Below are 144,179 nucleotides of genomic sequence, written 5' to 3'. Positions count from 1 at the left end.
GGGCGGAAGTTACCGCCCGGCAGTGTGTTATTGAAAACAAAAAAGCCTGTTTCCTGCGCGATTTAGCGCAGGACACGGGAGCGCACCGGAGCATGAGATGCTCCGATGCTAGCCTCAGGGGGGCTGCCGGGGTGAAAATAAGGGTATGTCCCGGTTCAGCTCTGAACCCGGACAACCCCTTTAAAGGAGTATTCCCATCTCAGACATTGATAGCATTTCACTATGATACGCTATCAATGTCAGATAGGTGCAGGTCCCACCTCTGGGACCCACTCCTATCTCCAAAATGCGGCCATGAAGTGAAGACGAGCTCATGGATGACTCCTCTATTCACTGTTATGTGAGAGTTTGAAATAGCCGAGCAAGCATGCTCGACTGTTTTCGGAAGTCTCATAAGAGCGAATGAAGAGCACACTGTACAAGCGCTGCCACCATTCCATTCTCTGCTATGCTGGTGCTCAGCTATTTTCAGAACCCCCATAGTGGGGATCAGAGGGTGGACGCACATACACAGTATACTGTGTGTCCAGGGGCGGGACCTGTCCCTATCTGACAATGATGGCATACTGGCCTTGTATAGCAACGTACCATCAATGGATAGGGGTTGGCCCATCTCACACTTTAGTGGCTTATTGAACCTGCCTCTAGATCGGGACCCCCAAAGCGAAGGAGAGCACACCCGGCATGCACGGCATGATCACCATTCACTTCTATGGGAGTTCCAAAAAGAGCCAAGCGAATGCGTTTGACTATTCCTGTAACTCACATAGAAGTGAATGGAGAGAGAACTGCGCAACCGTGGCCATATCTCCATTCACCTCTAAAGGAATTCCGTAAATAGCCGAGCGCCAGTGCTACTCCCAACGAAGAGAATAGAGGGCGGCCGCTCTTGAGCTCGTTCAAGAGTTCGTCCCAGAAGTGGAATACACACCTATCTGACATTGGTGGCATATCCTAGCGATATGCCACCTAAGTGTGAGATGGGCCAACCCCTTTAAGATATTTTACTTCAATTCGTTTTTTCTTATGATGAGTGGTGTGCGAGCGCCCAGGAGTCCTCTCTATTATGTAAGGAGAGCGCAGCAGTCCAAACTGTGTATTTCACTACAACTTTGAGTGTGATCTGGACTCCTTATCTGCAGGACTATTCATGCAGTGCTGCAGATAATCCAAGATTGTGACAGATTCCCATGGCCCCTTAGAGAACCCAATAACCATGATACACCTAATTTTGGATAGTACAATGCATTTGAGGAGCAAGCCCTGCACATTAAACTTTAAAAGACAACCTCCGTCCATATACTCTATCATTGCATATGAAGGTCATGGGAGGGGGTCCCCCTTTTGGATCCTCCTCTATGAAGCATCTCTAGTGGACACAACAAGCCATCTATGTATTACATGGACAGCCATTCACTTGAATGGCCTCCATGTAATACTACAACCCCCCTGTAGTGGCCACTACAGGAGAAATATTTGTCTGGCTGTGGCTTCCCCAGCTGTTTGCAAAATTGGTTGATAGCTGGGTGTACAGTGTGGAAGCTTCTATTTGAAAGGGATTGTCTTCAGTGCTGTCATGACAAATAGGTTGCGGCAGTAGCTTCCCGGTGATAACACATGCATGCTTGGTCAAAACTGAGGAGGAGTATGAAGGAGTAAGGCCTCATGCACACGACCGTTGTTTTGGTCCGCATCCGAGCCGCCGTTTTTGCGGCTCGGATGCGGACCCATTCACTTCAATGGGGCCGCAAAAGATGCGGACAGCGCTCAGTGTGCTGTTCGCATCCTCCGTTGCTCCGTTCCGTAGCCCCGCAAAAAAAAAAATAACCTGTCCTATTCTTGTCCGTTTTGCGGACAATAATAGGCATTTCTACAATAGGCCACCCGTTGCGTTCCGCAAATTGCGGAAGGGACACGGGCGGCTTCCGTGTTTTGCGGATACGCGGTTTGCGGACCTCAAAAAACTGAACGGTCGTGTGCATGAGGCCTAAGAATGACTACCCGTTGGCCAAACAAGCATTCAGCTGAGCGCTTCAGTGATGTGATTCGCTTGGACAGCATGCAAAACTATTCCGTACCAAATCCAAGAAAACAAAATTAACATGCAAGCCGAAAAAGGCATCTAAAATGTTCATGAATCTCATTATATATCTAGACAATTATGAGCATTTTCTCAGTTGACTAGTATTTGCATCAGGGTTTTATTATTTCAGATAACCCAAGAAATACATAAACCATGATTATAATGAAGGTAATTAGAAAAAAAATTATAATAAAAACAAAATCCACCACCTTTTTTCCTTTTGACAGTTTGCTAATAAAGGGACCTAAAAGCAGAAATGTGTGTCATGCGCCTATGATTTATAATGTGTCTACAGGCATAAAAGGCACATAATTTACTTTTGAGCAATAATTGTATAATTAAAATGTATTTGTGTCTGCGATGCATGTTTTGTAAACTGTTCACCTCCCGTATTTTTTAATTGAATAGCAATTCTCACTCGTTGGTGGGTGGATTCCTCTCTGTCTTCGCAACGTTTCCACCGATCAGCTTTAATACAGGCTGATCTTGTTAGTAATTAGTGCTCTTGTGTAGAAATGTGGTTTTTCTTTCCAACCCGGGGGAGTATATTGTTTATGTACAAAGGATACTTTGTTATAGGTAAGAAAATTGCATTTCTATAAATTAAATCTATCCCTTTCAACCAAGAAAGAAAATGCTCTCTAGAATATTATGATTAAGTATCAATGATGCATTGTAATGTAAGATTATTTTTACGTAACTTATATTAGTCACACCTGATGAAGGCATAATATGTAGTGTTTATTAATAATAATTTAAAGGGCATCTGTCAGCAGTTTTGTACCTATGACACTGGCTGACCTGTTACATGTGCGCTTGGCAGCTGAAGGCATCTGTGTTGGTCCCATGTTCATATGTGCCCGTATTTCTGAGAAAAATTAAGTTTTAATATATGCAAATGAGCCTCTAGGAGCAACAGGGGCGTTGCCATTACACCTAGAGGCTCTGCTCTCTCTGCAACTGCCGTGCCACTTTGATTGACAGAGCCATGCAGTGAAAACATCATCACACCTGGCCCTGTCAATCTAAGTGGAGAGGGAGCAGCAGCTGCAGAGAGAGCAGAGCCTCTAGGTGTGATGGCAAAGCCCCTGTTGCTCCTAGAGGCTCATTTGCAAATATTAAAACTTCAACTGCCGTGTTCTCTGCATTTTGATTGACAGGGCCTGGCAATGTAAATGTGATCCCTGCCTGGTCCTGTCAATCAAAGTGGAAAGGGGTGTGGCAGTTGTAGAGAGAGCAGAGCCTCTAGGTGTAATGACAATTCCTCCTGTGCTCGTAGAGCCTCATTTGCATATAATAAAACCTCATTTTTCTCAGCAATGCGGGCACATATGAACATGGGAGCAACACAGATGCCTTCAGCTGCCAAGCGCACATGTAACAGGTCAGCCAGTTTCATAGGTGGAAATCTGCTGACAGATGCTCTTTAAAGGGCATCGGTAAGCAGTTTTGGCTATAATAAACAAGACAGCACTGAGCAGGACTGGGGAGAGCAATAGAAACATAGCTTTTGTGGAAGTTTTATCATCAAGAGTAGTGTGAATATGAACTTTTATTCTGCCACATTCGATCCATGGGAGGTACAGGGCTGGTTCTAGCTTTGTTAGGCCTATTGCACACGACCGTATGGCTTTTTCAGTGTTTTGCGGTCCGTTTTTCACGGATCCGTTGTTCCGTTTTTTGCTTCCGTTGTGTTTCCGTTTCTGTTCCATTTTTCCGTATGGTATATACAGTATACAGTAATTACATAGAAAAAATTGGGCTGGGCATAACATTTTCAATAGATGGTTCAGCAAAAAACGGAATGGAAACGGAAGACATACGGATGCATTTTTTGCGGACCCATTGACTTGAATAGAGCCACGGAACGTGATTTGCGGGCAATAATAGGACATATTCTATGTTAAAACGGAACGGAATAATGGAAATACGGAAATGAAATGCATGCGAAGTACATTCCGTTTTTTTTGCGGAACCATTGAAATTAATGGTTCCGTATACGGACCGTATACGGAACGCAAAAAACGGCCAGTAAACGGGGAAAAAAAACGGCCGTGTGCAAGAGGCCTTAGGAAGAGGTTGTCGTGTGCTATATGATGTCTGAATTTTATTTTTTCATTAATCATGGGATAAACCCTTTCACATAGTTTAAGCCTGATGGTCACTGTGAAAATAGCAGGATTTTCTTTTCTTTTTAAATATATATAAGGATATGGATTTTTTTTAAATCACCAAAAATTCTTGTGTTGAACATAAAAACGTGATTTAAACAATAGGTAATTTTCTGATGACGCATTCCTTTTAATAAATTTTCTAAAGAACTAAATTGAAATTTAACAAAGAAATGGCATATTTTACACATCGATTCTTTCCTTTTCTTCCGCAGTTTATTGCAGATATCAAATTTTCCCCCTTTTGTGGCAATTTTCAAGCCTTGTAGAAGGGCACATGCAGAACTTTGAAAATGATTAAAAGTTTTGATACCCAAGACTCACAAACAGAATAGTGACTGATATATAAGGTCAAGAAAAGTGACCAAAAGCTCCAGGAATCTTCATGGTTGCCTTATTTTCTGAAAGCTTACATTCCTATAGGCTTCAAGACATTCCAGGTTAAACCGGTATCTCCTATAGAATGGAATGGAATGAAATGTATCTAGAAGGTCATGAAATTGTGCTGCGGATAGTAAATAGTTTGATTGAAGAGGGATTTATCTCACTGACCTAGAAAGGCCGATCCTATTCACTGACATATACTGTAAGTGTTATATCCAAGGAAGCTACTTCACCTGCTGATATCTTATAACTCGCCCTGTTACATTGCCAAGAATCATTGCAGCTCAAAGGAATGCAATAATTTAGGGAGAGATTTATCGGTCTTTGAAATCTTCTGCGGTGCTAGAGGATGCGACTGATTTATGACGAAGCGCAGACCTCCTCATAAATTAGGCTTATCCTCCTGGAGTCAATGTGCCAGAGTGAAATCTAGATTTCCGTCTTTATTTGCACCTGAAAACAATCGTAAATAAAGATAAATTTGGCGTACTCGCTGGCTGAAACAGGGTCAGATCGTCCCGCCAGAGTACCAGAGGGTCCTCTGATGGGCCCAAGCTATGACGCAATAAGGGTCCCCTTATAAAACAGGGTTCCTAAGGCCTAACAGAAGACAATTTGGAGCTGACCTTGGAACCAAAAACGACCAGTTACCTGCACATGACCGTATGTGTTTTGCGGTCCGCAAATTGTGGATACGCACAAAAAAAACGGATGACGTCCATATGGCACCCGTTTTTTTTGCGGATCCGTTTTTTGTGAATCCATTGCAATAATGCCTATACTTGTCTGCAAACTTTAAAAAAATAGGACATGCACAATTCTTTTTGCAGAGCTATGGAACGGACATACTGATGCAGACAGCACACGGTGTGCTGTCCGCATTTTTTGCGGACCCATTGAAATGAATGTGTCCGCAAACATATCCGCAAAAAAAAAAACGGAACGGACACGGAAACAAACAACGTTCGTATGCATGTAGCCTAAGTCCTGAATGTGTAATAATTGCAAAAATTACTAAAAGTGCACATGTCCTGGATACAAGCATAATGCCTGGTAGGTCTTGCATAGTATAATACAATTGCGCCTTTCTCATTTCTGTCCTTTACGGAATTATTTTTATCCAATATGTAAATGAGCTGTTAAGTGCACCAAGGGGCTCCCTAGCTGCACCTCTGTTTTCATCAAGCCCCTCCTTCTGATGGTAGATTGACAGGGCAAGGCGTCTGAATTCTTCTCTGTCCCAGCGCCTGCGCTGTGTGGCATAATTAGTAGTGTTGGGCGCGAATATTCGAATTGCGAATTTTTATCGCGAATATCGACACTTCGAGACTTCACGAAGATTTAGAATATTGTACTATATATTCGTATTCTCGAATATTCTAGATTTTTTCTTCATCAGTAACCTCCCTTCTTGCTTGTGGGCCAATGAGAAGGCTGCAATGTCTTTGTTAGAGCTTAGCAACATCCCTAGCAACCAATAGGAAAGTTGCCTACCCCTTACTATATAAGAACCTCCCCAGCAGCCATTTTCTGTAGTTTTATGGAGTTCTGAGAGAGACGGCAGTGTCATTGCTGTGCTCTCTGCTTTAGGCCTCATGCACACGACCGTTGTGTGCATCCGCATCCGTTCCGTCATTTTTCACAGTTTAGCGGAGGTCCCATTCATTTCTATGAAGCTGTGGAAGAAAACTGATAGTCCTCCGTTTTTTCTCCGCGTCCGTGATTCGTGACTCCAGTCCGTCAAAAAAATATAACCTGTTCTATTTTTGTCAGTGGAAAACAAGGGACAGACCCATTCAAGTCAATGGGTCCGTCAAAAAAAACGGATGCACAACTGGTATGTCATCCGTGTCCGCGTCCGTGTCCGTTTTTTTCTACAAGACCTTGGTGCAATAAAATTACACTTTTCATTAACCTTCCTTTTTTTTCCCCTGTCAGACAAAAAAAAAGGAAGACACAAGGAAACACAACTGAAGCAAAATCGGACACGGACCACTGAAGCCAAATCACTGACAGTGAAAAAATACTGTCGTGTTCATGAGGCCTTACTGTTTATTTACATTAGACAGTTAGTTAGCTCATATATATCATACAGATAGTTAGTGGGAGATAGTCAGTGTAGGTTAGATAGTGATATAGTGGAGCTGATAGGTTCTGCTGTCCATACATACATGCTACAGACATAGTGCTGTGATGTCACAACAATACTTAGTGCACCAATCACTAATATGTAGTCAGACCTGCTAAAATGTGAAGTTGCACGAATTGCACAAAAATATGTGCATCGTAAATAGCCGATTGCGCAATCGCGAATATATTGGAGCACTCTATCTGCATATAGCAGGAAACTTCTAGCAGCTTTAAAAATGTAGCAACAGTGACCCATGCCTGTATTGCGCACGCATTACGCGAATATTACATTGCCGATTTTCCCAATCAAGAAAATAATAATTTGCGAATATAGGATGAATATTCGCGCAAATATTTGCGAAATATTGCGAATTCGACTATTGCTGCTGCCTCTCATCACTAATAATTAGATGTATGCCCAGTACAGTTCTTTTCTGCACAGCAGGCAGTATGTGCTGTACTGAGCACGTGTCGAGGTTGTACCGCACTGCACAGGCGTGAGATTACAGGACTGAGTGAGAGGACAATTCAGATGCCTGGCCCTGTCTGTCAACAAAGAGAGGGAGGAGCTAGAAGAAAACGGTGGAGGAACTAAGGTGCAACAAAGCTTTTGGGGCCCCCTTTGGTGCACTTACAAACTCATTTACATATTTTTTGGGGAAGCAATAGAGAGAAAATAAGAAAGGTACCATTTTTAAAGAGAAATTCCTTCTGACAGGCTCCCTTTAAAACATTACTGTGCTGCATGAAATAAAGAGACAGCATACAAAGAAAGTGCATAGGATCAAATTTAAAGTGATTGTCCAACGAAAAATATTCTACAGCTTTCAAACCAGAACATGGATCTTAATACTTTTGTAATTGCATGTAATTAAAAATGTTGCATAGCCACTGAGTTATTCAGTGAAATGTATCTGTATAGCGCCACCTGCTGTTTTTTTTTCTTATTTCTTTGTCCTGCTCACTGGGATGGCCGCACATGCTCAGTTTCATCCTTTAACTGCCTTCTGAGCTGTGATAGGTAGAGCTGAGACACGCCCCTTTAGCTGCAGCAAAAAAGACACTCCCCTTGGACTTACAGCTTAATATAAATCTAGCAGAGCAATGAACGGGGAGATCTCTGGATCCATGTGAGGTACAGGGCTGGTTCTAGCTTCGTTAAAAAAAAGGCTGTCATGTTCTACAAGATGTCTGCTTTTAATTTTTTACATTAGTCATGGGATAACCCCTTTAATGGTGAACCATTGATGGTTTAGGACCAGGAGCTCTTGTGAAAAGAAAAAATATAGTAAATTCCACTTAGAACTAGAGGTTTTAGCCCAGAAGGTTGAACTTTTGGATATGACCACAAGGTCGGGTTTCGGCATGCAGTTTTGGAAGATAAAATCAGGAGTGAATCATAAAAGGAGAGAAGGACAGATATGACTTATTCTCTTTTTTGAATTCACTTCTGGTTTTGGCTTCCAAAACTTCATGCAGAAACCTGACCATGTGCCCGTAAGTTACCCTTAAGTTAGAACATGACCCTAAACAATGAAAATCCATTGTCTGTATTAAAGATCCTCCAAAAGTGACATCCAGGAAATAAATTTTTTTGGGATGGAGGAATGGTCCAAGATCCCTCGGAAAGTGATCCCCAACTTTCATACCATCAAAAGACATTGCTCAGTGCTGTTGTTCTTCCCAGAGAAGACTTCACCAAATTGTAATAAAGGGCTTCCACCGTACCAGTATTTTTGTAATCTATGTTTTCAAGAAATATTGCATGAAAATAAGTGCAGTGCACCTTGTTATTTTGTTTGCATTGAAAATATCATTCATTTCCAACTATTTTGAAGTTGAGTATAAGATATAAAGGCCCAAAACTCAAGAATCACATCATTTCATAAATTACAGGGACGTAGCTATACGGGATACAGATGTGGCAGTTGTGCTTGGGCCTGGGTGCCTTATGTGGCATCACGGCCTAGCAGCTTCCCTAGAACTGTGCACGTTTATGATGGGGGGTGAGTTCATTTTTGATGGCTTTTTCATTCAATTTCCTAAACAGCTTTTAAAATGATACAGATCTGTGTGTGCAAATTGTGCTGTGGTCTCTACCTAGGCCTGCGTGATGACTAAAAAATGACTCTTACTTCCAGTAATGGAGCATAAACAGTGACAAATTCCTGCAATACCATGCTTGCCTTACAGCGTATGTGCAGCCCTAATCATATCACCGAGCTGTGTGCTAATGTAATGCTATAATAGACGATTAGAGCACACTAATTATGAGCCTACATGCAAGAAGATAAAATCCATGAAGATGCTTGAAATTGGCAGACTGCATATGTTAAGATACAAGCTGCTCTAATCCTGACTGACAAAATGCCCAAAAAAAATGTATATTGAATGTATTAGGACTCTATATACAGTATATAAAGAAGGAAGTATATATGTATGTTCCGCGATCACTCAAAAACGCATCCATCAATTTCAACGAAACGTGGTATACACATCCCTTGCTACCAGGAAAGAAATCTTGTGGGGGTCTCAGCTCTCTAGGACGTACCGTTCCTGAGATATTCCCAAAAAATGACCTGCATTAGCCAATACAAGCCTGCAAGTCTTTTTCTTCATATTCCAACTGCCATACACACGGTCACATGACCCTTATCAGCCAATAGAAGCTCGCAGGCCCTTTGTCTCCACATACACACAGTTTTACTCCAGCTTTCCATAACAACCCAGCCATTTTTTTTTTCACTGCTGCAGGTCAGCTTTAAGCTAGGGCTACATGACGGCATATGTTGCCTGACAGTAAGTCGCACTACACATAGGGCAAAACTACACTGCTGCATGTGTCGCGCGACATTGATGTTGCACCAATGTTGCGCGACAATGCTGCGACACAACAGTTGCAAAAAATCTATCCGAGATGGATTTTTCTGTGACTGTCGTGTCGCAGTCGCAGCATGTCGCATGTCGCAGTGCGACACCATAGCCTATCATTATAAAAATTTTTGAGACAAAATGTGGCGCGACACATGTCGTTGTGTAGCCTTAGCATTAAAGGGGCAGGGCGCTGTGGAGGTCACTGTTAAAGAGGCGTTCACTGTGGATGTTACTGTTAAGGGGGCAGGGGCCACTATTAAAGTGGCAACTGCTCTGGAGGTCACTGTTAAGGCAGCAAGGTACTGTGGAGGTCACTGTTAAGGGGGTGGTCCCCTGAGGAGGTCACTGTCATGGGAGTTTGGTGCTGTGAAACTGACTGTTAAAGGGACGGGCTGCAGTGAAGGTCAAAGTTAAGGGGATGGGTTGCTGTGGAGGTCCCATTTTAAAGTGGCTGTGCACTGTGGGGGGGTCAGTGTTAAGGGGTGGGGGACTGTGGAATTCACTGTTAAAAGGGCGGGGTGCTGTAGAGGTCACTGTTATGGGTGATACCTTCGATATCTTTTAACGACACACACAAACATTAAATAAAATAGATGAAATATTCCTGTGCGAAGCCGGGTCTTTCTGCTAGTCATGTTATATAAGAGGGAAAACTAAAGGGGAGATTTATCATTCCCCCGTTGCTTCTTTTTGGCGTTAAATATTTTTTGCAAAACTCGACTCTTTAAAGCCATTGTTACTTTTTAAGTCGCAACTGCCATTTTTAGGCCCACCCTTGCCAGTTTCTGAAAAAAGGGGTGTGGTGGAGTGTAGATGTGACCATGACCCTCAACACGTTCAAGAAACTTGCGTAAATAATGACTGAAATCTACGGCAGCTCTCAGGCTGGCACGCGGACTGCCAGAGGAGGCCTGCGCTTCATCATACATTTCATGTCTACTCCAGCGGTGCCAGCTCTATCAAGGGCCTAAGACTTTCTGCAGAAATGCTTCTTGTAGTAGACACAACATCAGTAGATGTTCTTCACTGCTAGACCTGGTTACTTTGGGCCTACTAAAGAAAATAATTCTTCAGGCCCACTCTCTGGTTATATAGAACTTGTGCATGTAGCAATATAAACAGTTCTAACACTGAGTGTATTCAATACATCATCAAAAAGGACCAAGAATTGCATAAACCTTTCCTAACAAGGGATCCATTCTACTGTCATATGGGTTGGTTATGGGTGGTCCAACACTATCTTTCATGTCTAAAAGTTAGGCTCAAAAGTTAGGATCAAAAGGTTAGGGACCACTAATGTATACTATCGTATAGGGGATTACCCATTCTAAATATTCATTTTATAGTTGGATGTATACAACAGAAAAGGACTGAGAAAAGGACACTCATAGCTTTTGCAGAGCTTTTATCAGAAGGTGTGTGAATATGACATTTTATTCTGCCAGATTCTGCTACTAAAAGTGCACTTGAGGTAGCGCTCCACTATGAACTGCTCTCTGCATTAAGCTACTTGACAGCTGTAGTAGTTTCCTGGTTGGCACAGGGGAGAGGCTGTGAAGCAACTCATTGCAGTGAGCACTTCACCTCCTGAGTGCTTGCAGGAGTAATATCTGGCAGCATAAAAGTTTATATTCACACTACCCCTGATAATAAAAACGACACAAAATCTTTGTACAACTCTCCCAGCACCTACCTAGTGCTGTCAGTAGTTTAGCATGGAAAAGCTACTGACAAATATTATAAATATACAGATATTATTTATTTCATACACTTACACAGCACTACCATATTCTGCAGCGCTCTACAGACATTAGCATCACACTGTCCCCAATGGGCTTACAATCTAAGTTCCCTATCAGTATGTCTTTGGAGTGTGGGAGGAAAACGGGAGAACCCAGAGGAAACCCATGCAAACACGGGGAAAACATACAGACTCCATGCAGATGTTGTCCTTGGTTGGATTCGAAGGGCTGCTATGCACCAGAGCTAACCACTGAGCCACCGTGCTGCAAATTTGCTTACCACTGATTCCCCAGTGGCAGGAAGTGGTGTCGTCTCAGTGGCACATTGTATAATTTAGGTCACTAAAGCACAAAATGTCAGGAGAGCTGTAGGGTACATAAAGTAGTTAAGAGCAGCTTCATCAAAGGCGTTTAAGTAGAACACATCTAAAGTTGACAATACGTATTCGATGAATGTCACTTGGACTGGGACTATCCGACCAATGTGTTTGGGGGTGCCCCGTCTCCCCCTAACAGTATATGTTGAGGAAAAGAAGGGTCAGTCATGTTGTATATCAACATACCTGGAAAAAGAGATAAGCTGCCGTCTGAGGTGTCTGACAGTAGTTGCTACTGGGAACACACGTCCAAATCTGCACGTGTCTGATGAGGGGTTGGGAGGAATAGCTGTCAGCTGACCGAGTGTTCAGCAACAGCTGTCTAAGGTGCATGGATAACGTCACTCTTTAAAGGGAATTTGTCACCATGATCTTGGACTATTATCTGCATACTAATATGAGTAGTCCAGATAAGGAAAAGACAGACTAGCACCTCAAACAATAAGAAAAAATGGGGTCCAGGTGCACGCTGCCATGGCTGCAATGATAAAGCGAACAAGTACTACCAGTAACAGCACACTGCCATGAGAAAATACTCATGCAAACACTAGAAACATGAATAAATGAAAACTGCTTACAGCTGTACTTCGTATATGAAAATTAGAAGCTCTTTGTGCACATTTTAATGACAGAATTGTGTCGGGCCCATCTACCAGCGTCAAGGTGGCTTCTATCAGACTTGCCTCACCTGGGCCTAAGCCTATAAAATTGTAGGACAATGTAGAGTGCACCATTATTATCCTGGGCACATGAGTCCAGATAAAGAGTCCAGATCACCACTTTATATTTTTCTACTTTTCCCTGTTTCTCCACTGTCACCACGCAAAGCTGTGCTGAAATGTACTGGACTACTGTGCTAGGCTAACATTACAGAGAGGACTCCTGCTCGCATGCGCAGCAGTCCTGACATTGTTTTTTAGCGCAGCTTTGAAAGCTCACAGCGAAGGAACAGGGACAGCAGAAACATATAAAATGGCGATCTGGACTCCCTATGTGCATCACTACTCATGTACAGGTATTACAGCAGATAATAGTCCAGGATCACAGGGATGGATTGCTTTCAAACTGTGCTCATACTGAAATGAACAAACCAGTTAAAACTAAGGGCTCATGCTTCTGTCCATGGACCCTACACAGACACAGTCCATGTAGGCGCTCCATCTGCCTATGTGTGGGGCATCTATTGTTTCTAGGGGAAAGGTCCTGTATGAAATGTCCCAATTCTTTTCTCAAAGATTCATATATCTTCATATGAAATCAGAAGCACACAGAGGTACAGTATGGGGCCTCGGCACGACACGGATGTGTCATATGGCCATGTGCATGAGCCCTAAAGTTTGAAGAAAAGGCCATTATTCCAGATTTGTCTCTTATGTAACTGAAGTCTATTGTCTACATAAAATGCCACGTGTCCTGCCCATACCCCCGTCATAATACCAATTTTCAGACTTCCTTCCTTAGACAATCACAGGCCTTAGACAGTGAAAATTAGAAATGACACATTACTTTCTTTGTTTCCTCATATAGCTGAAATTCATTCCATCCCCTGCACCACATCCAATGAGACAGGAAGCGTGCTGCTATTTATCCTAATTTGTATGAGAAAGACCATTGACTCGATGGTTGCAACAATTCAGCGGCCATTAGTATGAGCGTGCGCCAGGGTTCCTATCATGTATTCTTCGCCACAGCAGCAATGCAGAAGCTAGTCTCCGAGCCAAGATGGGAGCAGCAGAAGAGTAACCGGAGCAAAGGGTAAAAGGTTAATAATTCATAATGTGAAGCGTTTCATGTTGTGTTACAGTATTCCTCCTGTCTTCTCACCAGTGATGTGTCCCTGTCATTTACCGTAGGTATGACCTGTTTCAGGGCAGAGCTTTGAAGTGACGCGTAAACTCCGAAGGGAGATGTATAATGCAAATGTGCATTTGCTCTCTTAAGACCAGGAATGGAAATGAATGCTTTATGAGTTGGGAAATCAAAGATAAATGTCAAACCTTTGCATTGGGTGGAACATTATTGTGTAGGAAACTATTCTACAAAGTAGATCCCATAAAATACAAGCATTCGATCCTCTTGCAGAATAGCGGTGGCCAGACACGTCAGTTCGACCACTTGTGTTTCCAGTACTATGCATCGTGGGTATCTGGCTAGAGTTATTGTAAGGCCACCCGCATACGTAATGGTATACACAAAATATTTCTGCTCGGATTTCAATGCTGAAAAAAAACGCAGCTTAGTAAGGTACCACCACCAAACATAACAATCCATAAGAACTGTAATATGTGTGAAAGTGCACAACAAATCACCAAATTAGAAACACACATATAATATTACACCATAGTTTATTAGTAAGACAAATCATACAGCATATAACATATCGCATAATAATTAAATAGCAGCAATGCATAATGGTACTATGACAGTAATAGTTCCCCCCGGCCATTCGGGACCGCATAGTCAATTCTGCAAGGGGTATATGGTATCAATAAATAGTGGACCATCATGTCACTAATATCTTTATAAAGTGCGCATATACAGTATATACCCATATAGCTTCAAACAATATTGCACAGATCCCCTAAATAACCATGCCAAAAGCTGTAATAATGCTTCACAATGTGTCCCAACAGGGAATAACCCTGATATAGTTAGAGTGGCTACACCATATAACAAATTATAGGGTAAGAAAAAGCATATATAAACAGTTTGTGCAAAAATAGCATGCAGAGACCAATACAGACCTGAAGCCAGGAGGGAGCGCCAACCCCGACGCACGTTTCACCTCGCTTCCTCTTGGGGTTATTCCCTGTTGGGACACATTGTGAAGCATTATTGCAGTTATTGGCATGGTTATTTAGGGGATCTGCAGCTATATGGGTATATACTGTATATGCGCACTTTATAAGATATTAGTGACATGATGGTCCACTATTTATTGATACCATATACTCCTTGCAGAATTGACTATGCGGTCCTGAATGGCCGGAGGGAACTATTACTGTCATAGTACCATTAGGCATTGCTGCTATTTAATTATTATGTGATATGTTATATGTTGATTTTTGTCTTACCAATAAACTATGGTGTTATATTACATGTGTGTTTCTAATTTGGTTATTTCTTAGAACGGTACCAGTAAAGCATGAGATTGCATAGATCTCATGTACACTTTGCAGATTTTTTCCATGGGGAAATTGACCTGCCGTGCGGATTTTGAAGGCCGCAGCATGTCAATTCTGCCAGAGGTTTTAGCTGCAGATTTCACCCTTTTCTAATGAACGGCGAAATCTGCTGCAAAACCGCATCAAATGCACATGGAAATTCTTGTGGATCTTCATTACGATGCCCTGCACCCATGTGCAGATAACGAAAGGGCGCCTTCACACGCAGCAGATATTGTTGCAGAATGGGTCTTACACAAACCCACGTTTGCCATCTAAACAACGCTATTCAGATGAGTGGAACTAATTTGCAGTTGCAGAAATATCTGCAACAAAATCATCCATGTATAAAGGCGCCCTAAGGGTACCTGCATACAATGCGGATGATAACGTAGATTAAAGCCTCATGCAGACGTACCGGACTGGCATTGCAGGAGCTCACGGCGTCATTGGTTGCTATGACTCCGTGCGCTCCTGCAATGCCAGTCCGGTATCTCACGGACCGTGTTCCACGGACGTCTGCATGAGGCTTAACCACAGAGTATGGCTACGTGCACACGACCGTTGTGTGTTTTGCGGTCCGCAAATCGCAGATCCGCAAAACACGAGTGGCGTCCGTGTGCGTTCCGCAATTTTCAGAACGGCACGGACAGCCTTTAATATAACTGCCTATTCTTGTCCGCAAAGCACGGACAAGAATAAGACAGGTTATATTTCTTTTGCCGACCACGGAAAGGAGCAACGGATGCGGACAGCACACGGAGTGCTGTCCGCATCTTTTGCGGCCCCATTAAAGCGAATGGGTCCACATCCGAGCCGCCAAAACTGCGGCTCGGATGCGGAACCAAAACAACGGGCGCGTGCATGAGGCCTATTACAGTACCAGCAAAGTGTATGAGAATAGACAAGTCTCATGTACACTCTGCGGATTGGTTCTGCACAGAAATTGATGTGCCGTGCGGATTTCCAAATCTTCAGCATGTCAAGTTTCTGCAGTTTTAGCTGTAGATTTCACCCTTTTCAATGGAATTGTGAGATCTGCGGCAAAACGTCATTAAGTCTGCACCAAAAACCGCAATTAGAAATTGCTTCTTTTTTTTTTAAGTTTGGGTGCAGAAACGCACAGAAATCCACTTGGAAATTTGCCCTGATCTTCTGTGTGTTCACCTGCACCTGTGTGCAGATACTTTAAGGCCCCTTTAACACGAGCGAGGTTTCCGCGCAGGTGCAATGAGTGACGTGAACGCATTGTACCCGCACTGTATACTGACCCATCCATTTCAATGGGTCTGTGTACATGAGCGGTTTTTTTCACGCATCAGTTCTGCGTTGCGTGAAAAACGCAGCATGTTCTATATTCCGGGTTTTTCACACAGCCCTGGCCCCATAGAAGTGAATGGGGCTTCAGTGAAAAACGCATTGTATCCGCAAGCAAGTGCGGGTGCGATGCGTTTTTCCCTGATGGTTGCTAAGAGATGTTGTTTGTAAACCTTCAGTTTTTTATCACGAGCGTGTAAAACGCATCAAAACGCATTGCACCCGCACGGAAAAAACTAAACAACTGAATGCAATCGCAGACAAAACTGACTGAACTTGCTTGCAAAATGGTGCGAGTTTCACTGAACGCATCCGGCCTCTTTCACACGAGCGTGACGGATTGACTTCGGATGCGTTCAGGGTACGTTCAGTAAAACTCGCACAATTTTGCAAGCAAGTTCAGTCAGTTTTGTCTGCGATTGCATTCAGTTTTTTCCACGCAAGTGCAATGCGTTTTGATGCGTTTTTCACGCGCGTGATAAAAAACTGAAAGTTTACAAACAACATCTCTTAGCAATCATCAGTGAAAAACGCATTGCATCCGCACTTGCTTCCGGATGCAATGCGTTTTTCACTGAAGCCCCATTCACTTCTATAGGGTCAGGGCTGCGTGAAAAACGCAGAATATAGAACATGCTGCGTTTTTTATGCAACGCAGAACTGATGCATGAAAAAAAATTCTCGTGTACACAGTACATTGAAATGAATAGTTCAGGATTCAGTGCGGGTGCTATGTGTTCACGTCACGCATTGCACCCGCGCGGAAAACTCGTGAAAGGGGCCTTATACCTTATGTCTGTGGAGGCTCCAATCCTGGTTTTGGCTCAAAATCACTGATGGAAATCACTGACCAAAACACTGACGTGTGAATGAGGCTTTAGGCTGCCTCATATTTAACTAATGAAGACCTCAATGTATGGCCAATCTGCATTGTTAATGACCTTCAATACCGCGCAGACGTTAACAATGCAGACAGGCTATACAGTGCGGTCTTCATTAGTTAAATATGAGCCAGCTGCTTCTAAATTGGCCACGTGGTTCTCAGCCATAGCTAGCCGCACCCCGAATAGCTCACGACCGGGCCATGAGGGTGTACCCTAAGAAGGTAACCAACAGTGATGGCCAGTTCGCATTGTTTGCCCGCGAACGTATGCGGGCTGCCATCTTTTTTCACAAGTCCGGCGAGGCACAGGTATGTCCTTACCTGTGCCTGTGCACGAGCCAGTCTGAAAACAAGTGCGGTCAGCGGGAGCAGGCAGTTCCGAGAACAGCCACCGGGGGCCTTCATCGGGCTGTTCTCGGAACTGCCTGCTCCCGCTGACCGCATTTGTTTTCAGAACGGCTCGCGCACAGGCACAGGTAAGGGCTTACCTGTGCCTCGCCGGACTTGTGAAAAAAGATGGCAGCCCACATACGTTCGCGGGCGAACAATGCGAACTGGCCATCACTGGTAACCAATTGTCCCTTTTCAAACCCGAAAGGTATATGCACACAGCAAAGTACAGTAGTTTATGCAGCTTTTCCGCACAGAATTTCATGCAGATTTCACTGCGCGGTATTACGGCTCACTCCCATATACTTCAGTAGTGCTGAGCTGCAATGCCAGACACAACCTGTGGAAAAGTGAGGCACTGTTTTGGGAAGGAAGCAACATCTCACAAGCATCTGGTGCAGATTGTGCAGGGTGAAGAACAATTTTGGCTGGAATGTTTTCTTCAAGGCTTGTCCAATCTAGTCTTTATTAGGAAGCGCCGACACTGCTTTCCTAGAGGAATCATGACTAATCTACAAAGAGCATGCTGCAAATTAAGGGTCACAGGTGGCCATGAAAATGACAAAAAGCCTAATTTACAGTTTTATAGCCAGAGAGCCCCATTGTGCCTCTTTACAGTGGAAATGCATCCAGTTAACTAGGCAGAGAAAGGGAAATTAAATCCAAAAAGATGGCATGTTAATGGGGTTTCCAGGATTTTTTAACTGATTGGTGGGGGTCTAACTCCTGGGATGCCCACCGATCAGCTGCTTGAGAAGGTACCAGTGCTGGCAGTAGCACCATGGTCTTCTCTCAGCTCACCTACCACAGCGCAGTACATTGTAGAGCGGCTGTGCTTGGTATCACAGCTCGGCACCATTCACTTCAATGCACTTAGGCCACGTGGCTGATGAACGTGGCATCACATGGCCTAGTGAAAGCTGAGAGAAGAATGCAGCACTACTGTGAGTGAGGGTGCCTTCTCAAACAGCTGATTGTGAGGGACCCCCACCAATCAGATACTGAAGACCTATCCAGGAAAAATCCTGGAAAACCCCTTGAAAGGGGTTTTCCAGGGTTCTGATATTGATTGTCTATCTTCTGCCCGTCTGTATGCTGCCTCATTACAGTAGCACACTATAGTATGGGGATATTGAGTTATACAGACGTAGGGTCCCGTAGATTTGCTGTATGATGGCTATGTTTCATGGAGTGGTAGTGGATATACCAAACTTGAATGTCCAAGAACTTCTATGAACACAAATTCTAGGGAGTATAGAAGCAATCCTACGCTAATCACTTTTCTCCCTTCCATGTGCAAGCTCCAAGTTTTGGATCTGGACCACTGGACCATCAGATTATTGTCTTCTTGACAAAGAAGATTCAAAGTATGGAGAAATATGAGGTCCATAAATAAAACCACACCAATATATATATTAGGATAAAGTCATGTTTGCCACACAGGAACAATCTGAGCCCGTTGTAAACCTCAATGCCTTCTCCCATCACATTATTAGACCAGATGCAACCATCTCATGAACCGGCAGTCTGCTCACAGCCCATTACTAGCCAAGTGAATATTCCATTAAACTTGAAAGACAATCACAAAGAATAGGATGCCACAATTTTTAATAGCGCTATAAGTCCATGACCCTGATGTCACAGGATACATCCTTTCAGTCTGTTGCATCTTCTGTACAATTTGCTAAGTGGGGCTCTGACTTTAAGAGGCTGAGATAAGTCTTCTTCTAACAGTTGACTTGCACTTAGCACTAGAGCAAGGCAGATGGTGTAATGTCAACGGGGAATGGTTATTATTGATCAGATAAACTATCCTGGGGGTGGACGGGTGCAGAACAGGGGAAGACATTTATTTTTTTGTGGCATTTTTTTTTTTTATGCATGTGCCTTTTATCAGGCTGATGAATTAACCCCTTTCTTCCCGGGAGAGACAATGACACTGTCAACATGAATAATTATGTGGGAACTTTAAGATAGAAATGCAGCATCAATACTGTGGAAGTATTATAAGTAACCTCTCATACAGCAATGAGATGTGTCTCATTGTTAGGAAATGTCTTCTCTCAACACATAGGACCATGTTTTATATTCAGCGTTTTTCACGCAGTATTGGCCCCATAGAAGTGAATGGGGCTTCAGTAAAAAACGTATTGCATCCGCAAGCAAGTGCGGATGCAATGCGTTTTTCACTGATGATTGCTAGGAGATGTTGTTTGTAAACTTTCCGTTTTTTATCACGCGCGTGAAAAACGCATTGCACCCACGCGGAAAAAAAATGGGCAACTGAACGCAATCGCAGACAAAACTGACTGAACTTTGTTTGCAAAATGGTGCGAGTTTCCCTGAACGCACCCTGAACGCATCTGGACTTAATCCGTCACGCTCGTGTGAAGGTGGCGTAAGACCTGAGTGGCAGTATCCTGACAAAGCCATTTCACAGTGGATGGAGCTTTCTGCTTCTGGCTCAGTCCACTGTATAGGTTCTGGCACTGGCAGATGATCGGTGGAGGTGTCAGGTGTCAGGTTCCCATGGACCTGATACTGATGACCTAGGCCATTAACATCTAAGTACCTGAAAAGATCTTTAATTCAATATTTTTTCATTTGAAAATAAATGTTTATTTGTAGAAATTTGTGACCTTCTTAAAATTCGATTTGGGTCCGATTCTGAAAACATTCTACCCGAATCTAAAGTTCTCTCTCCTCTTCTCCCGAATTGAATCTTGCAAAATTCTGACTATAACCAATCCAAATTTTGGGAAAATTCAAATTTCTAAAATTGTGAATTGATTCGTTCATCTCTATTTTACATCTGTCTTTTATGTAACTGGCGTTTTTTACAATCTTCAGGCTCTCCCATAGTATGGGTACCATTTTTAGTGTATAGGTTGAATTTACGGTAAAGTACATCTTCGGCGTCTGCCTGTTTGTTCATATTTGAGCAACATTACAAAAACTGTCAAAAAATGTTTTGTATTTAGCAAAAAAAAGGAGCAACTCCAAAAGAATATGGACAAGCTGCAAAAAAGGATGAACGGAATAGATCGTAAAAAAAAAAAAGTATAATGCATGTTGCTCATACATATTCTCATTTGGAGTCCTTACTTTTAGAGCTTTTGTTTAAAATAATAAAAAGAATATTAATGGAGAAAATTTTCTTGAATCTTCTGCACCATCCAATCGGGAATACAGTCCTTCTCCCATTACTATATTGTTCAAAGGTAAATATACTGTCCATTCACTGAAGTTTAGGAACCTTGTAGGCACTAACATGAAAAACTATGGTGAAATAGACATTGAGAGTGCCACCCCTTTACTTATACAGTTGTATACATATGCCATTGACGACTATGGGAAAGAAAGCATACAGTACCATGTGGAATGCTCTACTGTCCATTCACTTGTATTGTATCATTACATTCAGCTGAGCTAGCCATGCAAGGCATTGTTTCTGGTTTAATAGTGAATTTCCTGGCAACGTATTCCCTTCAAAGGCTATGGACACCTTCAGGGCCATTTTTTTAATGGCTGCATTTTACTCAATTTGGGCTAAAAATATTTTTTCAGTTGGCCTCTATTAAAAATGTTCAGCTGTTTTTGAGATCCAAGGGTTTAAAAATCAGTCTGTTTTCAGTATAATTTCTCAGTCCCGTCAGCTGATGGCTCATGTGAGATCTCCTGATCTCATAAACACTAAACTGATAAGTATGTGGCTTAAATGAGTGTTTGTGAGGTCAGGGCTTCATATGAGCTGTCAGTTGATAGGACTGTGAAGTAATACTCTGCAAACACAATGATTTTTTAACCCTTGAATCTCAAAAACGGCTGAAGATTTTTAATAAAGACCAACTGAAAAAATTATTTTTAGCCCAAAATGAGAAAAACTGCAATCATAAAACAGAATTGCCCCAAAGGTATCTATAGCCTTTAAGGAACACTCTACATTTGGCAGATGAATTGCTAGGATTAGGCTAGATTCACTCAAGTCTCACTCAAGATTCAAGTCAATATACCTTTTTTCTTCTGTACAGAATACTGCATGGCATACTGTATATGCAAGCATGGGGCAAATGTATTGTGTTCTGGCTATACAGTGACATCCATCAGAGGTATACATTGGGAAATCCTCCCGATGTCTACTTTCAATCTACAATACAAACACAGCGTGAATTGTCCTAAAGTAAAGCTTTAACTAGAACAGACATAACACATAGCTCTTGAGATGCACTTAGCAGTGTGATAAGCCCTTTGTCGGCCATTGTCACATCTTCAAGATGATGTACTTATTGTACGGGTGGAAAGAGTTCTTTGTATTGTGCTAAAGAACATACAAATTGGCAATTCCTATGTGATAAAACGTGTCCATTTAGTGGCACATTTCTTACGTAACCCTGTTAAAGGCTCAGTAGTTATTTCCTTACTTTACCTTCTGAAAATTAGTAACAACCCCATGGTTTCTGTATTCCTTGGAAAAAGAAATCCTTGGATTTCTATAAGTACTTGTATATACGAAACATTGGGAGCCCATAGCAAAGACCAAATTGCCTCTAGCCCCCATTGCGGTGGCGGATTTGTCAACCAAGGTCCTAGCACTTGATTCTTCTGTCTCCTTTCTATGACCCTTGGGCCACTTCTTCACCTCCATATTTGCTCAAAATATATGGGGTAATTTATTAAGAACGGCGTTTTAGACGCCGGTCTTAATAACCCTGTGCTGGTGCTTGATGCGCCTAAGTTATGTAGAGCTGCTGGCCTCTACATAACTTAAGCACATCCACTGCTGGCCTAAATCTACGCCCGCTCCCTTGGCGTAGATTTAGATCATTTTCTACGTCTAGAAGAGGCGTAGAAAATCATAAATAAGATGGAGCGGCTGGTCCACCCTCTTCTGGTCCATCCACTGCTAGCCTAAATCTACTCTCACTCTCTTGCTGGCATAGATTTAGATAATTTTCTACGTCTAGAAGAGGCATAGAAAATGATAAATGAGATGGAGCGGCTAGTCCCCTTTTTTTAGAACTGGCGTATGTGGCGTGGATGGGAAAGAAGTTGCAGATTTGGCCCCTTTTGTGACCGAATCTGGGACAGATATACGCCAAAAATTGTCATGTATCTATTCATAAATGACCCCTATAGTTCCTCTGGAGTAAAGAACCTGCAAAGGTTCCTCCACCCTCTAATAGCCAAAAGTGGTGTGTCAGACCAGGCCCAGGCCCCCATTTTCTAGATGCCCCATTGCAGATTCATGGTCTACATTTATGATACGGTATATGCACCTTTGGACTAGAGATTAGCAGGAGCTCTTCACCTGTGAGGAGCTTCCCATCAGGTGAAGAAGCATCCACCTTCCTGTTGATTGAACATCTCGCCTTGCCCTGACAATCTGCTCCATTGCTCAAAGCTCAAATTTGGTCTTGGGAGCAGCGACTGCTCTTGTGCCACTTCCCAGAAGTGTAGTGACGCGTGCACAGTTGCTGCTCCCAAAGCCGAATTTAAGCTTCAGCACCTGTGCCACTATTCGGAGAAGCAGCACAGAACATGAGATGTCCGGCCCTGTCAATCAACAGCCATGTGGGTACTTCTTCATCTGTGGGGACAGCCACTCACAAGGAAACAGCTCCTACTAATGAGACACACATCCCTACTTTGAACATATGGCTTTACATGAGCTTTTATAGTAGAATAAAAAGCTTTCATTCTATCTTTTCCATCCTCCCAGATTTTCCATGGAAGGTTCAATAACCTCAGCAGTTCCAACTCTCTAATTACTACTCGTCATGCAGAATTGTTGTTGATAACCCTTTTAGTAGCCATGAGAAGTGAGCAGTAGTTGACCTGATAGATGAGAAGAAACTCTAAACTCAAGAAGACACAAAAATATCAATAAGGGAGGCACAGTAAGAAAGACATTTAAAAGACACACCATGGTTCGTCTGATTGGTCTCATTGGCAGGAGCTCTTCACCTTTGAGGGGCTGCATCAGGTGAAGAAGCTCCCACCTTCCTGTTGATGGACAGGGCCAAACATCTCGGGCCAAAGACACACCATGGTTTAGGTCAGGCATGCTCAACCTGTGGCCCTCCAGCTGTTGCAAAACTACAACTCCCATCAATCCCGGACAGCCTACAGCTATCAGCCTATAGAAGGGCATGGTGGGATTTGTAGTTTTACAAACGCTGGAGGCCCGCAGGTTGATCATCCCTGCTTTAGATGAAAAAGCTATACAGGTTATGACATTGTATCTGTAAATCTAGTCCAAGTACTGGATATGACCAAAATGGGACTCATGACCCCCTGAACCCATCACCTTTGCTGACACATCTGTTCCCCATGAATGCTGGAGAATCTTTTCATAACTGTGTTCTGCCTTTCCTCTGTTACTCCTATTAGTAATTTATGAATAAATTGACAACCGGGTGTTACCATACTCCTACTTTTTATGGTATAAAGAATACAAGCCTGTAAAACACAGTTACTCTGTTAGGAGAGGTGACATATATTATTTAATCCAATTGGGTTTGGATGAGTCAGGAATAAAGTTATAATGTAAGGATGATGGTGGAGTTTAATTTAATTTGGTACCTGAAGGGCCAGGATCCTCTAGGAGCAATTAGCACTTTGTACAACTGGTAGAGTCAGACCCTGCTGCCGAAAAAGACCACACCGGTCGAAACGTCGCTGTGATGTGGTGATTAAACGTTGGAATGATGAAGACACGAGAGTGCCATGGTATATCTTTTTTGTATTTCCTGACCTAATACATACGCCCTTGACTTAATTTTAACTATAGTCATGGTTGTAGACATCACATTGGTTTATTTTCAAAGTGGATGCAACATGGACACTAAAGGGTTTCTCCACGCAGCCACATATTTCCCATCTTTGCCTTTTGCAGAATGATTCAATATATTACTCCGTCAAATAACTATAATAAATAAATATAACATAACATCCCATTAAAAATGGAGAATATCATCTTTGCTCTCTTATGTCCTTTCCCACACCGTCTCAGTGTCTGACCGGGCTGGTAGAGAGCGTCTTCAGCTGGCGGCGGCGCCTTCATCCCAGACACAGACGCATTTTTCTACTACACAAGCACTCATCGGTACCTGCATGGATGGAGTATAAGCCTGCACCATACACACAGAGGCAGGTTCTGTTTTGGTTGTTTGTTTTTTTTTACAGAGTCACAGTAATGTATTCAGAATGCTACATTACGAATCAGGACGATATCCCATTTGTATCGCTATCCTTCATGTCCTGTTTTGTCCCATCCGTTTCATTGTGAAGCTCGGCGGATTGCAGTTCCAATGCAACAATCTCCGAGGCATGCATATGTTCACTCAATGGAATTAACCTCCAGGATCGAGCGAGACTGCAAGCACTTTCTTCGTTCAGAAAGGGAAGGGGGATTTCAGTGGGCAGTGACAAGTCATTTAGTATACGAGGGGTGATTGGAGGGACAGCAAGATGGGTGCATGCTGTTAATATACCTGTTTTAGCACGTCCAACCAAGAAGCTCCAGGTCCCTCTCTCTACTCAAGGTTATTTGCATGTTCGCTCCCGAACCACCTAGTGGATATGCTTTGAATTGATACTTTGAAAGAATACTTTTAACACCAGCCATGTTTGTAGCAGTGTAACCTTGCAAGAGAGCAGTCCATGCTGCTTTATCCATCTGTACTCTGTGTGCTTGATCAGGGGGAAAATCCAGCAAGCTGAATAGAAGCTCTGATGTGCGAACTCTAGGGAATCTTCCTATTGACTCTCTTGGACAAAAAAAAAAAAAGAACAATTCGGACAGACCCTTTGCAGACGGAGCATAGCAAAGGCTCCTTTTTCTTACTCTCTGGCAAGATGTTTGAAATCACCAGGACCCTTAATGCTGCTTTATTAAATAATGAGGTAACAATTTGACACTTTCTAACATTTTCCCGTGCTGACTTAAACTGCTGTAATGAAGAATGAGTCCCAATTTTTTTTTCCTAAATGAAGACCAATTAACCTGATTTTGACATTTAAAAAATAAATAAATAAGAGGGTTTGTTGTTTTGTGGTTTTTGCGGGAAAAAAAAATCAAGATTTTTTTTTTCTCCTCTTCCCTCCCGGGATCTTGAAACCTCTTTGCAGCCAAGGGGGCTTCCAGTGTATTGCGTTCCTAGTCCTTTTGACAGCATAGAGGTTAATGAGTGCGTCAGTCGCCTGCTGTTGCCTATGGTAGTACGAAGTATGACTTGCAAGCTGCCCAGAGTAGGTGTTTATTAATGCTGAATTGGCTTGTGGTGTAGCCCATCTGGACTATAAGAGACGCTGCAGATTTCTTGTGATGTTAAGATGTCCATACCGTTTGGAAAGGATGTTTGCTGGAGACAGGCTGAGAGATACGCTATGAATCCGTCCCTTTTACATGCATCTGCTGCCGCTAATGACTTACAAGGCTGCTCATTTAGGGTAAGGCAATCTAATCACCTTTTGATTTGATTTCGGAGGAATCGTCTGTGCACGAGTTCCTTGTCTCTATTTAATTTTTTTTTGTCTTCCTTCTGTTTGTGCCTTGCAGTGTTGTCCTCAGCATAGCTGATCTTAGCAAGTGCAGAATCCTAACAGCTTCTTATTTATTTATTTATTTATTTTGTATTCGTTACCCAAGTTTATACCAAGAGGGGCATCCTCCGCGTAGAAGCCGAATTTTGTTTTTAGAGGCTTGCAAGTTTTTGGATAGAGAAATGTCCATTACAGAACCTTAATGGTTTACCAGAACGATACCTCAAGCCAAACCAACCAGGTACACAGCAAGGGGGAGCAGAGGGTTTTAAATGTTTTGCTCTAATAGACACCACTTACTGTGTATGATCCTCTAGATCTGAGTTACCCTGCATGGTATGTCAAATATCATTCATTATGTGTCATGGGGGGGGGGGGGGGGAGTTGTAACTTTGGCTTGAGACTCAATGGCCGGTCGGAATAATTAATATTTTAATGGGCTGTTAGTATCACCAGGACAAATGTTGTCCTTGAATTCAGTAAGCGAAGTTGGATCAAGTGTATTTCATTTTGTCACCTTGTCCTAATCTATACTTGCAAGCTGAATATATACAAGTATTCATGTGATGACGTTCTTGTGATAATGCATCTCATGTGCTCATTCCATTGTGTGTCTATTTGTGTGCACTTTTTATTGCTCTGTGTTTTGTACCTTTAAACCGTGATATAATGGGTCTTATTGGTGACTTCTTACTGTGACCAAGGCCGCCTGTCTTTTTTTCCTCCCTCTCTATCTGCCTACTGAACAATTGGGGTTAAATGATAACTTTCAGACTGGACAGATAGCGCCCCCTTACACAGTACAACGGGACTTTAATTCTTGCAGTTGTGTCACTGCAGGGTGCCATAACGGAAAGCAATAATGTGACCCAGGTATTATGTGTTTATATGGTCATAAGCATATAGCTGATGTGTTCAAATGGAGTATTATTGTATAGGGTCACACAATATATGGCATACTCTATGCCTGTATACTGTATGTCCTTTGTAATCCATTTACACTGTATGCGACTGTCTGTTCAATCATCAGCACTACTATATCCTAGTAATGTAAAGACATGCTGAGAAGTGATATAGTTCTAGGAAATGACTGCAAACACCTATGAATTTCCTATGCCCATCTGTCAGTGCATGTTCTGCCTTTAGTATCCTAAAGGAATGCTTATGCTTCAATGGCTCTGCTTTATTTTCCCGTCATATACATTTGTGGACTGCGCCACTTTGAACGTGGCGTCATTTGCTAATATGGTGGCTTCACTCTCACTGTAACCAATCAGAATTTAGCTTTTATTATTACACTGCAGTGTGGACTATAAAAGCAAATATCCCATTGGTTGCTGGATTTTACTGTTCCAGATTCTACTGATTGGTTCTAGACTGTGAAAAGAGAGTAAATATAAAGATAGATAGATAGATAGATAGATAGATAGATAGATAGATAGAGATGGATATAGATATATAGATTATAGATAGATAGATAGATAGATAGATAGATAGATAGATTAGATTCAGGTTGTGTAGCCATTGCTGATAGAAAGGCCTAGGATAGTGTTTGTGGTTTCTAGGTCTTCCGTATACTATATATAACAGATGTTGTGTGTACCTTGTGATGTTATACTGCCATAAAACGTTGCGTTAGCAATGTTACGCGGTTTATTGTTATCTTGGCCTGTGGATTTCGTTTTTGAGCATTTAATCCAATGCAACGTTCAAGGAAAAGTAAAAGTTGTGCTTGTTATGGAGCCCGAGCCTTCATGTCTCATAAACCTGCCTTGAAGGCAATGCCGGAGTTTCTTCTATTTTCCACATTGGGATAAAATATCATCTATTGCCCTGAGAGAGTCCGTGGCCACTGAGTAATACACATGCATCCCTAGTGGTATCATCCAGTGCTGGGATATAAGTCAGGACTGTATCCTCTTGCCATCACATTGTACTAGATGTATCCTTCAATCACTTCTGACTCACTAATTTAGTGGAAACATTTTGTGCTTTCAGCATTTCTGCACAGTAATGACTTTTCTCTGTGTTTACTTTAATCAATAGGGACAAAAATCCCTTAAAATGTTTCCTGCACATTATGGAGAGTCTTATATCTCAGCGCCTCGAGGGAAAAATACAAATGTATCAGGAAACTAAAAAGTAGAAGCCACTGTCTAATGTTATAATAACACTCATCCTTCTAAGCAATTTGTTATCGATCTTCAGATCAGTAATATGCAAGAATTGTCCCAAGACGCTTCCTGTAAATATGATGCAACTAATGGACTCAAAAGTGGAGTTTTCTGATACAGAGTAATTCCCCGCTCTGGGTCATGGTTGATTTAAGCGCTCTGCATAATGTATGACTTAATATTGGGATGATGATGTAATCTAATTGGATACAGTATATAGCTGCTTTATACATCCCTGTAAAACAATGGGGGGGGGGGGGGTCAGTAACAACTCAAAGGTAGATTATCTAACTCAAAATCTGTTTATAGGACTGGTCCATACTGCCTGAAAATCCATGTTTTTGCAATAGGCCACACCTTTTATTGACATCAGTGGTTGTAAAAGGCTTGCGTTGACCATGAAGGCAAACTAGGCACTTGCCTAGGGCGTCTCAGTTTCATTGGTTTGAAAAATTATTAATTCCATTTATCACAATATTTACTATAGATAATGAGGTGTAAGTAGAGTAATGGGACATTGGGTGTTGTAGAAATAGTATTTTAGGATATGACTGATTTTCTACCTAGTCTTATCCTTAATGGCTCATGCACACAGCAATTGCCTGGCCGTGCCCGTATTGTGCACCGCAAACACCGGCCGTGTGCAACTGGTGCGGAATGGAGGCACAGAACCCCGCGGAGTGTTTCCGTGGGGTTTCTGTCCATACCTCCGCACCGCAAATTCCGGTCCCCAAAGCACGGAACGGCCGATTAATGGCCGTGTGCATGAGCCCTAATAAATACTCTTACCATGGTGCCATCATCACAATCGTGGATGAACTACACAGTTGTACACCCCGTGTATCTGTGCACCCCTAAGGGTTTGTTCACACACAGTATTTTCTGGGTTGAAAAAAACCTGATGTAGAATACTCATCAGGTTTTGTAGGATGTGTTTTTGGTTACTCGACACCATTTTCAATGGAAATTCTGGAAGTCGATTCCACGTGGAATCCGTGTCAAGAATGGACAGTTTACTTCTTTTTTCCGAGGAACTTTTTTTTTTAAACCAAAAGCTAAAAAGAAGCACAATTTGATTTAACATGCTAATTCCCTGCATGCATTTTTTGCAAGTTTTTTTTGTTTTCACAGAATGTATGTCAAAATATGCGCCAAAAATAAAATCATTGTGAACATACACTGATGGTTTTTGGGCAATTCAGAACAGTCACCTTAGTATATGGCTCCTCTGCGTAAAGCCTAATGTGCCTATGCTCAATACTGTAATGTATCTACTGTAGATTTTCTATAGGTGCAAGCATTTTGGAAGGGGCCCAAATGACTTGCGTCATTTCCAGAGATAACTTACATTATGTTTTTTTTTTTATGTGGTTTGCCCCACATTCATTGTATTAGCCTCCATGGTTGACTTGCACCATGTATGGTCAGCTCATCTGGTCCACCTTCCAATATCCTAGCTGCAGACTGAGGACTCAGCTCCCCCTCCTGCTCAGCGCAGATGTGGCTGCTGTCTAACGCTGGTGGATTTCTCATTGCTCTTTGCCCAAAAAATGAACTTTCAGAAGCTTCTATTTTAACAAGCCCTACTATACACATAGAAAGGAGATCATGAGGACAACGGACACCCTCTTGGCCTTCAGAGATTTCGCCACTTAAAAGAAAAATTTAGGGAAAATCTTTAGTGGATGTGGATGTGAAAGTCAGAGGAAGAACTTTCGTTTACGTTTGTAAAGCAAGATATTGCCGCCGCATTCTAAGGAGGCTGATGCAGAACATCTTGGAATGCAACCCTATCAATCATTCGCAGGGTCCATTCACACTTCTGTAAGTGTTTACGGATCCGCAGATTGCGGATCCGCAAAACCACGGACACCTGCAATGTGCGATCCGCAATTTACGGACCGCACATCACAAACACTATAATAGAAAATGCCTTTTCTGGACAAGAATAGGAGAATAGGACATGTTCTATTTTTTTCAGGAACAGAATTGCGGATCCCCCAAAAGACGGATGCGGATCACGGAAATGTGGATTCGCATCCGTTCCAGCCCCATTGAAAGTGAATGGGTCCGCAAATTGCGGTAACGAATGCGGACCCAAATTACGGACGTGTGAATGGACCCTTAAGAAGAGTCAGCAGGAACACCCCTGTTTGCCCCTTATACCGAAAAATAGGTATTTTTTATACCTTTTACCAAATTTATATAGCACCGACATACTTAGCGGTGCTGTACATCCTGTAAATTGTCATCGCTACCTTTTTCAGCAGGGTTGGCAGCTTCCACTAAAATAATGAATTTAAAGAAATAAATAAATATTATTCTCACTTTTGGTCATGTGATATCCTCTAGATCGGATCACATGGGCTTTTTTTGGCAAGTTTCTGAGCAGATTCTAAGAAAAATGCCTCTTCTCTCCCTTTCCACCATCATTGTTCTGATTATGTTTTCCTCTTTCATTCAACTCGAGAGTGTAATGTTAAAATCAATAATTTGGATTAGTCCAGTTTGCATGCTAGAAATGACCTGTGAACTGAGAGTGCCGAGCCAGAAGTGCCCATCTGGTCACGAATGGCTAAATACAAAGCACATTTCAATGACTGTCACCCAGCTATTAACCCCCAGGCGCCAGCAGCAGCAGCAGCAGCGTATTCAAAAAAAATCACAGCAAAGCCTCCTGCAGCAGACAAAGAGTTAAGCTCCCTTAGCTGTTAGAAGGCGATTTCAATAGCACCTTGCATAGCCCCGCCTTCCCCAGCTCGCCCAGCCAATCAGGCGCAGCCTTTATCTGACAGATAGTCCCATAAATGCATGCAAGCAGCCAGCCAATTTTCTAGCTTGGCTCTATCCAATTTTCATATCTACACCCTACTTTCGAGAGGCATCAACACAGTCTCTCTCTCTCCTTCTCTGTGTTTTTTTCTTTTTCTTTTTTTTTTTCTTTCCTTATTTTTTTTTTGGGTTCCTATTTTAATTTTATTTCCTTTATTTTACTTCTCGCAAAAGACAAGAGACAGTTTAGTATTCCTTTATTTATTTATTTATTTCATTTATTTATTTATTTTTTTATTGGACGTTTCTTTTTCCTTTTTTTTTTTTTTTAACTGGGCAGTTCGTGGATTTGGAAAACGCAAAAAAGACATTCCTTCTCCTCCTCCTCCTCCTCCCCCCCAAAAAAAAAACAAAAAAAAAACACAAAAACTATTTTTTATTTTTTATTTAAATTTTTTGGCCAAAAACATATAATATAGCGTTCTTGAAAATAACTGTTGCAAGGAGAAAAGTCGGAAGCACGCGGCGAGAAAATATTAACCATTAAGAATGGTGATGGTAGGTATGGCATTTCTTTATTTTTATGTGCATTTTTGTGTGTGTGTGTCGATACAGTATGTTGTGTCTGCATCTCTTGTTCTGTGGGCATTCGTGTTGCTGCTGCTATTGCTGCTTTTGGTGATAGTATTGGCGGTGGGCTGATTTATTTCTCCCTGAAGTGCTTTGTCACGTGCTAGTAAGGCTGTGTTAGAATGCATATTATTATTGTCAAGGTCATTCTGGTATTGCACGCTTGTGTAAGACAAATTAAAAGCACCCCATGTGTTGTGTATAGCCTTGTGATCATCCGTCTCCATTGAACCCACGATATCGCGTGTGTGTTTGAGGCTTCTATTCTGCCATTGTGTTTTCCGCACAAAGACTCTTGAAACCCACGACCAAAAAAAAAAAAAATCCTTAAAAAGAAAAATCTCGCCCATGCTGCTAATTTCGGTTGGTCCGCTCCATCAGTATGGTAATCCTTCGCGGGAGTAATATATAGGGGCTTGGTAAATGCTGCATATTGTATTTCAGAGTTCCCTGCCGTGACCTCATAAAGGAGGAGGAGGCTGGCGTGTGGTTGAGAGCGCACTCTGTGTATGTATGTGTGTGAGTGTGTGTGCGTGTGTGTGTGTCCTTCGTAGCATCTCTTGCCAGCAGTACTGTAAGAAGGAATGTCAGTTTTTACATAACGCTCTTTTTGGTTTTGACACTGTGACAAGCTTGAAGGCTCCATCTCAATAGTCACAGATGGAGTGGAATGGCTTAAAGATGGTAAGTGCTTTACATACAATGCTATTATTTTTCCTTTTTTTTTTTTTGCAATTCCGATTCTAAGCAATTATGTCCAATTACGTCTGCGTTTTCATCTGGCTTTTTTATTTTTTTTTAACACGGGGCAATTCATGTCGAAACCCGTGACTGCCGCGTTGCCTCCGATCTAGGATAGGACCTTGACAACTATAATGTCAGTGCACGTCTATCACAGAATTACTTGGTGCTGTGTAATCTTCATTTGGCCGTGGTCAGGATTTTCTTCCTCCTTTCGCTCCTGGTGAAAGCTTTCTGCCTTAAAGCAAAAAAAAAAAGCCCCCCCCCCCAAAAAAAAAAAAAAAACAACAAAAAAAAACATTTGCCGCAGAATGCCCATATGTTAAATAAGTGCAGCTGTCTTTTCTTTCATTTCCCCCCCCCCCCCCCAAACACTGAGCATGTAGCTACTTGACGCTCCTTTTGTGTGCTATTCTCACAATGGGTGTAAAGTGCCACACTTGAATCTTTGCAGTCGTGACCTGCATGGCATTTCATTAAACGCTGCAGGGACGCAGGGCACATTGTACCTACAGTTTCCCTTTAATCCCCTCAAACCTGTTGTAGACTCGGACCTTTAAGAAGGAGAAAAAAAAAGACGACTTTCCCTTTTTTTTTTTCCCCCCTGCAATTTGAGGATTCTTGATCTCCTCCAAGAGCCTTTGCTTCATTCTTAAGGAATTGTCTTTGTCTGCCGTGTTTTGATGGGTGTAAAACAAACAAGATTAGATGGAGCATTCTAAGCGAAAGCTATCGCTCCGAGGGGAAGCCAGAGAAAGGTTGCCGAGGAAACGACTAGGGAAAGAGCGGAGATAGGGGAGCAGGTGGCAATCATTTGGGAATATAGCAAGCGGCGTGAAAAAAAAAAAAAAAAAAAAGGACTGAGGTTACCGCTATTATCTGCACTGCTTTATAGCAGTCACAACTTTAATTATTCTGTACATATAGGTGCTAATTACATCTCTGCGCAGATGCACAGAGAATTACTGAACACTATTTTTAAGCATCTGTTCCTCTGTATCTTTTTATGTTTTGTGCCTACTGAGCAAGAAGAGCGAGATCTGGTCCAATGTAGTTATTTGCATTTTTTTTCTCTATATGATATACATGCCATACGACTAGGCAGCTACATAGGTGCATCGAGGTATAGCTATATGTATACCGTCCTCGATCTCTACTTTCTCCATCCGCTACCTACGAACAAGGCGGATATCCTATAGCAAAACAGTTAAATAGTTTATTTTACATGTTTCAAAAATGGGCTTTCCGGGCAGCAGCAGGGGGTTGAGTTGGAACAGTCCCCCAGCTGGTTTTAAGCAGACAGCAGAATGTTCCATGAGCCTTGGAGCTTTCATCTTCTGAAAGGAGCCCACGTTTTACCTTCTTGACTTTCGCACCTTTAATGTTAGCTAGCGGTAGGAGGTAAATAAATGTCTAGAAAAGGCAGGGGAAAAAGAAATTGTAAAAGTAAAAAAAAGTGCCGGTGGTGGTGGTGGTGGGTGTCTACGAATTGGGCATGGCAGCCTATAGTCCAAAAAGTATTGTATTAATTAGTCTATTCCATAGGTTCTCCGATCTAGACATAGCCAATCAGTACTAACATGCCTTTAGATCACCATAGGGTGATGCTTTGATGGGATTTTATTGTTATTATTTTGTTGTTGTTGTTGCGTTTTATGAAATTTCCACAAAAAGTTAGGAAAATCTTGGAATTTGGACTGTTGGGTGTCTAAGCCTTTGTTGAGTAAGAAAATAGAAATTCATACATCAGTAAGAGGGGGACATATAAACCCTGTAATCAAAAGATGTGTTTCACTCCAGTGCACACGACGCCTCAATTTCCATCGTGTTGACTAAATGAATAATGTTATAGAAGGACAGACTCTATAATGGAGAGACTGCCTGTAACAGAAGGCAATTGTTACATTGTGTTCCTCTCCGGCATGCCTCTCATCTTGTTGTCCTCCCATGTATCTTAGCCATTATTTGCATGTGGTTTCTGCACAGGAGTTTTTGTGTGTATGGGGCGTTGATGCATTATGGCAAGTGCTTTTGGCCTTGGTAGAGCCTAGAGTAGAGAATCATTTTGTTAGACCAAGCTAACAGTCCTTTGGTATATCACATTCCCATTATAAGGTGTATTTAGTAATATGGAGGGCTATCTCTGTGTATCACCTCCTTCCCTTGCTGGTCTAAGATGAAAAAAACATAGAGACACTGATTAACTTACCATCCAAGCTACTGTACGCCTGGACTAATACTTCCTGTTTGTCTGTTACGAATTGCATTGCCCAGAGCTTCCTGAGAGGAAAAAAAAGAAGAGGAAAAAAATGTCCTTCTTTTACTGCATTCCCATTGGAATATGGAGGTCCATGACAGGAGGCTGGAAAAAAAAAAGAGTGATGGAAACTTCAATAAAAAAAAAAATCTGCTATGATGTTTTTTTTTAAATTGAGATTGGAAATGGTGTGGAAGTGGCTTAGTTTTCAACATGGCTGGTGTGCCCATAAATATGTTGTGCAAGGACGCTCAATCACATGCTCAATAGGAGGTCTGATCATTGGATTTGCTATCTGGAGAGTAGAGGGAAAACAAAGTCTCCAGTTATTAGCGCGTTGCATGCATGTGGTATTGTGTCAGGGCATCCTTTAGGGTACGGACACACACGGTCTGGTTTTCTTATGCAGTTTCGGAAGTCCTATCTGACCTTTATGATCCACTTCCTGATTTTTTGGGGTTCTAAACCTGACCATGTGGTCGTACCCTTACTGTGGGTAGCCAAAAAGGAATAACCCTATGCTCTGTAGGGAGAGCGGGAAACACAGGCGTGTGGATTTTACTTCATGGTTTGTGCAGATGAAAAGAATAATTTGCACTGTAGATTTAGAATCGTAGCACATGGAATGGTTAAAAAAAAACTTTTGAATTCCCTGGCTTAATGCAAACCTTCATATATTCCTATGAGCTCACAGCTTCCACGGACACCTCGTCGAATGATCTCAACCCAATAATGTGGTCTATCGATGCCCTTCATGTGGTGAGAAGGCTGTTCCCACATTCTTCTTCCATAGACTATCCTGGCTTCTCTCGATATGCTAACAGTTCAGCACCACGGCCAGCAGCTTAAAGGCCTTGGTCAATCCTTTTTCGAGTCTCAGACTCTGACATCGTGTTCGCTGTCTTAGGATCTGTCTTCTTTTGTGAATTTAAAACCCAATTCCCTCTCATTTCCTTTGTTCTGAAATGATCACTGTCTCTCGGCAGCTACTGATTTCCATGAAACACCCCCTCCTCCCTTTTATTCTTTACCTCTTTGTTTGCCAAATGCACTGAGCATCGGCACTGTAATCTTTGCTTGTCCTGCACTGAACACCTCCATCGGTTGTCCTCCATTTGCCTTTTGGACTGTGGGGTGGAGTGGTGTCCTGTCCCCGCTCTGCGTTTAGGCTCTTCGCTTATAGTCATAGGAATGTGTCTGAGGAATAACAGAAATATAGATGAGAAATATTCCTTCGCCCAGTGGACGTATATTGATACCAAGCCTGGCGGACTTGCTGAGCGGCATACATGCCACTCAGTTATTTGTCTATGGGACAGCAGAGTGTGTGGACGTATAGAATAAAGTGCTGCAATGCAGTATTTTTTTCAATGTCATTAGGGTGTTTAGGGTTCGACAAATATTGTATTTAGTGGGACGTCATAAAAGGCATGTCTAATTTCCAAGCTGCCTGTCAGATGGGAGGGGGGGGGGGGGGGGGACGACACATCCTCAAATTTCTCCTCCCTCTGTTTTTGTGTTGGCAAATATTTTCAAGGTTCACCAATTATCCACAAAGGGGACAGCTTGTGAAGGTTACTCCATGAGTCCAATCAACAGTCGCTCTTCTTTCGCTCTGGGACGTTCACCTACTTCAGTTTAACATTTCTTCTGGACCAGCCCCCCAAAAAGTGAGGGTACTATGTAAACGCCCCGCCAAAATAAAACGGATGACTTTACCATTGGTCTGGTGTTACGTAATGCACATTATCCTTCCTAACGTGAAGTAATAAAAGAGAAGAATTCCCTATCTAGGAGAGTTTGAGTTTGTCACGTAGCATAGAGCAGGATGATATAGTGTGTTATTTACACTTTTCCATGGGATCGCAGATAGACATTGAGAGCTATTTTATCAGCAATCATGATGTTAAAGGATACAGCAGTATAAAAATTCAGCTCTGCTACATCAGTGAATGCACAGCTGTAAAGGGGGGGGGTGGCTTAATTAACATTATAGGTAACTTTACCATATTTATTTATAAACATATTACAATACGTATTTATACATATGTTATAATAGATATTTATACATAAAAAAACCTTAGACGGTTGTATTAGTATTCTCAATGCACAAGCGTAAAGTTAATTGACAAACTAAACTTTGCGACATCTTTATCGGTGAAAGATTTGAAACTTGTAGAATCCATTAATTCTGTAAAATGCACTAAATTAATGGATTTAAAGGGAACCTGTCCTCAGCTTTATGCTGACCGTACTGAGGGCAGTATAAAATAGTGACAGAAATGCTGATGTCAGCGGTGTGTGACTCATCAGCTAAAAGTAAGTGGTTGCCGAGAACCAGCATCATAATCATTACAGCCCAGGCCTTGAAAAGAGTCCAGTCTACCAGAGAAGAGTCCTGGTTATTCCTAATCTCCTGCTCTCTCTCGCCCATCTGCTGATGATTGGCAGTTCTCTCCTAGAGAGAAAGGGAGAAAACTCGGTATTAGACGGTCAGTCATCAGCAGGAGAGCAGGAAGTCATGAATAACCAGGACTCTTCTCAGGTGGCCATGACTCTTTTTTTCCAGGCCTAGTCTGCAATGATTGTGATGTTGGTTCTCGGCAACCACTTACTTTTAACTTATAAATGACAGTCCGCTGAAATCAGCTCACCTGTCTCTACTTTATTCTGCCGTTAGTCTGGGCAGCATAAAGGTGATGACAGGTTCCCTTTAAGTATGTGGTTTGTCTATGTCCGTCAGAAACCTGATCTTGCTGAAAATCTACAGCTGCCCTCTGATATAAAACCAGTAAGAGACTGAAGGAGCATTGCAGACGCCTGACACGTGTGCCCCAAAATCCACCATAAGAATAAGCAGGTTAAAATAAACACTTTATTGAATAAATTAGACATCCCCCTCGTTCTTATAGCTCCAGGCTCCGTCTTGCGGTGTGGACAGAGTTTATGTCTTGTGTAGTCAATTGTTTCTCATTACATTGATTCCTAGGGACGCTTAAATGTGCACTCTTGTAACGACCCCTGACCCCGGGCACTGTCACATTTACGGCACCATAAAGGATAGTCTTATAAAGCTATAAACATAACCGTTCAGACGCAGCCATCCGGAAAACAAGAAAGAGCTGATGCATAAAGGAAGGATTAAGATGCAAATATTTGCAGCTCCGTGACAGCTCATAAAAGAGAGGAAAGACTTTTGTTGAGTCCAATAGACATTTGGCGGTATTATTGTATGCGCAAGGAGGTAGATTGATGTGAGCGGGCAGGGTATCAAGAAAAGCAAAAATGGCTTCCATCTACACTTACACATAGGCCTCTGATAACCCTTATTCTATTTTATTATGTGTAAAACTTTCAGGTAATCCACTTGATTAAAGTTTTTTTTAGATTGAACACCCACTTGAAATATACGGTAGTATTAGGGCTTTATGATTTAAAAGAGTGAAGGTTCCTCAATCAGAACCTCTATCAATTACCCAAAGCAGAGATTGGCTATGAAGAGCCTCTCTGGTGGACCCGACAAGTCCTGAATGCCACACTTCCACAGACACCTTATTAATATAAGTTTGCGCCATGTAATACCTCATTTCTCCTGTAGGAATGCTGCAGGATAACAGAGCAGTTTGCTGCCAAGTTCCCACATAGATTACAGAGGAGTTGCTCAGCCGCACAACCACTGTTGCCAGCTTATTTATGGGGGTCCAAAGCAGAGAACCCCTTTAGGTTTTTATTAGAATTAGATTACGCACTGACTATGTGTGATGCAACCCTTCTAATAGAAGCCCAGACTGTCCCTAGCACCATATTGAAAAGACAGATTGGAGAAGAAGGGGGGGGGGGGTTTGGTCAAAGTAGAAAAATTTAATGTATTGGACCAGTGATCTTGGTCCAGTTTTCCCATTATCTAATATATCTATACATGACTATTGAATTTTCCTCACGTTATTCTAGGTGGTCTACGTAACAGGTTGTGTGCAATTACAGTTATGGTCTTGAGTATTTTAGTGGGTATCACACAAGGTGTCCAGTGTCTAAAAACGCACATAAGAGACGCCAGTGTTACCGAAAATACCATAAATTAGTGTTTTCTTTGACCTTGTATGATCAGATTCTGAAAAGACATATCATATAAAATCACTGACATTACAGGTGGTGAATGGAATAATATCTCACCAATCAACCAAAAAATCCTATAGTCCAGTACAAAGACTTCTCCTCTGTGAATAGAAGTAGTACAAGAAGTACACCATTAAAGTCATCCACATCTGTAGTATTAATAGAGGCACTATCAATATTCACGTTGCGAGTACGTTTGGGCCATATGAAGAACATTGTGACCTTCTCATGAATTTCTGGGACAAATGTATGTCAAAAGAATAGGGGGTTTAGCACGCATTTGATGGGTCTACCTTTGGATACCGTTTTTTTAAGGTTCTGCGTAGCATAAACTTGTATTCCATTTAACACCATACGTACATTTTTTTTACACTATGTTTTTTTCTTCATTAAAAGTCAATGGAAAAAAAAAGATTCCAGCGCATGTGGTACTTCTTGCATTTGGATCCCAGCATACTTACGTAAGGATCTCCCAACTGGGACGTACAGTAATGAGACTCTCACAGTACAGGCTGTATGGAGTTGTCCGCTGCTATGTTCATTCTGTCTGATATATAGGAATTCATTATCTATTGGCTGGATATACGGTATATCCCTGTCCTATATTATATACAGTTTGCAACATATGAATAGAATCTGCGGGGACACTCGGAAAATGAATCTATTCACATGTAATAAAATATTAAAATCTATATCATACTAGTTAGTAATGCAAGATAAGGGGGAGAGGAGTCTGTGCAGGCGGTCAATGCTGTTAGGTAGTAAGATGCCAATTATGTAATAATAAGAATATATTAATCATCATAGTAACCTAATGATAATATCTTCATTGTTGTATAAAAGTAATGTGCTAATAACCATATCATGACAATAGTAATCATATGACAATAGTAATAATATAGCAATTGTAGAATAATATATTAAAAGTCATGTCATCAAATAAGTTATCATATAATAATATAGCATTTGTATTATAATAATAATAATAATAATAATAATATTATAATAATAATAATTATTATTATTATGCAACGCTTTGCCCCCACAAATACGGAAGCAACTGTATGACATAGCGCTATGCTATTTGTGTAGTGCAGCATCCTATATATTACGCGTATTGCAAGTGCACACTACGCAAATTGTGCCCGGGTGAATAGAACTGAGCGCTATTTGTTAAGTTGGTATATATATATATATATAGTATATAGCACAACAGTTGAGGTGAATGTATACTACTGGCATATACCAACCATACATCTGCCAATAGGTACTACGACTGGCTAATATGAATGCCTATGTGCACAGCAGATATATACAGTATATTGGGAGAATTTGCAGCTGATCAACCAGGGGTGCACCACCAATGAGGCCAGGTGAAGCTATCGCCTCAGTCAGCAACAGGTAGGGGCAAGAGGGGAGCAGCAGAAAAAGCATGGGCAATGAGCGCTTTTATTGTGGCAAAGGGGTTAGGTTAAAAAATTGGCATCGAGGGAGGGCGCCGTTTCAGTTTTCGCCTAAGGCAGCAGAAAGGCTAGGTGCACCCCTGTGTCCAACCATCGTGGGAGGAACGTAACCTATGAGGCCTTGAAGATTAGCACTAATACTATCCCCTTGTATAAGAGAATGGCCACACGGTCAGGTTTCTTGCTGCAGTTTTGGAAGCAAAACCAGGATTGAATTAAAAAACACAAAAGCTGTATATCTCCTTCAGGCCTCCCTGCACACGACCGTATCCTTATTTTGGTCCATAAACCACGGATCCAGAATCCACGGATACCTTCCATGTGCATTCTGAGTTTTTCTCAACCTTATCAATAGAATTGCCTATTCTCGTCTGCAAAACGGACCAGAACAGGACATGCTCTATAATTTATGGAGCGGATCCGCAAAAAGATGCAGATGTGGGCATGGCCTTATAGGAATGAATAGGTGAGCGTGCTATCCTGCGAAGATAGCACATGGGTGATACATACGGCCATGTGCATGAGCCCTTATACTTTCTGATGTTGGCCTCTAAAACTGCATCAGGAAGCCTGAGCGCGTGGCCGAATCCTTACTGATCCATTATCATTCTGATCAGCTTTAATTAGTAATCTCCTAATTTCCATGTTGGGGACAAATAGCAATACACAACACAAAATCATTGCGCGAACCCATTTTGTCACATTTCGTATTCGTCGAGGACAGAGGAGGATCCGAGTGTCTATACCGTCCACTAATACATTCTGAAAACCATCCCTAAAAATTCCCCTCCCCCGACATGAAAGGGCAATGAGGTGGTTTAAATGGCCTTTAATTGACTTGGCCTTGCATCATTTTTCACCCAGACTTGTTCCAAAGACCAGAAGAACTGGAAACTCGGAGTTCCTCCTGCTTTGCTCCACCATCCCTCATTATTCTGTATCCCCAGAGGATCAGGTGATCTTGAAAGGCTAAGGAAGTGTTTAGAAGCACAGAGAATCTTTAATTAAATTGGATGGAGACATGGCACGGGTGTGTGTGCGCGCGGGAAGGGGAGGGGGTAAGAAGGTCGGATAAATGGATGTGCACGCACATTTGCAAAGATGTGACTGCAGCACAGTACAAAATGCAGAGCCAGCTCACAAAATGCAGCTCCGCGCTCCCTCTCCTGCAGGAAATGTTAACCCTTTCATTCACCGGCGATGCTGATCCTTCAGCCTTTTTTTCCTGGAAGCAACAATGCTTTTACTCCATCTTTGTATTTATTTGGGATGCTTCTGCCTGTGCAGTAATATTGCCATGTGAATGGAGATGGGTGGATGTTTATCTGCAGTTCCACCGATAAGATATTGAGATATCGCTATGCGATGTAGCAATTTCTGCCCTGCTACATCTGTGATGTGCAATGCAAACTCCTTTTTCTGAAAAAATATTAATATTTTTAGTTCACCAACTGCCTACAATTCCTGAAAATATATTAAACAAATGTTACATGCAATATCATAGAGTCACAGCAAGGCTCCGTCTCTAGGGGGCCAGAAAAAGAGCTGCCACCTGGCCAGTGTATGGCGGTGTGCTGGGAGCATGATGAGGGGCCCGGTTCTGCTGTCTGTTAATAAAGAATCAAATACACCATATAATGATAGATAGATAGATAGATAGATAGATAGATAGATAGATAGATGATAGATAGATAGATAGATAGATAGATATTAGATAGATAGATATTAGATAGATAGATAGATAGATAGATAGATATTAGATAGATATGAGATAGATAGATAGATAGATAGATATTAGATAGATATGAGATAGATAGATAGATAGATAGATAGATAGATGGATAGATAGATATATAGATATTAGATAGATAGATAATAGATATGAGATAGATAGATAGATAATAGATAGATGATAGATAGATAGATAGATAGATAGATAGATAGATAGATAGATAGAATACTGGATAGATAGATAATAGATAGGTAGCAGCGTTGACAACACTGCTGGTTTCAGCGGCTTTATAGATGGATACTTGTGCCTATTAGGATATTGGAATCCTCGTAGAGAGCCACAATTTTTAAAAAAATTATGGGGGAAATCTATTAATCCCTGCACTCCAGAACTTTGGCTTTAAAAAGTTTTTGGGCTTATTTGGATAGGAGAGGTCATCGACATTCAAAACCTGGAAAACCCCTTTAATTAATAGAAGGAATTAAGAAAATTAAAATACTTAAATAGGAGAGCATCGGAGCATGAACTGCTCCGATGCTCAAGTCAGGGGGGCTGCCTGGGTGAAAATGGAGGTATGTCCTGGGTCAGCTCTGAACCCGGACATCCCCTTTCAAGCTAAAACCAGTTGTGGGTCCAAAACACTGAAGACGAGCAAAGCCTTCTACTATATCTTTACTCTGTGCAGGCTCCTCTCCGGGTTTTCTCTCAAAATTACTGATGCCAAGAGGCTCCATTTTGGTGGGACAATCTCGTAAAGGGGCAGGCCGTAAACTCCTTAAGGCCCCGAGTAGGTGCTTTGTGGAAGTAAATGTTTCTTGCCCATTCCCGGGTGGTCCGGGCTTACATGTCCCAAACTTTATTCTTTACATGCTGATGTAAAATACTAATGCCTAATACTGCCATGTGAACCACGCCTGTCCATCAATGCCGTCCTGATTGTCTAAACATATCAGATTTAAGAAAATGAAAGAAAGGCTCATTGTTGCCCATAGCAACCAATCACAGTCCAGCTTTCATTTTGTATTCTGCTCTTGTTACCTGAAAGCTGCCCTGTGATTGGTTGCCATGGGCAACAAAGGCAGATTTTCTTTTAGTCAGTTTTGTAAATCTGTGTAATCCATGTACTAATTAATCTGAAACTATGACGATTTTAATATAAAGCCTGGTGCACAAGGCCGTATTAGAAATCCAGTAATAAGGACCTCATAACCAGTCCCGTTCTCTTCCTTCATGTCCTCTTGTTTATTTCCACAGGGAACAAACCTGGCACATAGCATTACCCTGAATGGAGTCATTCTCTGGTAGAGGCCCCATATGTGAAGTGTCTATAGCTCCATAACACGGACCTACAGAGGCTCCATTAGTCAATTGCCACATGTCCAAAGACTAGATTATCAGGTAAAAAGGGTTCTCTGGGCTACAGATATTGGCGACCCACCCTCGGGATAGGTCATTCATATCTGATCAGTGGTGGCCCGATACCCAGCACCCCCATCAATCAGCTGTTTTGGGGCGCCATGGTGCCAGCGGCTATATAGTGTACAGAGAAGATAGCTCTGTACACTGTGCAGTGGCCGTGCCGGGATACTGCAGCTCAGCTACCGCTCAAGTGAAAGGGAGCTGAGCTCAGTAGGCCGGCACTGAAACTACATGGCGTACATCACATTATACACTGCTTATATCCAGGGGTCACGACCACAGCTGCAGCCCAGTTACAAGGTGGCTGGAGGGGGAGCTGCTGCGCATGCGTAGCTATGTGTGCTCTCACGATCCAGGCCATCAGAGAGGCCGCCACTTTTTCCTATAGTATGCAAGCACGACCACTGCTACTGGATTGCAGGGTGGTCGTAACCTCTGGGTGCGAGCAGTGTATAATGCAATGGAAAAATGAATCCAGCCAGCAAAGAAGGCAATATGGAAAATTACAAAACATTAGTAAGAGCCTGGTAATAACTTTCCCTACATGATAAATGTCACTTGCTGAAGTGAAGCAAACCCTTTAAGGTTCCAACTTCCATGTAACTCAGGACAACCATGTGCATGAGGCCATTGAAGAATGCCATTATTCGGATGTTACCACATTGTACTTGAAAGTGAATGGCAAAAAATCTGCGCAGATTTTGCCACGAATCTGCCGCAAAATCCATATACGTTAAGATACCTGCAGATTCGTTGTTGATTTTGTTGCGTTTGTATTGCAAAGGATGAAATAAAAAAATAAAAATAAAAATTGCCATGATGCGGTTTTAATATCGCCAATTTCCTTGCGGATTCTGCACAAATTTTCCATTTGCAAAGTCTAGACGGAAAATCCGCAATGTATCAGCCCCGTGCAGTTGTGCTGTTCTAAATACATCGAATTTCAATAATCTGCCTTTCCAAACAACATTCAATGCTCTTCATCTAGATCCTTTGTCTCATCTATTGGGTCGACATGCTTTTGTTCTTCCAAATTGGAATTCTCCATTTTCTATCTGCGACCCGGGCTCCATATTGTATAACTTCCAGAGCTCGCACATAGCTTTCAATGCCTGCCCATAGGATTGTGCTTTCCTCCTCACAGTATGTGATGCTTAGTTAGCTACTAATTATTATCTCTGCATTCACAACAAAGACGGAGAAGAAGTGAGAGAGAACCAGGAGTCCTCGCGTTTCGAGTTTATTCTGGAAATAAGTGTGTTTCTGGCTTCACCAGCGACCAGCTTGTCCTTAATGTAGTCATTAAAAACAGCGGAGACGTATTGAATTGATGGAAATATAATCAAACGCTATAGGGGAGACACTGGCTGATGGAATCGTTTCATGGGGTCTGGCGATATAGTATTTCTGTCCTGTTGCCTCGACTGTATTGATAGCTAAACGGAGTAAGTGATTTGTTTTCCGGCAAAATGCAAACCATTGGAACACAATTTGTAGCAATATCGATGTAGCAGAGGTCAATTTGTCATTCAGCCGTTGTGCATCACGATAAGTGGCTGATCGAGGCCTCGTCTATGTGCAGACTATGCGGATCTTTACAGATAGCGATGGCTCATACAACAGAACCATAAGCACTCCATGTGCTGCCATATGGTGCCTCTGTTGGGCACCGTATTGTGGAATCCAAACATGCAATTATTAGAGATGAGCGAATAAATTCTAAACAAATCAAATTTGACCTGAATTTTTACCAAAATTTGGCTCAAATCCAGATCAGAATTCTTTTTGGGCAATTCAGTTTGGTTGAATTTCCCAATATGGCGTTAGCCATTTTTCAGATCAGTAGAGAGGAAAGAGGAAGAAAGAGGATCACATGACCCCAGGCAGAAAAAATAAAATATCAACAGCATCCCGCAAAAAAACAGATCCTGTTGCATCAGTTATGCATAGCATCCGTTTTTTTTACAGGATTCTATAAAAAATAAAAAAAATAAACTATCCTGTTGCATCAGTTGTTACCCGTTTGAGCCATTTCCATCTGAGATCCATTTTTTTAGATGGAAAAAGCACTGCCTGCAGGGGATTTTTTCCCGTCTAAAAAAACCCAAAACGATTTCAGACGGATATGGCTGAAAAGGATGACAACTTATGCAACAGGATCCTCTTTTTCACAGGATCCTCTTTTTTTTCTTCTCTCTCTTCTTTTGACGGATCATAAGAACAGAAAGCTAAACAGTGATGTGAACTCACCCTTAGGCCTCATACACACGGCCGGGCCGTATTGCGGCCTGCATACGGCGGGTCCGCAATACACGGGCACCGGCCATGTGCACTCCACATTACGGATACGGACCCATTCACTTGAATGGGTCCGCAATCCAGGAGATGCGGTGCAGTGCGAAACGGAAGCACGGATCGGAGGCCCACGGAAGCGCTACAGAGTACTTCCGTAGTGTTTCTGTCCGTGCCTCTGCACCGCAAAAAAATAGAACATGTTCTATTTTTTTACGGTGCAGACAGATCACGGACCCATTCAAGTTGAATGGGTCTTGATCCGTCCCGACCGCCGCACAGATGCTGCCTGTGCATTGGGGACCGCAAATTGCACGGAACGGACGCACAATGGCCGTGTGCATGAGGCCTTATTCAGACCCAAATTGTATCACCTGACCGATTTGGCCAAATTGAACCCGAATTACATTTCTAGAAATGTGGTTATCACTAGCGATTGTTTTCCTCTTTCTGTAGGTTACCGTTTGTAATTGTACAGGTACAGTATAGCCCAGGGATCAGCAACCTCTGGCACTCCAGGTATTGTGAAACTACAACTCCCAGCATGCTCTATTCACTTCTATTGGAGTTCCAAGAACAGCTTGGCAAGTTTGCATGCTAGGCGTTGTAGTTTCACAACTCCTGGAGTGCCGGGGGTTGCTGATCCCTTATAAAGGCCCATACACCTCTGTGGCTGCCGTATTGCTGCTCTTTACAACAGTTGGAACCTTAAGTTGAAAAAAGGCACAAGCCTTTAAAGGGGCTGTCCAGGATTTTTTTTTTTTATTGACTGAAAAGCAGGGAATGTGATAAAATAAAAAAATAACCAGTTCTTACCTGGTAAATCCCCCATTGCTCCATCATCACTGCTCCGATGGTCCAATCTATTCCACGGCACCTCGCTGAGGTCAGTGATTGGCTGCAGCGGTCACGTGAATGTGTTTGACATCATTACTGCAGAACACATAAGCAAAGCCCAACGGTGACCCCCAAGAGCAGTGGCCCTCAGGAGCGGTGACCTCCAGGAGTGGTGGCACTGGAGAGGCCGGAAATGAAGTGGTTATTCTTTAGTATTTTATCACATGCCCTGCTTTAATCAATTTTTTTGAAATCCTAGACAAGCTCTTTATAGTAATGAAGTGGGACTATGCCAAAATGAGAATCATCACCTGCTGCAAGAACAAATCCAGGTCTGCTACATTTGTACAGTAAAAGGGTCAACTAGCAGGTCAGATACGGATATTCTCGGGTCCGTCATTCGCTATATGATTAGTTGCTATTTTTTTTTTTTTCTAACATGAAGCTATTTGTCAACTTGATATCCTCCAGGTATACAATTATAAGGCATTTGCACTTAGCTAAATCATCACCCCCTGAGAGTTTAATTAACACTGTGTTCTTAATATTTCTATGTTTTATTTAATTTTCAAAGACTCCTTTCCTGCTAGTTTATTCATTTCAAATTAGCATTTTTTTTTTTCCTTGCATGAAATATCTTTGGGTATTATTAAAAAGACGATTGTGTATTGGGCTATTTTTAATATCGGATTGAATTTGTGCGTGCGTGATCCGACTGGCCAAGTATTATTTGTTCCTCATAAATTCATTTTAATAACATAATACCGAGGAAGTTAATTATGGTCAGAGGAGGCAATTGCCTTATGTATTTTCACTGCCTTTTTACAGATTCAGCCGGCACTAGGTGATGGTCAGGTCCTGGGTCTTTAACGGGGGTATTATTTCGTTAGAACAAGATTTTGTCCATTCACAGATCCGTGGGGGTTTGACTGCAAAGATCGCCTAGATCACGATGAACGGGGTACCCTTCACCCGCGCTGGTTGAACACGTGCACTTCTGTTCCATGCACTTCTGAGGGACCATCGGAAATAGTTGAGCGCTGTACTCTGACAGTCCTATAAAGATTATTGGAGCGTTGGGGCTCATACTTGACCAGAGCTCCATTCAAATTGGGGACATGTGGTTGACAAGATTGGCATGTACATTGGTAAAAATATACATTTTAGTATCAGCTTTTCATTATCACATTACTGGTTTTATGTTCTGCCTTGAGAAAACTGTTCAATGCAGATATGTTACATCCGGTTACATTGCTGGAATACAGATAGCGGAACGTCAAAGATTTTATGGATTTGTAATGTATGTCTCTCTGCAAAGTATCATCAAGAAAATCATGACATTCAAAATTGTAATTGCCATTCTTCTCCTGGCTACAGTGATACCATCTGTAGATTGTACAGTCCATATAGATGGGAAGGTAGGAAAATAACACATGTCAGAAGATGGAGGGTATGGTTGTGTGAACCTCACCAGGATCGGGAAATATTGTGCATTCTAGTAAGGCATCCATCTTCTTTTCCGTCCAACCATGTCCAGTGGTCACTCAAGTAACAATATTAATTTGTTCCAGGAAGACCATTATAAGGCCTCTTGCACAAAAACCTTTTAGTGTTTTGCGGTCCGCAAAAAATACGGGTGACGTCCGCGTGCATTCCGTTTTTTGCAGAACGGAACAGCTGGCCCCTGAAAGAACAGTACTATCCTTGTCCGTTATGCGGACAATAATAGGATATGTTCTATCTTTGAATGGAACGGAAAAACGGAAATATGGAAACAGAAGGCATACGGAGTACCTTCCGTTTTTTTTTGCGGATCCATTGAAATGAATGCTTCCATATACGGTCCGTATACGGAACACAAAAAACGGAACGTAAACGAAAAAAAAACGTTTGTGTGCAAGAGGACTAAGATGGAAATATAACTTGTGAAAAATTAGTACAGTGAGAAGTCTTTGAGGTGACCCAAAAATACATAGAAAAGAGGGATAGTCTTCTTGAAGGAGATGGCCAGTATGTATAATATATGGTGGAACTGAAAATCTGTCAAATGAAATCAGGTCTGGATAAAGGTGTGGTTTTCTCAGTGAGGTCGTCTTTTGGAAAGGTTTCAAAAAGGTAGAGATAAACTAACTAGACTAATATACAAGATGGAAATCTATGGCCTATGAAACTCCATTACATGGTGAAATATTGTAACCCAAGGCCATTGTAACTTGAAGTACTGCTGTATGTAGACATTTACAAGCAACCGAAAAACAGCACTCAGGTTGACCAGTTTTGGGCTAGGATTCCTTTGGCCCACCAAAGGAAGTTATTCACACGCATAACATATTAAAGGGGTTGGCCCAGGTGGCCAGGAAACAACAGGAAGGCCTGTTGCACTGCAGTGGTAGCTACTGAAACAGAGGAGGGCTGGCCCACTTGGTGGTTGGTTCTTAGTCCCATCTCGACTTAGTGATGGACAAATTTATTATTTGTGAATTAATCCATAAGAAATAACTCCTAGCAGGAAGTAATTGGTTCCAAATTCACCTTCAAATTGGGTTGTCTTTTTAGCCTCCTTTTTATATTAACAGTCCATTATTGTGCCTGGCCTGGCGTTATCTTCTGGTACTCTTCTTGTCCTCTACCCTGAGGCTAAGCCCTAACACTATAAGATATTGCATTTAATACATATAGAAAAAGATCACAGGAGAAATAAAAGGTATGATAACACAGATTTTTTGACTTGATATTCTACATATGTATGGTAAGGATGATACTTACAGTTCGATGGTTCTTTGCATTTGTTTGGCGCAAACGGGTGACGGCCCTCATTCTCATCTTCTCTGGTGGACCAACCTTGGGTGTAAACCATAATCTACACAAAATACATTATAGCTGCATCTACCACATCCAGTTTACCAAATTTCAACATGTAGAAGTTCTGTTAAATACTGAGCATTTTTTGTTTTAGCTTTAACAGACCTCTTTCAACAAACTTGATCATCTTCTCAATTAGTTTTAGGCTGAAGCCAGATGTGCAGGATCTTGGAATAGAGAAGTAATTATCACATCCACGTGGAAGTTGTCAGCTTTGCAGAGCCCTATTTCTGAGCTTTCTTGAAGCTCCTGGTGTGCTATAGAAGAGCCCGGAGCAAGCAAAACACAGTTTTGGGTAGAAGAGAGAAATTATTAGAAATTTATTTTCCAATGAGAACATCCAGTTTTCTGGTTTTCTGCTGTAAAACATGAAACGTTGAACAAGGATACAGATCAACAATGACATACCTCAGGGCTTTATTCCATAGAATGTAATGCTTTTGTGCAAGTCCTGCATTTACTTTATAGGCCAAGGGTCCCCAACCTTTTTTTTTTTAGGTCGTAAGCCACTTTTTTGACTATTCAAAGTGAAAGGTATGGTCAATATGATTGAGTTTTATGGCTCTTATGTATAGAGTTAATTGTGCATGTTCCAACAACTACGAAGCCAGGTGCATGGGGCCCAGGGGCCACATGTATCTGCTAAGCTGCTGGTTGGGAAACACTGTTGTAAGCTGTCTCAGTTCATGTCCTAAGATAAGATAGATGTGGTTTAAAAAGGTTTTATGGTTTTAAATAAATAGGGCTATTGATATGGAGGCAATGTGGTGTTCATATTAAGTGTATTCAAATTCAGACCACAAGAACTGATCTCTGTCACTACAGGAGGTTGCGGTATAGCAGAAATGAGCAATGCATGTAAACCACATGTAAGGGCTCTTTTCACGTGGGACAATTTTTTAAGCCCCGAAAAAGCACCTTTCAATGTTATACAAGTCGGTCGGCTCTTGTTTTCATGAGACTGAATAGTGGATGAACAATCATTCGTCTCCTGTTCAGTTTGCATAGGGCCGGTAGCACGTCCCTGTTTACATGTGACAAATGTGCCACCAACAAATGATGATTTTTGGTGCTGCCTGAAGGATATGATCTCCTGTTTGTGCCCTATTCATTAAAAAACATATAAAAAGGAGGCAACCCATCTTAATGGGGCCTTTTTCAAAATCGAGGAAGGCCCTGATGAGCCAGGCTGAAACACTGCAATGGGTGAAAAAAGGATGCCTTATTTCATTGTACTTTGGAATATTTTGTATTGAGTTTCACATGAAAAGGCTCATATTCAGAAGCCCCTTAAGGATTTGAACCTCTTACTTATTATTTTGTGGTGGTACTATATTACTTTTCTATTATAATACTATAGGTATCCTTTATCCAGGGCAAATATAAGCCAGTCAATAAGGTATTTTGGGTATTGTTCACTTTGAGGTTGATCTTTTTTCCATTTATATAAGTGAACCACAAAAAGAACCCCTCACAGTTGTCCATCACATAGACATCTCATTGATGATAAAGCTAGTCATTTGATACTTCATTTATTGCAGTGGAATTGGGGTCTTATCCACACGACACCTTATGATCAGCCTAAGGCCTCTTTCACATGAACATGTGCACTCCGTGGCCGTATTGCGGACCGCATTTGCGAATCTGCAATACACGGGCACCGTTCCGTGTGCATTCCATTCAATGAAGTGAGCGGTTCCGCAAAAAAAACCAAACGGAATGTACATGGAAAAAAAATACGTTTGTGCACATGAGCCCTTAAGGTGATGTCTTGGCCCCTCTGTGTATTTCTAACTTGATTCCTGCAAAATCCCAAACTTTATAGCAACTTTTTCTTATGAGATACCATATTGTTGGAATGACCAAAGGCGGATTTCTAGGGCCAATTATCAGGAACAAACGTTACTACGATTGCTCATTCCCGATAATGGGTCTGTGTAAATCTGCTGAACGATCACCCAATGAACCATGTGAATTCATCGTTGATGCGGCCCATTAAATCATCGTTTCTGGGCAGCAGATCACCCTGTGTAAGCAGTAACAATTAATCTGTATGAGGATGAGTGATGGCAGTAGCCGACCCTTGTCCCCATACAATGGAGGAGATTGCTGCATATAAATGCAGCTCTTACCTCCTCTGACGAGTAGACAGTTATTGGGATCAGTCCCTTCCTGATAATTGCCTGCTAAGTCAAGCAGTCTAGATGTAGCATACCCAATTAAGTATTGTATTGTAATTGGCACCAGTGCATAAAAGTTATTAAAAGTTTGGGTGCAATCTTCAATCCCCATTGATCTCCAATACTCATCTACTACCCCCATCAATCTTTGATGGGTTAGGTGAGCAGGTACCATATAAAACATAAAAAATACTATTTTATTTTATAATGTCTTTCTTTGGTGACAATGTGCCTCTACTGAATTCAAATACGAATGTAGTACAAAGCAGAGTCTGATATTTATTTGGATTAGGCCTATTACACACGACCGTATAGCTTTTTCAGTGTTTTGCGGTCCATTTTTCACGGAGATCCTTTGTTCCGTTTTTTGTTTCCATTGTGTTTCCGTTTCTGTTCCATTTTTCTGCTCCGTTTTTCCATATGGCATATACAGTATACAGTAATTACATAGAAAAAATTGGGCTGGGCCTAACATTTTCAATAGATGGTTCCGCAAAAACGGAACGGATACGGAAGACATACGGATGCATTTCCGTATGTGTTCAGTTTTTTTTGTGGACCCATTAAAATTAATGGTTCCGTATACGGAACGCAAAAAACAGCCTGTAAACGGAGAAAATAAATCGTCGTGTGCATGAAGCCATATAATGGAATAAGAGTGAGCAGAAAATGTAGAACTTACCAATTTAGGGCTCATGCACACGAGCATGTGTGCCCCGTGCCCTTGTTGCGGACCATGGGCATCGTCTGTGTGCACGCCGTTTGAGGATGCCCACCCATTGACTTTAATGGGCCCGCGATCCACAAGAGACGGTCCTCTTGTTCTATTTTTTTATAGTGCGGAGGCACGGACTGAAATCCCACAGAAGCGATTCATAGTGCTTCCGTGTGCCTCCACACCTCTCCGTATCTTGAGGATTGCAGAGCCATTCAAGTCAATGGACTGTTTGTGGTCCGCAACGGGGCACAAACGCTCGTGTGTATGAGTCCTAAGGCTAAATTCACAATTCCGTATTCATTTTGCAGTCCACAAACCACGGAATCAATCCGCAAAATGCAGATACCGGTCGTGTGCATCCAGCACTGTCTGTGGGCCCCATTGTCAAAACAAGAATAGGGCATGTTCTATCATTTGTGGCCTGATTGCACAGATGCGGACCCGCACATGGATTGGTATATATTTTATGATCTAACAAAGTAAAAAATTAAATAAAATTAATTATGGGAATTATTCAAGTGAATGAGGCTGCACTGAAATACCAGACATAGCCCATGGTCAATTGCAGTGCTGTTTCGGGGGGAAGGGGGGGGGATATTTTTCCTCTTATCCTGGGTAACCCCTTTAAATGTATACCCTCATTCAAAACCCTGTGTAAAGAAACACCCCCAATTTAGAAAGAGTTGAAACATTGTATGTGTTTTCCTTTTGCAAAGTCAATGTTAGAGGCCTTACCCACACAAATGTGGTCTGACTTTTATTTTACCGCTACAAGAATGCCGTAGAAACTGCTTATGTTTTTTTTTTTTCATACTGCATTCAGTTTTTTTTTTATGTTTTTTTTTTCACTTTTTGTTTCAAAACAAATCTGTAGATGGCATTTTTTTCAGGTGTTTTTTATTTTTTTTTGCCCATAGAGGGGAAATAATAATAGTAATTATTATTAAATCTGGACCATTGTATCTTACCACTAGCATTTTCTTCATGGTATTTTTCCCCCTTAGAGAAGGTGATGGGAAAACGCCTGCATTTTTGAAAAGAAACCAGAAAGAAAGAAAAACAAGGGGGCATAATGAACAAAAACACCAGTAGAAAAAATAAATGCTTGTCTATCATATATTTCATAATTCCCAAAGACCTTCAGCTAACCGCTGGAGCTGATGTATTTTACTGCAAAAACACACCAAAGGACACCATTAAAATGCAAAAGTTCAGAAAAAACATAAAAACCCTATATGTGTACTCACCCTCGAATCGATACAGCTGGAGTCATCTTTATGTGAATCAATGGCTTTTTTAGATGGTTATATAAACTTGCGCTCATGCTTTGCCAGCTTCTAGTATTTTATCCTTTCTCCGTAGTACATACCTGCTCCATTTCCAAGGTCAGGTGCAGTGTATTAGTAAATGAGCATGTTGGTATTTTATATTCAAGCATTAAAAATCATTATTTTGCAATTCACTTCACTCCACAGTCTTTTGTTCTCTGTGAAGTGAGTTGGGCTCGTCTTTGCTGCTGCCCATATGTACATAAGGCTACATTCACACTGGCATTTTGGCTTTCCGTTTGGCGTTTTGGTGTCCATCTGACGAAACTGAGCCAAACAGATCCGTTTTGACACACAATGCAAGTCAATGGGAAGGATCCGTTTTCTCTGTCACAATCTGGCACAATAGAAAACGGATCCGTCCTCCATTGACTTTCAAACAGATCCGTTCTGAAAGGATGCAGACGGTTGTATTATCTGAACGGATCCGTCTGTGCAGATCCACGACGGATCCGCACCAAACGCGAGTGTGAAAGTAGCCTTAATAGGCACAATAGACTCCCTGTAAAAGGACTCATTTTGACAATTGTTAACGAACGGAGGCTTCAAGTGAAAAAATCATATCGAATGCATACATTGCCATTTTCTATATCATAACCATTGTCTATCGTTGGTTTTTGAGAAGCCTCCTATGACAAAGCCTACGACGGCGTGATATAGATCCTAAGTGAAAGAATATCATTTTGACGAACCCGTGTCCTAATAGCGGATATACCTGCAGGATGAAAGGCGCTGAGCGCAAACAAAGGAAATGTTTCCCTTTGTAACACATTATGCATTGCATTGTATCTAGAGATGAGTAAAAGGTGAATTGCGTTATGGATTCCATTACCACGGACCATAACGCAATTCTATGACGGAATACCTGTAGAGGCATTCCGTTATTCATTCCGTCATAATAGAAGTCTATGGGCTGCAAAACTGATCTGTCCCATTTCCGTTATGCAGACGTCGCTGGTCTGGATCCAGCTGAGGACTCATGCACACAAATGTATCAATCACCTGTTATCCCACAGCGATAGCTCGCACCCCCGTGTCCGAATTGTACATAGGACCCTATATAACCATACGAGGCGATATGCCGGCTGTCGATGGAGCAAAGAATAGGAATATAGGCCTGGCTTTAGCTTTGCCCTGACTCATACAACATTTTATATTTAAATGCCTTTCCTTATGGCCGGATGTAAGACATGTTTTCATTAATGAAGAGCAGAAATAATATGAAATCAGAGCTCATGAATAGTTCATGAGTGCAATTTACCACTATCTCTGTTCCTGGCACAAAGGTGCAGGGAAGAGTTTCTTGTGCGGAGATAATATTTTGGACTTCTCCAGGCTGCTAAGAATAGCAATCTGTTCTCCGGATCGGATGGTAACAGCATGTTTTCTGTCTCTTCCCTAATATTTCACTTCTTTGGAATCCCGTCGAGTGACGTGTTCCAAACAAACCGCAGTTGGACACATACAAATAGACGTGTCCTCGTCATGATTCTCATGATAATGCCGCCCAAGGTGTGGGTAGTCCCTGCATATTCTGCATATTCAATGCTACCGTACAGCGAACATACAAATTACAGTAAGAGTACCCCCTGTCAAGGTTGCTCTCCCGATCCTCTTACACACTAATTTGGCCACTAGGGGCACTTTTCCAAGGCATCTGTGAATTAGTTTTTTATATTTTCGAATAAACCTTTTTAAGGGCTATTTTTTTATGATTTTTTTTTTTTAAATGGCACTTCAGCGTTTTCTGAGTTTTTTTTAAGCCAAAACAGACGTGGATACAGGCAGAAGAAGTATAAGTATACATTCACACCATGGATTATTAAAAAACGCTTTTAAGATCAACGCAGAATCCACACTGATTTTAGTTTTGTGCGATTTTGACCTGCTTATTTAAGGGGGTGTATACTTCAATGCAAATCCACATTTCTGCTTGCAGTTTTTTGGCATGATCTATGCAAAAATAAATATGCAAAAAAACGCACCACAGTTTTTTCAGTCTTTTTTTTTCATGGATCCGCTTTTTTGCCACTTGCCACTGATTCAGCGAGGATTCAGGGCATGCTGCTTATTATGCCTTGGTTTTATTTCGATGGCAAATAAATCATGGCTGTGTGAAGGGCAGCATGGTCTTCCATTGCAAACGATCACCCAGCAATTTTTTTTCATGGAATCCACACCAAAAATCTACTTGTGGACCAGGCTTTAGTCCTTCCTTTATATTTTCCCATTCATTTTGGATCCACTAATGTCTTTGGCTCATGTCTGCAGATGTAAGATACAAAAATTTGTACATATGTTTCCGAGAAAGGCAGAGCAGCTTTGGCTGGACTATGATACTTCTCATGCATATTTGGTGGTCTCCTTAATGAGAAAGAGCATCCCAAGAGTACCCTCAAGGCCATTTTCTATTGAGCCAATCAGTACTCTTGTCCTTTAGGAATGAGAACTTGCTTACATGTCTTATTTTAATTGGAGTATTACACATAGGTCTATTTCTCTCACATGATTCGCCTAAAACCAATCACAAGAAAGTTGGGTTTGTTACAATCCATTGTTTTTGTGAAATTTGGGATAAATTCAGAATTGAATCACTCATATCTAATCTGGTCTTTGAATTTTCTCAGTACACCCATGTCTGCTGTACTTATGTAGTGGATCTGTTATATTTGTCTATACTGAGCAGAAGGTTAAGTGGTGACATTTTGGGTAATCCTTATCCAACCATACATACAGTATACCCTATACATTGGACCTCAGAATAATGGCTGCTTTTAGGGTCCAAAACATTAATTCACATCAATTCATCAGTTGTCAGAAAAACAAGAAATTCTCTCCCTATATAATATATTTAAAGTACATTTTACAACCACTTAAAAGCGTTGACTGATATTATAAAAAGCTTGCTATTATTTTTCTTATTCAAAAAACATCCCCCGATTGTCTAAGGGTTATGTCTGGTATTCCTGTTCAGCTTCATTCAAGTGAATGGGGTAGGGATTCAATGTCAGACACAGCCCATGGACCAGAGGGGCGCTATTTCTGTGGAAAATAGATCAACCCTGTTTTCTAATCGTAGCCAACTCATTGACATTTTCATCATTCCGATTTGGTTAACAAAATGAAGGTAATAGAAGGTGTGGATGTAAGGAACAGGGGGATCAAATGTAGAAATTTAGCACAAATAATATATATTATAATCAATAAGGACAACTACTTCATATTGTGATTTTGCATTGCCGCCAGGTCAACAATATTATGAATAGTAAATCGTAAAGGAGTTTTCCTACTGATAATATTCATGAACTATCCTCAGGACAGGTCATTCATATCCAATCAGTAGAGGCCTGACACCCTGATCCCCCACAGATCAACTGTTCCCTGCAGCACCCGTCGCTGGAACTAGCACTTTGAATGGAACAGGAGGCAGACAGCTCTATTCAAAGTGTAGTGGCCATACTGGGTCACCTCAATCGGAGCTGAGCTGCAGTAACCCAGCATGGCCACTACACTTTGAATAGAGCTGTCTGCTTCCTGTTCCATTCAAGAACTAGTTCTGATGCCGGAGGTTGCAGGGAGCAGCTGATCAATGAGGGGGTAGGGTGTCAGCCCCCCACTGACCAGATATGAATGACCTGTCCTCAGGAGAGGACATCTATAGCAGCGATATAAGCCTTTTTCTTGTCTCTTTGTAAACTTAGTGGTTTGAAAGCCCTAGTCAGGTTTGTTTTTGGTGGTCTTTTGGTTGTCAGATATATAGCAGTGGTTTACAGTCATTTGTAGAATTCACCCAATACAGAACTCTAGCCCTGCATCCTGACCTACTATAAGCAGAGTGGCTTTTTTGGTGACCCTCCCTTCCGCCCCCATCCGATCCTGCCAGCCCTTCTACCCTCAACTATGTCCCGTCCATTGGACCTAAATAAACTTAGAGATTAAGGAATGTGGAGGAATTTTTTCTTTGATTTCATTGTATTTTCTCTATTTGTTTTCAAGCTTGCATTGTGTATAAAACTCGCACTTATCATCATGAGCAACAAGGTGGCTCAGCACTGGTGCCCTGGGTTCAAATCTGACCAAGGACAGCATCTGCAATAGTATTGATCGAGCACCACAGTGCTCGGGTGTTCTGGTCGAGCACATCTGGATGTTTGGGTGCTCTACCGAGCACCTGAGTATAATGGAAGTCAATGGGAGAACCAGACCATTAAACCAGGCACCCCCTGCTCTGAGGGGAGGGTGCCTGGTTCATAGGTAAAGTTCAGAAATTCATAGAAACACCACCGAAATGATTCGGGAACAGCATGGGGAGGATGTCTTGATGCATCTTGAACTCCCAGGTCGCTGCTGGGAACTATATTGTGTGAGTAGTATACCACTGACAATAATACGTACAAAACCAAAGATAAATTTGATTTTAGAGGAAAAATTGTTAGGAAACATTCTTTCCTGTATATTTACTTGTATATAAAGGGCAAGTTCTGCCAAAAATTTTGTTGGTTTTCGGAACTGGGGCGATGATTAAGAGGGACGGCCGGTGGCATCCGTATTGCGCTGGTAGAGGTGAAATTCTTGGACCAGTGCAAGACGAACCACAGCGAAAGCATTTGCCAAGAATCTTTTCAGTTGGAGGTTCGAAGACCATCCAACAGGCAATCCGGCGGTGTTATTCCCATTACCCGCAGAGCAGCTTCCGGGAAATCAAAGTCTTTGGGTTCCGGGGGGAGTATGGTTGCAAAGCTGAAACTTATACTAATTGATGGAAGGGCACCACCAGGAGTGGAGCCTGCGGATTAATTTGACTCCACACAGGGAACCTCACCCGGCCCCAACACGGAAAGGATTGACAGATTGATAGCTCTTTCTCGATTCTGTGGGTGGTGGTGCATGGCCGTTTTGAGTGGGTGGAGCGATTTGTCTGGTTAATTCCAAAAACGAACGAGACTCCTCCATGCTAATTAGTTACGTGACCCCCGGCGGTGAGGAATGTGTTGACCAGACTCTTGGATAGTGAGACTGGACTTGTAGGGGAGGGCCTGCTGGTGAGCTGACCCTGTAAAAGATTGTAGATGAGGGCTTGCTGGTGAGCTGACCCTCTAAAACATGAGGGGTGAGGGTCTGCTGCTGAACTGACCATTTAAAAAATTATGTGAGAGTGCCTGCTGCTTAGCTGACCATCGAAAAAAATTATGGTTGAGGGCCTGCTGCTGAGCTGACCCTCTAAAACGTTATGGTTGAGGGCCTGCTGCTGAGCTGACCATTTAAAAAAATTATGGGAGAGTGCCTGCTGCTGAGCTGACCATTGAAAAATTATGGGAGAGTGCCTGCTGCTCAGCTGACCCTGTAAAACATTATATGCGAGGGCCTGTAGGTGAGCTGGCCATTAAAAATATTATGGGCGATGGCCTGCTGCCGCTTTGTTGACTGTAGATAACTTCTGAGCGATCGCACGTCCCTGTGACGGCGACAATCCATTTTAATGTCTGCCCTATCAACTTTCGATGTTCCTTTCTGTGCCTACCATGTTGACCACGGGTCCTGTTTGATTCCGGAGAGGGAGCCTGAGAAACGGCTACCACATTCAAGGAAGACAGCAGGCGCGCCAATTACCCCTGACTCGGGGAGGTAATGACGATAAATAACAATACAGGACTCTTAAAAGGCGCTGTTATTGGAATGAGTACCCGATTAAATCCTTCAACGAGGATCTATTGGAGGGCAAGTCTGGTGCCAGCAGCCAACTTGCTCCCGGCCTCCACAACTTTCACCCAGTGTGCCGTCAGGGAAATTTCATTTCAGTTGGATCAGGTTATGAAAATTCCAGTAAAGCATCTGACATTCAAAACAGGAAAGTGCGTGACGAGTTCTCTGAAGCGAAAGATTCTTCATTAGGTGATAATGCAAGTATCTTAAGCATGTGCTCCATGGACATTAATACATCAGAGGAGCAGGAAAACATCAAGGAACAAAATCCAGGAACTAAAGAACAAGAAGAAATAAAGAAAGACTTAGAATTTCACAGATATATTTTGGATGCGCTAACGTTATACAGCAGATTTAGCACAGGCAATGGCGCAGTCAGCATCGGCTACGAAAAAACTAACTTGAATTTCACAGATATATTTTGGATGCGCTAACATTATACAGCAGATTTAGCCCAGGGACTGTCACTGTCCGCTGCGGACACCGTCTACAAAAAAAATACACTGGATGTCACAGATATTTTTGGGATGCGCACACTTTACACAGAGGATGAGGCGCAGCTAATTTAACTGTCCGCAGCTGACACCGTCTGCAGAAAGAGTGCACTCGATGTCACTGATATTTTTTTTAGGCACCCAACTTTACACAGGATATGTGGTGCAGCTAATGTAACTGTCCGCAGTGGGCACCGTCTTTTGAAAAAGTACACTCTATGTCACTGATAAAAAAATGTATACTGCAGATATGGCACAGCTAATGTCACTGTCCGCAGCAGACACCTTCGACGGAAAAAGTACACTGGATGTCACTAATATTTTTTTAGGCGCACACTTTACACAGGAGATGTGGCACAGCTAATTTAACTGTCTGCAGCGGGCACTGTCTACGGAAAAAGTACACTGGATGTCACTGATATTTTAGGGATGTGCCGTCGCATACTTTACACAGGAGATGTGGCGCGGATTATTTAACTGTCCGCATCGGCCAATTAGACGCTATTATAGCAGGATGCGCTAAAAATATATATTGCTGCTGTCACACATAATAGTCCTTAAAGGGAACCTGTCACCGAGATTTTGTGTATAGAGCTGAGGACATGGGTTGCTAGATGGCCGCTAGCACATCCGCAATACCCAGTCCCCATAGCTCTGTGTGCTTTTTATTGTGTAAAAAAACCGATTTGATACATATGCAAATTAACCTGAGATGAGTCTCAGGGACAGGACTTATCTCAGGGACAGGACTCATCTCAGATTAATTTGCATATGTATCAAATCGTTTTTTTTTTTACACAATAAAAGCACACAGAGCTATAGGGACTGGGTATTGCAGATGTGTTAGCGGCCATCTAGCAACCATGTCCTCAGCTCTATACACAAAATCCCGGTGACAGGTTCCCAACATGGCTACTGCATTACAGTGCGAGCCAGTACCTACCTGCACGTTTATTGGCTGCTTAGCAGCCGCGAAACGTGCAGGGAGGAGACTCGAGCATTGCGCTCGAGCAAATGCGGTATTCGGCCAAGTACCACCATGTGCCGAGCATAGCGATGCTCGAGCCGAACTGCTATTCGGCCTAGCATGGTCGCTCAACACTAATCTGCAACGGAGTTTGTATGTTCTCCCCGTGTTTGCATGGGTTTCCTCCGTGTACTCCAGTTTCCTCCCATCCTCCAAAGACATACTGATAGAGAGCTTAGATTGTGAGCCCCATTGGAGACAGCAAGTAATGATCATGTCTGTAAAGCGCTGCAGAGGAAACTGGAGTACACGGAGGAAACCCATGCAAACATGGCGAGAACATACAAACTCTGTTGCAGATTAGTGTTGAGCGACCATGCTCGGCCGATACAAAGTGAGCAAAATAAACGCAGCATTCTGGGCACATTTTCATGAGTCTGAAGTTACGTGCATGCTCAATGCTTACTTGGGTGGAGATGAGCTCGCTATCTAAGACCTGTCACAGATCAAGCTGATATGCACGCTGGCAGAACAGAAGTTGCACATTCGCTTCCTGGCAAAATTCTTGATGACTTCCGTATTAATATACAACAGTGTTGCCAAATGTGTGATAGTAGAATTCCATTCATCATTACAGGTGTCTGCATTACCAAAAAAATAAATGTGGGCAACTATATGATGCATTTTATATGCAATCTCATTTTTACCTACATTTTTTATAGCTGCTTTTTGAGACAAATCTGACAGTATAAGGCCTCATGCACACGGCCGTGTTCCGTGGCCGAGAGCGGTCCGTGGTAACCCGGTCGGGATTCCTGCTGATCGCAGGAGCGCACAGCGTTATTGGTTGCTATGACGCCGTTCGCTTCATGCAGCCGCTGCTGTACAGTGATACACTGGTATAGATCATACGAGTGTATTACTGTACAGCAGCGGCTGCATGAAGCGAACGGCGTCATAGCAACCAATAACGCTGTGCGCTCCTGCGATCAGCAGGAATCCCGACCGGGTTACGACGGACCGCTCTCGGCCGTGGAACGAACAAATTAATTCAATACAGTGACCGCAACATTAAGACCTGTAGGTACTCTCTATGGCACGATATGAGGGAATGTCTGCATAATACAGCAGGTGTTGAAAGATGCCATGATTCTGCCTCAAGAATCTATCAATCTGTGAGAAACAAAAACAACCTGCGTGGGCCTACACATGAAATCTTAAAGGGCATCTGTCAGCAGTTCTGTACCTATGACACTGGCTGACCTGTTACATGTGCGCTTGGCAGCTGAAGGCATCTGTGTTGGTCCCATGTTCATATGTGCCCGCATTACTGAGAAAAAATAGGTTTTAATATATGCAAATTTAAATATAATAAAACCTCATTATTCTCAGCAATGCGGGCACACATGTAACAGGTCAGCCAGTGTCATAGGTACAAAGCTGCTGACAGATGCCCTTTAAGCACACAGAAGCACAGTATAGGGTGATAGACGGCCATGGGCAGAGTATTACGGATCTGGACAACACAGATCCATAATATGACCATGTATACAAGGCCCTAGCCATACTGCACTTGAGAACCTACCAAGCCTTACTAATCATATGGATATAGAGGTAAACTTTTGCATTAGGTTATTTTTGTAAGAAAACTCCAAACTAAGAATTTTATCTTTTATATATACGTTGTAGCTTTTAAAATTTGCCCAGGATTTGAAAAGGGGTCTGCTTCTGTTTCCAGTAACAGTGATTTTTCTGTCCATGGGCTTACTGTGGCATTGCCCTATTTACGGTACTTAAAGGGGTTATCCCATGAATTTAAAACTTTTTTGCTTATTTATCTGCTTATCTTGAGGACTTTCTTCCCTTTCTGTGGGTATGCAGAAGCTCACACGAGACAGTCAAGCACCTGCATCTCCCAGGATGCATTGCATTGAAGATTTATTTTCTTGTTAACCTCTTCTTCCCCATCATACAATTTGTTCCTTACATACAGCCCCAGAGATACATATGGTATGTAGTGCCCCTGTTCCATGAAAATCTTCTACCTATAAAAATCTGCTACCCTCGTCACTTCCGGTAGTGACGTAGCAGCATCGGAAGGCTGAGAAGGAGGTGTGTCTCCGAGCTCGCCACCTCAGTGGCTGAAAAGAAGGTGTGTTGGCGCCTGCGCAGAACCAACTAGGGTAACGAAATTTCACAGGGAGTGCATGTGAACACGCCGAGGGAGGGTAGGTTAGATTTACGGCCCACCGCGCATGCGCGCTGCCTGCAACCCTATTGGCTGGGGAGGTAGGGACATGTGGTCCATAAATCTAACCTACCCCCCCCCCATGGCGCGTTCAGATGCTACTGTTCGAGTTACCTGTTACATGTCCCAACCCCCCAGCCAATAGGGTTGCGGTCAGCGCGCAGGCGCAGTGGCCCATAAATCGAACCTACTGCCCCCCCTCGGCGCGTTCAGATGCTGCTGTTCGAGTTACCTGTTACATGTCCCTACCTCCCCAGCCAATAGGGTTGCCTGCTGCGCGCATACGCGGTGGGCCGTAAATCTAACCTACCCTACCTCGGCGCGTTCACATGCACTCCCCGTGAAATTTCGCTACCCTAGTTGGTTCTGCGCAGGCGCCAACACACCTTCTTTTCAGCCACTGAGGTGGCGAGCTCGGAGACACACCTCCTTCTCAGCCTTCCGATGCTGCTACGTCACTACCGGAAGTGACGAGGGTAGCAGATTTTCATGGGTAGCAGATTTTCATGGAACACCCCCACAATTTCCTTTCCCAATGTCTAGAGAGAGATATAACTTATATGTTCCCATGAATTTCAAAGTAGGGATGAATGAACGAATGGTGTCTGGGCTGCATTACCCCATTCTCTATGAGATCACTTCACCAGCCACTGAGAGGAGGGAGCAGGGAACCTACTGAGCATGTCAGTCCACTTCTGAATGCAGAAGAAGGTGGCTCTGAAGGATAAACAGCAGGGGGCGCTACCAGAGAGGAAAACAGAATTGCATCTATAGGACAATAATACTTGTACTATAATGCTCTGTTCATTGCATAGTCATACTTTTTGCGGTTTAACCCCTTTCAACTGAACGAAGTGCAATACCTGATACAGCCCATAGGCAAGAATGGTGCTATTTCTGGGGGTAAAGGTGACCTTTTCCAACCCTTTCAATTATGTTTTTGTTTTATGGTACAACTTTTAATGCTACGACAATGATGCCTTTCCTAATAGAAATCTGCATCTGGGCAAATGTAGGACAAGACTGGCATCGCAGAACATTGCGTTGACATATTGGTAGCTTTCTATGACAACTGGGATTAATGGTTAAATGGTTTCTATGGGAGAGATATGAAATGTAGAATGGCGCATTATTTCAGTGTATTTTTTGTGTGTTTTTAGATTACATAGCGACTTATGTGCTCTTATATTGAGATCCATGCAGTGAAAGGTGAGGGAATCTAGAGATGAGGTGCGAATGGATATTACTCATAGCTGCAGGGGCTCCTCGGTAGCGTTGAGTTGGTTGAGTCTTTTGATCACCGTTTGAAGAATCACGTGATCTTGTATATTTGGGTCACTAGTTGCTCGGCCCCGGAACAATTTTAGCACATTTGGAAAAAGGAAATGCGGAAATATTAATTGACTTCTGTGACTATAGTGCTTTCAGAGAATAAGACAGCTAATAGTGGACCTTGGCCTGCCGGGTGCATTAGCCACAGGGTTTAAAATATATTATTACAAGTAAATTGCAGCAATTGTATTTTCCATTTCACCATACATTTCATGTGTAGACTGTCATGATCTGTAATTGTGTTTACTTCAGCTGCAAATGAACTCCAGACTCTACAACCATCTTTCCGGTGGTCACTTTAATATTTTATTTTTCTTTTCTTTTTGTATTTGGAGCAACACGAATTTAATGAAACCCTGAGCTCTGTTTTATAGTGCGCCCACAAGAAGCAATGAAGGTTAGTGTGGATTAGCTGCAATAACGTGGCTTCGTTTATAGCAGGACCAGGTCGATGGGTAGCCATGCCACGGTGGACGTTGGGGACACCCATGAGAGAGGTGGCAATTTATGGAGTCCAATAACGTAAAACAATGCTCTGCCTTTAAAATATTCTACACTTTTCTAACCAGCACCAGGATCTGAATGCTTTTGTAATTCCGCCACCTGCTGTGAACCTTCAAAACAGTGAAAGGAGCAGTGGTTTCATAACGTAAAAAAGCTATATTTCAAAAAATAAAAAACACACATAGCCACCATGACCCAATAACAAAAATCCCACTACAGTACAAGGGATGAAGCTTGCTGAGCACCTGGCGAGCTTCATCCGTGTGCCAACCAAACGCCGTGGACATTTCGCTGCCACGAGACTTCAGGGCCAGGCGTGCAGAAGTCTACATGCCTAGCCCTTTCAGTCAAAGAGGTGGGGGCGAGGCATGTAGAGAATGAGTGGTGCAATGAGATACAATGGCAACGCCCTTATTGACCCAGGGACCAATTTTCATATGATTAAAAAGCAGTTTTCTCTGTAATAAGGCCACAGAGCGACCTGGGAGCAAGAACGTTAGATTCAGCAGTCAGGGGCTCATCGGACATGTAAGCTGGTTTTAATAGGGTGGATTTAATGACAGAATCCCTTTAATGCACCAGTAATAAGGTCAACCACAGCAATAGTGCCACTCGGTACTCCCATATCAATGTGCCCTGTGTGACTACCTGAATAGGTTATTGGCCCAAGAGGAAAGTATGCCCAGAAAAGGTAATCTGGAAATGATCTCTTCTTCTAGGTTTTTCCCACAAGACAGCTAATGGTGTACCCACTGGTCTTCTTTCACCCAGTGGAGTGTCCCTTGTCCTCCATGCAGCTGGTATGCTGTATGGGATAGCACGGTATGCATGCACTAAACAGCGTTTACCAGGCACTATACATTGTTTAACATAGGAGTCCCTGATCAGTGTGTGTCACACTACGGTATCTATTTGAGGTACCCATACAACGTACTGTACGTCTCTTATGGACACTGCAGTGTGAATGTAGCCACATACTGGTCCAATAAAATATGAGCTTTCACTATGGACAGTTTTCTTCCTCCTAGAGGATAGCCAATTTACAGAATACAGAAACACAGTCATTAAACATTCCAAATTTTTTTTTTTTGTTTTCCTTGAGCGCCCGAAGATACAAAAGAAACAAATGGAACCTTATCAAATCTCATACTTTATTTTTACTCGCATACTCGCATACTTTGTTTTTTTAAGGCATATCCTACTGATTGCGATTGTATTGTGCTATCCTTATCGATCTGAATAAATCGCAGTATAAATTATACATTTAGAAATTATAAAATCGCAATGTGGACTACCGCATGTAAAAGCTGTGATTATGGTACTACAGTGCTGTGTTCCACATGAATCATTGTAAGGACAATTTCCAAAAATTGCTTCTTTAAAAGATTTGTGCCTTTTGACATCTTTTTACGGTACCTCAATGGTGCTGCTTTCTACTTCCCCAACCCATGCCACAGCCAGGATTGGACTGGGGTTCTTTCCCACCAGAGGAAATTATTCTTGGGGTCCAAGCTCCATATCTTTCATAATGTCTAATAGGTTTTGAATCAAAGATATAGACCATAGTGGAAAGTGACTGGCTCCAAAGGCGGTTCCAAATGTTTTTTTTTTCTGGACATTTGGGGCCCAACGTTGCATCAGAGCCTGAGCGCACCAGAGGATCATCTGATACCCTGCCTGACCAGTCCGACCATGGCTACAGCTCCATAATAAGAAGGGGGATCCAAAGTTGTCTTGATACCCAATGCTTCTAGGGGACAATACCTCCATAATATGGCAAATTTGTTTTCTCACAAATCAAGTAAAAATTGTGAGGAAAGTCTGGAACTGGAAGCCAAGGAAGTTATAGAAAGGGCCTATATATTTCTATAGGTGCCATATTACAAATGTGCACAACATGAATAAGCAGGTGTCTACACATCTCCAATAGTTGTCGGCTGAACAATCCCGATGTTCCTCTCGACTCCCTCAGACACTTTCCTTCTAGGAGCATGCATGTGTTCCCATTGAGAAGAGAAGAATACGTTTTTGCCAGACACATCTGGCCGCAGCTTATATCCATGAAGAACAAAAGGATTGGGTGTTGAAATTTAACATACACAGAGGATAGTTAACCGAGGCCACTGAAATTGGTAGGTTGGTCAAGGTTGGACCTGGTTTGTTAAAGGGGTTGGTCACTTTTCTATTATTTTATTTTTCATTGTTACATGCTACTTACATTGATGCCTGACTTGTAGCTTGTTTTTGATGTGCATTCTCAAAAGGTATACAGTGGCTGTGCTAATCGCAGCCGGTTCTTATGACTAGAGTTGAGCGAATCAAATCCAACAAAGTAGAGTTCTATCCGAATTTCAGGATAAATTCGATGTGCCGCGAAGCCGAATTTCCTCGTGCTTCGTGGTAGCGAATCGATTTAATCTGAAATAGTGTAAAAAACAAAAAAAATCATATTTACCTCCTCCATTTGCTCGCGACGGGCTGGCCGCCTCCATCTTGATTGAAGATCTTGATTGGCCGTGTGAGATTTTGCAGCAGATCTTTAAGCAAGGCCCGTCGCGAGCAAATGGAGGCAGTAAGTATGATTTAATTTTGCAGAGTTTTTACTCTTAGATGCTGCGATCATGTATGAACGCTGCATCTGAGGGGTACAATGATGGGGGTGGCGCTATCGCAGCTCACTGTCATTTGACACATTTTTTGATGAAGTCATTTGTCACAAAGCAAATTTTTTTGTAAAATTTGGCAAAGCAGCCGAATTGAATTTTCAAAAACTTTGCTCATCTCTACTTATGACGTAATATATTGGCAGCTAGCTTCTCCCACCCGTTCATTAGCCCTTTGTGCGCTGCCATCCCTCTTGTTATGGCGCAGACTCCCGGGATGCGTCTTGCAGGAGGGATTTCAGAATGCCTATGCTCCGAACGCATCCCAGGGAATGTGGGCAGAGAAACAGAGGCCCCGAAAGCTGAATAAAGTGGCAGAGCAGAAGTATAATGGGCATGAGCAGGACGCTCCTATTGGTGTCTGCTCAGTCCAAATGATGAGGCAAGAAGAGGCAGGAGAAAGGAGAGGTGGATGAGACTGAGCATGTGCAAGACAGGAACTCGCACAGATGGGTGCGAGAAGCTAGCAGCCAACATATTACTTCATAAAAACGGGGCATGATAAGCACAGCCACTGTACACCAAAAACAAGCTACAAGCCAGGCATCTGGTCAAATGGTCATTTATATAAAAATAAAATAATAAAATGATAGAAACGTACTCAGCCCCTTCAAGAAAATAACGGGAAAATCAACTGCCCTGTTTTCTTATCATTTTGCTGCCGTTTTACAGACGCATCCTCCTCCTACACATTATCCTCGTGAGGGAATGTAGCCTTCGTGAACTGCTAAGAATAGGCAGTGCCGTAGAGTTCGGCTGTGAAAGTAAAAATACCCTTTTTTTTGTTTTATGGAACGCCGGTGGCAATAGCTAAATTCTAATCGCTGACAAGTGTAACTTTTTTCCCCATTTTGATATATTTATCTTAATTAATCAGCTTGGCATTTTAAGCAGTAAAAAAGGTATGATTCAGATTTCCTGACTGCGCCTCTCCCTGGATAAATAATTCAAGTGCAAATCAGAGATAGGGGTCGTGCCACAATTTAAATCATTAACTGTTAGAATTAATTTGCTTTTTTAAAAATGTTTTATTTTTTTCAAAGCATTCAGACATGGAATAATTTGTCTTGCAGCCTAAAAAGCTTGCGTTCTGTCGGAAAGCGGAAAGAGGGGAATAGGAGTGATAGCAGGCGGCGCACAGGCTTTAGGCGTGCTTCAGCCTTACTAACCGATATAAAGATTTTGCCAAATGAATCAGAGTAACAAGATCAAGAAGTAAAATGGCTGCACGTACGAGGCTGCTTTGTCTGGAGCAGGATGACAAATTATCAATGTTGAGACAGGTTTCGTCTTAAACCCTGGAATCAAACGGAAGTATTGATGGAGCTGTTGATTTGTAAAGCGAGAGGCACACGAATGTTTCTAAAGGTACAAGTAAATATATCGGCTGGATGGACGCACGCTGGATTTGGTCTTTGCTTCAGAGAAAATGTATAATTTAACTTAAGCGCAGTCATGGAATATTCTCTTTTATTCTTGATATTTCGCAATGACCCCAAATCAGTAAGGTGCGACCCCTCTTCTGCCAGGACCCGTGGCTAGCAGAGCTCTCTCTATTCAAGTCTATAGGACGTACTGTCCTGGTGGCGTTTGCTCTGCACTTTCCAGAACTCATCCTCGTCTTTTGGTCTGGATGCGGCCACTTCTTCTGGTATAGCGAGGGTCAGATATGTATAGTATACCCTGTGACTATGCTCTAAAAAAAACAGACCGGAATATCTATAATATGTGGTTTAGTCGGCATGGCGACTCTGTTTTTAGCACTGTTTGTCTTGGGTCCTGGGTTCGAATCCGACCAAAGGCAACATCTGCATGGCTTTTGTAAGTCCTCCCTGTGTTTGCGAAAAACATGCAGAGAGGTTAAAGGGTTTTATCGTAAAGTTCAATATTGTGGCCTCCGCACATTATACCAAGCACAGCCCCGTCCATGGTATAGTCGCTGGGCTTGGTTCTTGGTACATAGGCCATGTGACTGAGGAATGGGACATCACTGGTCTGGGAAGATGTACAAAATTACCACTGCTCTCTCCAAGATATGATGCAATTGAAGAGTTTTATCCAAATGTATTTAATATTTTCCAAATTCAATCCAAAAACAAATAATGGGTAACAAAAGTAATGTGACTAGATTCTCACATTTCCATCCTCTTGTGGACCTTATCACAAAGAGTCACAAGGAGAGAAGATAATGCAAAGATGTGGAGTCAGCATGGAACGGTGGAGTCCGCATGGAACGGTGGAGACCGCTGCAGGGGGGGTGGCACATATAGACTCAGCATGATATGCGCTGATTTGGACAGACTCCGTTGCACTCTGCACCTCACTTATCAGGACACAGAGTGCAACCCAATATTGTCTCAAACCCGTCTAGGAAGAGGTAGTGGCTCTTCAAACAGCTGACCGGTATTGATGGCCTATCCTGAGGATAGGCCGTCAGTAATGAACTCCCAGTAAACCTCTTTAAACCTGTATTTGGATTGTGAGTTCTAAAATGCGGGTCTTAATAAATGTGCCCCTATGTTACTATATCACGAACAATAGATAGATGTTCCAGAATTGTCATTTCAGGAGGGGTGATGGGTCCTCTGTAAAATGGACAGTTAGAAATGAGGCACAAGGCGACCTCAGTGGAGGAATACTTCTCCTTCTGTATATGGATTATATTTATGCGAGTGATACGGCTTCGCCTTCCATAAATGTATTTGCTTTGATGCATTTTCTACATTATGTGTTTTTTTCTAACAACCTTTGCTCGTCGGTTCACGATGTGGTAGAAAACTGAAGGCAATATATGGTATACGTTTGTGAAAAAGACTCTTGCATCTGCTCAGGCGCCCAAAGGTCATGAAGAAAAGAGAGGGCTCCTCTAATGCAGCAAAGGGGACCTTCCAATCCATATTGCAAGTCATATCTTAAGCGTTCGTAAGGGCACACTCCGCACTCGTATACACCAGGGGTGGTTAAGGGACCTCAATCTGTCTGAGAGGATTCCTGATATGAAGCGGCAAGCGTGAAATTAGCAGATCTGCAGAGCAGGTGCGAAGTGGCACCGAGTGTCATACACACATTGAAAGATTTCTCTTTCCACACTGATGGAGGCTGCTTCACAAGTGCCATTAACAGGGACGGTGGGCAGCCAACTAAAGGCTGAATGGGTGAACGGGAAAACGGCGGAGGGGGGGAGGGGGGGGAAAAGGTGACTGCCTTAGATACAGGTGGGTCTGGATTAGACCTGCTTATCACAAAGCCTCAAATAGACCTGCCAGGGAACTAGGGAGATGTGACTGAGCTTCCATCACTTTAGACGCTTCTGGGAGGCTTTTTTCTGCATGATGCATGACAACAAACGAAAGCGCATTTACTATTTCTGGGAAATGAGAGCAGCCTGTTACTGTGGGAACTTCACAGGATACGGCCTGGAGCCTGAAGTCAAAATCATCCCTCTGATACAATATGACACGGTTTCAAAAAAATCATCCGCGTATTATTATACTTACCTTAACACATATATGTCTATAACATGGGGGAGGGGGGTTGTACAGACAAAGGGGCCACCACCACAATAAGATATGTATAGGTTTTACTTTGAAATTAAAGGTGATTTCCAAGTGTTTAATACTCATGATTTATCGATGGTATTCCATTCACTTGAAAGGGACTGGGCTGAGTCTAAGTCATGAACGTGACGTCAGTGGCCTAGGTAGAAGTCGGGGCTCTTCAAAAAGGAGGGAGACTGCCACAAATCAGATACTGATGACCTATCCCAGGGGTGGACTTGCCAATGCCCAGGGGGCTGACCAAGCCCTCCTTACTGCCGCTGGCCGGGTACATAACATGACTACCTGCCCTGCTGCTCACCTTCATAGGCCACATGCCACTATATAAGGCAATGTTCAAATGGCATAGGGACACAGGCTGGAAAAGGCTGCTCCAGAGGTGACAAGCTAGGACAAAACGCAAGTATATTGTGCTGCACTGTGGTATTTAGTTCTGTTGGGAGGGTATTTACTGCTGCTCTATGGTATTGCTTCCCCTGCCTATTTGTGTTGGCCCTGCTTGCTTGTGTCGCCTCATCTTCTATGAATTTGGACCTTCTATGAAAATGAAGCCATATTTAATTTTTTTTCCAGGGCCACTTAAAGTGTCCAGTCTGCCCTTGACCTATCCTCAGCCATTGATAAATGTCCTCCCCCCGTAAAGACCGCCCTAGCCCTGTATCTAGATACCATGGCAAAGGTTGAGTATCCTGTTGCTGCTACACCCACCAACCCCTTTAGATACCCGTCAGACTTGAGGTTTTTACTAGAACGATTACCTTGGCACACAATTGTTTGGAGGATTATGATTCGGCAGTAGAAGAGAGAGTTTGAAGATGGTCGGCTTGTTTTGCAAATTACCCATTGGAAATGAAGGTGCCCACAATGGGGCGCTCTTCTGTCTGCGTTCACCACATGCAGTCTATCTTCCTGCCATTGATGGACTTGTTCTTGTTCATTTTCTGCAACGTTAACAGCAACTATTCCCGTAGACACAATCTAGAACAACTTGTGTCATAGAGATTGACAATGGGAGTGAATCTTTCTAATGCCTTAGATGTGTAACAGCTCTGGCAGTTCTGTATATAACGTTCTTACAGGTGAAGTGCTCTTATGCATTAATGCAGTGGCATTTCCTATGAGATATTTATTTTAGTCTTTTTAGTGTTGTGTTATTTGGCTTTTAAATATGTTCATAGATTCTCCTACATAAATGTACCTAATTTGTAAATGTGAAACATTTATAATGCTGGATTATAGGTAATGGACTTTATGGTCTCCTTCTGATTGATGGACGAGTTGAAAAAATTATTGGATAATTTACACTTTACCCCTGGGTTACATTTTCACAACTATATAGTTATATGGATGAGTTTATATATTTTTATAAAGGTTCTTGAGCGACCTTCCAGAGATGGCAGTTGTAATCTAACCATGAAGCTGCAGGAACCCACTGTCGGTGACAACAAAACTCCCCATAGTGAAGGCAGTTCATGCCATCTATATCACTTAATGAGTGTGATATATACAGATCAGGAAATGTCAACGCCTCTGCTTCCTGCTCCAGTCCTAGGCATTATGTGATCAGTGGTGGCTCGGTATCTGCACGAGCTGCTTGGTCTTAGCAGTCCCAGATCAGCTCTGTACAACCTCCCCGGGGGAGATAAAAAAAAATTAAAGTTAATGGGAGGAACAAAGTGTAAAATAAAGGGACAAAATAAAGAAATTATAATTATAAAATGTATAATTATAACAATAAACACTTAATTGCCCTGCCCTCGGCAAACATAACCCATACACCCCTACATCAAAACGACCTCAAATCATTTTAAAAATTGTTAGCTGTACATTGTGTTATTTTAAAAAATGTAAAATGTAAAAAAAACTGTAAGAAGTTTTAAGTTCTTCCTGTGTTTGCGTGCGTTTTCTCCATATACTCCGTTTTCCACCCACACTTCAAGGACATACTGATAGGGAAGCTCCTACGTGGACAGCAAGTGATGTAAATGTCTGTAAGCGCTGTGGAATACTGTATGTCAGCGATATAAAGGCATGTGAAATAAATAAAAATAAATACTAAAATTCAAAAGACAAAAATAAAGAAAAGTTATGTTTTTCAAAGACACATGTATTGAAAAAGTATATCTGGTCAGGAAGAAGGGTAAATGGTCTGATGTTAAACTGGTTGAAAGGGGTTTCCATGACTTTGATACTGATGACATATACTCTGGATAGATCCTTAGTTGCTTATCGGTGGGGATTTGAAACCTGGGACCCTCGCCAATCAGCTGTTTGAGAAGACACTGACACTCCTGTGAGCGCCACTGCCTTACCAAGCACAGCACCATACATAGTATAGCTGTAGGGCTGAGCTGCGCCTAGGACACGTGACACACTGAGAGAAAGCCACTGCCCTACTGCGAGCGCTGCTGCCTTCTCAAACAGCTCATTGGCGGGGGTCTTGGGTGTTGGACCCCGACCTATCAGATATTGAAGACCTCAGGTTATCAGCATTAAAGTCTCAGAAAACCCTTGCAAGCAAGATTAATCTACTGTTCATATTTTAAAAGTTGCAAAAATGATTGCTGTCTTACTCCATTAAAGGAGTGGCGTAGAAAGTGGAGTAACTTCTCAAGACAGAATTCATGGACCAATTGTATTAAGCTAATGATAACAAAAATAATGATCATAATAATAATCTTTATTTATATAGCACCGTCATATTCCGCAGCCAGGAGTGAGATCCCTGCTCGCAAGAGCTTACAATCTATGAGGAAATTAGGTAGACACAAAACGGAAAACTGATTGATTTCCAAAGTGGTCCAGCCATCTTTGTACTAAATAGAGTTGTGCAGGCAGAGCTGAATGAGCCAGTGCATTGAACGTGGCAATAAATGTCAGAAGATGGCACTCAGTACTTTAGAATAAGTGGGGAAGATTTAATCGGGGAAGAGTCTGTTTAGGGTACATGATAATTCTGCAAAAAAAGGGGGTTTTAAGGCACGTTTAAATCTCAGGGAATTAACTTGATTTTCCAAGGCAGTGCATTCCAGAAAGCTGGTGCCGCTCAAGAAAAGTCTTGAAGTGAGTTTAAAAAAAATAATAATAATGATTGGCTGGTTGGTTCCCAAAAGTGTTTTTATCTATGGACTTTTAATTGCTATCCTGAATAAAGATATTTTATACTGGATCTTGTGGTGGTACAAGTGATTTTTTTCTTTTCTTTATTTTTTTTCTTTAAAACAATATTGCATTTTGTGAGGGGAATACCATTCAGTAATGAATTACAGTAGTTAAGACAAGAATGAATCAAAGCAACAATAAGAGTTTTGGTCATTTTCACTTTGAAAAAGGGCAGATTCTGAAGATGTTCTTGAGGTGCAGATGACATGAGCATGCCAGTGATTGAATATGAGAAGCAAAGGGAAGCTCTGGGTCAAACATAATTCCAAGACATCGGGCGTGCTGCCCAGGAGTTATTATAGTACCACAGACGGAAACTGAAATATTAAGTTTAGGTAGGTTAGTAAATTGGGGAAAGACAAGAAGTTCAGTTTTTGAGAAATTCGGTTTCACACCGAGAGAGAACATCATTTTAGAGACAGCTGCCAGAAAATTACTGGTGTTTTGAAGTACTGTTGGAGTGATGTCACAGGAAGAGATATATAACTGAGTGTCATCAACATAGAAATGGTACTGGAAACCAAATCTACTGATGGTCTGTCTAATAGGGGCTGTGAAGAGAGAAAAGAGGAGAGGACCTAGAAATGAACCCTGAGGAACCCTAGCAGCAAGAGGAAAAGAAAATAAGGTAGATCTGGCGAATGATTAGAGAAATAGGAAAACCAAGGGAGAACAGTGTCCTTTACGCCAATAGAGTGGAGTATATTAAGGAGGAGTGTGTGGTTGACAGAGTGAAATGCTGCAGAAAGATCCAGAAGAATCAGTAGAGAGTAGTTGCCATTCCTTTTCCCTGTCAGGAGATCATTAGACACCTTGGTAAGGGCAGTTTCTGTAGGGTGTGAAAACCAGATTGAAAGAGTTTGAGAAGAGAGTTAGCAGAAAAGTATGATAAATTTGATACAAATCACTGCAGACTCCTTCAAATCAATCTTTAAAAGCTCCCTTTGTGATAAAACTCCCCCATTGTGTTCATGAGTAACTTAATTGCTCCAACACATCCATGGGACAACTACGTACAAAGAGACAGGTCATTTGTTGTTCTCTGTCTTTCCTCATTTAATCAGCCCCATGCTGCTTCTCACATATTATCACCTTCTAACTGTTTATGTGGCTGGATTTCAGCTGAAAGAAGGCCTTAGCAATTTTACTCAGAAAGTCTGCATATTCAGTAGAGGCCATTTATTTTTATCACAAATTGTCAAGGACAGCACAACAAAAATGCATATTGGTTTTTGCAGAATTAATGCTGTATTTGCATTTCAGGTCTGTGGTTATATCTAGCACATGGTGCTGATTAGCTGTATACTTGTCCTCAGACTCAGAGCTCGGGTGTTGCAAGCATTTACATAAGAGTTGCCTATAAGTAGTCAGGAGTAGGTTGCAAATGAGAAAAGCAACTAATAAAACAGACAATGTCCAGATCATTGGGTTAAGTAGCTTGAACATATTATCTAGACCAGGCATGCTCAACCTGCGGCCCTCCAGCTGTTGCAAAACTACAACTCCCAGCATGCCTGAACAGACTACAGCTATCAGCCTACAGCAGGGCTTTGTGGGATTTGTAGTTTTACAACAGCTGGAGGGCCGCAGGTTGAGCATGCCTGATCTAGATGAATTACTTTCTTCTACTTTCAAGTGGTTTGTATTGGATTATGATCATTGTTTGCCTGCTGAAAAATACTACATGAATGCAATAAATATAAAAACCACCGTGTTCTTTAATAATAGGCTCTTCAACACAATTGAGAGAGCATTGTATTCTATATAAAGAAGAGGCAGCCATACGTTCTAGTAGGCCAATGGCTCTAATGGTTACCCTATGATAATGCCGTTCTTGCAGATGAGCATAGTATGCTAATCCTTTTCATATTTTTCATTGCAGATAATTAGCACCATGGAACCTCAGGTGTCGAATGGCCCAACTTCCAATACGAGCAATGGACCATCCAGTAATAGTCGAAACTGTGCTTCTCCTATGCAGACAGGGGCAGCTACAGATGACAGCAAAACTAACCTCATAGTCAACTATTTGCCGCAAAACATGACGCAAGAAGAGTTCAGGAGTCTGTTTGGCAGCATTGGAGAGATAGAATCCTGCAAGCTGGTGCGGGACAAAATCACAGGTACGCGTAGACAGTTTGTCTTCTGATTTCTAACCAGACAAGGTGAACAGATAACTATAAGCAGTAACACATATGCTAGAGGGGGGAACCATTACCTGGTGCCACGACAACCCTGCCTATTGATTCTCATGTTAATTTACTGTCTCTTGTATCTTGTACTAGTCTGGTTAAGTCATTTGATATTATTTCTATTGGGATGCCATTCGGAAAAAATCTTTAGAGGGAACCTATGCTAGGGTTCCAATTCTACAGAATTTACTCTAAGAGACTTTAGGTCAAAGTGGTCCTGTCACACTAAAAATGCAGTCCAATCTGCTGGCAGCATGTTATAGAGCAGGAGGAGCTGAGCAGATTGATATATAGTTTTGCGGGTAAAGATTCTGTAGAACCTGTATTTAATTTATCTATATCCATGCAAATTCTATGCTTAAGAGCCCAGTGGGCAGTCCGATTTTTTGAAAGGCAGCCTTGTCTGTGTGAGGATGCACAAAACTATATATCAATCTTCTCAGCTCCTCCTGCTCTATAACATGCAACCTGCAAATAATTTCCCTTTAAGTTCCCTTTAGTTCCCTCTCATTACTGACTCCACAGAGACCTTGATCTTGGCGAAAAGCAGCCAAACCAGAGCCAGCAGGAGGCAACTTTTTTATTTTTTCTACCCTGTTCTTCATAGCCGGACCCTTCACGGCAGAAAAATAAGGAAAACATATAGTAAGTGGATATAGAGAAGACCAGAATTCCCATGAGTAAATATCATTCCCCCAAGCTCCCATTTCATATTTGGCTAAGCTAAAGTGAATGTTCATTTCTATAGAGGAGTATGGGGGAGTAGTGCAAGAAAAATGAGTAAACCCAACAAATTAACTTTCGCTGCATGAGCAGTCTTCACATAGGAAGGCCACAACCTTCATACACATTGGAGTATCCCGCCAGTACATGACAGACTAATCTACTGTATATATGGCCAATTCAAGTCTAACGCTCATAGATAATGGATACCCTGTGATAAAGTAGTCAATAATGTTTTCTTGTGCAAGTTATGCAAGCATTAAATGTCAAAAAGTGTAGTACAGCACAGTTTTACTCGGTGGAACAAATATCTGCTAAAATTGATGTTTTAAAGGTTAAGCTGCTTGAAGCTATTTAGATCTCAATATTTTATGCTGACCCGGCCCCATCCTGAGATAGGATGTAATTTTATGTTTAATAGTTGGCATATCTAGTAGAATATAGCTTGGATATAACTATAGCTTGGATATAAGAATGTGGCCTGTTTACAGGAACCTCTGTGCTGTCAATGATGTTCTCCAAGACGATATAACCTGGGCTGCAGCCCTTGCTCCAGACAGTCAGACAAGCCAGAATGAAAACACAAGAAGGAAGAAAGCTGGATCTCTATCATGGCGCTGCCTTCAGGGATGTATTCGGGTTCAGATTCTTGTTTAACACATGACAATGAAAATAACTTGTACAATTATCCATCGCCAAATTCTTTCCTAAAGGCAGTGCTGTGATAAGGATTCAGCCTTCTTCAGTAGTTTCCTTAAGACAGCTCCATGATAGGGATCCAGCTGTCTTTAATACTTTCCTAAAGCTAGTGCTTTGATAGAGATCCAGCTTTCTTCAATACTTCCCTGAAGGCAGCATCAAGATAGGGACCCTGATTTCTTCAATACTTCCCTGAGGGCAGTGCCATGATAGGGATCCAGCATTCTTCAATATTTCCCTGATGGCAGTGCCATGATAGGGACCCTGATTTCTTCAATACTTCCCTGAAGGCAGCATCAAGATAGGGACACTGATTTCTTCAATACTTCCCCGAAGGCAGCATCAAGATAGGCACCCTGATTTCTTCAATACTTCCCCGAAGCCAGTGGCATGATATGGATCCAGCTTTCTTCAATACTTCACTGAAGGCAGCACCGTGGTATGGATCCAGCTTTCTTCAAAACTTCCTTTAAAGTAGTTTTCCAGGAATCAAGAAAATAAAAATACTTAAATATTACTTTATTATAAATATATTCTCAAATACCTTTCATTATTTATAATGGCTCGTTTTGTCTGGGGAGCAATCATCAGGGAAAACAAAATGGCCGCTGTCCCATTAGTTAACACAAAACCTGTCGTGATCACATGAGGACAATTTACTTTACAACACTGAGGTAAAGAGCTGCCTCATCCTCCTCCTCCTCCTCTCTACTTGTCAGGTATTATGATCCTGAATACACATGATAAGAACTTTAGCTGAATCTCTGGAGAATTTAGTTCATGAGGAGACATGAAGTACAGTGGATGGACAGGACAGGCTGTGGTAATGTGTTGGTGTGGCAATGGAGACTGCATGCAAGAGCTACTGCTCAGTAGCCACACCTCACCCTCCTCTCATGTTTCCTCATCATCTCCATTCCCACAGAGATTCACCTGTATTGATGATCATGATTCCTGACAAGCAGAGAGGAGGATGAGGCAGCTCTATAGCTCATTGTGGTGAAGTAACTTGTCCTGCTGTGTGTTTAGGACAGGTTTTGTGTGTACTGATAGGACAGCAGCCATTTTATTTCTCCTAATGATTGCTCCCTAGACAAAACAAGCCATTCTAAGTAATGAAAAGTATTTGTGAATATATTTATTATAAAATAATATTTAAGTATTTTAATTTTTTTTTATTCCTGGAGAACACGTTTAAGGTAGCTCCATAATAGGATCCAACTTTATTTAATACTTCCCAGAAGGCAGCGTCATGATATGTATCCAGATTTCTTCAATACTTCCCTGAAAGTAGCTCTATGATAATACTTGCTTGAAAGCAGCATCATGATAGGGATTGGTATTGGTTTGGTATTGGATTCATAAAGGGAACAGTGATACATTTTATATTTCAGAGAGTGGGAATAGTTTAGTTTGGCTTTAAGAAGAACCATAAAGAAAACACCCTAGTCCGATGGACTGATGTATCCAGTGGCCTGCAGGCCTCTTTTAAAGTGAATGGCCGCAGCCCCCAGTGGACAGAGAAACACTGGCTCCAAAATAACCTATTGGCCTAAAGCTATTAATCATTTACGATGAACAGAAACTGCCATTTTTTGCCAATGGATTTTGTTACGTTTTTCTTCAACCATCTGATAGATAATGACTGGCATAGATCTTAAGACCAGGCAGGAAAACACAATTGCCTTGGAGGCTCTGCATTGTATGATGATTTCATTACGAGCGGTTTAATGATACCGTTAATTTGCGGATATCTTGGCATTTCCCATTTTGTCACTTAAAAGACGTATATCGGATCCCGCCTGCTGTGAGCTAAGCCCGTCACCGCCAAGACTATTCATAGTATATTCTGAGTAATAATGCACAGGGATAAGTGCTATGACGGGAAAACAAATACATAAATAAGACAAGTCTGAAGTCAGTCGCTATGATTCATACCTGGTATTGTCTCGTAAAGATGCTGAGATAGAGCAAGCTGGAAAGACGCAATGTGGCCACAAAGTGAGCTTATTATAACTTTTATTTCCACAACCTAATTAATTCTGGCTTTTTAAATTAACAATAAAACGGGTCCCTCCAGGACCCCTTGCCGTTGTACTGAGGCCAGGATGGAAAAAAAAATATTAAAAAAAATAAACTTTATTACCCATTCAGCAAAAACAAGATGATTAAATGAGGCTAAAGTGCAATGAATGGGCGCTGGGTGCTGGCTGTTTATAAACCTGCTTAATGGGAATGCACAGCGGCCCATACATAGGGATTAATGAATGGCTTTATTGTCTTTACAGCCGTAGCCTACAACTACGTACGATGGGTTATAAAAGGTGAATCTGATTAACCCTTTGTTCACCCATCGTGTAAATAAGCTATTATGCAGGAGGAGGAAGGGGGGGGGTTCTATTGGATAGCTACCCAAGAAGTTAATGTCAGGCCCTCTAAACAGGCCTTGGAACATGACTTATATGGTAGCCATCCTATAGGTGGCACTAGCGAGCCAGATTGGGTCCTCCTCGAAAAGAACTTATTCATCGTCCTCTGTTCCAGGTAGTATTGCTTGGCTTATACTATAAGACTCCTTAATCTGACAAGACAAAACTTTAGTCTCCCTTTAGTGATTTCCAAGATTAGAATAAAATAATCTGTCCCCCTTCCCCCCCTCATCTCATGGCCCAGAAACAGTGCCACCTTTGTTCATGGGCTGTGGATGGTATTGCAGCTCATTCCTATTGAAATGAATGGGGTTGATGTGCAATACCAGACCCATCCCATTAACACTGTTTTTAAAACCAAAAAAAAAATATAGATCCTTTTTTCTAACCCTGTACGATAAATGGATTTATCTGCAGCTCTATGAAAAAGCACAATGACGCCTTATTCTGTTACTTCCCCATATTGTTTCCGTAGTATTAAGACTAGTTATATAACGTTACTTTTACTAGGCGTGCAAAACAAGATATGGAGGCTTACATAGGCTCAACCATTTACAGTTCCCATATAGAATTAATCTTTATAAAAAAAAAACATGAAATAACATTGTATCGTTTATCGTGTGCCGATCCTTAGTTACAGCCTGTATTATAGACAAATCTCCATTCACAATCCAGAAGCTGCAGAGCAGAATTCTCCCAGCAGTCCTTGCCGCATTAACGCTTGTTCTTGAGATCTGCATTGGAGGAGTCCACCAACTGCTAGCGGAATCGTGAGAGCAGCTCTGCACTAGGATAGGGGCTGTATTAAATAAGTGATACAATGTTGTTACAAAGTTATTCATCTGAAGCATATGTCACTTCAATGACCCGATTAAAGGTGTTTTCTGTGACCTTGATGCAACCATACGAGATAGGCAGGGAACCAACTTCTCGTACCCCCACCAATGAGAAAACCGAAGAGGCCATGAAACTCCATTGTTTACTTGAATGGGAATGAGCGGCAGAGAGATGCAGGCACAGCCGCTACAAAAGGTATGGCGCTGTGCCTGATACGTCAGGAAGAGTATACATTGAACGTTGGAGTGCCTCGGCTCCTTCAATTAGTTGATTAGTGGGGGTGTCAGGAGTCAGACCCCCACCGATCTGATATTGTTAGTCTGTCTAAAGCAGGCATGCTCAACCTGCGGCCCTCCAGCTGTTGTAAAACTACAACTCTCACCATGCCCTGCTGTAGGCTGATAGCTGTAGGCTATCCGAGCATGCTAGGAGTTGTAGTTTTGCAACAGCTGGAGGGCCGCAGGTTGGGCATCCCTGGTCTAAAGGATAAGGCTCAGTTCACACTTCAGTTATTTAGTCAGTTATTTTAATCAGTTATTATGAGCCAAAAGCAGTAGGGAAGCCTACGCAGAGATAAGGTGTAATGGCAAGATTAGCACCTGTTTTGTGTTTTTGACCCAAACCTGGTTTTGGCTCATTATAAGGACTCGTTCACACGACTGTGTGAAGCCTGTGCCCGTATTGCGGACCGCATTTGCGGATCCGCAATACACGGGTCCTGTTCATTTCAATGGGTCCACAAATCTGGAGATGCTGAACGGTGCGGAACGGAACACTACGGAAGCACTACGGAGTGCTTTCTGGGTTTCCGTTCCGTGCTTCCGCACCGCAAAAAGATAGAGCTTGCTCCATCTTTTTGCCGAACGGAGGGATCGCGGACCAATTCAAGTAAATGGGGCCGCGATCCCTATGCGGCTGCCACACGGCAGGTGCCACACGGCAGGTGCTATTTGCGGTCCATAGCACGGGCACGGGCTTCACACGGTCGTGTGAACAAGCCCTAACTGATGGAAATAACTGACCAAATAACTGAAGGCTGAACTTGGTCTAAGCCATCAATATCAAAGTCCTGGAAAATCCCTGTGCTGAATCACCAGCTGCAGTTTCTTACTTTCTTCTACAAGATATACAAAATATATAAAGAAAAAACCCCACATACACTTCATTTCGGATATAGCTCTGCAAGTCATAACGTCAGCCGAACCCCCAATTTTGGTGGGTCTAGCCAACCATCTAACATTTATGAACTGTTCAGTCATCGTTTGTTTGCCAAATGTTAGGGGAAAAAAGAACGGGAATGTTGAAATTCAGCAAACCTTATCCTTTGTTCTCAAGGCAGATAAGCCACTGCCAGAGGTGTCTGACAGAAGCTCCCCGTAGAGAACGCAGGCATGTTCGGACGGAAATTAAAGTGCATGTGTGTGTGAAGGGGGGGGGTATGGGGTGATAGCTGTGGGCCAAACAAGCATTCGGCTGACAGCTGTTGAAGGTGTATGAATACCTTAAAGGTTTTTTAGGGGAGTTTGATATTGATGGCCTATCCTCGGGATACGGTAATTTGCCAATATCTAATTGATAGGGCTCCTACATCCGACTTCCCAATTATCAGCTGTTTGAAGAGGCTGAGGTGCTCCGATGAGTTCTCCGGCCTTCTCACAGCTTACCAAGCACAGCGCCGTACATTGTATAATGGCTGTGCTTGGTATTGCAGCCAAGATGAGCCACACATAGGCCATGTGACCAATGAACGGGACCTCACTGGCAGCCTCTTCGAACAGCTGATCAGCAGGAGTTCACCACCGATCAGATATTGACGACCTATCCTGAGGATAAGCTATCAATATCGAATTCCCAGAGAACCCCTTTAAGTTTCCATGGAGAAATAGATTGCTAGTCAGTCGGAGGACCAGACCATGCTAGCAGCTGTTCACATTTGGTACTTTGCCAAGTCCTTGCATAAAAATATTATTTGGGGAGAACCTTTATTTTTTATTTTTTATTTTTTATAAATTATTTTTTTTCTCTAATGCCGTATTCATATGTAAATGCTGATGACATCCATGCAAAAAGAAATATAGTCTGTAATAAATGACTATTGTACAAGTCTCCTGTAATATCCTGCATTGCTTAGAGCCTTATCTCACGGGAGACCTGAAATCATGTGATGTATTTCTAATGAGCTGCTTTTTCAAAGAGAATTAGAATCCATACATATCCAGAGCAGATAAAGCAATATGCAGCGTGCGTGCCAGTCAGCATCATTTGCATTAGGAGGGGGTAGGGATGGCAGCTGTTAAAAAAAAAAAAAAACACCCCCGACACACACAAACACACATGACAGAGAGCTGCTTCAGGGCCTGGGGGTGGCGGTGGGGATGAAAAGTCTTTAAATTGTGAACAGCTCAAGTGACAGACAGTGAAAGCAAGTCATGTCTGATCTAGGTTAATAAGCAGTCTGCAAGCACTCTACCTGCTGCAAGAAGTATTCAAAGACGGCAGGAACAAGATTAATGTGTTACAATCTATGCAAGCCATTCTGTGTTAGCATGCGAAGAATTAGCGCCCGTGACCCCCCCGACACTCCATTCCATTCAGGAGCGTCAGCTCCGGTGCACAGGAGCAGTTTTGCATATGGCAAATCCCATAAGATGGAACGGTTTCCAAGTTGTTTCCTTTTTTATTACAATGTAGCAACCATTAGCAACACTTTAATCAATAATAAATGTTATCTTCCCCAGACTGCAGATTTGGCTACAGGAACGTGGTCCTGTTGTTCTGCATGTTCTGCCTAGACCCCCGTGGAGACCGGAGCCTTGGAATAAGTGCGACCGCGCTTTGCAGAGAATACAGATCAGTCCCACTCACTTTTTGGAGCCAAGCACCTGCCACTAGGGTCTATTTCTTGCATTCAAAACCAATTAGACTTTTTCGATGATTGCTGTTTTCCTCTGGTGGGCCTAAGGAACCCCAGTCCAACTCTGACATTATGTCTACATGGATGCCCGTTTGGATTTACAGTAGAAACATCTCTTTCCTGGTATTCAAAGGGTTTGTCCGGCATTAGAGAAAGGCCCCCCTCCTTTGCATGGATTGTGTTTCGTATTTCAGCAGGGAAAGGGGCTAAACTGGTGTTTTTTCTAGAAAAATGTATACCCCCTTTTTTTTCTAATTCTGCAAATCCTCTTTAGGGGTTAGGTTTCTGCATGCAGTTTTGGAAGCCAAAATCAGGAGTAAATTTTTTTTTAAAAAGTTGTATCTGTCCTTTATACTTTATGGCCTATTATGACCCACTGCTGATTTTTTTTCTCCCAAAATTGCCTAAGGAAACCTGACAGTGTGGTCATACTCTTACATTTCTAGTAGTAAATCTTTTGAAAATACCTCCACCGGACAATGTAAAGCATGCAGTGTAGCAATGAACACAGTATTATCTCTGACTTTGTAAGAATATGACATATAAAAACAGAGGCCCACCGGGGATCTCAGTATGATAAAAACAGAGGCCCACCGGGGATCTCAGTATGATAAAAACAGAGGCCCACCGGGGATCTCAGTATGGACCCATAGACCTCTATAGGTGTTATAACAGCCACAAGTGACAGTTGAGCCCTAACAAAACGGTGTGCATTATGCCCAAATGTTGTATCCATATTGTGAACATGTTTGTCCCACCAATATAGTGGCAATACTGGGTTTAGTATAGGTCCTTCACATGTTCCCTAGCACCTTATATTTTATATAAACGTATAGATGGACTTATAGAAGAGGAATACAACAATCAGTTCCAGGATTTAGAAAAATTTGCAAATGCTGGGAATGTGATAAAAAAAACAGTTAAGAGATGAGAGAATCGATCTGTTGAGCGGAAAGTGCTGTCCACTTGCTGCTGAAGAAGCTCCCTCTTGCTGCTTGATTGACAACGTAGGACAGCTTGACTGGTCCTGACAACTTCACGACTGTGCCGCTGCTCAGCGTAGCGGTGCAAGCGCAGAGGCTGTGCTACCAGAGCTGCTCCAGTAGAAGTAAGCAGAGCCTCTGTGCTTGCGCTCAGAAAAGCAGTTGCAAGACTGTGAAGGCCAGGTAAGATGTTCGACCCTGTCAATCAAGCACCAAGGGGGAGCTTCTTAGGGCAGCCACTCACTGCTCAACATGCTCTTCTCTATAACGGTAACTAACTAGTTAAATTCTCCGCTGCTCCTGCTCCACTGCTCCGGTAGCACCCCGCCAGTTTTTGTTTACTCTGCTGCGGTGATCAAATGCTGTCCACCCATGTGACCGCTGCAGCCAGTCGCACTATAGCTGCGGTCAGTGTATGTACAGCTTGTGATGATCACTCCAGGAAAGTAAATCAAGACAGAAGCATCGGCGCTGGATGGGTGGGGGGATTTAACGGGTGAGTAATTGTAAGTTGAATTAGTTTTGCTTGCTCACGTTGAACTGTCTATATTATATTATCGCTATATTACAGTAATAGAACATGTATACAATACCTACGTACTATTCCGTGGGAAATCTTTAGATGGTAGCGCCTAATAAGAAATGGTATTAAAGGAAACCATGCTTTCTGCAGTACAAGCTTGGTATAGAGCGGGAGGAGCTGAGCAGGCGATATATAGTTTTATGGGAAGCAATTCATTTAAAATTTGTAATTTATTCACTTGAACCACTGCATATTCTGACATGGCATTTGCCCGGTCCAAATCAGTGGTTGATCGCTATCCCTGCACGACTAAAGACTATATTACACTAGCACAGGGATGCTCAACCTGCGGCCCTCCAGCTGTTGTAAAACTACAACTCCCACGATGTCCTTCTGTAGGATGATAGCTGTAGGCTGTCAGGGAATGATGGGAGTTGTAGTTTTGCAACAGCTGGAAGGCCGCAGGTTGAGCATGCCTGCACTAGCAGATAATCCTGCAGATCATCGCTAACAATAAATGCCCATCATAAGCTCGTTCATAAGCTGACAGGCTGCTCGATTATACAGGCCAATTATCGGGAACTAGAGCTCTTATCCTTGATAACTGGCCTGAGATTGCGCAGTCTAATAGGGCCTTAAAGGGCTTATCCCTTGACTAATTAAAAAAATTAAAAGGGGGCATGTCCTGTCTGCTGCAGCTAGTGGCAGTTGAAGGATGGAACTGAGCATGTGCTTCCAACTAAGTGAGCAGGACATAAAAAATAGAAAAAGAGCAGACAGCAGGTGGCGCTATAGAGATAGATTTCAGTGGCTATATAAAAATTTTAATGACATGAAATTACAAAAGTATTCAGATCCAGGTACTGGTTTGAAAAATGTAGAATATTTTTCAAGGGACAACCCCTTTAAGCATACACAAATAGGTGTCAATCAATAAGTAGGACCACTCACACGACTCATAGGAAGAGCAGAGGTTTATATGAGTAAATAACCAGTTTTACTGACACTAGATATCAGTCAGTTCAGCTCCTCCTGTTCTATAAAAATGCTTCCTGCAGATGGTTCAGCTCTTCTATGGTGGCAGGTTCCCTTTAATGCAGTAAATGCCTCTATCTGTTTAATCCCATGCAATGCATGCAAAGAAATCCCCGTCAAGAGACGCTTAGGCTGTAATTCATGCTAAGCTTGCCAAGCCTTCCACAGAAGAGTTAAGTGATCTTTCCCTCAGATGAGAATGAAATCCTGAAAGGCCCAGTATATTGTTTGTGATAGTCCGATCAAGCCTACATTGGCAGCTGTAATTGCCAGACTGGTTGTCTTCGCCTTCCCTGCGCTCGCACCCTCCCCTTCTGCATTTGAAATTCTGGCCTTTTTTTTTTCCCCCCTCAATCACAATCAAATGTGTTTTGTTCCCATGTGTGGGACATTACAAAAGCGCAGAGGGGTTTGTAAAGGAAATGGCAGCTGTCTAGAATCTTCTCCCTTACGATTAACCATAAGATCTGCAAAACATGTTTATTCCTGAAATAACTCTTTACAGAGGCTCTTCATTCCAAATACATAGCGGAGATTCGCTCTGCGATCAATGACACAAAAATCATCTTGTTTTTATGAGACTAGAATAAAGGGTCGGCTTTTTTTAAAATCTGGAAAAAGCACCACTCTTGTCAATGAGCTGTGACCAGTATTGCAGCTTTGCCCCCTTTACTTGAATGGGTCTGAGCTGCAACACTAGACAAGAGGGGCACAGTTTCTGGAAAATATATTACAGTTTTTTTTAAGTCTCATCCAAACCCTTTAAAGAAGAGGATATGTTTGATGGGGGCACCAATGATCACCAGAAAGTGGTCCCAAGCCACCGTTATGGAGGATCCTGAGTGACATGGTGGTGGCACGTGCACTGCCAATCTTTTCGAGTCTATGTGACTGACGGAGATGGCACTTGACTATTTTCATCGATTGAATAGGTCAACGGGGTACATGCATGACCACCACTACAGGGTGGTCCAAAAGTATGGAGACACCCGGAAAAAAAAAATGGAAAATAGTGGTTGGGAACACCATCCTGTGTGTGGCATGTTGCTAAAGGGAAGGGGTGGCCATTTTTAAACCAAGTTGATATCAGATAAATATGTCACATGTACCCCTTCCCGTTTGAAAATATCGACTTCCAAGATGACAGCTTTCAAAATGGCCACCTTTTTGGAAATGCCCCATTCCCCTTAGCAACATGCCACAAAGAGGATGGTGTTCCCAACCACCGTTTTCCATTTATCCAGGGGGTCTCCATACTTTTGTACCACCCTGTACTTTTAAACTCCTGCAGAAATGGGGCCTTGTATCGACATTTTTGCCATTGGTGGTGCCCCTAGAGATCGTGCATGAGGATAAGTGATACATTCCTTTCATGGGATAAGCCCTAAGTCCACCATCAATGGTTGGTGAGATATCTATATCTACCCATAGTTAAGCAACACTGGCACCAGGGGAGGGGGGTGGGGTTGATCCTTTCTTTTTTGTACATAGTAATATATTGCCATAACTATAGGGAGGGGTCATTTAATCTTATGTATGCAGTGTCACTTGCTTCTAGTCATCAGATCCATTCTTTGGACCATGTATGGTCACATTAATATCTAGAGCTGCCTTAACACCAGTTAAGATATGTTGATTATTGGTGTCATTTTAATAAAACAGTTTTTTACCCTCAAATGAGCAGCCGTGCTGAGCATCGTTTCATGAAGTTTTGCAGTAATGGTGTTCGGTAGTCCTCTAGGTCACCTCCATATTGACCCCATCCATAGAGTAATGTCTTCAAATGACAAATATTAACAAATTTAAAACAGAATGTGTACATAATACAGATGCAGCAAACGTTAACCTGACACTGGACACGTTAAATACACAGTTGCAGCAAACTTTAAATTGACACAACAAAAGCCACTGAAAAATGAACGTGCCTTTAAGGCATTAAGCATCAAGTTAACGTTTGCTGCATCTGTATGATGGTTTTCCTGTAATATACTCTATTGTTATATTTGATATTCTCCTGTATTTCTGCAGGAGTATAATGCTCCCAAATTTTCATATTGTGCATGCCTTATATATTTATATATCTATACACTAAATATACCAAGCTGTAACTGTTATTGGGCCCTATTCACTAAGGATTTTTGCCATAGGCCCACAATTGGAGGAACACTTGAAGGATTTAGCTACTGGCACAAAATGGAAATCCCTTACTGAAGAGGGCCCTATCTTTGGGAAAGGTCAGTAGTGTTTGTTACTGCTTTTTAATACAATCTAGCTTGGTGACAGAGGGGTCTACAATGTCTTACACATTGAAGGCTCCTCAGGGCCGTTTTGTGTATGTGATATGGAATACAGCATTTTGTAATACCTATTAAGCTCAAGGTTAACCCTTGTTTTGGATAAATTTGGCATAGCTGCCCATAGCGTGGAACTCAATGCTAAAGGCTAATGATACAAAAGCTTGCCCCCTTTCCTCTAAAAGCTAAAAAAAAGAAAACTGGGACAAACAAAACGTCTCTGGCCACTCTTTTCCACCCCCCTCTAAAACCATAACATTAATAACTAACGTGACATCAACCCTTCTTACTGAATGGGACTGACCATTGGTTCTCCACAAGGTCGTAGATGTGCATTGGTGTCTCTAATGAATAAATACTTCTTCCATTTATTTACCGAGGGATTTGTATGAAATTATCTGTTTCCGCTTTACTCTTCTCTTCTTGCTCAATCAGTTAGAAGGTCAAGAAATAGAATTTGGGATCCAAATTAAGAACATTCTCATAGAGACCAAGCAGCTCGGTAAGGAGAGAGCTGGCACAGGTTCTTTAATTGGTCACCACCCCTGCCATCAGATTACATGCTGCCAATAAACGTCTATGAAGAGGGGAGAGGGAGAAGATACAGAGAAACACACACAGACAGAGGAGAAGGAAGAGATTCCAAGTGAGAGATAAACAGAGACATACACATACAGGCTGCTGCAGCTAATAGCTTTCAATCTCATCCATGTGCTTTATTCACATCAATACAGTTTAGTAGTTCTCTATAATGTCCTATATGGTGCTTCTGAGTGAGCGAGTGAGTGTTAGAAAGCATAATCTCCTGTGTGCTGTGTATGGGAAACATTATAGCAGCCAGTCTCTTACCAGCTACCACAGGGGGTAGAATAATAAGAGACTGAGCCGGCAGAAGGGGAAACTGCTGATAAATGCAAGACTAGATACAGTGCTATCCCTCATCTACACAAATATTGTATTCCAAAAAGTATCCTGATAGTGTGTGTTAGACTGCTATTCTCCTTTAATTCATGAGCATTCACAGAACAGGATAGAATAGATGATTAGAAATTATCCTGTACAGATCTTCTTGATTGGCCTAAGTATCTGCCTGGACTGATCTCTGCTCAGACTGCTTCCTGCATGTTCTAGATAACTACATTTGTGTTATGGAAGTTGCTGTTATTCTTAATGAGGATAATTAATAATGATTTTTCCTAAGCAGAGCATTTCTGCAGAAAATGCTGAATCATCCACCGTTAAAACATAATAAATAGATATATATGTTACATTCAATTTATTATGATGCAGCCTATCAGTTTAGAGCGAGGGTATGACTTCAGTGATACACAAGATCTTATGTGTCTTATGCATAAGAAAATAACTTGAGTTTCCTAGTGCATGCCTGTGTATATATACAGTATATATACAGTATATATATATATATATATGTTTTGATATGTACAGATGATTGAAGGGGCAAGCGAAGTCATCGTAGAATTTGAGGCATTATTGCTTTTATTCACTTTATTTTGCTTGTATTTGTTACTTCTACTATTGGTTTCATACATGTTAGGCTCTCTTCATACTAGAGTCATGACCATCAGAACCATGGCAGCTATGCTGGGACCAATTTAAAACTGATACATTGAGATCCTCGCAAACCAAGTTGATTCACAATGGTGTCTGTCAGCATTTTTTAAGACTTCTGGTACTTCTGATGACAAGAATAGTACTACTAACTGTCCTATTTTGCCATTAAAAATAACAGACCCACGCCCAGTGGAAACCCAACAGTGGTAGTGTGAACATCTGCATTGAGATCTTGAAAAGAGGGTTTTGCCTGAGCATGTGGTTCATGCATGATTGGCTGCGTTGGTGTTGGGCAGCCTCACCCCAGTTCATTTATGGGTCCCCTTGCCAGTAGCTGGACTTTATATTTAGATACATATCCATCAGTTATACATTTATCATTGCCCTGTTCTGAATTGGAGAGATTGTTCTAGATCAATAGTTTTACTTATACTTCTGAACATTATTATTATTTATTAAATTGCCATTCATTCCATGGCACTGTACATACTCTTTAGCCCATTGTTGATGGTTTTACATTATGAATCTCTTGGAAGGTACGGTTTCTACTTCAGGAGACCCAGCTAGTGTTGACAGTGCAATGCACCCTGAGGAAAAAAGCATACTAATTGAATCTTCACAAGAAGAACCAGTACCTTCTAAAAGCTGCTTCAAAGGCATCTCATGTAGCCAACCGAGACCATACTCCATATTGGTAAGGAGCGAAAATCGCTAACACAGTACTACAGATGTGTGTCTCTGGTCTGGCTTATAACCTTGGACATGTCTCACGGCTCTATTATGCATTGGGCATTGACTTACGGAGTGCTTACTTATATGTAGCACTTGAGAGGCAGTTTTCTTTCTTCTGGAGGAGGCATACTGTATTTTGCGTGCTGTGACATCTATACACTATGCGGCTCATTTACCAACTGATATACACCAGATATTTGAGCCTCCACTTTTTCCCATTCATGCCACGCCCGTTTTAGGACATAGAAAATGTTCTAAATCTACGCCAGCAAGGAAGCTGGAGTAGATTTAGGCTGACAGTGGATGCGCCGAAGTTATGTAGTGGCCGGCTTCCCTAAATAATTTTGGCGGATCCACCGCCAGTGCAGGGGTTATTAAGACTGGCGTCTAAAACGCTGGTCTTAATAAACGACCCCCTATATGTATTTATGCTCTATTTAGTGTATTTGTCTATCTATCTTTGCAAATGCATAGCTTGACTTATTCAGTTCAAGTCATTTAAAACACGTTTTACCAGTAAAGCGAAGCAGCAGTCAGTTCCTTCTGTTACTGAATGGTATACGTAGGCCTTCGCGCCCCTTCCTTTGTTTTGCAGTGCAGTCAGCAGGGAAGAGACAAAACATACCACTATTCAGATACACTAGGGCAGTGGTCGGCAAGCCGCGGCTCGCGAGCCACATGCGGCTCTTTACACACTTTAATGCGGCTCTTCTGCAGGGCTCCAGATGCCATTAGCGACTAGACCCGCCGCCGCAGCTCTGCTCAATACAGCGGCGGGCACAGGAGATGATCGTTCTCAGCAGCGCAGGAGGAGTCTCTCCCTCCCCCCTGTGCTGCTGCTGTCCCCGCCGCTGCCAATAAGAAGAGGCAGGAGGAGGAGGGGAGGGGCTGTGGCCACTGCGCCACCAATGAAGAAAACTGACCTGTTAATACAAATACAGGAGGCGGGTGCCGGAATCAAATAGCCGGCACCCGACCTCTGTGACAGGGAGCTGCGATCCGCTGCAGTTGAGTTAACCCTTCAGGTGCGGTACCTGAGGGGTTAACTGCCGCTGATCGCAGCTCCCTGTCACAAAGGTCGGGTGCCGGCTATTTGATTCCGGCACCCGCCTCCTGTATTTGTATAAGAAACGTTGGTGGCACAGTGCCCCCCCCCCCCCACTATAATAAACGTTGGTGGCACAGTGCCCCCCCCCCCCCCCCCAGTATAATAAACGTTGGTGGCACAGTGCGCCACCCCCCCCCCCCCCCCAGTATAATAAACGTTGGTGGCACAGTGCGCCCCCCCCCCCCCCAGTATAATAAACGTTGGTGGCACAGTGCGCCCCCCCTCCCCCAGTATAATAAACGTTGGTGGCACAGTGGGAAGTGCCAATGAGGGTTAAAAATAATAAAAGAAAATTAACTCACCTCCTCCAGTTGATCAGGTAGCTGCCGGTCTCCTGTTCTTACTTCTTTCTAGTTTCTTCAGGACCTGTGGTGACGTCACTGAGCTCATCACATGGCCCATTACCATGGTGATGGATCATGTGATGAGCACAGTGATGTCACCACAGGTCCTGCGTCCTGAAGAAACTAGAAAGAAGTAAGAACAGGAGACGATCAATTGGAGGAGGTGAGTTAATTATTTTTTTATTTTTTAACCCTCATTGGCACTGCCCACTGCGCCACCAATGTTTATTATATTGAGGGGGGGCGCACTGCGCCACCAATGTTTATTATATTGGGGTGATGGGGGGGGCGCACTGCGCCACCAATGTTTATTATACTGGGGTGTTGGGGGGGCGCACTGCGCCACCAATGTTTATTATATTGGGGTGATGGGGGGGGCGCACTGCGCCACCAATGTTTATTATACTGGGGTGATGGGGGGGGCGCACTGCGCCACCAATGTTTATTATATTGAGGGGGGGCGCACTGCGCCACCAATGTTTATTATATTGGGGTGATGGGGGGGCGCACTGCGCCACCAATGTTTATTATATTGAGGGGGGGCGCACTGCGCCACCAATGTTTATTATATTGGGGTGATGGGGGGGGGCGCACTGCGCCACCAATGTTTATTATATTGAGGGGGGCGCACTGCACCACCAATGTTTATTATATTGGGGTGATGGGGGGGCGCACTGCGCCACCAATGTTTATTATATTGACCTTGTACTAAGCATTCTGTATTCAGAATGCTATTATTTTCCCTTATAACCATGTTATAAGGGAAAATAATACAGTGAATAGACTTTCATCCTAGGAACCATGCGTGAAAATCGCACTTGCTTGCGATTTTCACACAGCCCCATTAACTTCTATGGGGCCTGCGTTGCGCGAAAAACGCACAACAGAGCATGCTGCGATTTTCACGCAACGCACAAGTGATGTGTGAAAATCACCGCTCATGTGCACAGCCCCATAGAAGTGAATGGGTCCGGATTTAGTGCGGGTGCATTCCGGTATTTTGAATGCCGGATCCAGCACTAATACATTCCTATGGGGAAAAATGCCGGAGCCGGCATTCAGGCAAATCTTCATTTTTTTTCGCCGGAGATAAAACCGTAGCATGCTACGGTTTTATCTTTTGCCTGATCAGTCAAAATGACTGAACTGAAGACATCCTGATGCATCCTGAACGGATTACTCTCCATTCAGAATGCATGGGGATAAAACTGATCAGTTATTTTCCGGTATAGAGCCCCTGTGACGGAACTCAGTGCCGGAAATGAAAAACGCTAATGTGAAAGTACTTTAAAATATTAAGTTTAAATCCCCCCTTTCCCAATTTTACATATAAAATATATAAACAATAAATAAATAAACATATTACATAGCCTTTTTAGTCACCTTGTCACCCCAAAAAATAGCATAGGACTGTTCTATTATGGGCCGAATGTTTCATAAAATGCGAAATGCACACAGCTTTTTTTGTTGTTTTTTTTTTTTTGCACGGTATTGAGTATCACAATACTTTTTTATGGTGACGAAAGCGAATCAAAATTTTGGTTTCAAAACAACCCTACGCCGATCTGATCGGCGTAGCGTTGTCACGATACCAAAATTTTGATTCAGTTTCGATTTGGCAACTAAAAATTTGATTTGGCTCCTAAATTTTTCAGTTCAGGAGCCAATGGCTACTTGGAATTTTTTTTTAGTCTGGAGCACTGTTCTGTGTGCCCGGCGCCCGCTCCCCTCCCTCCTCTCGGGGGCGGCAGCCTGCGGCTGTCCTGCCTACATGTGTGCCGTGCGGCGCTCAGGCCAAAGGAGGCGTCACTGACTGTCAGTGGGGCCGCGGCGGAGGGAGGCGAGGAGGCGGAGCTGCTCTGTCTGCTATGACCTGTAAAAGCTGCCCCTCCAGGCTGGCAGCAGAAGAACACAGTCACAGAGTAACACTGAGGCACGACTTGTTGGAACTTGGCCGACCCTGCTGGACTCTAGTCTGGACTCTGGAGAAGACACCTTAAGGCAGAGCCAGCTGAGATTGGAGCCAGGACCAGACCGACCCCACTCCAGCCAGACCCCAGTGATATATCAGGTACCGACTTCAACATTGTCCCTCATCATGTCACCCCCCCGATGGTGCAGACTCCAACATTGTCCCCCATTAGGGAGCATAATGGATGGGGGCTGACGGCTGTCATGGGGGGCATGATGGCTGACATGGGAGTAATGATGGATGGGTGCTGACGGCTGACATGGGCATGATGGATGGGGTGCTGACGGCTGACATGGGCATGATGGATGGGGTGCTGACATGGGGGGCTGACGGCTGACATAAGGTCATGATGGCTGACATGGGGGGCATGATGGATGGGGGCTGACGGCTGACATGGACATGATGGATGGAGTGCTGACATGGGGGGCTGATGGCTGACGGCTGACATGGGGTGCTGACGGCTGACATAGGGGCATGACGGCTGACATGGGGGGCATGATGGATGGGGGCTGACAGCTGACATGGGCATGATGGATGGGGTGCTGACGGCTGACATGGGGGGCATGATGGCTGACATGGGGGGCTGATGGCTGACATGGGGGGTAATGATGGATGGGGGCTGACATGGGCATGATGGGGTGCTGATGGCTGACATGGGCATGATAGATGGGGTGCTGACGGCTGACATGGGCATGATGGATGGGGTGCTGACATTGGGTGCTGACGGCTGACATAAGGTCATGATGGCTGACATGGGGGGCATGATGGATGGGGGCTGACGGCTGACATGGACATGATGGATGGAGTGCTGACATGGGGGGCTGATGGCTGACGGCTGACATGGGGTGCTGACGGCTGACATAGGGGCATGACGGCTGACATGGGGGGCATGATGGATGGGGGCTGACAGCTGACATGGGCATGATGGATGGGGTGCTGACGGCTGACATGGGGGGCATGATGGCTGACATGGGGGGCTGATGGCTGACATGGGGGGTAATGATGGATGGGGGCTGACATGGGCATGATGGGGTGCTGACGGCTGACATGGGCATGATGGATGGGGTGCTGACGGCTGACATGGGCATGATGGATGGGGTGCTGACGGCTGACATGGGCATGATGGATGGGGTGCTGACGGCTGACATGGGCATGATAGATGGGGTGCTGACATGGGGGGCTGACGGCTGACATAGGGGCATGACGGCTGACATGGGGGCATGATGGATGGGGGCTGACATGGGCATGATGGATGGGGTGCTGACTGCTGATATAGGGGGCTGATCTGAGGTATGATTAACATTGGGGGTCTGATTGGTGGTCTGACCTGAGGTATAATGGAAAATATTGTTTCTGATTATACTCCTCTAAAACCTATGTGCATCTTATAGGGCGAAAAGTACAGTCCTCAAACCAGATCGAAGATATCAGGACCACACAGAGGAGAAGCCAGCTGCTGCAGACAGAACCAGGACCAGGTGAGCTGCGGGCGGGGCGGTGGGAGAAGGGGGTCACCGAGATGTAGCTTCGCTTGTGTTGCCAAAAAATCCTTGCACAGGCTCTGGTCACGTCCACGTGACAGGGCCGGTGCAAAGAGTCCCACAGTACCCGACCTATGTGGATACTTGCATGCACAATATTCTCAATAAAAACTTATTGAAACTAAAAACAGTGTACCATCCTATGTATTTTCGGTTTTAAAAATGTGGCTCTCAAAATAAATTTCAATCGTGGTTTTGGCGAGATTTGGCTCAGTTGAAAAAAAAGGTTGCCCACCACTGCACTAGGGTAATAACTGAAGTGTGCATAAGTCACATTTTTCAGCATTTGCTTTTATCAGTGTGATGAGCTGAATGCTCAGAGCCACCAGTCTGCTGCTGGTGACATTGGACAAGGACTGTGTGTTATCAGCAGAATACAAGGGAGAAGCAGAATGAATCTGAGTCTGCTGTCTCTGCGTAAGAGCAGGGTTATTTTTACCTTTTGATCCCTGTGGATTGCATTATTTTAACCTTAGAATTACACTGCTGACTCTTCTGTATGCACATCTGCTGCCGCCGCCTTCAGCACGGCGTAGGTCCTGCATTATTCATGAGAGAGGCTTCCATTTGTGCGGCAGGAATCCAATAATAGCCAGTGTGCTATATACCGTACCTTCTGTGCCTATAGAAATACATGCAGCCCACTTTGCAAACTCATACTCGTGTAGATTACGTGTAGGCATGGGGTGCACTGTGGATTATAAAGTAAGTTGCGATAGAGTAATAAAGGTTTGCAAAGAGGAGACAGAAAAGCTAATAGACCATAGCATCACTGGAGAAAAGATGGCTGAAAAATAAAACTATGACCCTTTAATTACTACCAGTCAGAAGATATAATCCATTTCATGTACCATATAAAGTCTAGCCATTGCCAGGTATCATAGAAAACAACATTTGCATCTTTATTAAAGATTACGGACGCCTTAGACATGGAGGTAAGTGAAAAAAGCTGCACTGGTTTAGTTTGCAATCATTCATCTTCAGACCTCCTAATATTCAGTCTGCAACCTGCTCCTATTTTCAGACTTTTCTCAATGTGGACATGTCCCTCCTAGTAATACATGCTTGGTCAGTGTGTCCAGGATGCTGCTGTCTTTCCCCTACACACTGCCTTGTGCGTGCTTTCCTTCTGTCTACAGTTCGATCTACAGTCGGTGTGAGATGTCCTTCCTTGGGTGTTTTCGTCTCTCCCCACTCACATTTCTTGTGTACAATCTCCTGCTGCTCTTTCTAACACTAACAGAAGGGGGGAGAGCAGATTCAGCAGCAGCACCAGCAGCTAGGTGAAGGACTTACACACGCTCTACAGTAGCAAAGTGGTAGGACATTTTCGGTGAAGATTGTTTAGAAGGTCGCTTCATTTTGTATTTAGGAAGCAAACAAACGAAAAAAGAAAAAATCAGTCGGCTCAGTAGTGATTGTCTTTGTCTTCATTAAGATGTTCTGCACTCAAGTGTATTGGTCAGGTTGGGACTTTGGCGATAGACTTTTAAATAGGTAGATATGTTGGAAAATTTGGTCATAGAATAGTGGACTATTGGACCTTTTAGGGATGTCAGGGTCAGAAGATGTCTTATTTTATTCATTTATACAGCGCTAACATATTCTGCAGTGGTGTACAATCTCTGTACAGCGCTCACTTCAGTTCCTGGCCCCATTGGGGCTCCCAGTCTAAATTCCAAATTAACATATCTCCATTTTTCCAAATGTGGGAGGAAATCTGGAGAAAACCTACAGATACATAGGAAGGACATACACACTCCATGCAGATGTATGGCCAACCTTAGCCATCTGCACTAGGTACTGCCCAACCGCTCTAATGTTATACAGTTTCCAAGCTCAGTTCCACATTTGAAAGTGTCCTTGAGGAGATTATTTGCTGAGAGTATCCCATTGCTGCGTAATGAATAGCTGACCAGGACAATCTATGCTGCGTGCTGCTGGTGCCCAGATGCCATTGCATGTGTTTTTTTGTTTTTTTTTCTCTTACGATCCTTTATTATAAAGTAGTGTCACATGGGGATAAATACATATTTTACATTGTCTGCTGTTTGGTGGTGGTTATAATAACATAGTCACCTTCAGATAACAATAGTGCACTCACTTTTCATCCCGCACATCCTGCAACATTCACCAGATACACTGTTTCATCTTCATCAATACCTAATTGCCTTTTGTAGGCTTTTTTTTTTTGTTGCCCTTGGATACAAACTAAGCTTCAATTCTATTCAATAGACTGAGCGCAAGCAGAAATGAGTTTAGAAATGATTTGGCTTCATAATGTTAATGTGTGATTGAGATGCAAAGAAGGAAGCTGGAAACGTGGAATATTATATTTAGAAAAATACTTGAATGTTTGTCTAAAAGCAGGAAAAGCTTGCAGAGGATGTGAGCGTTTATGTTACGACAAAGGTGTACATATGGGTTTGTCATGTTCAATGGTGTAGGGAGGATAATGAGGGGTGTAGTGTTCTTTGTCTAAAGAAAGCGCTGTAGCAGTGGTATTAGTAGTCAATTAGTAGTATTATAGTCATGCCAATGGGTGAGGTCACATTGGGAGGTGGTGTCTACATAAAATGTAGTAGAATTGTCTCATGGCCATTCTCTTTGATCACATCATGGGTGGAATGTGTAGTGTCTATGTATACAGTGTAATAGCATTTTTATTATAGGCATGCCCAGTGGTTGTGTCATGTTGGGGTAAGTTCTATGTCTGCGAAGAGTATAGTACAGTTGTATTGTGGTCATGTCCAACAAGTAGATCATGTTGGGAGGTATAGTGTTTTACAGAATGTATATAGTAAAATAGTATTGTATTATAGGCCATGTTGGGAGGTATATGTACAGTATAGAATATAAAATAATTGTATTGTGGTCATGCCCAATGGTCAGGTCATGTCAGAAGGTGTAGTGTTCTAGGTGTAGAATAGAATTGTATTGTAGTCATGGCCAGTGGTCAGGTTATGTTGCAAGGTGTAGTTTTCTATATGTATAGCATATTAGAATTGTATTATAGTCATGTTCATACGGCTTGGCATGTTGAGAGGTGTTGTCATCTATATATAGAGTAAAATACAACTGTACTGTGGTCATGCCCAGTGGTCAGATCATGTTGGGAGGTGTTGTGTTTTATAGATATAGTATAATAGAATTGTATTGTATTATGGTCACATTGGAAAGTATAGTATAGTGTTCAGTGTATATGCAGCCTACTGGCCTGCAGGGGAGGTGTAGTGGTTGGAAACTGGAGAGGATAGGAGTAAAAATGGTGGCATTGAGGGTGTAGGGTGCAGTAGGGTGTAGTACACCATAGTAGCTAATTCCTTCTGTCGTGCAGTCAGAGAAGTGTGCACCCTTTCTTCCCCTAGGACACACTCTGGACTTTTGGAGGCTCCTGTCTGGCGGTCCTGGTCCCCTTGATGTTAGGTGGGTGAGTATCAGAGTGCAAGGCAGGAGGGCTGGAGTAGGGAGCCCGCAGATGGATAGTGGAGCCAATCAGGCCCAATTGGTTATAATAAATATAATTTCTCTTTACTAAGCAATTGATGGAAGTTACAGTAGAAATCTAAGTAAAAGGCACATTTCTCAGGTTTTGCACAGAGTAGACTGTTCTTAAAGGTTGCATCTAGGAGGCGGCAATGACGGTAGTAGTCCCCCTGAGTCTTTCTCTAGATACAGTATGCAATCCTTCCAAATAAACCACAGGCGTTCAGTTACTCCTAATATACTTTGTGCATTTCTCAGTAGCGGGGCACACTCATAGATTCGGATGGCTAGTCCATCTCAGAAATGTCGCAGGCACCAGAAGCAATTGACCCTTTCCACATGCAGTTAAGTCTATTGCCATAAATGTGCTTTTACCTTACTGTCTCTATGCAGCACAACCTTTAAAATGGTTCACAAGCTTCTACAAATATTCAATGCTTTCTTTTTCTCAGAAGTAGTTGTCAGCAAAGTTGCTCTTTCTGGCAGCTTTCCATTTTCAGGAATGATATTTTCCTGGATAAGACTTCTCTTTAGTGGCCTACTTGGCAGAGCTCATCAAAGAAGGTTATGCTCTGCTGGTTAGGAACTCTCTTGGCAGAACACACCAACACAGGTCTTGTCTGTAGTTCTACTGACTAGGAACTCTCTACTCTTAAAGCCAAGAGAGGGGGGAGGGGGTCAGAACCAGCCTGTTCCCCAGCAACCAACTAAAGACTGCCAGTTTTAACTACTTCTTACCTATATATAACCCTTTGGTATAAACAGTGCACAAATCATCATCACAGCAAACATTTTGAAGTGGCGAACCGGAGTATAAACATTTTAACAGTGAATCACTGTATTAACCCTTTATCAGTGAACCAGTGGGTCACTGCCTACATAGTATATTAAAATTGTATTATAGTGATGTTGGAAAAGTGTAGGTCTCCATGTATATATTACTGTATTGTGATCTTGCCTAGTGGTCTGATCATGTTGGGAGTTATGTCCATAGGACTGGGCATGTTAGGAGTTGTGTTCTTTGTATAGAGTATAATCAAATTATATTATGCTGAGGTCCAGTGGGCAGATCATATTGGGAGGTTTAAAGTTTTCTGTATATAGTATAATGGGAGTGTTCTAGGTAGATTCATTGGTATGGTCTTGGGAGTTGTAGTGTTGTGTGTAGAGTAACCTGTATTTAATGGATGCAATATTATGCACATTTTAACCCTTTTGAACTACAGTATCATTTCCATGCGAAAATAGCTTCAGTTCTTTTATAGAAATCATGCTTCTCACTGCCGAGACCCAATTTCCTATTTCTTAGACCAGGAAGACATGATGGTTATTTCTGAACACAAAACAGAACGTATTGAGCTGCAATTGTGATTGTTGCAAATAGCATAAACTCTGCTAGTCTTCAAAAGCATAAAAAGTTTATAATTTGTTCATCATTCAGTAATATCAATTTCCTCTCATAGCAATAAGATTAACGGGAGCTATAATGACATTGCCCAACGTTCCTAGGAACACATATACAGTGCAAATTGCCACCTCCTTGAGAAGACCACCACCTTATCCAAATCAAATTTCCTTTGACTGATTGTGAGTTTCACAATATATTATGGATAGTGGCCATCTACTTTGAGAAAACCATCTGCCAAGAAGACCACTTTTCAATGCAATTTTAGGTGGTCGTCTAAAAGAGGTTTCATTGTAGCAAACAAACAAATTCAAAGGGTTGTCTAGGATTAAAACAAAATGTAAAGCCAGGAAATGAATAGTAAAAAAACAGGATTAAAATAATAAAATAAAAAAAAAAGCAAAATATAGAAATTATTAAAATTTGAATTCTGGCTTGACCGATTCTGGTCCAAATCAATTTTACCCAAATTGAAAGTGCCTGAAAATTTGTGTATGACATTCCAAAGTTGCCTAAGACTCAGGTTTTTTTCTCTCTTGCTTCTTACTTTTTAAGTAAAATTTTTATTATTATTCTTTCTCTTTCTCCAAAATTTGCCCAAATGGAATCAGCAAAAATTTGGATTTGGATTCACCTCAAATTTTTATAAAATTTCTGTCAAATCTCATTTGTTTAGCATCAATTTGCTAGCAAAATACTCATCTGTTTAATCCGCACAGATGCCACTCCGGGGGCTCCCCGCGGCCGATCTACACACAGCCAGTGATTGACACGTGATCAGATGCACGGAAGTAACTAAAGACCGGCAGGGAGCACCGAAGCGGTGGCTCTAGAGCAACAGAAAATCTAAACCTTTTCCTGCTAATAGAAAAAAAACAAGCTACCAGTTTATCCTAGACGACCCTTTTAATATTTAAGCTTGATGAAATTTAGGTAGAAGTCCCCTCTATTTCCTAAAATAATTGCTAAAACTATTGGTGCTGAGGGCTACTGCATGAGATTGTGACATGCGAAATGAAATCTTATCGGATATGGAGAACAGTTGCCATTTGTACAATGATTTTAATCGCCTATTTATTTAATGGCTGTAGCCAATTTGAGTGAACATCAATACTTCATTTCTAATCACATCCTATGTAAGAGCTTGCGCAGACAAGCTGCCAGCCATTAGTGGTTAAGGAGGAGGTTGCCGAAAACTTGTAGGTGGTTGCTGAATGTGCAAAGTATAGGGCAGCGAATAGATATTTTAATAAGGATAATTGACAGTCTCCTCAGTCTTATAAATAGTTAGTTGCTGAGTTGTTATTCTTTCATGGGCTTCAAAATTTGTCTCTGCACACCGTGAAAGTTGAAAATCGGATCGTTCTCTGATGTCCGGTATAGAATAGCTACAGAAAATCTAGTGCTTAGTGCCTCTGCACCTTCCTTACAGGGGTTGTGCAGGATACTGATATTGAAAGCTGACATATTGGCGGGGGTCTGACACCCACCACCCGTGTCGATTATCTGTTACCATGTAGCTTCAGCACCAGTAGTCAGTGCCAATACTACATAGCTCCATTCATTCTGTAGTGGATAGAAGTTGTAACTACAGCACTGGTCCCATTGAAGTGAATGGGAACAGCACTGGAGTTACACACTCTATCCACTGCACAATGGATGGACCTGTGTAGCTCAAGCACCAACGTCTGGAGCCTGAACGACAGGGTAACAGCTGATCAGCGGAGGTATGGGATGTAGGACCCCCACCAATCTGATATTAATGGCCTATCCTGAAGACAGACCTTCAATACTAAAATCCTTTGAGGGTCAGACATCTCTTTATGGTTCCAGCTTGAACCAAACAAACGTCTAGACAAAATCTAGGCAATTCATACCCTTAGACATTTAGATTTTCCAATTTACAGCCTCTATAAGGCAAACAACATTTTTTGAAAAAACCACACTTCAGGTTTTGATAGGGATGATAGGGATAACTTTACAAGATATTACATTGCGGATGAGATGATTCACCTTAGGAATTCAAAAGAAGGACAAACACCCAAAGGGCCTAGTGGACATGTTTTCCATATTCTGGGAGGGTGCTAGGACGAAGGGTGCCAATAAGCTACTTTGCTTTGGCTGGTGTATATAGATACAGGGTATTCTCTTTATTATCAAAACTTTATTATAACTCTTCCTTCTGATGCTTGTCAAAATATACTCCCTCTACCCTGTACCTGGGACCTCATGCCATGCCAGACCCTCCATCCCCCGAATCCATATTTCACATTGCCATTAAATTTCATCTTGCTTGCTCAGCTTTTTTCGGAACTCCACATTCAGTGAATGAACAGAGTTGTGAATGTGTCTCCATTCACAGCCGCTGCAAGATAGGGCTGGACCCAGAGGTGGAAACTGCACCTATTGGACATTTATGGAGTATGGATATGCTGTTAATATTAAGATGAGAATACCCCTTTAAAGGGATTGTTCACTTCTGGGGACCTTTTCTACAGACCCCACATCCTGGCTTGACCTGGAGCGGGAGTCGTACTTAACTTATCCCTGCCACTATGTTTCAGCTCCGTAGCTCCCCCTCACGCTTTGCATGTCTCAGATCTCCCGGCGTCAACATCCGATTTGACACGGATCACATAGCCGCCGCAGCCAATGACTGGCTGGAGGAGTAACGTGTCGCCCATGTGACCCAGTGACATGAGACCAGGGTGACACATCACTGCAATGGCAACGTGATCCATGGAAAGCCAGATGTTGAAGCGGGGAGACCTAAGATCTGCTGTGACACAGGGGGAGTTGATGGAGCCAGAGCCCAATGGCAGGGATCAGGTAAATATGGTTCAGCCAGGCTGGTGGGGGGGTGGAAAACGTCCCCAGGGGTGAACTGAACAACGCGTTTAAGCATACAGTGTATACCTAACCTGGGGACTACTCCATTGGTGGTGTTACACCCACTGGTACAGTGCTATAAGGACATCTGATAGATACCTCAATACAGAGAGGTCTACCTGAAGCCATCATTGCCTTTTCTATCCTAGATTGTACAGAGCATTTTTATACTGACATTGCAGAGGTCTCGCGGACATAAAGACGCATGTGTGATAAAATGACCATTCTTACTGAGGATTTTTCATACTAATCAAGAGGAAGGTCTTGTTAAAAATTCATTGCTTCCGTTATGAGATCGTAGTGCCTCGGGCCAGCTTTCCTGCCACAAACCAATAAATGTCATTAAAACCAGAAAAACCCTCTTCTCCTAAACACATTAAAGGCCTTAGTCCTCGCTAATTTTACATGACAGGTTGAAATGTTTATCTGTTCAGAAAATTTCACGGTTGCCTTTTAACAAGATCAGTGCATATCGTTCCAGCCTCTGTTCTGACTGTCATAACAAAAAAGAAGGTCCTTTGACCTTCATAGCTTGGTCAACCTTGGTGAAGATCATTTCTATGTAAATCATGTTTTCAGTCGGATAAGATGATTGTTCCCTAATTTGCTGTTTCTTTTCCATCTAGGGCAGAGTCTAGGATATGGATTTGTTAATTACATTGATCCAAAGGATGCAGAAAAAGCCATTAACACTTTAAATGGACTCAGACTACAAACCAAAACCATCAAGGTGAGGACACATCTATGTTAACGCTCAAGCTTAGGGATGTTATAATGTTTTCTTTTGTAACAGTTGTGCTGTAAACATTGTTCTGAAGAACATTATATAACCTATCTATGATATAATCACTTAAAGGCCACCTTATGAAAGAAAAGATTCAACATTTCATGGTGACTTGTCAGAGGGATATGAGCCTAGACCTAGCATCTGAGTGGTTAAATGTCCATGATCGACGTTGTCTCCAGTCATGGATGCTTGCAGTGGAAAACAGCAGCACTTGCCGGCTGTGGGGGGCATCTTTAAAGAGAATGTGTCATCAGAAAATGACTGCTTATTAAGTTAAACATATTTTTATTTTTAATTTTTTTGTTTTCATGCCACTATCTATTATAAAGGGGGGAAAAAAACATAAAATTCTTCGGTTTTTGCCCAGGCCACTAAGGTGCCACTTCTTGGTTTGTACAGATCACTTAACTGCAGTCATCTGCTTATCATTACATGCAGAATTAGAATGACAAATATCACCTCTATATATCAATAACACAGGATCCACCATTCGCAGTAGGTGATATCACAGCTTATCTACTCCCTCCTGACGTCTGCACAGGTCACAGAGCATGCCCACATAATTCCCTCCTGTCCATTGTGTCTATGGTCCATGGTGGCTGCTGTAAAGCACATCTCTAAATGCTCAGGCAAGATGGCCACCCCCATAATCATGTTGAGTAAATAGAATTTAAAATACAATTAGAAATTGAGATGTGTCGCTATCTAGTTATAACTGGCAGAAAATTTTTTATAGGAGACACATTCCTTTTAAAGACCCGACATATCGTGTGCATGTAGGGGAGAGGTTGGGAAGGGGTTAAATTTGATCGATCAGCTTAATGTGTAGCTTCCTAGCTGTCTTACATTTAGACCATTTTCTATGCCTAAAATGAAAAGGGCTTGTCGGGCCACCCCCACTTTTTGAGACCTGGCGTGAGTGCGGAAAGGTCGTAGACTGCAGCATAGAGGACCGTTGTGCCCCAACCCGCGACAGAAATATGCCTAATATAGACATATTTCTGTTCAATAAATGACCCCGGTGTATTCATGAGCAGAGGGATCAGGGTGCTGGTTGTCATGTATACACTGCAGTCTGTCAGTCCCTGCAGAGAGCAGCTCTTTCTAACAAACCTACAACCCGCCCTGTACCTCACATGGGTCCAGAGATCTCCCCATTCATTGTTCCAATTACTCTGTTAGATTTATATCAAGGTGGCAGCTCGGGTGCCCTTTCTGCCGCAGCTCACAGGGTGTGTCCTTTGTGCTAGAGCACTCTCCCTATCACAGCTCAAGATGGATGATACTGAGCATGTGCGTCCACCTCAGTGAGGTGGACAGAGAAAAAATGAAAAAACAAAACAAAACAAAGGTGGCGCTATACAGTTACATTTTATTGAATAACTTATTGTCTATACTAAATGTTTAATCACATGCAATTACAGAAGTATTCAGATTCAGGTGCTGGTTTGAAAACTGCTAAATATTTTTTGTGGGACAACCCTTTTAATATATTTGAGGTCACCATGTTCTGTAATGGACCTATAATATAGTGTTATAGAGAAGGCACTTCAAAATGTCTTACTAAAAAATGCATTTCTGTGAAACCAGACCAGAAATAGGATTTTTTCTTTTCCCTTTTTTTTTTTTTTGTTCGCTGGCTTTCTTCCTATCTGGCATTGCAGCTATTCTTGCAGACTGGAAGCTGAAATCACAAAGCAATGTTTGACCTACAAATGACATTTGAGATACATGTTTCCAAGACTGAATTTTACAAGCAGTATTTACAGTTACTATGAGCGCTGAACTAGAAAACCCACATTCAGCCAATCATACAAAACTGCAAGTCCGTCTTTCTTTACCCGTTCTGCTGAATCTAACATTAGTCACATTCTCAGTGTTGAGTCAACAGCTATTTTTGTAACGCAGAACAGATAAAGATGGAAACCGATCATTTGTGTTTGGGGGGTTGGTCGCCTTTGATGCGTCTGAAGGGGGATCTAATGGATATCAAGACTAATGGAAAGCTATTTTTTTTTGCACAGTTTTTTTTTTGTGTCAGACCTATTGAGTACTGTATTTCTATTGACTGTTGTTTGGCGACTTGATATTTAACCACTTGCCGGCTGCATAGGGCTCTGCAGGGACGTATTTTATGAACATCCTTGCTGAGTTTGCAGCTGCATGAAGATCAGCAGAGAGAAGTCAGAGACAGTTTATTACTAGAGATGAGCAACTTTTTAAAAAATTCGATTCGGCCGGTTCACCGGTTTGAAAAACTTTGGTTAGTTCCGAATTTATTCTCTGTGAATTTTGTTTAAAAACGGCTATTTCCTGGCTGCAGAGAGCCTTTATAATGGTGTAGAACACTGTGCCATGCAGTAACACACATAGGGAGTCTGCTGTGGTAGTGAAACAATACTGTGTGTCCGTATGACATGCAGATGACAGGCGTCGCACTTAGAATCACTGCACACTTCACTTATTTGGGCAGTCACAGGGCCAAAACTGACCAAATAACTCAAGTGTGAACTCAGCCTTGCAGGTCGATGTTAGCGCCAAGAAGAAGCGCACTCGTTTTACACCGTCGTCAGCTGATTCCACATAGATGTCTACAGAATCTGTTCTATTAAATGCTAATGCAAGTAGAGCCCCCCTGACAGAGTGAAGAGGGGGTCAGCAGTACGTTTGTGTTGACGTCACTAATATACACCACAAAAAGCTTTAGAACATATAACTGCACCGCTGAACGGCAAATATATTTTTCTTTTGGCCCTAATACACGCCACAAAAGGCTTTAGAACATATAACTGCACCGCTGAACGGCAAACATATTTTTCTTTTGCCACTAATACACGACAAAAAGGGCTGTAATTTTCCAACTTCACCACACAACGGCTAATAAGCCGTATTTTTCCCACTAATACAAGCCAAAAAATGCTTTAGTACATATAACTGCACCGCACAAGGGCAAATAAGAAGTAGAAATATTTCCTTATAATAAACCCTGTAATGGCTGTATCAAACAACACTTGCACCCTAATAACAAGAACGGTTTGCTGGAATTACAGAGCTGTATAATGGCAATTTGGATCCGCAGTCAGTGCAGCAAGGTGTAATAGGATTGTTCCTATTACTCAGGCTATAACCTTCACTACTAAACCCTGTTCAACATAAATGATGTGGAATGATTCCTCCCTATCCTTTCCCTACACCTTGAATAATCTTTCCCTGCACTTGTACATTGTTTTTTAGCACAATAAAGTTTTTCCTAGCACTGTCCCTAGCGCCTGCTGACGTCTGTCCCTGCATTAAGTACACTGGTAAATGGCAGAATCCAGAATGGCTGAGGCTATTTATAGGGCTGTGACATCACAGGGCTGGCTGGCTGCTGATTGGCTGAATGCTTGGCATTATGAGTGATCCCGCCTTCCCAGAGTTCCTTGCTCCATGTGCTCATACGTGCAACAGCCATTTTAGGAAACAATGCGATTCGTTACCACGAAGCGTGAGGAAATTCAGATTCGGTGCGAATCAAATTTTTTTCTGAAATTCAGATCAAATTCCACTTTGTCAGTTTCGATTTGCTCATCTCTATTTATTACCATCCCTGCCTTCCCGATCACAGCCTACATAGTGGCTATGATGCTTCCTGTCTCTGTCCCGGTGATCATGTGATCGCCAGGTATCTGGTAACTGTAGATGCTGCTGGGTCTTAGCAGACCCAGATAAGCTCTGCAGTGAGGCTCCGGAGGCTGTATTCCCCTGTAAGTGAAGTTAATACAGTGTTAGAGATGAGCGAATCAATCAAAATTCAATTCGGATTCAGTCGAAGAGTCAATTTGGGTCCAAATCGATTCTACTTTAATCGAAAGTGCTCCACTTAGCCTGAACATTTTTGTATGACACTCGGAGGTCTCCTCGGACAATTTTTTTCTCTCTTGTTTTTTTCTTTTTTTCTTTCTTTATTTATTTTTTTTTTTCTCTCACTCTGAAAATTTGGTCAAATGGAATTACCACAAACTTGGATTCGAATGCAAATCAAATTTACACAAAATTCAGGTTGAATTTGATGAGTTAAGAATCTATTCGCTTATCTCGATACAGTATGTATTAGCCAAAGTAACAGGAGAAATTTGTAATGAAAAATGTAATCTTAAAATGCCCCCCAAAGGACCTTTATGACCTTATCCAGAAGCACAATGTTTAAAGTAAAAAATAAAGACGAAACAAAATAAAATAAAAAAAGACCACCATCGCTGGCCCACACCACAGATTTTAGCCCTGCCCTCCCCCGCGAGTGACCATAACATAAAGCGGACAGAATTTTAAAAAGTACCGGTATTTTATTTGCACTTTATGCTATTCGAAAAATTTAAGAAATGTGAAAAAAAAGACAATTTTTCCCTTTGTTTTTTTATTTTTTCTAGGTAGAAATTTTTTTTATATAATAAAATGACATAAAATAAATTCCCATATATCACCAAAAAAGCACAACTTATTTATATAGTCTATCGGAAAAAAAAAAAGTTATTGCTTTCAAAGCTGCACATACTAAAACTAAATGAAAATGTGCCAGGTCACGAACGGCTGAAATGGCCTAGTCTACAACTGGTTAATATAGGGGTTCTCAGGAATTGCAAAACTCCCTAAACATAATGTCATTATCCGTAATGCTCATTTCATTCTGCAAGTTTTACGTTGCCTGTGGTTGCTGTCAGGAGAGTACAGCCTGCAGTGAAAAGCAATCACTGTGTTATCAGCAGACTGCAGGCACTTTACATGTCATCTTGTGTCTGCAGAACACAGATCCTCAGAACTATACCAAGCAATTCTCTCATAACAGTAAGAGAATGACATTGAGGGTGTGTTCACATCTGCGTTGGAGGCACGCTGCACTATTTTGTCCTGTAAAATGGCAGATACCATGATGGAAACCCGACAGGCCCAATTATAGTCAACGGAGTCCATGGGGTGCCATTGCTGTCCATCATCTGAAAAATTTGTCTCTTCCGTTATTTTTGTAGGCAATGTGAATGAGCCCTAAATTGGCCAATCTCTTTAATATAGGGGTCTCAAACAAAAAGATAAGCTGTGCTGCTAATATTTATGGCTTCTCTAAAAAAGGGTGATCATCTATTGTTAGAGGGTGAAGCTCAGGGCCGCCACTCATGGTGCTCATTACAATCTTATGAACCATGTAACATAGTGAAACTTTGAGATGACTAATTGCATTAAAAAGTGTTTTTCTAGGTGGGTGGTCTTTTCAAAGAAGATGGGTAGTATGTGTAATATATGGTGGACCTGAAAATCTGCCAAAGGAAATCAGCTCTTGATAAGGCGGTGGTCTTCTCTAAGAGGTAGTCTTTTGGAGAGGTGTCACTGTATATAATCATGCAAGAGTCTTTCCTTGTACGGGGCTTGCCAGTCATGCACATAGCAAAGGACTCCCTCTATAATAGGGCATATGGAAAGTGGTTGTCCTATTCAGTTTTTAGACGAGGTTCCTGATCTTGGAACAACTACTGTTTACCACTTAGGGATTAATGGACTGCAAACAGCCTCATATGGAAACCTAAACTCAAAGCCACTTGACTGTATTTGGAAATTACATATATAGCAATTGTCCAAAACTAAAATGGCTCCAAATGAAAGCTTACAAGTCTGACAAATGCATTGAAATGCCGGATCCGTCTCTCTGGTGTCATCCGGAAAAACGGATCCGGCATTTGTTTTTTCCAATTTTTTTTGCGGTCTGAGCATGCGCAGACAGCAAAAACAGATCCGTTAGCCGGAACACTCCGGCATTAATGCATTTCAATGGGAAAACATGTGTTCCAGAATTTTGGCAAGTGTTCCAGAATTTTGGACGGAGATAAAACTGCAACATGCTGCAGTATTATCTCCGTCCTGACAAGGCAAAAAGACTGAACTGAAGACGTCCTGATGCATCCTGAACGGATTGCTCTCCATTCAGAATGCATTAGGATAAAACTGATCAGTTCTTTTCCGGTATAGAGCCCCTAGGACGGAACTCAATGCCGGAAAAGAATAACGCTAGTGTGAAAGTGCCCTAAGAATGTAATGAGAGTCTACTAGTTAAAAGAATCAAATGATTCTACTTAGTTATAGACTCATTCGATTCTTTGAGTTAAAGAATCGTGAGTCATCAGATGAGTTACTGAGTTAAAAGAATTGTGTCACCAGAACATTATACACCGAGTCTAATGCTTTTGTTGCAGCAGTGATAAGGGACAGACAGCCGGACAGACAGCAGAGAGATAAGAGAAATGACACAGAGTTTAGATTAGAGGAGATCCTCATTCAGATTCAGGCTCTCTTTATACAGAAATTTCAGGTTTATTAGAAAATCATGCACACATTGCACAGTTTTATTTTCAATTACCTGTGTGATGTCTGCACTGTGTACTATTTTATGTCTGAGTGATCAGCCAGTGTTACTGTTATTATCACATATTCACATTCACTCGGTAGTTGATACTGTAGACTGGGTGACATTGCGCACCATGGTTCCTGTCCGGAGCTTCGGTTCACTTCCTTGTCAGCCGAGAGCCGACTCATCAAGTGAATCGAAGATTCGATTCATGAATCGGTTCATTTGAATGAACTGATTCATATGAACCAATTCATGTAAAAGATCCGAACTTCCCATCTCTACTAGACATGCTTGAAGTCAAGCGGGCAGCGGCCTCCTTGCTTCAAGTCACGGTAACCACGCCCCCTTCCCTGCCTCTTCGCTGTGAGAGAGTTCCGCAAAGCCAGCCAAACTGCCAGCTGTCAGTCACAGCGAAGGGGCAGGGAAGTGGTTACCTTGACTTAAAGCAAGGAGGCTGCTGCCCCCTTGACTTCAAGCATGTGTAGAGAAGCGCGCCGGCAGGGGATAAAGGAACGTTTTAAGAGCTTTTACCGCATCTGCCTTCAGGAACAAAACAATCGTCAGAAACACACTGCTGGCTACTCTCAGGTACTGCTGGCGGCTTCAGATGGTTTTTGGAGGTGACAGGTTCCCTTTAAGTCATCATTTCCCTGTCTCACCACGGACAACTCCATTAAAATGAGAGCAACAGTTTCAGCTCCTGACACTCCCGGCAAACTGATAGAGGGAAAAACCATTCAAATCAATTCTTGTTAGCTTCTTTGCGCTCTAGCTCACACTTCTATGGCATCCATAGAACCTAATACAACATAAACTATGGCCAAGGGTTGTCCTCTTTTATAGATCTTGGAGGAACATCTTTCTTTAGGGTTTCATGTGATTGGCCTTCTATTTGTCAATTAAAGTGTTTTATCACTTTCAGCAGATAAATCTTTGGTAACAGTGGTGTAGCGTAGGGTTGGGGGACATAGGGGTCAGCTGCCCCAGGTGCTAAAGTTTAAGGCGGTGTCTGGCCGCCTGGGCACTGTTATAGACAATGGCATGATGTTCACTTTGTTGCAGACAGCACAAAGGCTGCCTCAAAACGCCAGGCATGCGTGCACTGATAAGTCATCTTGTAGGCTGCGTTGCCTCAAGGCCTAAACTGGGCTGCGAGTTGCTTCAGTGAGGAGTGACTTCATGCAGCATGCAGTCCACAGTTTGAGCATTGTTCAGTCAGCAGTGGGTCCCTGCAGTGAAGTTTTTTCAGTGAGACTTTTAGCGAGGGGTTGAGGAAGGAGCTGGGGGGCTGCCACCAGTGCCCAATCATGAGAATTGGGACTGGCATCATAATGGACTGTGCTGCTTCCTTAATGGACCCTGAGATCACGTGATCGCCAGGTGTCTCAGGAGCAGCGTTGAACCGCTGTGTCTTAGCAGACCCTAATAAGCTGTGTCTGTGTAAAAAAGGGGCATTTCCACAGGTAAGGGGAGCAATAGTTGGCTTGCCCTGGGTGTTGCCAACCCACGCTATGTCACTGTTTGGTTATGCAATTTTCTAATATAATAAGTGTGTGTGATTATCACTTGTCCAGGACAGGTTTTCATTTTCTGGAAGTAAACAGACTGCAAGAAGAGATCTTGAAAACTTTGAGGAATTGAAAACTGTAGTATTAGAAAATTTTATATGATTTGAAACTGGAATTCCCTTTTAAGGGGTTGTCGGGCCAATATTTTTTTGTGCACAAACAAAATTAATATTCATCTTAATTATCTCCTGCCGTTTGGACACTTCCCAGGTCCTTCTCCAGTCTTTGCTTCCTGGTCTTTCTCAACACCCAGGAAATGACCTCGCAGCCACTCAATGGCAGTGATTGAAGGAACAGGAAACAGAGACTGGCAGGGGACCAGGGAAGCATTGGAATGAGAGCTGTGGGGGCTTTGTGAGGTGAATATTACTTTTAATTTTTATACAGTAACCGGTTTAAAAAAAATGGCTGAACTATCCTTTAATGGGGTATTCCCATCTGGAACATCTGGAACATCACTAGGATATGCCATAAATGTCCAATAGGTGTGAGTCCCACCCTTAAGACCTGCTCCTATCTCGAGATGAGGAAATCAGTGTAAACAGAGAGCATTCTTGTTACACTCCATTTATTGCTATGGGACTTCCAAATATTGCAAGCGAGTACGCTTGGCTATATTCAGAAGTCCCAGACCAATTCTTGAGATACAGGAGGGTTCCAGAGGTGGGACCAGCACCTATCGGACATTTAGGTCATACAGTGCATTTGGAAAGTCTTCAAACCCTTTCACTTTTTTTACATTTTATGTTCAGGCCTTGTGTTTAAATTAAAACAAATTCATGTTTCCCCCATCATTCTGCACTCAATACCCCATAATGAGAAAGTGAAAACAGAAGTGAAATCTTTGCTAATTTATAGAAAAGAAAAATCTAAAATCTTGCATTGACATAAGTATTCAGAACCTTTACTCAGGAAAAAGAACTTTCGGGAGCAATTAGAGCCTCCAGTCTTCTGGCGTGTGATGCCACCAAGTTTGCAAACCAGGGGATTTTCTGCAATTTTTCTCTGCAGATCCTCTCAATGTCTGTCAGGTTGGATGGGGACGGTCGGTGGACAGGCATTTTCAGGTCTCTACAGAGATGTTTGATTGGGTTCAAATCAGGGCTCTGTCTGCGCAGCTCAATGACATTCACAGAGTTGTCCCTAAGCTACTCCTGTATTGTCTTGGCTGTGTGCTTAAGGTCATTGTCTTGTTGGAAGGTGAATCTTCTGCCCAGTCTGAGGTCCAGATCCTCTAGATCAGGTTCTTTAGGTGCTCTTCTTTTACAAACTCCAGGTGGGCTTTCATATGTCTTTCACTGAGGAGAGGCTTCTTTTTGGCCACTCTGCCATAAAACCCAGACTTATAGAGTGCTACAGTGATGGTTTACCTTCTGGAAGTTTCTCCGAACTGCACACTGGATATTTGGAGTTCAGACAGAGTGACCATTAGGTAGTTTGGTGGGGCGGCCAGCTCTAGAAAGAGTCCTCATTGTTCCAAACTTTTTCCATTTAAGAATTATGGAGGCCACTTTGCTCTTGGGAACTTTCAGTGTAGCAGAATTTTTTTTGTACCCTTCTCCAAATCTGTGCCTCCACACAATCCTGCAAGACCTTATATAGACAAGTCTGTGTCTTTCCAAATCATGTTCAATCAACTGAATTTACCACAAGTGGACTTCAATCAAGGTGTAGAAACAGCTGAAAGATAATCCAGAGGAATGGGAGGCCGCAGTGCTAATTTTTATGTGTCATAGAAAAGGGTCTGAAGACTTATGTCCATGCAAATTTTGAGTTTTTTCTTTAATAAATTAGCAAAAATTCCTGAAATTCTGTTTTCACTTTCTCATTATGGGGGGCTGAGTGCAGATTGATGGGAGAAAACTTGAATTGTTTATGTTTTAACACAAGGCCACAACATAAACATAACAAAATGTGAAAAAAGTGAAAGGGACTAAAGTTTCCAAATGCATTGTATGTTTTTGATATGCCATAAATGTCCCTGATTGGAAAACCTCTTTAATATTGTTCCAGATTGGTTCCAGCCATCTTGTCCCTAACAAGATATCATTTGTCTATTCTTTACCAGTGATCTGATGACAAACTCCTCATTTTTGTCAGGTTTCCTATGCCCGGCCCAGTTCCGCATCAATTCGTGATGCTAACTTGTATGTCAGCGGCCTTCCAAAAACTATGACGCAGAAAGAACTGGAACAATTATTTTCACAGTATGGACGCATCATCACCTCAAGAATCTTAGTGGATCAAGTTACAGGTAAGTAACTGCATATTTGTATATTGGTAAAGGATCACTCAGATTAAAGGGGTTGTTCAATGTCATGTAAATAAAGCATATTCATTCTGTAAGGAAGGTTCATATAGTTTTATGGTAAAATATCAGTAAAACATGACAACTATGCCTTTATACTTAGGAGTCCAGTGGGCGGTCACACTCAGTGATTCCCTTTCTAAGTGTACATACAGACATACATCAGCCACTGAGTAGGACCGCCCACTGGAGTGCTAAGCATAGAAAGAGCAGAGAGATAAATGAATAAATTACTAGTTATACAGAATCTTTTCCCATAAAACTATATATTAATCTGCTTATCTTCTCCTGACATTTTCAATGTGCCAAGAAGTTCACTTTAAAGCTTATTGTTACACCACCTTACTGTATGTCCAAGCATAAAGGGTTTCTCTGGGTTCATAATTAATTTTTTTTCTGCCCAAAGTACTCCAAAGACTGCATACTTTTGCCCCATATACTTGTTTTTTATGTTGACAATTTTCCTCCATTGTTCTCAGCATCACTGCATCCTAGCAGGAAGTTTACATGCAGAACTTCCTGCTTTCATCAGCTTTCTGCTTGGTTTGATAATCAAACCCAGCATGCTTTGTTCTGTAATGTTTTCCAGGGCTTGTTCCGCCAAACTAACATGGAAAGAGGAGGCGTAGGGGGCGTAACTACATCAGAGGGCACAGTGTGAAGGGTGGAACAATTCCTGAGAAACATTACAGAGCAAAACATGCTAGGTTTGTTTAGAAAACCCAGCAGGAAGCTGATGAAAACAGGAAGTTCTGCATGTAAACATCCTGCCAGGATGCAGTAATGCTGAAAACAGGGAAAGGAAAGTGCTGACCTGAAAAATATGTATATGGGGCAAATTTTGCAGCATTTGGGCTACTATGGGCTGATAAAAAAAACATTATTGCATCAGAGAACCCCTTTAAATCCTGTCATCAATTAAACAGGCATATGTTAATACAAAGAAATCTACTGTATGTGTCAGTGGAACCAATTTTATGGAACAGTAGTGCGTGGACATATGTTTTCTAATTGGTCTCAAAGTTTGCACATGAAATAGATACCTTTAGGTTGTCCCACTATCTGCATGGCAAAGGGGTAAAAACTGCACGTGGCACCTTCAACTATAAAAAATAAAAATAAAAATGTTTGAGATTTAAAGCAGCAGTCCCATCTTATAAAGTGATGTCACGTGGCTTTATGATCATGATGCAGATGTATGCCTGTGTCCTTTTCTAAATTTTATCCCTAAACCCTCTACAGACTGATAACATGAAAGGGAAACCATGTATTTCTCATATTGGTACTTAGGAGTAAGGCTGTGTTCACACATCACACTAGTGTGCCATGTGGCTAATAGCATTACAGCAAAACCACGTTTTTTCATGATTTGCAGCCCTTTTCTCATGTGGTTATTAGTCCCTCTGTTTTTACAGGTGAAATATACTGTATTTTAGAAAATGTGTTTATTTTTTCCTGAAAAACTGCAATTATTTATGGTAAAACGCATGTGGCTTTGGACATGTGACCTATTACCGCAGCATGCAAACACAGCGTATGGGATCTTTAACAAAAAATTTAACTTTTCCTATGTCATAGTCATAGACAAGATACTTTTATCTAAAACCATTTAATACATGTACCATTCTAAAGGTTGTCCAAGTGTGCATGTGTCCTCAGTAGGGAGAGGGAAGTAAGCCTCTGTCAAACATCACTGGTGGTGGCTTATCTCCATTGAGAACAAAAGGATGGGACATACTGAAATCCAATTGTCCATTCTTTCTTTCCCCAACATCTGCCATTGGCCAAGAGTCAGGAGGCCCCATACACATTAAATATTCATCCCATCCTGCCAAAATCTTCAGGTTCAGCCAACTTTCATCTAATGTGTGTGTTCAGCTTAAAGGGCTATTCCAGGTTTTTTACCCTATTTAACCAGCCACTTTAGCATTGGGTACCTAACAATGGAATGATGCTCACCTGCAGCACGCTGTTCCATTCCTATGCTCTTGCTCCGTTTGGCTATCTTTTAATCCCAGACTCGTTTACCTCTGGCTGGGGTACGGACGGGGTCACGTGCATTACCGTACCCAATGAGTGGCTTCAGTAGTGACATGTCCTAAAGTGGCACGTCACTACTGTGCCACATGCTGCTTGGGGTCATGTCACCACTGAGGCCAGTCCTTGGCTTCAGTGAAGCACCTGTCCCACGGCCATACTGTGTATAACAGAGTCAGTGGGCTAATTAAAAAGGGGCAACCTCTTGGAATACCGCTTTAAGGAGAATGGTATCACTGCACATATTCACACTCCTATGCATTTGACTGATGCTAAAGACAAAAGCTACTGAGGTTCGACAGAAAGGATTCACAATGTGTCCTCTGCAGGTGTGTCTCGGGGAGTTGGATTTATTCGTTTTGACAAGAGAATAGAGGCCGAGGAAGCCATAAAGGGATTGAATGGACAGAAGCCAAGTGGAGCAACTGAACCGATAACTGTGAAATTCGCCAACAACCCCAGTCAGAAAACCAGCCAAGCGCTTCTTTCGCAGCTCTACCAGTCCCCCAACAGACGCTACCCGGGCCCTCTCCACCACCAGGCACAGCGGTTCAGGTAACTATAAGCCCAATGTGGTACATTTAGGTTCATCGCCTCCCATCATGAATGTACTGAGTATGATATGTTTTAATTAATTGCCTTATAATAAATCACTCATTCTTCATTCAATCCATCGAGAGCGGCGAGGCCTGGTAAGACATATGTAGCGACAGCACAAGACGTTGTTTATGCTAATACGCGTATCTCCTGTCATTGATTTGTTGGCTAGTTTCCTCATCTGTATAGTAAGAGATTACTTACTGTACGGCTGGCTGGAAAATATGCAAATAAAGACCAAAGCGTCTGGATATGCAGAACTCATACAATGAAAAAGCCAATGCAGTGCTGAAGGACGGGACTGGATTAGCATTCTCTGTGTCCACGTCTGCCACATTGGAAAGGGTTAAAGGTTTTTTTCAGAGGGTAATACGGTGTAAGTGAGGATGTCTCCTCGTCTCTGTGTAAGATAGATTGATTATTCACTCAGACCTGCTCAAAGGCCCATTTTATTCAAGGCTGAGAACTAATCTTCTGCCAAGTTTCAGAAGGTATTGATCAACCTCTCTGCAATATTCTCCCGTGGTGCTCCAGAGAGCTGGCAGGCAGAGCCGGGGAGCTGAAATCCTTTACTGGTCATCATTTTTTAATATCTGTGCATGCAGAGCCTGAAAAAAAAAAAAGATTAATTATGGCTTGCCTTCTTCCTAAATGTATACGGTAACAATTTTTGGTGAGCACTACCCGCCCCTCCTCTTCCTCACACCCTCCAAAAATGTAACATCCTGCAGTCTGAAAACTGTTTCCAAAAATGGAGCAATCGTCTACTGGCGAAAATCATCTTGATTCTGACAGCCGAGGACCAAAATGCATGAACCATTATTTGCTGTCGATCAGGGAGCAATTCAAGCAGTACGTATAATTAACATTTTTTGACTGCAAGGAGAAAAAAAAAGGCAAACGGGTGGCAGATTGTGAAGTTGCTTTGCACATTTTTGCATATTAACTTAATATCACGTATTCCGCTATACCCCGTACAGCTGTGCAACCTTTAAAGGGGAAGAGCTTGTAATAAGGACGTTTTCATGACTCCCGCTCCTTGATAATTTATATATATATTGGTTGCTGCTAGACTTTTTGTAAAATGTGCTAAAATTTGGCGCACTTGTGGTGCGTGATGTCGCATCAAGGTTTAGACCTATTTATAAAGCAAATGCTGCAAAAAGAATAATCCACTGCACCTAGTTCACCTGTTTCGGTCTGGTAGCCCAACATGGAGGCATGGATTGGCTATGGGGGGGGGTGGACTAAGGCGCAACAATGCACACCAAAGCTGCTCCACAATTTGGGCTCAAAGTAAGCTAACCAATAGTTGGCATAAAGGTAGACAAGTGTGTCTAGTCACTCACCACATTTATTATCCAGCCTGAGCCACTGTGAGTAGTAAATCTGCCGATATACTGTATATATATATATATATGCAAATGTATACTCTATAGCAGTCATACCAATGTAGTGCCGAGCTGTGGTACTCCAGTGCCGGAAACTACATAGTGGACTGAACCAAAAGCAGAAAGCCCCGTCCATTGTTTAGTTTCCAGCACCAGTGGCTGCCGAAAAAAACTGTTGATCAGCAGGTGTGCCTGGTGTCAGATCCCCACCAAAATGATATTGATGATCTGTCCTAAGGATAGTGGTTTTCCAAGATTTTCATTTTGATGGCCTATCCTCAGGATAGGTCTGTGATGTCTAACCTCTAAGCACTCCAGCTGTGGTAAAACTACGATTCCCATGATGTACACTTGCTTGGCTGTTCTCAGAACTCCATAGAAATGAATGGAGCATGCTGGGAGTCGTAGTTTAACCACAGCTGGAGTACCGGAGGTTAGCCATCACTGGGATAGGTCATCAGTATGCGATCAACGGGGATCTGAACCCCAGCGCCGCACCTGAACAGCTCCATGAGTGCTTAGTCCTCTTCCTCGGTCAGTACGTTACATTTATCGGTCATGTGGCCTAGGAGCAGATTAGTTCAAGTGAATGGGGCTGAGCAGCGATATCGAACACTGCCACTATCAAATGTCCAGTGCTGTGCTTGGTGAGCTGCGAGGAACCAGCAATTCTCACCAGAGCTGCGACTTCCTCAAACAGGCGACAGTCAGACCCCCACCAATCTCCTATTGATGAGCTATCCTGAGGAAAATCCCAGAACACTCCTTTAAGGTAGACAATGACCAGTCCTATGTCCCAGATGCTGACTGATCACTTGACTCAAATTGCAAGACGTGTATTTCAGAAAAGGGGTAATAGTCTCCTTACCAATCCCTGCCACTCCCACGCCAGCACTTCCCTTGTGCCCCGCCAGCAAACACCGCTGTGACCAGTGACTCACTACAGTAGTCACCTGTTTTGTCAACATGCCACATCTGGAGCAAGGTTAAGGCTACTTTCACACTAGCATTTCTATTTTCCGGTATTGAGATCCGTCATAGGGTCTCAATACCGGAAAAAACGCTTCCATTTTGTCCCCATTCATTGTCAATGGGGACAAAACATAACTGAACAGAATGGAATGCTCCAAAATGCATCCCGTTCCGTTCTCATACCGGAGAGCAAACCGCAGCATGCAGCGGTTTGCTTTCCATCCTGGGATGTGCAGCAAGACGTCATGACCCACAATGCAAGTCAATGGGGACGTATCCGTTTTCTCTAACACAATCTGACACAATAGAAAACGGATCCGTCCCCCATTGACTTTCAATGGAGTTCATGACGGTTCCGTTTCGGCTATGTTAAAGATAATACAACCGGATCCGTTCGTAACGGATGCAGATGGTTGTATTATCATTAACAAAAGCGTTTTTTTGCTGAACCCTGCCGGATCCAGCAAAAACGATGTGTGAAAGTAGCCTAACAAAGACTGGCGGGGTACCAGGGAAGTGTTGACTTTAGACCATCTGTGGATTGGTAAGGCGAGTATTAGTCCTTTTGGTATTTTGGACAATTGTAATCAATTTGGAAACAATTTTATGGGGTTGGACAACCCCTTTATGTTGCACAAATTGTGTCACACCTATCGGTGCCTCTTTTAAAGTAACGCGAGAAGCCAAAGTCCCCTTCTGGCCAAAGCCTAAGGTTCAGAGCAAGGGTTAAAAGACAGCATGTTACATTTCTGGAGGGTTTTTTTCCGGGATTTGATTGACTCCTACATGCTGAAGCTCTATCAGCCTAATCAAATGGTAGAAGATTTGTCTTTCTGTTGAAAAGGGACGTCATTAATAACAGCTCCATTGAGCTCTCTTACCATCTGTAAGACATTAACCCAAAGACACTCCTTCTCTTTCAGGCTGGACAATTTGCTTAATATGGCCTATGGCGTTAAGAGGTAATTAGAATTTCACAGAATGCCAGATGTCCATGTTGGCACAGATTGGCGCTATAATTTATTTCTTTTCTGTTTTGTTATGCTTTTTTTTTTCAATTCACTAACTTTATTTGTGTTTGTTTAATTGCTCTTTTTTTCCCCACCAGCATGTGACATTCTGTTCTTTTACGTTGGGACTTGGTTTTCATTTCTGAAGATGCCAGTGCATTGTGGTGTTCCATATTTTTATCACTATTTGGTTTTTATTCACAGGTGGGCTTTATTGGCGGTTAAGGTGCGACAGCTACACTGGTCAATAGAATATATTGATGCCCTGTGGTTAAGGGTAGGGCCGCTGCACCCAGTTGTTTGTAGCTCATCTACCCGTCAGCAGAGTCCATGTGCAGTGACATTAAAGGGAATGTATTGAAGACACCAAATCACTAGCCATACCCTTCCCCTCAGTAGCCATTGCAAGATAACCCCCCACTATGATGCCTATAGGCCCTAACAAAGCATACGCAATGGGTAGCATGGTACTCTGAGATTTAAAGAGGACCTTTCTGTTGCCCAGATGTGTCTGTTTTAGTAAATACTTATGGTACCTTCCCCATAAGATAATTCCAGAGCATATTTTCTTAAAACTCTATGTTGTGCCATTCCTCTGTCATTTCTCCTAAAAATGTATTCATAACTTGACTACTGGGTGTTCCTTGATTGCCCATTAAAATAAAAGCCATCAGTTTCCGACTGTGGAGGGACACGTCGCCTTTGTCAAGGAGAATGGAAGCACCCAGTCATCTAGTTCTGATTTTCTATGGGAAATAACAGAGGGACACGATAACACAGAGAACCCTTCATAATTGGTATTGCATAGGGAATATGCGTATTTACTAAAACAGACAAGTCAGGAGAAGTAACGGGTCAGCAGCATAACTCATTTTCAACCCTCAGTTTAGTACTTAGTTTATCTGCTGAATCTAAAAAGTTGTATTATGTAGCTAAAAAAAAGAAATCCACTTACCTAAGAAATGTATTGGGGGTAACCTGCAAGAAAAGATGGTGAAATTAAATTCACCACCATTTTTCTAAATTTTAGGCTGAAACGCTTTATCAATGCAGGAGCATGCAGTTGCTATAGGTCACACTCGAGGTTACAGCCACGCTAAGACCCTGGCATCTGAGGGTGTCCAAAGCCCCTCTGCCACATGAACCGACACCTGTATTGTGGTATATGGTGGTGGTAAGGAGGGGAAGCGATTCAGATTTTGCTAGGGAGCCGAGGAGCTTCAGGTTACATCTCAGTACCAATAGATTAGGTGGCCTCCATAAATGCGAATAATCCGTGGAGCTGTCAGCGCCTTAACTCTCGCTGTTTTCTTTTGTTTGCAGGTTTAATAACTCTGATAAAATGTTTAGATTATTTGATTTGGGTTTTTTTTCCACACATTACGTGCACCTTTCCAAATGTGTTGTGTATATGCAATGAAGCTAATGCAATTACCTAATTTAATTGAGATACACAAGCTAATAAACAACCAGTAGTCAGGAAATCCAACATGCAGTTTTGGTTTGGTCATTGTAGCAGATGTTAACAATTAATGTAAATTATAATTATCCACAATATGTAATATTTAATCCAGTCATAATGTCATTATCAGCAATCCCAAGGGCTAATCACATAGTGACCCTTAGTTCAAGATCAGATCAAGTGCAGCATTAAGGTGACCCTTAGTTCAAGGTCAGATCAAGTGCAACATAACAGTGACCTTTAATTCAAGATCAGATCAAGTACAGCATTAAAGTGACCCTTAGTTCAAGATCAGATCAAGTTCAGTATTAAAGTGACCATTAGGTTAAGGTCAGATTGAGTGCGGCATTACAGTGACCGTTAGTTCAAGGTCAGATCAAGTGCAGCATTACAGTGAGTTTGAGTTCCAGATCAGATTGAGTGCAACATTATAGTGACTTTTAGTTCAAGATAAGATCAAGTGCAGCATTAAAGTGACTTTTAGTTCAAGGTGAGATCAAGTGCAACATTAAAGTCATGGCAAGGTCATATCGAGTGCAACATTACAGTGACCTTTAGTTCAAGGTCAGATCAAGTGCAACATTAAAGTGACCTCTAGTTCAAGGTCAGATCAAGTGCAACATTTGATCTGTCAGTCAAACCCATTGATGCTGACAGGTTTGATCATTTAATGTGGGACCTCCTTGCTCTCCTCCAACAGCTGATGTTGGGTAGATCACGATTGGGCATATTTTACATAAAAAATCATGGATATTCTTGTAGATTTCACACTATGCTGTGCAAAGGGTTAAATCTGAGGCAAAAATTCTCAGAAATAATTTACAGGCTACCCATTTAAATCCTGCACCACAAGTCAATTGGCGCAGATATTTTCCTGCCTGCAGTGTGTGGAAGAGATTTGTGGATTTTTTTTTTATCAGGAGTAGTGTGACTATGATGTTTCATTCTGCCAGATTCTGCTCTTTATGTGCACTGGAGTTGGAGCTTCACTGTGAAGTGCCCTATGTATTGAGCTGCAGAGCCCCTCCCTTTGATACTACATTTCAAAAAAGGGGAGGTGCTCAGTGCGCAGAGCACATTACAATGAAGCTGTGCCCTGGGCATTTTCTGGTGCAAAATCTGGCAGATTCAATTCACACTAATCCTAATAATAGAAGCTGAGAAAAACATGTTTGTGCTTCACTCCCTTGCCTTTACTTAGTGCTGGCAGCAGTTTAGAATGGGCAAAACTGCTGGCAACCTCCCTTTAAAAATGAAATCTAATGCTGCACATACCCAGAGGTCTCAGTTTCATAGAAAGCTAGTTAACCAACTAATATGATTAAAGGAAATCCATATAAACACTGTAAAAGCACACAAACTTTACACATTCAGGCTATAGGATTACAATAGCAGCTAAATGTTTTTTTTTTGGTTAGTTTTTTTGGGGGGGGGCTTGTTCATATGTATGGGTCATGTCAATCTGGTAGATAGGTACAGTGGACCCATATATAGTTCCCATCCTTCCCTTTCAGCAGAGAGTTAGCTTGACTTCTTGTACCCCCTAAATGAATATATAGCAACACACCTTTAGGTTAAATTGATGGCTTTGAAAGATGTCTGGCATGAAAAGCACCCTATTAAAAACCAGGAGGACAGTTATGCCATCAGTTTCTCCCAAACTTATATATAATAGCAGGAGGTAACTGAGTTTGACCTCTGGATGTATATGAACAAGCCCTTATGTTATCGAAGAGCCATTCCATTGGTTCCACTAGGAGAAAGTGGAAATGTGTACAAAATTGTCTCTTTATTTAATATTATCTTTATTATTATTTTTTCATTATTTGACTGTTTCTGAATTTAAAGATTGGGACAGAAGTGTTTAACTTTTTTTTTCCTTTTACGATTTATTCATATTTTCTGATCATTGATGACCTCTACTTTCTCTTCTTCTAGGTTTTCTCCAATTACAATTGATGGAATGACAAGCCTGGTTGGAATGAACATCCCTGGGCACACGGGTACAGGCTGGTGTATCTTTGTTTACAACCTCTCCCCCGACTCAGATGAGAGTGTCCTTTGGCAGCTTTTTGGCCCATTTGGGGCAGTCAACAACGTCAAAGTCATCCGTGATTTCAACACCAACAAATGCAAGGGATTTGGCTTTGTCACAATGACCAATTATGATGAAGCAGCTATGGCTATTGCCAGCCTTAATGGATATCGCCTGGGAGACAGAGTTCTGCAGGTTTCCTTTAAAACCAACAAAACCCACAAGTCTTGAATTTCTAGCCTATCTACATCAACCTGAAAACAAAAATTCTGTTCACGAACAAAGAGAAGAGGGAAAATATAAAAAAAAAAACAGACTTTCAATGGCTTATAACCAACCATGGACTTTATAAGCCAATGTTGCCTAAGTATTACCATTGGATATCCTGTGATAAACCGGAAAGGATTTTATAACGCTTAGAAAAAAAAAAGAAAATAAGAAAAAAAAACTTTGATGCATTGAATGTTCTTTCATAGCTGTTGTCGTTGAATATAATATACATAGATTACAATGAGCAGGGCTTTTTTAACCCAGCCGGCTAGTTTTACACCTTCTTTGAAGGTGGCTGTTTTTAAGATGACCATGAGTTCATTTGAAGAAGTAAAAAATGAAAAAAAAAATTATTAAAAAAAACTTGAGAAAAAAACGATTTTTACAAGTGTAACACTATAAAGAAAAGAAAAAAGTGTGTTTTTTCTTTTCTTTTTCAGCTTTCTTTTCTGTTCACTGAATAAATCCTTTCAGATTGGTGACCGGTTCTCCCCCCCTCCTTTCCAAAAGTCCTTTTAGTGTGGGAATATAGCAAAGGTCCTGACACTCAAAGGGTAATAAAAAAGAAAACATAAAAGAAACAATATAGTAAGTTAGTGCAAAAAGGGAACAAAAATAATGACTTTTGCATTCAATTGTATTGTTTCTTGACTTAGGTGTTGAAAGGAGATTTCCGAGGGGACCATGAAGGTCAGAATACCTGATGACGCAAAACCATTTAAATAAATGAACAATGTTGCCAAAGAGTTTGTCTCTTTGCTGAAAATGGGTTTCCAGAAAAATCTATTTTTATAAAATATAAAGAATTTTTACAAGAGAATCTGGATTTGAGAAAAAAAAATAAAATAATATTTTGACTGTCTAATTTAGGGGGAAAAATTGACAACTTTGTCATTCATACTGCACTGGTAACTTTTTAGAGAACAAGATATGTTTTAAATTGGATTAGTAGAATGTTTTTTGAAAGATGGATTACAAACAGTTGGTCTTCGTATCTTTTCATAGCATAATGCAAACTATACTATTGAGTGAGGGAGAGTGTACTGCACAGGTCCCCAAAAAAATAAAACCACACAGTCAAAACCCAAATCAAAGCAAGAGGTGCATTGCAAGACAATTTTTTTCTTTAAGTCATCAGTATGGGATATCTGCAGAACAAAAGAAAACGTACTTATTTTACTTTTTCTTGTTTTGGGCGGGGCAAAAAAACTTCCTTAGTTTGAGCTGTAGGTGCTACAAAATCATTTACATATCTTAGTATCATAGTTAAATGTAATGTGTTTAGAATAATAAAAGGAAACATTTGCTTTAAATTCGTTAAAAAAGGGTTTTCGAGTTCACTTTACGGCCCTTTCCAATATAACGGGGCCGCGTTGGCACATTTTAAAACACTGTTTTTATGTTGCTTGCAACACGTATTTATTTAATTGCTGATGTAATGCATTTGGCCAATATCAAATATAGCAGGTTTGGCTAGTCTATTTATTTGTTTACTTAAACTATGGGAAGAAGCATATTATTGTGTCATTTCTTGTGTGTGTACGTGTATATATTATATAAATATATATATATAAAGTTATTTTCTTTTTGAATTTCTGTTAATTTATTATTAAGTTGTACTCCTTTGCTAGTTCTGTTTGTATATGTCTTAAAATGTTTTTCTTATAATACTTGATTGACAAGCGTATCAAGGTAACTTGTGTAGAAATATTGTTTGATATGTTGTCATGTTTGTCGTGAATCTTTTTTCTTAATGCACAGTAGAAACGAAAAAAAAATAATAATAAAAACTGGGTCTTTATTTTTAATGTACTTCTGATGGATACATGAACAGAGCTATGGGCTAAAGACGAAGGAAGAATCGGCTCTCCCACATCCAGTGCACTGATAATTTTAGTATGTTTGTGCTCTGTACCGTTCTATATTTTAAAAAATAAAACATAATAAAAAATGTTCTGCTCTTCCCTGAGTACTAGGAAAAGTTACTCGCTATGCATAATCTAGTTGATAGTTACAATTTGCTATTGCTTTTTCTTGTCTTGTTATATCAAATCTTTTCAATACAAGTTTAGTCTTAATGGTAATAAAACGTTGTTATGGTTATATATAACGTGCTCGGTTTGTGTATTTTATTTTATTTAATTCACCCATGCAGGGAAAACAGATTTTGGGTCTACTTATGAAGATTAAATTTTTACAATGATTTATTTTTATGATATCAAGTATTATAATGATAGATTTAATGAAAATATTTGTCACAATCAGAGTTGGACTCACCCAACAGAATCCCCAATCATGATGGTTCTCACAGTGATGGGGCCTAAAGATTCTGCAGGGGACAATCTCGGAGCCAATCCCCTGCTGCTAGAGACTAGGGATGAAAGACTTTCTTAAAATTCAACTCAGGTCCAAATCAGTCGTCCAATTTGTTTAAGGCCCAAATAAATGCAGCTTGTAGATAGAACAAAGTCCAGTTCTCAAGTGGTAAAGGTGCTCGGACCGGCTCTGCACGGATCTGCATATGCAGGAAGATTACTTGTTGTTACATTTTTTAAATGAAGAAATAAAGAATCATTTGATTTTACTCGCTGGATCCATTTGGACTTTTTTGCTCCAAATAAATGCAACCTGAATTGCAAGTGCGCAATTGCCTAAAAACTCTCTCTCTTCTCCTGAAACGAATCACACAAAATTAAAATTATTTCTAACCCAAATTTGTTAGAACATTCTTCTCGAATTCCCAAATTTTCTCAATCGAATTGCTTTTTTCTATCAGGAGCAATTCTTGACTTAATTCACGTACAACTTACTATCATTTATTATAGGGGTTCTCCAGTTCTAAAATTAATGGACTATGCCTAGGCCCAGCTTTAAATTGTTGGACTATCCTTAGGATAAGTCATTAATATAAGATTGGTGGGGTGCCGACTCTTGGAACCCTGCTGATCAGCTAATTGTAGGGGTCATGGCGCTCCAGCACAGCTCCATACTTTTTCTAGTGGCAGTGTCTACTGTAGTGGCAGTGTCTACTGTATATTGAAGGGCATGCAATCCTGAAAAGGAGCTAATTGACATTAGACTGAGAGTCAGACCAACAATCTCATATTGGTGGCTTATCCCAAGGAGAGCTGAAGTAACCCTGTAATGATTTGTTTGCACTGATAACAACATAGTTTTGGATGCAATTGAAATAAATTGGATGTGCACATGCTCTGTGTAAATGGAGAGGCTGCCCTTATAATAACTTCCTGATTGTGTTTCCAATGCCTGATCATGTTATAGTTACACTGACGAGCAAAAGGGTAACAATGTTTTGAACTTTTGTCTTTCAGGCTCCATATCTCACCATCCACTACAGCTTGGAACGTGAGACTACCATCATTTTATAGACAATCATCTTGGCTCTCATACATAAATTGGACTTGCAACTATTTAGCCTTTGATTAGTTATGTAGATTCTTGTCATGTAACTGCATTGTTACTGTTTTGCTCCTAAAATTCTACATTTAAATTTTTATTTTGTAAATGCAGCTTTGGCTTTCAGCACTGCCTGAATCCTTCTGGGCATGCTCTAGATCTGATTGAGGTCTCGACCAAAATCTGTTCCCAGGTCTCTTCTATACGTTCCCAATGTTGGTGTATACTTGGATACGAATACAGCTTTTTCTTTAACTCATGTTCAAAGCTGTAGTGGATGCTGAGATATAGAGCCTTAAAGTCAAAAGTTCAAAACCTTGTTACCTTTTTACCCCTCAGTGTATGTTATTAAATTAGAATTTATGGAAATACAGAATTGAATTTAAACAAAGTACATTGTCAGAAGTTATCTATACTTTATACTATATATATATTTTTTTTTTGAGTTACGGGTACTTTTAGAATATCTACAGGCAAGGTTGTGAACAAAGCATTTTAAATTTGCTTCTACCTCAAGTAAGCACCTCTGCCCTTAGGCCAACACAAAGAGACAGTGCTAGGACCACAGTCTATGTCTCCTCCACCTCCTCAGTTTTCCAGAGCAAAACTTTGAAAGTTTGTCCATGTGCTCACATTGTTTAAGGTATCTTATAGTCAACATATGAGAATGAGAATGATCAAAAAATCCAAAAATTGACCACTGGCCCCCATCAGTCTAGGAGTCTAATGACCTTTGATAAATTAAATAGATCATCCATATTTTACACTTTATCATTTTATATCCTTGGCCCTTTCATCCAAAAGACAAACTACTATATTTTCTACCCATCCTATCATTAAGCAGTATCTAAAAAAGCACTACAGGCCACCATGATCCAACACAGTTCAAGAGCAAACTGGCAATCAATAAAATGACTGGCTGAAAGATAAAAAAAATAAGTCATTCTCAACCAAATCCCCTGATTTTGGCAGGACCAGAAGACCATATAATGTGTCCCAATACATACGTTTGGGGGAAAGAAGGATCAGCTGGTGGTTTTCGACATGCCTGATCCTATTGTTCTCAGGGAGATAAACAGCCACCAGTGGTATCTATCAACGACTAATTCCTCCCTCTCCATTCAGGAGATATGCACGCTTGGCTGAGCCTGGCATGTAAGTGTATGAGGGGTTAGGAGGAATAGCTGTCAGATGAGCAAGGGTTTCACCAACAAATATATACCTGAATGTATATGTGAGATGTTTGATGTAAGATCTGCTTCACCATTAGGCTATATGCACACGACCGTATGTATTTTGCTGTCCGCAAAATACGGATCCACAAAAGATAAGGATAAAGTCCGTGTGACGTCCGTGTTGCATCCGTTTTTTTTGCAGATCCATTGTAACAATGCCTATCCTTGTCTGCAAAACTAACAAGAATAAGACGTGCTCTATATTTTCTGCAGGGCTACGGAACGGACATATGAATGCGGACAGCACACGGTGTGCTGTCCACATATTTTGCGGACCCATTGAAATGAATGGGCCCGCATACAATCTGTAAAAAAAAACTGAATGGACACGGAAACAAAACACGTTCGTGTGCATCAGCCCTTAGTATGATATATTTGATCAGGAGATGTGCCTGGATGTATGCTGTCCTGCCTCTCTTGAAACCTGCTAATGAAAAGCTTTCGTTTTTATATCTAACATATAAATGTGGCTCTAACGTTTTCATCCTGTAGTACAAATAACAATAGCCACTGCCAAGGCATTGTCTAAGCATCTTTCATTGACATGTGTGCGATCCAATATGGCAGCACTATGTATTAATCGAGTAAAATAAATACTGACACTAATCATCTAGTATCTTGCAACAATTTAAAATCACACAGGACAATCTGGTTTTCTTTTCAGTTACTCCATCCCAGGAATGTAAATTAAAGGGGTTGTCTCACTTCAGCAAATGGCATTTATCATGTAGAGAAAGTTAACACAAGACACTTACTAATGTATTGTGATTGACCATATTACCTCCTTTGCCGGCTGGATTCATCTTTCCATCACATTATACACTGCTCGTTTCCAGGGGTTACGACCATTGCTGCAGCGCAGATATGAGGTGGCCAGAAAGGAAGCTGCTGCGCATGTGTTCCTATGCTCACTCCCGCGGTCCCGGACGACGCTTTTTCTTATAGTCTGCAAGCACGGCCACTACTGCTGGATGGCAGGGTGATCATAACCCCTGGTGCCAGGCAGTGTCTAATGTGATGGAAAAATTAATCCAGACAGCAAAGGAGGCAATATGGAGAATCACAATACATTAGTAAGTGCCTGGTATTAACTGTGTCTACACGATAAATGCCATTTGCTGGAGTGAGACAACCATTTCAAGCATTCTTCTACTCAAAAAACGTATTCCAAATATAAGGCTATTGTGAGAAGAAACATCTTGGAAAATTAAAGATTCTGATAATCTAGCACTTCAGTGCTTCAGTACAGTCACATACAACTTTAATTAAAAATACCATGCTGTATAATCAATGTACAGGACCTAGGAAATCAAGGTAAATAGATTCCTATATGCAGTTACGTCAAAATAGTCATTTAGCTAAAGAATATAATCCTTAAAGGGGTTGTCCAGGATGGTTTTATTTTAAATATTCCCTTTCCCAAGCCACCCACTTTGAAAAAAGCTATACTTACCTGCAACTAGCCGCTCAGTTACAACTCCCTGGTGCAAAGGCTGTCTTCACCGGACTTCCATTCCCCGCCTGTCAACTTCCACATGGACATGGTCATGTGTGCCACTGCAGCCAATGACTGGCCTAAGGTAGTGACATGTCCCCAAGAAGACATGCCGCTGCTGGGTCTTTGGCTACAGCGGTGCACGTGACCCCTTCCATGCAGACGGGGATCGGAAGTCTGGTTGGGGGAGCAATGGAGTGATGAGAAGCAGGTAAATACAGCTTTCTTCTCAGGTACTGCGGAGTGGGAGAAAGTTATTTCTTTTAAATGCTTTATTATATGAGTCCCTTTATTATAGGAGTCCAGTTAATAAATTATAGGAGTCAGTATATAGTGAAGTAAGACAGTTGTAAGGTTGACAAGTGTAAATTAGGTATCCTCAGCTATACAGAGGTATTACATAAACAACTATTATTATTATTATTTTTTTTTTTCATAATATAGTTTTCTGCTCAAAAATCTGAAACTAGTAGCCTTTGTTAACAACTGCATTTTTGGCACGATTCCCGCTCTGCTTACCGTTTCCACTAGTTCTTCAATTTCAGGATTGACAAGCATCCTTCGAAACATCTTTCTCCTTCTCATTGAAGTTCTTCCTTTTTTGTGCCCTGACCCTGAATCATGCTGCCCTGCTGTTTACTACGTTTCCCAAGATCCCCCTATAATTAGCAAACAAAGGAGGTGGATTTTTAGGCAGCAGGAAATTGGTCATGCATAAGATGGAGACCCCTGGCTGGAACAGAAAGACCAGTAACACACAGATGGTCACCATTATGTCATGTGACCACACAGAAGAAATCTCTGCATATTTAAATAGAAAAATGTAAAAAAAAAAAAATTGTAATAACCTCAGTTTTGTATCTATGGTTGCAATAGCTATTGATAAAAGAACATTATTACTGAAGTGTTTCTTTAATATTAGCAGTAGAGATGAACGAATCGAAGCTGACGAAGTCGAATTTGTTCCGAATTTCAGGAAAAATTTCATTCTGAATGAAAGCGAATTTCCTCGCGCTTCGTGGTAACGAGTCGTGGTAATGGCATGGCTGTGATTGGCCAGTGCAGCATGTGACCCAGGCTCTATATAAGCTGGAGTCACGTAGCGCTGCACGTCACTCTGCTGTTACTAGTGTAGGGAGAGGATGATGCTGCTGTGAGGGAGAGAATAGGAAAGAATCTTTAATCAGAAGTGCAATTGAACTCAGCGATCTACATAGATTTAGTTTTGTGGGTGCAGTGCACAATCTTTTTACCCTGCCCTGAGCCCAGTAACACAAAAAAAGAACTTTTATCTATCTGTTAGTTAGGTGGGCGGCGGCGGCCATTTTCTGCAAGCTCAGAGCACCAGCACAGCATATGTGCTTTTGTAACATTCAAATCCAAGCTTGAAATACTGCAATAATAATCTGGGTTTAAAAAAACACCAATTTTTGGCAATATCCTAAATCTGGTGCCTTTGCAGCATTAGTCAGTGTGCAATTCAAGCTAGAAATACAGCTATAATTTTCTTGGATTTAAAAAAACACCCTTTTTGTGCAAAATACAAAATTTTACGGCCCTTGCTGCATCTGTACGTGTGAAATTCAAGCGTCATATTCTGTCTGCGGTTTTATCTCCAGCGAAAAAAAACTGAAGACTTGCCTGAATTTTTTCCCATAGGAATGTATTAGTGCCGGATCCGGCATTCAAAATACCGGAATGCCGGATCCGTCATTCCGGTCTGCGCATGTGAAAAAAAGGTGAAAAAAGTAAATGCCGGATCCATTTTGCCGGATGACACCGGAAAGACGGATCCGACATTTCAATGCATTTTTTTGACTGATCAGGCATTTTTAAGACTGATCATGATCCTGATCAGTCTTACTAATGCCATCAGTTGGCATACGTTTTGTGGTGACGGAACTGCTTGCCGGATCTCACTGCCGCAACTGTGAAAGTAGCCTTAGTCAATGTGCAATTTAGGCTAGAAATACAGCTTTAATTTTATGGGTTTTAAAAAACACCCTTTTTGGGCAAAATACACAATTTTATAGCCCTTGCTGCATCTGTACATGCGAAATTCATGCGCTATATACTGCTGTCAGATTCTGTTATTCAAAAAACTCCCATTTTGAGCAAAATACTTAATATTGCAGCCTTTGCTGCATCTGTTATTGTTAAAACAAGCTTTAAATACTTCAATAATTTTCTGGGTTTAAAAAAAACACCTATTTAGGGCTAAATACTTAATTTGCGGCCTTGTCTGCATCTGTCCGTGTGAGATACACGCTTTAGATACTGCTGTGCTATACCGGTATTAAAAAAAACACCCATTTAGGTCAAAAATCTTAATTTTGCAGCCTTGTCTGCATCTGTACGTGTGAGATACACCCGTTAGATACTGTTGTTCTATTCTGCTATTAAAAAAACACCCATTTAGGGCAAAAATCTTTGCTGCATCTGTCATTGTGAGATACACCCTTTAGATACTGTTGTTCTATTCTGTTATTAAAAAAGCGTCAAATAAGAGACGTGGCCCCGGTCGTGGTGCTGCTGGTGGAGCTCCTGTTGCAGGGAGAGGATGTGGTCGATCTGTGTCAGCTACACACACAAGTGAAACACTTTCCTCAGGTGCGAGTAGGCAACAGAACCTTCAGCGGTATTTGGTCGGGCCTTATGCGGCTGCGAATGGTGAGGCCAGAACAAATACAGGCGATAGTAGATTGGGTTGCTGACAGTGCCTCCAGTTCCTTTACATTGTCTCCCACCCAGTCTCCTGCTGAAGGTCAGAGTCGTGAAGGAAAAAAGGAGAGGGTTAGTCGCTCTGCTACCGTAAAGGGTAGCTCTGGACTAATGAAGCACGGCGCCAAAGGTTGGAGTATGGAGAAGAGAAAGGACACTAAGGGGTGAAAGGGCAGAGGCTGCCAGTGGTAAGATGTCCGGCCGGAAGATCCGGGCGGATGGAACAGTGTTAAAATTGGAAAAACAGTAAAAAAAGTTTTTACCACTTACAAGGCGCCACCTGAATAAAATGAATTACTGATAATAAATATAAATATAAAATATAAAATCTGGATAAAATCAGATTTACTCACTTCACCCAGGAGGAGAGATGAGGGATAAGCACATAACACCCTCATCAACTACCTCCTGCGCCTGGTTCGCTTGGAAGATTTTTCAGGAAAAACAGCAGTCCAAATTCTGGATGTCTTGAAATTCCAAATAGATTTATTAAACATAAGGTTAAGTGGTGAAGAAAAGAGCCCAACGCGTTTCGGGGATTTTCGTCTAAGAATCCCCTTCTTCAAGAGCCATAACATACATAATGAGCACAAGTTTATTTATACATTCAAAAAGCGGCAAAAAAGAGCGGCAAGGCTCCTAAATGACATCACTTCCGGTCGCCAGGTGCGTTCCAGCGTGGAACGCACCTGGCGACCGGAAGTGATGTCATTTAGTGATGTCAAGTGATGTCAAGTGATGTCATTTAGGAGCCTTGCCGCTCTTTTTTGCCGCTTTTTGAATGTATAAATAAACTTGTGCTCATTATGTATGTTATGGCTCTTGAAGAAGGGGATTCTTAGACGAAAATCCCCGAAACGCGTTGGGCTCTTTTCTTCACCACTTAACCTTATGTTTAATAAATCTATTTGGAATTTCAAGACATCCAGAATTTGGACTGCTGTTTTTCCTGAAAAATCTTCCAAGCGAACCAGGCGCAGGAGGTAGTTGATGAGGGTGTTATGTGCTTATCCCTCATCTCTCCTCCTGGGTGAAGTGAGTAAATCTGATTTTATCCAGATTTTATATTTCCTGCTGAAGGATCAGAGTTGGCACCTGTAGCCGATGTCCATCAGTATTTCACCTCACCCTCTTGCAAATCAGCCAAGCAGTCTGAGCCCCAAGTCATGCAGCAGTCTCTTCTGCTTTTTGATGACTCTGTTAGCAGGGTTTCCCAGGGCTATCCACCTAGCCCTGCCCCAGAAGTGGAAGAGATTGAGTGCACCAATGCCCAACCTCTTATGTTTCAAGATGAGATGTGAGGACCATCGCAGCACCTCTCGGATGATGACGAAACACAGGTGCCAACTGCTGGAGCTTTTGAAAGTGTGCAGACCGACAAGGAGGGCAGGGGTGAAGACTGGGTGGAAGATGATGTGGAGGACGATGAGGTCCTCGACCCCACACGGAATCAAGGTCATGCGAGTGACCTGTGTAGTTCGGACGAAGAGGCGGAGCGGCCGTCCACTAGACAGTACGCCTGCTACTGCCCACCGTAGCAAGGGACCGAGCACACCAAAGCCAGCTCCAAGGAGTTCCCTGGCGAGGCAGTTCTTCAGATAATGTGCTGACGACAAGACACGAGTGGTTTGCACGCTGTGCAATCAGAGCCTGAAGCGAGGCATAAACGTTCTCAACCTGAGTACGACCTGCATGACCAGGCATCTAAGTGCAAAGCACGAGCTGCAGTGGAGTAGACACCTCAAAAACCAAGAAAGGTCTCTGGCTCCTCCTGCTTCCTCTTCTGCTGCAGTCTCGGCCTCTTCATCCACCTCTGGAGTGAAAGTGCCATCTGCCACCGCGCAAACAGAGGATCCGCCAGCAACACCACCATCTGGGTCACCAAGCATCTCCACAATGTCCCACGGAAGCGTTCCATCTGCCAAACACTGGAGCGGAAGAGGAAGTACCCCCCTACCCACCCGCGATCCATGGCCCTGAATGCCAGCATTTCAAAATTACTGGCCTTTGAAATGCTGTCATTCCATCTGGTGGAGACAGGAAGTTTTAAAAGCCTTATGGCGGTGGCTGTCCCACAGTACGTCGTGCCCAGCCGCCACTACTTTTCCAGGCGTGCCATCCCTTCCCTGCACAACCAAGTGGGGGACAAAATCAGGTGTGCACTGCGCAACGCCATCTGTGGCAAGGTGCACCTCACTAGGAAAAATGAACCAGTAAGCACAATCAGGGCCGTTATATCTCCATAACAGCACAATGGGTAAATGCAGTGGTGGCTGGGTCTGAGGCGGATAGCAGTTTGCCACATGTCCTTCCACCACCGAGGATTGCAGGGCGCTTCAGTTTGCCTCCTGTTGCTTCCTCCTCCTACTCCGCTTCCTCATCCTCTACCAGCTCCTCATTCGGTCAGCGTAACACCTTCACCACCAACTTCAGCACAGCCAGGGGTAAACACAGCAAGCAGTTTTAAAACGTATCTGTTTGGGGGACAAACCCCACACCGCGCAGGAGCTGTGGACAGGCCTTGAACAACAGATCGATGAGTGGTTGGTGCCAGTGAGCCTCCAGCCCGGCCTGGTGGTGTGCGATAATGGGCGAAATCTCGTAGCAGCTCTGGGACTGGCGCATGTGCTGAATTTGGTGGTGCAGAGATTCCTTAAAAATCACCCCGATATGTCAGAGCTGCTGCATAAAGTGCGGGCCGTCTGTGCGCGCTTTCGGGGTTCTCACCCTGCTGCTGCTCGCCTGTCAGCGCTGCAGCGTAACTTTGACATTCCCGCTCACCGCCTCATATGCAACGTGCCCACACCTTGCACATGCTGGCCAGACTGTGTGAGCAGCAGCAGGCGATAGTGGAGTTTCCGCTGCAGCACTCACGAGTGAGTCGCTCTGCGGAACAGCACTACTTCACGACCAATGACTGGGCCTCCATGCAAGACCTGTGTTCTTCGTTGCGCTGTTTCGAGTACTCCACCAACATGGGCAGTGCCGATAACGCCGTTCTCAGCGTTACTATCCCACTTCTATGCCTCCTTTAAAAAACTCTGCTGGCGATGATGGAAGAGGATGTGGCACAGGAGGAGGAGGAGGAAGAGGGATCATTTCATAGGGTTTCCGGCCAGTCATTCACAAGTGACTCCGAGGGTGGGTTCCTGCACCCACAAACGCCACCTATACAATTGTCCAGCCAGGGCACAGTTCTGGAGGATGACGAGGTGGAGGATGAGGAGGAGGAGATGGAGGAGGAGGAACCATGTTCACAGCAGGGTGGCACCCAGACCAGCTCATGGCCATCACTGGTGGGTGGCTGGGGGGATACAGAGGACACAGACGATACACCTCCCACAGAGGACAGCTTTTCATTGCCTCTGGGCAGCCTGGCACACATGAACGATTACATGCTGCAGTGTCTCCGCAACGACCGCCGAGTTGCCCACATTCTAACTGGTGCTGATTACTGGGTGGCCACGCTACTGGATCCCCGTTACAAGGACAATGTACCATCCTTAATTCCGCCACTGGAGAGTGATCGTAAGATGCACGAGTACAAGCGCACGCTGGTAGACACGCTGCTGGTGGCATTCCCACCTGACAGCGGGGGCACAGTGGAAGCACAAGGCGAAGGCAGAGGAGGAGGAAGAGGTCGCCAACACAGCTGGGGCACCGCCAGCACCTCAGGGTTAGCATGGCCGAAATGTGGAAAAGCTTTGTCAGCACGGCACAACAACCAGCACCACCAGCTGATATGGAACGTCTTAGCAGGAGGCAGCATTTCAGCAACATGGTGGAGCAGTATGTGTGCACACGCCTACACGTACTGAATGACGGGTCTGCCACCTTCAACTTCTGGGTCTCCAAATTGGGCAGATGGCCTGAGCTTGCCCTTTACGCCTTGGAGGTGCTGGCCTGCCCTGCAGCCAGTGTATTATCTGAACGTGTGTTTAGCACGGCAGGGGGCGTTATCACAGACAAGCGCAGCCGTCTGTCCACAGCCAATGTGGGCAAGCTCACTTTCATTAAAATGAACCAGGCATGGATCCCACAGGACTTGTCCGTACCTTGTGCAGAATAGACATGTGTACCGGCCTTAACCAGCCATTGTGGTCAGGACCTAAACGAGTGGAAGATGCCCAACCACCACCCCCCTACCTAATCGGCCTGAGGTGTGCCTTGGCCTCACTAGGTCGGTATGCCTGAAAAAGGGGGCATACCCTGAATGTGATGGTTGAATGACTGAATGAAGAATGGGAATGGGTGGGCAGGGGACGTCCGAATGCCGACGTGCTGCCTGGGAGAGCCAGACTGCTTAAGACAGGTACCGGCCCCTCCCACAAATCCAGGCTAGCCTGCGGCCAGCCTTAACACTTGTGGTCAGGACCTAAACGAGTGGAAGATGCCCAACCACCACCCCCCTACCTAATTGGCCTGAGGTGTGCCTTGGCCTCACTAGGTCGGTATGCCTGAAAAAGGGGGCAAAACCCACCAGTGAGGGAAGGATTGGCCTGAGGTGCTACTCTGCCAATGTACTGAATGCTTGGACCAGCTCCGCTTGTGGCTCCGGGATATACCGTACAAAGCACCCCGAGCGCCAGCGCCCCAAGTGTTTAATGATATGCACAGGGACTCCATGCTTGGACGCTGCGGATGCCGCACCGATGCGGAAAGAATGCCCCGAGAATTGAGCCGGATTCAATCCTACACTGGTCAACAGGATCTGAATATGTTTGATGAACTGGCTGGACGTCAGTGGACCAACAGGGAATGGAAGTAATGGGTCGGTGGGGCTGTGAAGACTAAGGGCCAGCAAGAGGTTGTCCAAGACTGTCACTGGACACCATGCGTTTGTGGTCTGGAAGAACTTATCTACATGGCCGGGACCTACCTGCCTTGTTTTGTTGTGAGGCAACTGCGAATGAGTTACTGCCCATCCTGACTAAATCTCCCTTGCGGAGAGCCACCGCCCCTTGTCTGGCCTGTGTCACTTCACCTGGTCTTAAAAACCCGTAAAACGCCAAGTACATCGCCGCCTTGATCACCAGGCTGGGAAGGACTCCGAATGGTGACAATGTGAGAACTTCCGACAGGCTACGAAACGTGTCCCCCTTAATAGGTCGACGGACCGACTTGACCGTGACCTGGCTTTTTTGAATGCCTCTGAGGATGGCCTTGATCGAGTGAGCTGAAAATATAGAGGTTCTGTCTGGCTCTTGAAGTGCCAAAAAATGCTGCACCCCAGCCAAATATAGCCTAATGGTGTTGTAGGATAAAGCCAATACCGAATGACAATAAGACACGAAAGCCACCATATACTTGACCTGACCTGTGTCACCTCTAGGATATGCCAACTTAAAGTTCGAAAAAACCACCCACGCTCGGCGGTACGACCGCAACGTACTGGCCGACAAAGACTTGGTAATGAGTGAACTGGCGACCACCATCAGAGAGTCTAATCCAAGACCAGCAGCCGCCAGTCCGGTACCGGGGTGCCCACTGAGTCTGCTTCTGGGTTCTGTAAGAAAAAGCGAGAAAAATCAAAACGAGATAAAGCATCAGCTGCAACGTTGCTGACCCCGTCCAAAAACAGGGCATGAAAATGAAACCCCTGTTCCAGAGCTATCCAGGTCAATCTACGCATGAAAGACATGATGAGTAACGATTTAGATCTGCCCTTGTTAATGATCTCTGCGGTCGCCATGTTGTCAGTGTGGAAAACCACCGTGTGACCCGACCACCTATGCCCCCAGACTATAGCAGCTGCTACGATAGGATAGATCTCGAACAATGCCGACATCTGAGAAAACCCCGGCAACTGTAGCACGTGTGTGGGCCATGAGCCGGCGAACCAATGTGAGCCAAATATGGCCGCGAAACCTACCGAGGCAGCTGCGTCTGAAAATACGTGTGGAGAATCAGAAGTGGCCCTCGGAATAAACATGGAAATGCCGTTCCACCCACTGAGAAATCTGTCCCACATGAACAGATATGCTCGGGCGTTCGCATTAAGATGCACTGATGCGTCCAAATCATTGGTCTGTTGTAATAAGACTAGCAATCTTGAAATGAATGATCTACCCTGAGGAATGATCCTCATGGCAAAGTATAACATGCCCAACAGAGACTGCAATTCTCTCTTGGTGCAAACCTGAGACATGAGCAAGGAACGGACACCTGATTTGATTCTGTCGAGTTTGTCTTGTGGCAGACTGGCTGACATGGCGCGTGAATCCAGAGAGATCCCCAAGAACGTGACAACCTGCGCAGGCCCTTCTGTTTTGTGTTCGGCCACTGGAATGTTTAACTCCTTGAAGACCTGCAAGAGAACCTGCAAGTCAACAGGTGCCTGTGAGGGTTCTTCGATCAACAGAAAATCATCCAGGTAGTGAATGACATTCTGGCAACCCTGTTCCAACAAAATCCATTCCAGTGCCTGCGCTAACCTGTCAAACAGACTGGGGCTGCTCTAGGAACCAAACGTCAACTTGGTGGCGAAATAGTACGCATCTCTCCATTTGATGCCATGCCACTGCCAGAGAGATGGGCTAATGGGCAGCAGTTTGAACGCATCAGAGACATCTGCTTTGGACAGCCAAGCCCCCATGCCTGTCTGAAGAATGACCTGGATAGCCTGGTCTACGGAAGTATACTTCAAGGAAATTCCTCGGACGGAATCAACGAGTTGAGACTAGGAACGTGGGAAGAATGTGGAGCAGACAAATCATAAATCAAACAAAATTTATTTGAATATTTTCCCTGCACCACCCCCACCGGGCTCACCCTCCAAGTGCAGAAAGGAGGGGACTGGAAAGGACAATGATGAAACCCTTGTCCAGCTCAACTGCCAAGAGTGAATCCACCAGACCAGCATGTTTAGAAGCCGACTGCAAGTTGGGGCATTCATGAGTCTGCTGGGGCAAGGTGATGAGCCCAGTGTGAAACCCCCGTGAAAACCCTTCCACCAGGAATGTACGGAACGGCTGAACCGGATGAAGCCGCAGCAGCTGGTCTAGTGCCTCCACATTCACCCGGCTCAGTCACGCCGGCTTCAATGTGCAGACCGTGACCGGATGTGCCCTAAAACATGTGGCACAGACATGCAGGAGCCTGCACTGGCTGAAGTTGCAGATGGCGTAGACCACTGCAAACAACACAACAAACACCACAAAACAATAACAAAAAAAAAAAACGAAGAAAGAAAAAAAGAAGAGGAAAAAAACAACAACCTGTAAACCCTACGACCTGCTGCCCGTAAGCTGACAAACAAGATGACGGAATCTAAGCCCCTCCCCTTCCCCCCCCCCAGCAGCGTGAAACGATTGAAAGAAAAGCCTTCGAGGCTGACAGGGAGTATGATAGTCGTTTCCACTGACGTATGAAGCGAGCCCGAATTTGTTTGAATCTGTGACGTGGCAGATTAATTAAAAACGAATACTGCGGGCTAAAGAACCTACAGACGTGGTAGGTGATGTATGTAAGTATAGGATTTGTGGAAAATAGACCGTATGACGTTTGACACTAGTCTACGAGATGAAACGGGGTGTGTATGTCGTGCGAGCGTGTAGCTGTATTGGCGGATGTACCTATGCTAGAGGTGTATGGATGAAGCTTGGTGGATAAAGTTTTTTTTTTTTTTTTTATTCCCAAAAATTCTCTTTATTTGAACAACCCACTCTTTTTTTTACTTTATTTAACAATCCACTTGTACCCCTTTTTGTTTTTTTGTTTTCTTTATTTGAACAACCCACTCTTTTTTTTTTTTTTTTTAACTTTATTTAACAATCCACTTGTACCCTTTTTTTTTTTTTTTTCGGCAAACTGCCTGATGTGCGAACTATGTGTCTAAGGTATGTATGTAGTGTATGTGATGAGTGTCAAACATGTGCACAAGCAGCAACCTTGTAAGTAATCAACTCAGTAATGGCACCAGGACCCAGCTGCCAGAGTTTAACCTGCTGAGCCCAGATGACTCACAGCCCCTGTATGAACTTAGATACAGGTTATGCTGAGACAGGCAATGAGCTCCAACTATGTGACAATGCTGCCCATTGGTGCCAAAACTTGAACTGCATGTGCCTGAACGCAGTGAGGAGAAGCGATCCTCCGGCACACTTCCCCCTCTCTACACACCCTCCTACCCTCCTCCACGTTGCCACGCTCCCCAAACAAACCAGTTATCTTGGAAAACGACCTGAACAGCTTGCAGACTGAAGGGAAAGGTACACCCGGCTTCTCTGAGATCCGACTCATGCAGGACGCTTGCTGATGACGTCACACCCGGAAGTAGCAGACGTCCGAATGCCGACGTGCTGCCTGGGAGAGCCAGACTGCTTAAGACAGGTACCGACCCCTCCCACAAATCCAGGCTAGCCTGCGGCCAGCCTTAACACTTGTTATACTACAGCGCAATTGCTCATTGTTGTATTTTGGATATTTCACACTCTTTTGGAGTGTACCCTAATTAAAAAAATGTTTTAAATTTAAACCAAAAACCAGTGTTGGCTACCTCGTCCTCCACCACCGCTGCTTCCACCTACACCGCTACGTCCACCATCTCCTCAAACTCCTACTCCATATGGACCTCCACCTCATAAATCTATTTTCTTTTGTTTTGTTTTTTGTACATATTTTATTTTATGTCATTTCACTAATTTGTCTGTTACATTTTCGGGTGAAATTCACCAATTTTTGGGTGTGATATACCACTGTTATACCTAGTAGACAGGTTAAAAAAATTCACTAATTTGTCTGTTACATTTTCGGGTGAAATTCTAAAATTTTTGGGTGTGATATACCACTGCTATACCTAGTAGACAGGTAAAAAAAATCACTAATTTGTCTGTTACATTTTCTGGTGAAATTCAACAATTTTTGGGTGTGATATACCACTGCTCTACCTAGTAGACAGGTAAAAATATCACTAATTTGTCTGTTACGTTTTAGGGTGAAATTCAACAATTTTTGGGTGTGATATACCACTGCTCTACCTAGTAGACAGGTAAAAAAAAAATTCACTAATTTGTCTGTTACATTTTCGGGTGAAATTCACCAATTTTGGGGTGTGATATACCCCTGCTCTACCTAGTAGACAGGTAACATTTCATTACAATGTCTGTTACATATTCGGGTGAAATTCACCAATTTTTTTGTGTGATATACCCCGGCTGTACCTAGTACACAGGTAAAAACATTTCACTAATTTGTCTGTTACATTTTCGGGTGAAATTCACCAATTTTTGGGTGTGATATACCACTGCTATACCTAGTAGACAGGTAAAAAAAAAAATCACTAATTTGTCTGTTACATTTGACCATTTTTGCCGTGATTAAACCCCTGCTCTGCATAGGTGATAGGGACCTAAATTTCAAAAATTCTTCGTCTGTTACAAGGTGACATTTTACCAATTTTGCCGTATACAAAACCCCTGCTTTGCATAGGTGACAGTGAATTAAATTTCAAAAATTCTTCTTTAATTGATCCGCGCCCCCTCCTTTCATTCAATGCTTAAACTTTAATAACTTGTCCCACATTTGCGTTTCAATAATTTGTCCCACTTTTCCGCTCGATCATATTTAATTTAAAAAAATTAACCTCCCTTGGATGTGGTCTCTCTTTCTCACGCCCCCTCTCCGGCGTGGAACCCTGATTCTCCGATAACTCTGATCAACATGGTAGGCTCAGAAAAGAACATCGAAAATTGATAGAGAAGATATCCAAATGGATCGTGGACGTCACGGTGACATGCGATCAGGCAGAAGTTATCTAGAGTCAACAAAGCGGCAGCAGGGCCTCTCCTGTCTAACGTTTCCAAATCCTAAATACCCCAGTGACATTCCCTATAATTTTTATTAATCATTCCAATAACAGGGCATCTTAAGAGTCCTGTATTGTTATTTATCGTCACTACCTCCCCAAGTCAGGAGTGGGTAATTGCCGCGTGCCCCCTCCTTTCCTTCGATTCTTCTGCTTTAATAACTTTTCCCATATTTCCGCTCGATCACAATTAAATTTCATCCATTGATCTACCTTGGATGAGGTCTCTCTTTCTCACGCTCCCTCTCCGGAGTGGAACCCTGATTCGCCGATAACCGTGATCAACATGGTAGGCTCAGAAAAGAACATCGATAGTTGATAGAGAAGATATCCAAATGGTTTGTGGACGTCACGATGACGTGCGACATGGTGGGGCAGTATGTGTGCACATGCCTACACGAACTGACTGATGGGTCTCCAAATTGGGCACATGGCCTGTTCTTGCCCTTTACGCCTTGGAGGTGCTGGCCTGCCCTGCAGCTAGTGTATTGTCTGAACGTGTGTTTAGCACGACTGGAGGGGGTTATCACAGGTTATATTTCCCAATGATTTGGGGTGTACCCTAATGAAAATAAAATTAAAACCAAAAAGCAGTGTAGGCTACCTCCTCCACCTCCGCTTCCACCTACACCGCCACATCCACCGCCTCCTCAACCTCCTACTACATATGGACCTCGTCCTCCTAGATCAAGATTATTTATTTTTACGTATTTTATGTTATTTAAAGTCACTTCCCTGTCCACATTTGTTTGCAGAGCACTTGCCATGCTCTTATCCACATTTTGATGCAATTTGCAGCCCTCTA

General features: G+C 42.5%; 1 protein-coding gene across 5 annotated transcripts; it reads left to right on the top strand.

Moving 5' to 3' along the window:
• The first annotated feature begins 32,253 nt into the window (after positions 1-32,253).
• On the top strand, positions 32,254-125,039 carry ELAVL4 (ELAV like RNA binding protein 4). 5 transcript variants are annotated; one of them, XM_040406961.1, is made up of 8 exons: positions 32,254-32,319; positions 76,093-76,333; positions 88,693-88,779; positions 104,515-104,618; positions 114,720-114,873; positions 117,294-117,519; positions 120,848-120,886; positions 124,335-125,039. In XM_040406961.1, exons 1-8 carry the CDS (start codon positions 32,296-32,298, stop codon positions 124,660-124,662), a joined length of 1,203 nt encoding a protein of 400 aa, XP_040262895.1. In that variant the 5' UTR covers positions 32,254-32,295; the 3' UTR covers positions 124,663-125,039. The 5 variants fall into 5 exon arrangements, with proteins under 5 accessions (XP_040262895.1, XP_040262897.1, XP_040262898.1 ...); XM_040406962.1 differs by lacking the exons at positions 32,254-32,319; positions 88,693-88,779 and adding an exon at positions 122,051-122,073 and having other exon boundaries at positions 76,099-76,333; positions 124,316-124,662; XM_040406963.1 differs by lacking the exons at positions 32,254-32,319; positions 88,693-88,779 and having other exon boundaries at positions 124,335-124,844.
• The last annotated feature ends 19,140 nt before the right edge of the window (positions 125,040-144,179 follow it).

This window comes from Bufo bufo, chromosome 9 (assembly GCF_905171765.1).
Source record: "Bufo bufo chromosome 9, aBufBuf1.1, whole genome shotgun sequence".
Taxonomy (NCBI): Eukaryota; Metazoa; Chordata; class Amphibia; order Anura; family Bufonidae; genus Bufo; species Bufo bufo.
This window is presented reverse-complemented; position numbering and strand designations above follow the sequence as displayed.

Coding starts and splice junctions, on each gene's coding strand:
- ELAVL4 (XM_040406961.1), top strand. CDS start 32,296: ATGGAGTGGAATGGCTTAAAGATG. Junction 32,320..76,092: donor AGTGGAATGGCTTAAAGATG/GTAAGTGCTTTA, acceptor TTTTCATTGCAG/ATAATTAGCACCATGGAACC. Junction 117,520..120,847: donor CACCAGGCACAGCGGTTCAG/GTAACTATAAGC, acceptor CTTCTCTTTCAG/GCTGGACAATTTGCTTAATA.